The 144,179-nt window shown below is 38.4% G+C and overlaps 1 protein-coding gene across 1 annotated transcript; it reads right to left on the reverse strand.

Annotated features, from left to right (window-relative positions):
- Positions 1 to 9,284: 9,284 nt before the first annotated feature.
- wwc2.L (WW and C2 domain containing 2 L homeolog) lies at positions 9,285 to 111,713 on the reverse strand. The gene is made up of 23 exons (XM_041589108.1): positions 111,199 to 111,713; positions 76,057 to 76,166; positions 61,457 to 61,660; positions 60,284 to 60,360; positions 58,524 to 58,603; positions 54,111 to 54,240; positions 53,840 to 53,986; positions 48,915 to 48,988; positions 46,554 to 46,796; positions 43,920 to 44,009; positions 39,855 to 40,453; positions 33,769 to 33,892; positions 33,377 to 33,448; positions 32,910 to 32,993; positions 29,266 to 29,458; positions 24,739 to 24,897; positions 23,647 to 23,759; positions 23,149 to 23,347; positions 20,721 to 20,885; positions 16,288 to 16,380; positions 14,920 to 15,162; positions 12,913 to 13,040; positions 9,285 to 11,718 (listed from the first exon to the last, which is right to left on the reverse strand). Exons 1-23 carry the CDS (start codon positions 111,324 to 111,326, stop codon positions 11,652 to 11,654), a joined length of 3,522 nt encoding a protein of 1,173 aa, XP_041445042.1. The 5' UTR covers positions 111,327 to 111,713; the 3' UTR covers positions 9,285 to 11,651.
- Positions 111,714 to 144,179: the final 32,466 nt, after the last annotated feature.

Below are 144,179 nucleotides of genomic sequence, written 5' to 3' on the forward strand. Positions count from 1 at the left end.
AAAATAGATTGAAATGCAGGATTTTGCTGGAGAAGCCTTATTAACCAATGTAAAAAACATGTTAGATGTGATAGAATCCTTTTAACTGTGGTTTCTATCCTGCAGCTTATCATTATGGTTTGAATATGAGAGACAGATTGGATGCTTGACCCTGTTATTCCCCATGTTTCTTCTTTATAACCCCGTTGATTTAACTCCCGACACTAACAACCCATGACACTTGCACCCCATCACTTAACTAATAACTGCCTTTGCTCAATGATTGATTGATGTTTACCTTAAAGTAAAGTTTCACTATGCTGTAGATGGTGGTAATCTTTTACATTTGTGTTTTCTGAATTACAACTTTTTATAACACAGCTGTTACGCTTGCAGGTTTAATTGTTATATGATTGATAGGGCCCTAGCAGCCACACAGCAGTTTTGAAGTCAGAATTGAAGGTATGTAGTATGAATATAAATATAAGCAATTAAACATAAACCTGCTTATTCGGTTGCCATGTTAGTGATCTCCAACAAGCTGATAGCAATTTCAGTCACAGGCCAGAAAGAGGCAAGATAATCCAGGAAAAAAGTTCCTGGATTGCCAAATAAGGGCTCTAATCTGGCAGTCCATATGTGGACTGGCAGACTACAGGAGACTCTGTTTGGCAGTACATCTGGTTTTTATACAACCAAAATTTGCCTCCAAGCCAGAAATTCAAAAATAAGCACCTGCTTTGATGCCACTGGGGGCAACATCCATGGGGTCGGAGAGCTACATGTTGCTCATGAGCCACTGGTTGGGGACCACTGGTCTACGGGATGATTGCCAGATTTACTTGAAATTATTTCTAATTAATTTTAAAGGGCTGGTTCACCTTTGAGGTAACTTAGTATTTTGTAGAATGGCCAATTCCTAGCAACGTTGCAGCTTGTCTCTATTATTTATATTTTATAGTTTTTGAGCTACTTGCCTTGCTCTTTTACCACTTTTGGAGTGATCTCCAAATGGAGGTCACTGACCCCATCTAAGAAATAAATTCTCTGTAAGGCTACACACACACACCTGACACATATAAATCTTATTTATAATAACATATAATGTTATTTATAATATATAATTTGGATTTTCTAAAGCAGCTTTTGTTTCTGTGTTTGCATGCGTTAGCTTTTATTACCCTACCAATAGATGCCATGTTCCTGTCACTGTATATTGATGTGCAAACAATGCACTTGGATACAAATTTTTTGGGCTGATCTCAACAAAGAAAATCATGTTTAGGAAGTGCTTCAGTTACAATTACCGTTTGGAGCCGTATAGAGTGTTCCAAAGGGCAGTGATGCTTAAAAAGTTGCCTGGTGGTTTTTTTTTTTTCAATAACAAGGCCATTGAATAGATCTGTAGTCAAAGGATAAGCCTGAAGGCACCAGTGGAAGTCTACTCTGTCCTGAGAGAGTCCTACAATGGCAGTCTCCACTATAATTAGAAATATAAGACCCAAATGCAGTAGTCGGTGTGCAGGGTTGTTAACCCTGTCTTGGGGTAAATGATCTGATCTGTCAGGTTTGGTATCTCTATCTATACAAGAAAAACTAAACGGCAGTGAAGTCTAATGAATAGCTGAACCTAGGGTAACGCATGCAGGAATAGGAATCTACTTTGTGTTCATTCAACAAGGGAACGCCAATCCTTAATTAAGCATGATGTCTTCTGTTACATGCGGATTGTGTCCTCACATCAACTTTCCAATTCCTACAACCATTGCTAACTAGGTTCCTCAACCAACCACATTTGAAAAGGATTGCGCAGTCATACAAGCCAGTCAAGCAGACACATACTATAAAAACTGATATCATTTCCAGTACATTTTTAGGATTCTAAACTGCAATTTTAAGTTTTCCCACATTTTACATTATCATTTTTATGTGGTCCCAACAATATCTAATGTATTTCCCTGATTTTACAGTTTTCCAGATTTGACACCATTTTTTTGGTTCCCTAAAAAAAGTAAAATGGGCTTTTTTCCCTACCGTTTCTTGTAAATGCTTCAATTATTTACATACCATATAGTGGCCTCTTCTCAATAAGTCCGTTTTACATGTGATTTTAATAAGCAGATACAAGCAGAATTTGGAGGGTTCAATGGTTTCAACTAGTTCACTTGGGATATGGTAAAATGTTTGCTAGGGATGAGATCTCTGAAATCGTATTGTCCTAAATGTGATAAATCTGATGTAAATCTTCTTCCACAAGCCTTGCTCTTGTTTCAAAATAAAAAACTTTCCCCTAGTTTTGCCTTATTAAATTTTATTAAAAAATTAGGTATTATTAAGCAAATTATCGGACTCCTCTATCCAAAAAATAAACAATCTGTGAATTTTATTCACCGAGGCCACCAAGATATCTCTCTTTTCTTTTTAGTTAAAAAAGGAAGTCTATGGGGCAAATTCACTAAAGGACGAAGCACCTAACGCTAGCGTTAATTCGCTAGCGTTGGGCATTTTCGTTAATTTGCCGATTCACTAACGGACGCTGGCGTAAATTCGCTAGTGTTACTTCGCACCCTTACGCCTGGTGAATTTGTGCAATGGACGTAACTACGCAAATTCACTGACGCGCAAATTTTTCTGGACGCTACCTTTTACGCCAGACTTCCTTCACCACCTCAGACCAGGCGAAGTGCAATAGAGTAGATAGGGATTGCTTCAAAAAAAGTAAAAAAATTTTCTAAGTCCCTGAAAAAGATCGAAATTTTTTTTTGGGGCTACCCTCCTTCCCCATAACGGGCATTGAGCCAGATTCAATTCAGTGACACAACGTTATCTCATGGTTTATCACCTGAACACTCATAGACGAGATTCAATTCGACAAAAAAACGTTTATCTTCTAGTTCAGTTCTCGTTTTTTCCTATAGACTTCAATAGAGTTTTCACGTGATCAATTGAATCTCGTCCACGAATTTTCATGTGATGAACCTTTTTCTCACTGAATTGAATTTGGCCCATTGTATCATACCTTAACCAACTGAGTTGGCAGGAAACCATAAAAGCCAAAACAAGAGAAGCAAAATTCAGGCTATTACAGGTATGGAAGCTGTTATCTGGAAACCCATTATCCAGAAACCTCTGAATTAGGGGGATTGCTATCCCCCATAGACTCAATTTTAATCAAATAATTCAAATTTTTGTAAAATGTAACTTGTACTTGATCTAAACTAAGATATGATTAATCCTTGCTAGAAGCAAAACAATCATGTTGGGTTTATTTAATGTTGAAACGATTTTTTTAGTATACTATGGGGCAGATTTACTAAGCTCGAGTGAATTTTCAAAGTCCAAAAAGTTCGAATTTCGAAGTAATTTTTTGGATACTTCAACCATCGAATAGGATACTACGACTTCGAATTTACTTCGACTTCGATTCGAAGTAAAAATCGTTTGAATATTCGACCATTCGATAGTCGAAGTACTGTCTCTTTAAAAATCCTTCGATTTCAATACTTTGCCAAATTAAAGCTACCGAATTGCTATATATGGGGACCTTCCAGTGCATTTTTTAAAGTTTTTGGCATCGAATAAAAATCCTTTGATCGATCGCTAAAAATCGTTCAAATCGATTTTTATTCGATCGATCGAATGCTATTTTAGCACTAAATCCTTCGAATTCGATGGATTTCAATTCGATGGTCGAATTTCGAGGGTTTTAACCCCTCGAAATTCGACCCTTGATAAATCTGCCCCTTAAGGTATGGAGATTGATATTACAAAAAGGACCGTTTATCTGGAAAACCCAAGGTCCCAAACATTCTGGATAACAGGTCCCATACCTGTATTTAAAGAGAATTGCCATTGATTAAAAAAAAAAAAAAAAAAAAAAAAAGAGATTGTTAAAATGTGTCATATAAATTAGGCTTGTGATTGGATGGATTTCTCACACTTATTTGAATATTGCTATGATATTCTTTTGGAAACAGTAGTTTTCTTTTCATTTCCTTATTCATCCACTGGGTTTGGTTTATGGTTTCGTATGTTTCCCTTTTGTCCATGTCCTTGTTTTGATTGAGGACAGCAATACAGATGTTCTTTAACCTGCGTTCCTATATGGTGTCATGTTGCAATCCGTTTGATCACCAAAAAAATGGCCACTTTTTGAAAATAACAATCAGTCCTGTTATGTTGGGAGTTGAGTTTGATTAGTCTGTACCTGTACACTGAGAGGCACATTTATTTAACATTTATTTAAAAACTCCCCTAAATTCGACCAATCTAAATTTATTTAATAAATCTAATTTTTCAAGCTGGGATGAATAAAATCAACCCGAAAACGAATCGAATTCAATTCAAATTTAAAGGGGAACTATCGCGAAAATGAAAATTTGATATAAGCTTCAGCATACTGAAATAAGAAACTTTCTAAATACAATCACTTAAAGATTCTGTACCTTTTCTGAAATATTCAAGTTTATCTTCACTATTCCTCTCTCAGCATCTGTTTCTCTTCATTCTGTCTTCATGCAGCAGTTGGGTGTCAGATGAATGATCCAAAATCTTATAGGGGGGTTCCCTTTCCTAGCAGATGTATTAGAGCTCAATCTACTAAAATCATCAGATATCATGTCTCTCTACATGCAGAATTTGTGCAAAAGGCAGTTATTTTGTTAGATTTTGTTTGTACAGGAATCAGTTATTTGAGTGAGCTCTAATACATCTGCTAGGAAAGAACCCCCCCCCCCCTATAAGATATATTGGATCTAACTGTCATTGAATATCTGACACCCAACTGCTGCATGAAGACAGAATGAAGAGAAACAGATGCTGAGAGAGGAATAGTGAAGATAAACTTGATTATTTCAGAAACAATGCAGAACTTTCAGTCAATTGCATTTAGAAAGTTACTTACTTCAGTATGCTGAAGCTTATATTAAATTTTCATTTTCATGGTTCCCCTTTTGATTTGATTCAAGTTCTTTGAAAACAATTTGAATGTCAGGAAGGCTGCAATCAACTCCAAATTGATCCCAGGACGTCTCCCATTGACTTAAACAGCAGGTTTTAGGTGGTGAATAGTCAAATTCGAGTTCATAAAGGTCCAGAGTGTGATAAATCTCAAATCTAATTTTTTGAAAAACTCGAATCGAATTTGAATAACTCCCTAGTCAAATTTGACCATAAAAAAAATTAGAATTTTTCTATTCGACCCTTGATAAATCTGCTCCTGAGAGATTTTGGCCATGTTGGAATAAAACTAAATGGAAACTAAAATATGCTGTGGAGTTAAGTCTGTGGGAGAGCAGAGGAAAAAAAACAAAAAGGAACTGGTGCATAACCCCCCCATTCATATTACACCCATTTCGATGCTGAACAAGGGAGCCCTATTCTTAAAGGCACAAGGTAAGTACATGGCTACCCAGTGCCTGGTGCTCCCTAGCTTGTGAGTTTACATCGATGGGTTCCCAGGGGAGCTCACGTGAAATGAATGAGTAAAAGTAAACAGGCTTTTTGCCCATGTAGATCTGAATATATTATACACACACACAAATATATCGACTAGTTGCTCAGTTCTCTAAAATGAGGCACAGACAACGGGTGTTTTGTTAAAAAAACAAACAAACAATTTTTTCTTTTTTTCAAATCACTGAAAAACACGGAAAAAAGTGCAGAGACAACGTTAATCTAAGTGATGTAGCATTTCCATACTATTAATGACAGCAGACAAAAATGAAAACATACACACATTCAGAATTTAACCTGATTACATATTGAGTTCAGTTCTGAGCATTTTATATTTAACATCGGTTACAAAGAATATAACAAAAAATAAAAAAACCTTGATTTCCGTGACAGTACAACTTTGTTCAGTTGGCTAAAAAAACAAAAAAAACAAACTGAAAAATATTTTCTTGTGTGCCCATAATACTTTGATTTTTTGACATAAGATAATGATAGTAGAGTATGATATCAAGGATAACAGTGAACATGAAAAAAAGAATACTATTGTGTTTTTACCAAGAATAATAGTTACATCGTTATAAGAACAGCTTAAACATCCACTCTATCTCTATATGGTTTATGGGACGCTGATTTTTGTTTTGTTTTCAAAGAGCTTGTTTATAAACAAACAAACAAAAAGTTAACTGCTGGGTGCTGAAATGAGATTGCTTCTTCCAGCAACACTGAATTGCTTTGCTTCTGCCTTTCAGATGGTGTGTGTACAGTGTATGTAAGTGATAGGCTGGTAATTCAGTGTCCAATCTGTGTGCTGCAGACTGCAAAGCCTTCTGTCGCATGATGTCTCTAGTTACAATAAGAGAATTAAAGGGATGCTATCATCAAACTATTTTTTGATTATTTATCACGGATATGGCAATTTATATAAAAGCAAAGGCTGCTTTAGGGTGGGGAAGAAAAGGGACCAATGAGTTAATAAAGACTATATTATAGGGAGGCACCGAATCCAGGATTCAGCCTTTTTCAGCAGGATTCGGCTGAACCAAATCCTAATTTGCATATGCAAATTAGGGGTGGGGAGGGAAATTGTGTGACTTTTTGTCACAAAACAAGGAAGTAAAACATTTTTCCCCTTCCCACCCCTAATTTGCATATGAAAATTAGGGTTCGGATTCGGTTCGGTGTTTCGGCCGGATCTTTCACAAAGGATTCGGCCGAATCCAAAATAGTGGATTTGGTGCATCCCTACTATATAAGGCTGGAGGGAGCATGCATGAAACTTGGAGGCTGTGGGCCTGATAAAGGTATGGTATCTGTTATCCAGAAAGTTCCAAATTACAGGAAGGCCGTCTCCCATAGACATACAAAAGCAATATAGGCCTTGTAAAAGACGTGCAACTTTAAGGGGAAAGTTTTCCTATGTACAGGTATCCGTTATCCGGAAACCCAAAAAGTCTCCCATAGACTCCATTTTATCCAAATAATACAGCTTTTAAAAAAAAATGATTTCCTTTATCTCTGTAATAATAAAACAGTAGCTTGTACTTGATCCCAACTAAGATATAATGAATCCATATTGGAGGCCAAACCAGCCTATTGGATTTATTTAATGATTTTCTAGTAAACTTAATCCATAATCCAAATTACGGAAAGATCCGTTATCTGACCCCAGGTCCCGAGCATTCTGGATAACAGGTCCCATACCGGTATATGGAATTTCTTTCCCTTCCTACACGTTCCTGCATAATATGATGTTGTTGAGTTAAAGTTGTTTATATTGATATGAACTAAACCCTAAAAATGAATGTGACTAAAAATGCCACATTTTATATACTGAATTTATTGCACCAGCCTAAAGTTTCAGCCTGTCAATAGCAGCAATGATCCAGGACTTCAAACTTGTCACAGGGGGGTCACCATCTTGGAAAGTGTCTGTGACACTCACATGCTCAGTGGGCTCTGAGCAGCTGTTGGGAAGCTAAATTTAGGGGCCATCACTAATTATCAAGCAGAAAATGAGGTTAACCCGGTAATAAAAGATGATGCTACAAGGCTAATTATTAAATTCTGATGCTAATTGCACTGGTTTCTGTGCTGCCATGTTGTAATTATCTGTATTTATTACTAATCAGCCTTATACAGTATTACAACATTTATATTTTATGTGTACTGTATATTGTAAGTCAGTCCTTAAGCTCAGTAAGTAACAGCAGCACAGAGCATGTGCAGTGAATCAGCAGAAAAGAAGATGGGGAGCTACTGGGGCATCTTTGGAGACACAGATCTTTACTGCTAAAGGGCTGTAGTTGCCTTGGCCTGGTACAGAAGTTCAAAACATAATGTACAACATTTCTAGCTACTTCTTTAGTTAGGTTTTAGTTCTCCTTTAAGCATGCCTATCCCATAGTGTAGTCCCTGTATTTATAAATGCACTGATTATCATTTATGCTAAGAAGCAGGAAAACGTTTCTGTAGGATTATTAAAAAAACGTTTGGTGATATAAGCTCTACAAATGTACTGGCAGACATGATTATAGGACTGATGATAGCACCCCTGCAATAGCAGCACCAGATCAATACAAGGGACCTCGGTTGCACTTCTCAATGACGGGCCCTTGTAATACTTAGTTTAACATATAAATAAAGTAACAGCCCCCACGCGTATTTCAAGCTGTGAATTATCCTGCTAGCTTCATTAAAATGACCAGAACTGAACTACATAAAATAACAGAACATAAATAAGACCGTAAATAAATAAATCATTAAAAAGCATACAACAGCTCTACACAGTTTGTTTTTCTACATTTTACAAAATCAAAGCTGACACAAACAGGAAAAAAAACAAAACGGGCAACCTTCATTAAACCTTTACATGAAACCCTTCACTGATAGGGATCTACAATCGCCCCTTAGCACTGAAGGGTTAAATAACTTCATATTTATCACACCTCATCCCCAAACGTCTTTTGACCTTACGAGTATATCACGGCTTGTTGGCTAGTAGTCTTTAATGCAGTCAGAGTTAGTGTGTGTGCTGCCATGAACCAGTTTGCTGGGATCCAATTTAATCTGTTCTTGCTAACACAGTATACTTGATTGTCATTACACAGTCACATGGAGGCGTGGTTTGCACATTTAAATCATCACCAAAGCAGTGAAGCCGTGCAGAGTTTCACCTAAAGCTTATATAACCCGATTCATAGTTGCCATTTCCAAGACAGATGCAAAATGCTCCATCTCTTTATTATTCAATAGCTACATGTATATGATACAGATGTTTGAGGCGGAAAAGCTGGGACATCCCAATTAATCGCAAAGAGGGACTCGGTTGGACTAGGGGACAGGTTTGCATTTAGTACAGACTTTGCTAAGCAGCCAAAGGCCAAAACCTGACACCAAACTACTGTACAAGGTCATTTTGATCAATGGAATTAGGGCTGGACAACTTCCACCTTCCAACAGTCGAAGACGAAGAGTTATAACATGAGCACCAGCCATTTTTAAAGAGGCTGTTCACCTTTCAGTTTACTTTAAAAATGTTATTAGAATGTCTAATTCTAACCAGTTTTTCAATTGGTCTTCATTATTGATATTTTATAGTTTTTTTTTAATGATTTGCCATTTTCTTCAGACTCTTTGCAGCCATCAAATGGGGGTCACTGACCCCATCTAAAAACAAATGCTCTGTGAGGCTATAAATGTATTGTTATTGCTACTTTTTATTACTCATCTTTCTATTAAGTCCTCTGCTAGTCATATTCCAGTTTAATATTCAGTGCATGGTTGCTAGGGTCATTTGGATTGTAGCTATTGATTAAAAAGCACAAATATTAAAAAATGAAAACCAATTGCAAATTGACTCAGACTATCACCCTCTATCTATCATACTAAAAGTTAACTCAAAGGTAAACAACCCTTTTAAAAGATGTGGAATGTCCAAACAGAATTGCTTTCCTACCTCTTCTATTCTAACCACAACCTGGCTCACAAAGGTTTATTTCAGAAGGAACCTCCTCCGTCCTCATGTCCATCCCCTCAGTCCAACCTGTTTATCTTTTTATTGGTTTAATTGTTTTCAGAGTCTAAATCTGGAAATAGATTTGTATCCAAGTTAAGTAACCGGTACCAGGCACACTGTTGTCTCACCACTAACAAAAAAGTAGAGCTTTAGAGATTCCCAGCTTTTGGCCTTCAGCTGTTCTAGCACTAAAACTCCCACAATCATCAGGCATCCATTGGCTGAAAGACTACTGATAGGAGAGTTTATCTGAGACAGCTGGAGGGCTGAAGTTTAGACAAAATGCTAGCTCTGTTGAGTCACAATGGCTACAGTGTATGTTACGCCCTACTAACAGCAAAAGCTTTCTGCATAATACACACACAGAACTTTGTGAGTGATGCAGATATCAGCTGGCTTTTTGCAAGTGTAAAGGGAAAGCAATACCAAAAATAACCCCCCCCCAAAAAAAAACTAAATAATTTTGTTGTTTCCCATTTTAATAATAATATTAATAATAATAATTTAGTGGCCAGTATGGGGAAGACAAAACAAGGCACTTTAAGGAAGTAGGAATATATTTCCCACCCAACAACCAATACAAAATAAAGAAGCCTCTTGTGCAGAATAATCCCTTACTGATCTATGAGTGAACCATGCTAATGAACATGGTGTATTTCATGCTGGATGATTTTATCAGGTCCTTTCAATGGCTACAACTAAACTTGTAATAATGTCATGTTGCTAGTTAGAGGAAATGATAACCAGCAAAATGAATGACTTTAACATTGATCAGAATTCTATTCTAAGCACTTCTGCATATTTTTTTTTAATATTCCAAGATATAAAGAAAAACGTAGACTAATAATATAAGCATGTTGTACCACCTGCTGATCAGTAATGGTGAATTATTTGTTTAATGGATAAACGTCCTTCCCTTTTATGACATGAGCCCATTGAGTTAGGCTTAGGAAGAAAAGGTGCATAAACATAGTCTGAACATGTATGATGAATGAAAGGAATGGTGCATGGTGGTCTGCTGTTGACTCTTAAGTACCACTTACCCAACCTCCTTAGGCTGGCAGAGTCAAGCTGGTAATTCACTGTCAGATCTGCTTGTTTAGAGAATTTTCCAAATGAGCTGGGAGCAATTTTGGGATTGGGTTGATGCAAATGTTGGCCAATAACCGTCTCATACAGTGGGGCCTATGGCGGTCCGTCAAACCTGGCCGATTAATATGTGGGCAATTTTTGGCCAGATATCTCTGGGGCAGCCGAGCTGGTGGGTCCCATACATGTGGCAATAAGCTGCCAACTTTTTTTTTATTGGTCTGTGTATGGTCACCTTTCTTCAAACCTTACCTTGTTGCTTGAGTCAGTAATGGATTCTGAGAATTGAAGTCCCAGAGTCCATCATTTCAGCCAAAAGGGAGGAGGGGAAATGGTCCTTGTGTAAAAATAAATATATATTTAAGGCAGTTCAGGGTTTATGCTCCTATATTTACATTAGTCATTATATTAGTTCAACTCAGCTCGGTTGACTGCATTTTTTTGGTAATGCTTTTCCTTTAGTTCAAGGGTGACTTGATACTTCACTATAATCGCAATGGTAAGGCAGCTATACGACTACAATCAAATGGAACTCTTCTTAACAACAACACAGGCAACTGGTTCATGAGGCAGCCTTTTAGTTTTGGAGAAAGGTTTTGACTTTAACAAGTCAGTCTCTGGCGCAAAAAAAATAATATTTATACATACACACAAATATATATATATATATATATATATATATATATATATATATATATATATATATATCTATCTGGTTTGCCATTTTCACAGTCAGCTTACATGAAGAAAAAAAAGAGCGAAATCGATTGCTATATGTTGTATCTGCGAGCGCAGCGACACTTACTCCAAACACCCAATGTTTCTTTTACAAAACATTAGGAATACAGGTTTATAACACATATAAACTGTACAAAATTACCATGAGTGTACCAAATTAGTCTACTTTGGTTGCATATTTTTTTTTCTTTTACATTTTGGTATTTTTTCTTATATGTATATTAATTCAGTAATTTACAAATCGATTGGCTAGAGTACAAAAAATATTTTTTTTCCCATAAAAGCAGATATAGCTAGGCTACAAAAAAAAAAAAAAGTTAATCTAAAAAAGATGGAGGTTTGGAAAAATACAGCTATAAAAAAAAATAGAATATGACTATACATCATCGGCTGACAGGGATGGTATGCTGATCTTTGCTCTTGTGAAGTAAGCAATCTTCTCCCTGCAATAAAAAGGAACATTTTGGTTACATGCTGATTTATTGCTTAGTACAAAAACAGCACGACCAATTAAAGGAACGGTAACATCAAAAAATTAAAGTGTTTTTAAGTAATGAATAAAAAATGTACTGTTGTGGTTTGCTTTAGAAAGACTATTATAGTTTATATAAACAAGTGTAGCCATGGGGGCAGCCATTCAAGCACAAGACAAATAGTAGATAACAGATAAGCTACGTAAAACCACATTGTATACTACAGGGCTTATTTGTTATCAGCGGTGTAACCTGTGCCTTTTCTCCTTTTTCAGCTTTGAATGGCTGCCCCCACAGCTACCCAACAGCATATATATATATATATATATATATATATATATATATATATATATATATATATATATATATATATATATATATATATATATATATATATGAACTATAGTAGAGTTACTGAAGCAAACACACCAGTTTTACCAGTGCATTATATTTTAATTGATTTAATACTCTTTCATTTATTGGTTTAACTGTTCCTTTAACTGTCTGGTGCAGTTTTCCCCCTATGTAGACTGCAATGAAGATACTTGTATAATAAACAAGCAATACAACTCCAATCATTTCTGCAAGCGTTGTCTTAACAACATTAAAGGAGTCATTTAGGGGCAGGTGGTAAGAGCAGGGCTTGCCTGTGCCTACTGGAGTTGTGCTGTGCTCCATGCGTGCTCTTTGCACCGTAGCACTTTGGCACTAGTGCCTTGGAATCTGTAAATGGCTCCTTAAATATAGCAGCGATCATTTACAATGGCAGTGGGTGATTGTGCCTATAAGTGGGCCTTCATACTTGTGCTATGCTCCTATGTGCTTCTTGCCCTGCCTTTGGAGAATAAAACATAAGGTGCAGCATGCAGGGACACAAAGGGTCCTGTACTTTCCACCTGCTCTGTGCACTGCACCTATAGGCATCCCCTATGCACCTGTTGAACTGTGTCATTGCAATTTGCACTAGTATATGAAACAGATGCAAGTTTTGAGCTAGGATTGACACATCAGATGCAAGCTGTGAAACTTGAAAATATTAAATGGACAAAGACAAAGAGCAAACTTAATAGTGCTAGAAAGTTGGTGAAACTGTTAATGCTGGGAGAGGTATAAATCAGTAATGTAGTAGCAATGCTTGAGTGTACGACACAGAGAGAGTCTCACCTGAATGACTGAACTTGAAGAGGCACCTTCTGGCTCTGTTCTCTGAGCCTGCAAACATCTTTTGAGGCTTTTCTCATCAATTTTTCAGCATTCAGACCTTGCTTTTGTTCCTCTTTTGACTGTTCAGCCTACAGATATACAAAACTGCTTAGCATGCTGTTAAGACATTGCCTCTCAGATACAAAAGTGTATTGAAGAAGGCACACAACTCTTTCCTGACAACTTCTTTCTGCTCAGTACGGGAATGCAATACGTTATGGATGGATGTGTAAACAAACAAAAACTCAAAGTGATTTATTTAGTCAAAATCAATTCGGTGTGGTCCAATCTACTGGAAAGATCAGATGAAGGTACCTGCTTAAATGGGCAGTGTAACCCCCCTTTTCGAAAAATGCCTTTTGTTTTAATCACAAATGGTTTTAGTTATTTCTTGAGCTTAAAGGGATTCTGTCATGATTTTTATGGTTTACTTTTTATTTCTAAATAACACATTGCAAATAACTCACTTTATGATTTAAAATTTTATTCTTGAACCAACAAAGTTTTTTTTTTTAGCTGTAACATTGTGTGGTGGCAGCCTTCTCAGTGCATTGTGCCTGATTCTGAGCTTTAAAGGAAAACTATACCCCCAAAATGAATACTTAAGCAACAGATAGTTTATATCAAATTGAATGACATATTAAAGAATCTTACCAAACTGGAATATATATTTACATAAATATTGCCCTTTTACATCTCTTGCCTTGAACCACCATTTCGTGACTCTATCTGTGCTGCCTCAGAGATCACCTGACCAGAAATACTACAACACTAACTGTAACAGGAAGAAGTGAGGAAGCAAAAGGCAGAACTCTGTCTGTTAATTGGCTCATGTGACCTTACATGTGGTCTGTATGTGTGCACAGTGAATCTTACGATCTCAGGGGGCGGCCCTTATTTTTTAAAATGGTAATTTTCTATTTATGATTACCCAATGGCACATACTACTAAAAAAGTATATTATTATGATAATGGTTCATATACATGAAGCAGGGTTTTACACATGAGCTGTTTTACTCAGTATCTTTTAATAGAGACCTACATTGTTTGGGGGGTATAGTTTTCCTTTAAGAACGAGTCAGCACTTCAGGATGGAACTTTGAGACAGCTATTGTTTCTCATCTTCTCATTGTACTTCAATACAACCCAAGTTGTGCTCCCTTACCCCACTTAGTGGTAGACATGAGAATAGCACCCAAGCAAAAAATGCAGGGTTTTTCCTGCTTGGGTGCTATTCTCATCTCATCTGGGGACAGTAGCAGCAGTGCTATGAGCCCATGGAGGCACTATCAGTTCCGGCAGCTGAATTCTTCAGCAGAGGTGTCAGGTAGCTGCCTGTTGTTCTGTTGGTAGGCTGCTGGGGGGAAGGGGAATGGAGGGTGGTCATATCACTCCTACTTGCAGTGTGGCAGTAAAGAGTGACTGAAGTTTATCAGAACGCAAGTCACATGGTTGGGGGCACCTGGGAAATGGACATAATGTCTAGCCCCATGTCAAATTTCAAAATTAAATATAAAAAAATCTGTTTACTTTTTCAATAAACTGATTCAGTTCAGATTTCTGCTGCAGCAGCACTATTGATTGAAAAAAACATGTTTTCCCGCTACAGGGAAACTAAAGCTATTCCATGTTTGGTCCTTGTGAGGTCGATAATTAGATTACATCAACCTGAAAGCTAGTTCAGCACACGCCCTATTCATTGCACTCAAGTTGAAAGGGGGGTATGCTGCTCTTTTTAGGTTTATGAAGCACAGAGATTTATTAATAATTTCTTCACTGTGTTTCCAGGCCGGCCAGTGTTTTAAAGATTTATATGTAAGTAATAAATTGGATTTTTTTTAACATACTGGCCTCGTAATCCACCTTCTATCTGTTTTTTTATGAGACACAGAGATTATCAGCAGCAGTTTATGAAGCGGATTATTAATAGCATATAATTAATCTCTTTTTGAGCTGTGCAAGCTGTACCTGTTTTTCAGCCAGTTTCAAGAGCCTTTGGAAACGCTCATCTTCCAGTACACATGGCGGCAACTCTGTCTCTCCTCTGGCCTTCATCTCCTCTAGCCTCTGCTTTAGGTCTCGTAGAGACTGAAGCTCGTCATTGAGCCGACTCTGCCTGGTAAGTGATGCTTGAAGATCCAGCTCCAAGTCTAGAGAGGTCCTCTCACGGCATTCGTGCATAGTTCTTCTGGTCATCGGCTGGCAGATGGGCTGTTTACAGAACAAATATGTCTTTTGTTAACTTATTAATGATGCAGTATCTAACATGGGTATCTGAAAAAATATGGTTGCTGTGTCTCTACAAAGATGTGTCCATTAAGACACTAAATATGGTACCTCCCACTCATAAATAAATATATATATTTGATGTCCAACTTTACTCATCTGACAGAACACATAGGGGCACATTTACTTAGGGTTGAATACCGAGGGTTAATTAACCCTCGATATTCGACTGTCGAAGTAAAATCCTTTGACTTCGAATATCGAAGTCAAAGGATTTACCGCATTTCCTACGATCGTACGATCGAAGGAAAGATCTTTCTATCGAACGATTTTCCTTCGATCACAAAATTGTTAGGAAGCCTATGGGGACCTTCCCCATAGGCTAACATTGATGTTCAGTAGGTTTTAGGTGGCGAAGTACTTGGTCGAAGTTTTTTTTTAAAGAGACAGTACTTCGACTATTGAATGGTCGAATAGTCAAACGATTTTTAGTTCAAATCGTTAGATTCAAAGTCGTAGTCGAAGGTCGAAGTAGCCAATTCAATGGTCGAAGTAGCCAAAAAAAACATTTGAAATTCAAAGTTTTTTTTTCTTCTATTCCTTCACTCGAGCTAAGTAAACGTGCCCCATAATGTAAGATCTTAATTTCAATACCATGGATCACTGATGCTCTTGAGTTGGCTGTAATGGAACAAGAATGTTAGCAATTTCTAGCTTTGCACATACAGAAATAACCTGCTCTACCTGTGACTGACAGCCATATATTCTTGTTCCTACACGACTAGCATAATGAGGTGCATTACATGGGGTTCACCCTCTCAGCATTTAATCTCTACAGTCACCCAGAGTACCATTAGATTTCATAGGCATGGAGACTTCTTGTAAGGTTTTAGCAGCTCTAAAAATATTCTTCCAGATAAGGAGAAATTGCTTGCCGGCTGGTTTCCTTGTAAGATCAGGAGAAGATGATCACTGGGTGGATGTTTGAATATCAGTGTGAGATTTTGTTTTTGTAGTATCACAGCAGGACTGGCACAGCTACAATACTTTATTATGAAATGTGTAAATGTCTACAGTGTAAGCACTGAATTAAAGCTTCATATCACATACCCGCTTCACTCTCAAACTCCGTCTCTCGTTGGCATTCCTAATGAATGGAGACTTTTTGGCGAGGGTAGAGCTGTCACTGTCACTTCGATTCAGCTGTGGAGAGAGAATAACATACAATATGCATTAAACAAACATTAGAGGCATTATTTCTGGCCTGAGTTTAGGCTTTTTTTCCAATGATCCAAGACTGAAAAATCCCCCAGTTATCACCTCCTGTCGTCGTGCTTGCATGGAACACTGAGAATGGCTGATCTTGAAAACAATGGCACAAGGGGCCCATTTACTGTAAAACAGCTCACAGTGCTCTTCTATGCAATTGGTAATAATTTAAAAAAAAATTAAATATTCAAGATATTACGCTTATTACAAAGCTAAACAACAATAACCGCACCATCTGCTGGTCAGTTCTTCCAATCAACCAACAGACGGCGCTGTTGCTTAAACTTCATGATATTATTATTAACATGTATTTATATAGCTAACTGTAAAAATGTTTTGATATCTTCAAAATTAGAAAAAAACCCAATGTAAATTGTGAAAGTGTTCCAAGTGCACTTTTTTAATTTTACATTCATTTTTATTGAGGGTTTACAGTTCCTTTAAATTATTACAGATATCTTTTGAATAGATGTAAACTTTACAAAACCAAAGTATCACAACACTAGACCAATGGGATACAAAGTACATACAGTATGAAATATTAAACTTTATGGGTCTCACTGAGAACATCTTTTGATAATAACTGATGTAATAACGTCTTTAAAACAAATACAGGGATATACTGCATTGAGCGGTTATTGTGGGAAGGATTACTATAAACGACAGCTTACAGCAATATCTGTAGGAATGCAGAGATTGCATACAATGATGTTGGTAATGGAAAATAAAAGAGCTTCAACTGGGAAACAGCCATCAACATCAAATGGAAGATGACTGAAAGAGAAATCTAAATCTGGATCCCTTGACTCCCTTTATAACAATTTAATATCATTACCTTCATACTGCATTTAGTTTTACATGTAGGAAATATTAACATAAATTCATCATTTTTGTCTTGGATAAAGGAAAGAATCATTTTCCAATAATAAGCCTGTCAGTCTGGTGTAACAGTTGCCCTACACTCCAGACTCTGAGGCTATTACCCTAACACTAACGAATACGGGTTCACTGGGAGGGTCCACCATGTGTGAGGACCAGGGTAGTCAACACCCCTTTAAACCGACCCTAATCCCGGTGAATTTCACCTCTCAAGCAACATTTTGAAATTGCTTATATTTTGTGATATTGTTTCAGCTAAGCTGCTGCTTCTGGCAGTAGCCTAAAGCAATTTGGCCAAATATGTGTAGGCACTTATCAGATGAGATATTAGGACCAGGGTGCAGCAAGCTTTATACATGCCTGTGTTTATAATGTAAAGGGGCCAACACCAAACACATAAAAACTAAACAGCCTGTATCTATCTCCCTACATCCTAGGATACTCTTCATAAGGCCAACTACAGGAACATGGCCCACCTACCACCTGTCATGGTTTGGCAGAATAGCGGCCGTCAAAATGACGTTATTTTCCAAGACTCCTATATATTTTCAGGACGCTACCAATAAACTTCCCGGAAAAGCTAGCAGCCTCCCTTCAAAAAGGCTATATAAAACTTTATTTGGGGAGTGAAGAAACCCAGAATTAAAGCGGCAATTATGACAAAACCAAGTCGCAGGGTGGTCTGGGGGTACCTAACATTTAAAGGTACTACTACTACTAGCAGACTAAAACACATGCCCCAACAAGAGAGCCGTGGAAATAAATTGATAACAATGTCACAGCCCTACTACACTTAGCCCACTTATTTTGGATACCCAGGGCATCTAGGTCCGTTTCTATGGCTCTCCTACCTCCATGGCAGTAAGCATTAGACCTATGGGACAACATAGCAATCAAAATGAAATTAAGCACCTCTAACACCAGATACAGAATTACTTTCTACAACCGGGATGCACCCCTACAAATTTCAGACCCTGGATAGCGGCAAACATGCTCACTCTCACAGCTTTCTCCTCTGACCAGACAGTTTTATCATTCCCACAATGTAAGGAGAACCATGAAATTCCACAAGTGCAATTTTGCTGTTATTTACAAATTAGACACTATGTTGAATCCAAGATTAAACCCAAACAAATCAGTCCCTCACGTCCTTCGAAAACATGTGTCAAAAACGCTCCTCCCCGACACATTTAATCTCATTCGTATATTTCTGCTTTGCATCAGACAATACAGGCTTTTACCAACCATACATGGGAAGAAGAGTTAGATCTCATAATTTCGGAAAATTCCTGGGCATATATATGGGACACGGCTAAAAAAACATCCATAAGCAGTTTCTAAGGAAAGGGCAAACAAAATCATAATTTTGCTGGTACTACACTCCCACACACATCAGCAGACTCAGTGGCAACCCAGACCTCTCCTCCTTCTTCAGGGGATGTTGGGAATGTGGTCCTTCCTACACACCTGGTGGACTTGTACAGTATATATATTTAAGTAAATAATGCCCTTTTACATGTCTTGCCTTGAATCACTATTTCATGTCATGGTCTGTGATCATTTGACCAGAAATAATGCAGCTCTATCTATAACAGGAAGAAGTGTGGGAGCAAAAAGACAGAACTGTGGGGGGAAAGTAAAAAAAAACAAAGTTGCAAATAAAAATGTGCATGTCGCAATGTAATATTCTTCATTGCGCTTTTCTTGCATTGCGAATTATAATTGCAAATTGTGCACCTTTAACACCTGCTTGAAGGGGGTGTAAACATTTGGAGCAAATGTAACGACTTTTTCATTAAGAAGTTTTATTACATAAACTGCACACTGGTGCAAACTATAAAATTTGCAATCGATATCCTACTGTTGCTAGGTCGAAAGGCAAAATTGTTCACTTTGCAAACGATTTTTGCATTAGCAACCAATATTACATTTCCCCTTGGTGGTCTTGGCTAAAAGAAGGTGTTTCATTCTTCAATTAACGGACACTCTCAAACCACGATAATACATAATAAGGCTTTTTAACTGTCACTTGCTACTTCTATAGAAGATGTATGAGATTCGTGCTTTCTGTTTTACTGATAAAACCTTGTATCCAAGGAACATGGTGGCAATTAGTAGCTGAGGCAGCAGATCTCCTGGCAAGAATCTATTGAACGGATACAGCTCTATGAAGAGTTAACGCCGCTGCATATGATATGAGAGGCGTGGCCTAATCTCAGGGCAGATAATGCAATTTCTGGTCAGGATCCAGCCGGTCAGTTTACAAGAGGAACATATGATTATCAATGTCTGATTGATGTTTCCGGCAAATTCATTGAGTAGGGGAGCTGGTTCATTGTGATTGTTCCCTTAAAATGAATGCAGATTATCTGCTGATATTTGATCTATATACCATTAGTATAGCCGATTTATAAGCTTCCTGGAAATGATGGTTTTCTAATGTGTAGCTTGCACAATGACTTCTACTGAGGTGGTGTGGGTATATGCCAGGGACTGTAATGTGAGGAATCACTTAGAGCTACCGGCTAATGTTTTGTAATTTCAAGAGCCAGGGCTTGTCATGTCAGTTGTCTTGACTAAATCACGGCCGGGATCATGAGCCATAATGATCAGTTTCTTAAAAATAAGAAATATGCAAAGACTTACTGTATACTGACTTTACAGCCTCTCCTCCAATTAGCTGTAATGGGCCAGAAACAATAAGCACAGTTGGCCTTTAATTGGGCAATAAGCACACAGTCCTTTCCAGGCAATATCATACAATAAATACAAGTGTTTCTAGTTATCTTTGCTATTTTCATATATGAACCATAACCGTTATTGTCACAAGGCATTTATGCATATTATATTTTTGGCTTACAGTTTGCCCCTTTTCAGTAGGAGCTAGTCCGCAAATGTTTTGGTTTTTTTAAACAAGGTTGGACCTGTAAATGTAAATAACTGTTTATAACAGCAATCAAATTGAGGCTATGCTTTTGTATGACTGGGCAATGAAGAAGCCGCATGGCTGACCTTATGCCAACTTTAAAATGAATGTATTTTGTAGTACCCACCTAAGTAAACTGCACCGTGCATAAATTGTTGTCATAAATTGTCACACACCTCTTTATTGCTTAGTGCAAAATATTTGAAAACCAAGTTCTAATGTACTGAATACTTCTCAAAGCTCAATGCTGGAAACAGCATAGCTGGGGTTAACCTGGTAACCACCACGAACAGCCCATGGAATGCCCACAGTGACCCCCTATACTAGGGTATATACCCATACTGACCCCTAGTGACACTTCTATAGGTAGCAAATAATACTAGAGGTTTATTTCTCAGCAGACAGCCAAAGGTATTTTACTTAGTCTAACGTGTGATAGAACGATAAAATATTTTCATTGCATCCTTACCCTACATATATATTGGTTCTTCTCTCCCGGGGAAAAGGTCTGAGAGCGAACAATCATGCTGTTTCGAACAAACGGCCGTTGCCTGGATCCAAGGTTAGCTCTCTCTTTTGGTCGGACTGAAAGATTTTCCCGAAGTGCTTCTTCCGTATTAGTTTCCTTGTCCACCTGTCATTGGAGATCAAGGTAAAAAAAAAAGATTAGCTTTTCATGAATAACAGATACCCAGCATAGTATGCTCAAATACTAGCCTGTCTAACAAAGACAAAGACTTCATGATAATACTGAGGTTTAGGAGGCAACTTTAGAGGTAAGAATGTTCACTGTTAGTAGGCTCTTGCACCTCATTGGTTCTGCAATGAATTTCATATGATTTTAAAAGAATGTTCTCATAATGATGTTGTTGGAAGCCTGGACTGGTTTACACTGTGGTTTTGCTTATGTTACAGTGCAAGGGAAACTACTGTTAAATCAGGCACTAATTCTGCATCAAAGGGTATTTTGTAACGTACACACTGTACCGAGTTCCTTTTTTGTCTTTTTACCTATTGTTTCTAGGGATGCACTGAATCCACTATTTGGGCTTTGGGCAAATCCCCGAATCCTTTGTGAAAGATCCAGGCCGAATACTGATCCAAATCCCAATTTGAATATGCAAATAAGTGGCAGAAAAGGAAAAAGGGGGAAAAAAATGTTTACTTCCTTTTGTTTCCAGCCCGAATCCCGAACTAAATCCTGGATTCAGTGCATCCCTAATTGTTTCATTAATGAGCATGAACTGTCATCCTAAAGGGCTTCCCTTGGCCAGTCAGAATCACCGTTTCAAGTCAAATTATTGTATTATTAATATATGTTATGCTATTTTATTAAGCCTGTATTTATGTCAAGGGTTTCCAACTTGCAGCCCGTAGCTTCTAGTGAATTACAACTTTCAGTAGCGATTTAGTAAAATTAACTTCTCTGTAAATATGCTTTTTGATAGGAGGTGTAAATAATAATGTGTAAACAATGCATTACTCCAGCATCAGTACTGAAAGTTACAGTTATAACTTACTCTAAGATGGTATAGGATGTATTATCAGAAATGCTTGGTGTTTACTGGATAAGGGATCTTTCAGTGATTTTGTATGTTCTAGTTTCTCTAGACCAGGGATCCCCAACCTTTTGAAGCCATGAGTAACATTCAGAAGTAAGAGGAGTTGGGGAGCAATACTAGTATGAAAAATGTTCTTGGGGTGCCAAATAAGTGCTGGTTTGGTTGCCCCATGTGGATTGTCAACCTACATTGAGGCTCTGTTTGGCAGTGCACCTGGTTTTTATGAAACCAAACTTGCCTCCAAGTCAGGAATTCAAAAATAAGCCTCTGCTTTGAGGCCACTGGGAGCAACATGTTGTTCATGAGCTACTGGTTGGGGACCACCGCTCTAGACCCACTATCCAATAGCAGCCAATCACCATGTAGAATTTATTGGTCTGCTGTTTAAAAGCAAATATCTTAGTTGCTAAAGGTTAGAAGGCCTGGATTAAACTTGTATTTGCTATAACATTGCCTCATAATTTATTTAACAATAATATGCTTTTTTGTTTATGGAAAAACCTGGCCAGTGTGAAAACACAAAACCTGCATTTCATTGCAATTATTTTATTCCATTAAAGTAAATGCCAATCATATAAAAAGACAAGCCCGAGTGTAATGAAGTGCTGACATGGGTAATAAAGAAAGGCCTGAACAAGCTGGGCACAGGAATATTGATGGGTGTGCTGCTATACATGACAAGGGTTAAAGCCTCAGAACTTTACTCCTGGGGACATTGCCAGTCAATAGCTCGCTGAAGGGAGTTGGCATTTGCAACAGCTGCAGAGATGGGGATTCATTTACAATAAGAGATTGGATGGTTATTTTCCTAAATAAACTAATATCGCTTAAACTGATATTTACCTTGCACAATAATATGATTCTCAGCTTGTACTTGGCTGCTATTTGAAGTTAAACTGGGCAAGGAAATGACAGCATCTAGTGGAAAAAATAAAATTCTATCTGGCTAAAAAAAACCCCGAGCAGCATGGTAATATTCAGTTATGATTTAGCCTGGTCTCACTGTGTGTAGATATATTATGATGCATGCACAGTGCATTGCAGGGGCGAGCTTGCCCAGGCAGTGATCCTCATTACAAGGTTGTATTAGTTGTGTCAATGGAAGGGCTCCAATGAAAATAAATAGGATTTCAAGAAATCATCATGTGAATAAAGAAAGCACTGTGTGCAAATATCCAGCTTGAGACCCTCTTGGCATTTTCAATTTATCAAAATCTTACAAGTTACATTATTTCCGGTAAGCAATAAAATCTTGCTGCTCTCTGGCCAAGAGACATAGCTGACTGCAAAGTATGCAGCAAGAAAAACAGAGAGAGGGACAGATGCAAAACGTACCAGAGTTGGAGGCTCAGCTTGAGGGAGAGAAGAAATCGCAGAGTCCCAGTTACTTGCTTCTTCATAAAGCTCTTGGGATATCTCTGCCGTGTCAGAGGACAACTGCAAAGGCACGGCGTAGTATTCACCACTCAGCAGCAGGCCTGCCTCCTCATGTTCCTCCAGGGTGCCAAACGAATCTTCTGGTGCCACCTCTGGCCTTGAAACATAAATATAGACAGTGGTCAATGTAAAACATATGCATATGCATATATATATATATATATATATATAGTATTAAACTTCTGGAGCACACTTTTATTCTGTTTTTTACACACTAAGAGGTTCAACCCCAAATAGGATTTCCCAAAATTCAGATCCTAAACTCTTGCTTTTGTGTTTACTTTCTGCCGTGAAGAACCAAAGAAATAACACTTATAGGAGTGTGCCAGATTTTAAATGTTGAAATATTGTGATGTATAAAACATACATTTCTATAATGACTGTATTATTACATACCAATCATCACCAGGACATAACTGTTCCTGATTGTCATCTTCTTCTTGGGCCAGTTCTTGCTCCACTGCTTCGAGCTCTGCAGATGTCCTTTCCAGCAATGCGGACACTGCATCCTAGCAGGCACAGAGAGGTGGCAATCAGTATAAAAGGACAACAATTCAGAAAGAGTGATAGTTTCTCTTTACAATCGCTCCTATTTTTTTGAACCCCTTTCATTGCTAACATGAGGTAAACCAAAATAAATGTCTGTATTGCCTACATTTTAGAATTCTATTTTTGATAAATAATTTCCTTTTTTCTCTGAATTAATAAAACAGTACATTGTACTTGATAATAACTAAGCATGAATCCATAGTGGAGGCAAAACAATCCTATTGGGTATAAAGTATCTTTGCGCAGACTTAAGGTATGGTAATGCAAATTACGTAAAGATCCCTTATCCGGAAACCACAGATTGCAGGCATTCTACATAATCCTATACCTGGACCTATAAATGTTGCATACAAGAACACCTTTGGCAATGGAAGAAAAAAAATTCTTAAAATTAAACCATATCAAATTACTGCTGGCCGCTTAAATGGTTATCTCAGGCATTTCTGAACTGTAGGGATGCACAGAATTCATAATTGGAATACCAAATCCCCCACAAAAATTTGGCCAAATATTGACATGAATTAGAATCCTCAGTAACAATTTACCGGTAAACTAGATACGGACTAGTTAATTGATCTGTTATAACTGTTAAAAATTGACTCTGTTGCTTTCCGGGTTATATTTTTTTTCCTGTAAATATTATATTGAATAAGAGTAAAAACCAATTAAAAATTGTTAAAAAACAATTTAAACTGGAGAAAATTCAACACTAATTCAATGGTCCTGTTCATGAGCTTATGGGTTTGGCTGAACATTTAGGAATGGTCGATTTGGTGTATCTTTATTGGACTGTGAAGTCAGTTGATGCATCAGAGCTGCTTGGAATACCAAAATACAGCAACCGTTACACAAGACAAGGTGGGGTGATGATCGTCTGCTGAACCCAAGGTGCAATGTCACTAAATATATTGAAGCCATTAGGAAGAATACCCAGCATACCAGATCCAAAGCTGCTGGGAGGTCATTGCTTGCATTCAATATGGATTTCTCAAGCTGCTCCTTATGAAGAGGAATGGTTCTGGAAGGCAGCAAGGTATACCACTGAGTATGGACATCATTAGAAAAGGAGAAGTCTGCCAAGCTGATCTGCATTCCAGCCTACAAAGGTTGAAAAAGAAGAGTTATTTTGCTGTTTTTTGTATATATTTTTTTGCTCCCTTAAGCAGTCGTAAAAGCTTTTTCTTTTTTTCCCCAACAACTGAAATGCATTTTTCACGTTTGAGACAATTTTAACAAAAAACCACCCAAAGTGCATTTATAATACATTTGATCGGGACTTCACACCGCACAGGTCAAAAGGAATAATTTGTATTTTCACTCTTTTTTGCTAACAGACATGCTACGATCGATAAAAACAGAAACTGGGTTCATGTGAAGGGAACCGATTCCTGTTGCGCATTATGCTGTGCTTACGGCTATCCAAGATATTCCTGTGGAGCACCATTCTGCGCCGCCGGATAATCAAGATGCCGCGCAGCAGCCTCACCACCTGGAGCCCATGTTATCTAAGCAGTGTTCTATACAATATTTATTTTACTAAAGAGACCAGAAAGCAATTTAATGTAGTCAAATAATAAGTCCTTACAATGGATGGTTTCAGGAAGTACAGAACCTTCCTAAAGCTTTCATTACCTAACCTTGGTCTGTGATTGACAATTTTTGTTAAGTATAAAAAGACATCTGTGACTTGCTAAAACGATGCAATGGGCATTGGTGGCCTAGGTGGGACAGAAAAACAAAAAGTAAACGTTTGATCAAGTCCTTTACAAGGCATCTATAACTCAAGCTGATGCTAACGCTAGTGTTTTTGGAAAGGATACTCATAGGCTGGTGTCTCCGCAAGGTCATAGAGAAGCACGCTGTACACATAATTACAACCCCCTCCCCAATTTGATAAGATAATAGTAGACATTTTTTTGCAGGGGTTTGTTGTTCTTGGTACAGTTACCTTCAGGTGGGCATTTGGTACATGGTTCTTACAGTCTTTCATAGCAACACACTATGTTATATACTAGGTCAGTGCCAGGGGCATAACTACAGAGAAAGCAGACCATGTGGCTGCAGGGGGGCCCAGGAGGTATAGAGGCCCTAATTCATATACAATTTGAATAAATATTGGTAAAACAGGTCAACCACTATAGACATTTTGGGTGCCTGAAAAATAATTTCTAGTTACGTTACTGGTCAGTGCTGTCCAATTTCTATGGTACACAGGGACAGAATTTTTCTGGCTAATGTGGTTGAAGGCCGATAATGGAAGCCAGTGTTGACCACGCCCTGTATTTAAGCCACACCCACGTTAAACCACACCATGATCCAAATAAATGGTGGTAGCAGATGAAAAAACCAAATAGTTGGTGCTCACTGCAGGAATATCACTCATATGTTTTTCAGCATCCAAAATGTGCTGAAAAAGTCTACCTCGGGTTATACTCCGGTCAGCGGTACCCGACCCAGAGTAGCTGAGATTGCAGTCACTTTTAATCATTCCTATACCAACAGTTCACTTGGGGAGAGACTGCAATATCCCACAATGCCCTCTGTTGGTTATATGAAAGAATAACAGTGCGCCCTCTGTTGGTTATATGAAAGAATAACAGTGACTGCAATATCACACAGCGCCCTCTGTTGGTTATATTAAAGAATAACAGTGACTGCAATATCACACAGCGCCATCTGTTGGTTATATGAAAGAATAACAGTGACTGCAATATCACACAGCGCCCTCTGTTGGTTATATTAAAGAATAACAGTGACTGCAATATCACACAGCACCCTCTGTTGGTTATATGAAAGAATAACAGTGACTGCAATATCACACAGCGCCCTCTGTTGGTTATATGAAAGAATAACAGTGACTGCAATATCACACAGCGCCCTCTGTTGGTTATATGAAAGAATAACAGTGACTGCAATATCACACAGCGCCCTCTGTTGGTTATATGAAAGAATAACATTGACTGCAATATCACACAGCACCATCTGTTGGTTATATGAAAGAATAACAGTGACTGCAATATCACACAGTGCCCTCTGTTGGTTATATGAAAGAATAACAGTGACTGCAATATCACACAGCGCCCTCTGTTGGTTATATTAAAGAATAACAGTGACTGCAATATCACACTGCCCCCTTTGTTGGTTATATGAAAGACCCAGGGGGTCTAAATAAAGAATATGAGTTAAATCCATTGCTATAAGGATGGCAGTCTTTTTTAATATTTTAGATGTTTTTAATGAGGTATCTACTTTTGTTTTATTTTCTAGTGGCCATCAATGATTGTGCAAGTGAAACAACAAAAGCTAAGTTAGTTTATAATGTATACATTGTATAATTTACAACTGTGCTGTGATACAAAGTAGTTGATACAATGTATCGATTTATTATAACCACTAGAGGGCATTGCAGAAGTGGGTATTTAAGGAAGTTGTGAACCTGTATGTATATACTTTGTCAGCTTGAGAAAGGACCAGGAGGTCCGAAACGTTGCTGTGCCAATGTAAAGTGCTAATAAAGGCGGTTTTATTATCTGGGAGTGCTGCAATATTTTGTGGATTTTATATGAAAGAATAACAGTGACTGCAATATCACACAGTGCCCTCTGTTGGTTATATGAAAGATTAACAGTGATGGCAATATCACACAGCGCCCTCTGTTGGTTATACGAAAGATTAACAGTGATGGCAATATCAAACAGCACCCTCTGCACATGGTAGTGGGACAGTGGGACAATGCACACAGTAATCCGTTTGGCAATTCTCTGTCACCATCAACTTTGCAAAGAAGTCCGGTTGATCGCTGGGGGGGTCGCTTTGGCAGAATGTGTGCTGCTGGGAGACAGGGCTGTAGTTGTATCTAGGCTTATACTAGAGTCAATAAGTTTTCCCAGTTTTCGTAGGTAAAATTAGGTACCTCGGCTTATACTCGGGTCGGCTTATACTCGAGTATATACGGTAAGTTATATTAAGACATATCCTTAAATCTATATGTCTCCTTCTCTGCTGGGGATAACACAGCACCCCCAGCACATGATTGTTTGCCCTTAGGGACCCCTAACATCAATTTCCAAATTATAACAAACCCTCAGAACAAATACTAGCAGGCTCATGTCCTACAGGTAGAGTAGGGCAGGCAGAGTATGGCACACACAGGGAGCATAGGGCATGCAGAATAGAGCAGGAGACAGGGAAACCTATCAGGTCCACTCTAAGATGTGCTACATACAGTGACACAGTGCTGGTGCCCCTCCAGCAGTTTGCATGAATATGAACAGGTGAACAATGTGGGCAATTTCAGTCTGGGTCTGAGGTGTGAACAGTACAGGGCTTTAGCGAGTGAACAATAGAGGTGTCACAGGTCTGAACAATGCAGGGTGGATTACAATGCAAAATCTTGCTGTAGGAATTTGAGGTGTAAGCAATGCATGGGGTCAATTAATCTCAGTACTGATACTTTTCAAATCTTACCCAAGGTAAAGTCACAGCAGGCAGACTTTCATGTGTGTGGGGGGCACACAAGGGGGGGGGGTCCAGCCCACTGCCGCCGGTTGGACAGCACTGTACTAGGCAAAAGTATCAGATTTTACAGTGTTGGAGTGGGGTTTCTGAATGTAGACACAACCTACCTAAGTTTTATCTGCTTGGCCTGCTCTACCCCTGCTTATGCTTATGCCACACTAAGGGGCAGATTTATTAAGGGTTGAATTGAAAATTTGAATTTTCTAATTTTTTTTATGGTCAAAACTGTCCAATTTGACTAGGGAGTTATCCAAACGTAAAAAAAAAAAAATCAAATTTGATTTTCGAGATTTATCATAATCTGGCTCTTTAAGAATTTGAATTCGACTATTCACCACCTAAAACCTGCCGATTTGGAGATGTCTGTAGCCTTCCAAAAAAATTTGGTTGAAATCGAATCTGGTTCGAGTTTTCGGGTCGGTAAAATTAGTCCGAGTTTAAGATATTCAATTGTTTTTAATAAATAACCCCCCAATCGAATTTCGAGTAAAATCAAATTCATTACAGTTATAAAAAAAACTTGAATACGATATTCGATCCTTGATAAATGTGCCTCTAACGAATAATGTATCCAACCTCCGTGGAATGCTTCTGTTTGATCAGTGGACCATTGTGGAGATGGATTAACCTTATACTTATGCTTATACTGCCGGTCGAGAAAAACCCTAACCCAACCCCCAAGAACCCGAACCTGACCCTAAGCCGATGTGCCTATTTATTTAGTCACGCCTGCCCCAACATCACGGTAGGGGCGGAGCACACACGCATGCCACTATATAATAAGAGTAAATAATATATAATCTGTTTATACTTATTGGGTTTGAGATGATTAAAGCATATGCATGGATTCTTCTTGGAATCTAAAGAGTGGTTTCAAACTAGGACAACACAATGTGTTAATGTGAAATTAACTAGAATATAAAGTTGAAAATGTAGCTCAAAACATACCAGGCAATCTTCTCGATGTGTTCTGCCAACAGAGCACACGTCCACTCTCAGGGTTTTTTGCTGCAAGGCAGTCTGTGAAATGGATACTCGGAACAGCTCATTAAATAAGACAGACTCAGTCGCAGGGTAGACTTTGGTCCGGAAGAGGCAGCTGGTATCATTCGAGGACGGAAGGACAGCGACTCGGAAATATCTGCAACAAACATAGCATTGTACATTGTGACTCAAGCGGACACAAGAAAATATGGCAATAGGGTTTTATTTGGTACGTCACACCATTGTTTGTTTAAATACATAAACAAAATATCTATCATATTGTAGAAATTCATATGGCAATTCATTTGCTTATGTTTATTGAATACATATTACAGTACAGGAACTAGGTAAGTTATAGAAGACCAGATATGAACAACATAAAAACCCCAACCTCACTCCACTGGAACAGCAGTTTATAGAACATCCAATAGAGCTCCCAACCAAAAAGTTACCAAGGTTTAAACTCACAAATTATAAATACGCTGACAAATACACACACAGTCACTGGAAAAAAAAGGTGGCTGCGGTAATTATGTGGCAATAATAATGTACAGAAACTAGTTAACATTTACCCATTCATAACTGGCAACACAGCCTCTACTGGCAGTCAGTGTGTATGGCTGACAAAAGTGATGTGCAGATCAGGAAAAACTGAACCTGGCCCTAATCTGCAAAACCTTAACCCACAGCCAACCTTAACCCTAAAAGTTTTGCCATTGTATGACCCACATCCGCATATTCTCGCTCTGTACGCTTTTCTCTACACGCCCCTGGTTCCCACACAGGGAATCTTTGGGAGCAGTGGTGGAGTGTATTCCCCAGTCTGAAACGCACCCAACCCTAACCTGCTACAGTTGGCCAAATGTCAACCCAAACCCACCTAACCCAACCCATGAGTCACCTCGGGTTTCATGTCAACCCAAACCCACCTAACCCAACCCATGAGTCACCTTGGGTTTCATGTCAACCCACACATCGCTAGAGAAAAACTCAATAAAAGTATTCAAGCTTTTTGCCAGTCTCATCCAATTATTTATAGACACCTGTTATTTATAGAGGGGGTGGGTGGGCCTGGGTTTTGAAACATCTAATTAGGGCACGTCTTTGGGATAAAAGGCAGCATTTTTCATTTTGACCCAATAGTTTCTCATAAGCAGGAATGTAAAACCAAATGAATAGCAAGTAAGGGTCCTAATAAAAAACTACAATTTCTCAGTAGTTCAGTGGTAGAGAAGTACAGCTCTCAAAGTTATGTAATCAGCAGACACTTTTTGAGATACCTTCTCAGCTCAGAGTTCTGGCAAAGAAACTGCAACTTTACTATACAAAATATAAGTTGTCATTTGTGTGGACCCTTCACCCAACGCCCATAGTAAATAACAAACATAACTGATCTGAATAATAGAAAAATTACCCATAAATAAAACTGAACTGGTTCTATGAATGGTACAAAAAAAAGGCTTTCAGAGTGCTCTGCGAATACATTGTATAAAAATCAAACGTGAAGTGAATGTTTTCGGCGGAGGTGCGCAGCGGGATAGTGATTTGCAAACCTCTAAGAAATGAGGGCGTTCTAATGTCTGTGTCAACAAGTACATTTCTGTGTCCCAGCACAGTCTCCTGAGCACGACATGCCAGGCAGCTATTGAAGAACTTGCATGGCAATTTCTGTAATGCCGCTGCTTTCATAATTTGAAAGCGCTTATGAGACTTTTAATCCTCGAGAAAAGGCGAAAGAAAAGCTTATGTAGTTGCAATTAGGGAAGGCAATATCAAGATGAAAGAGATAAATCAGACATCAACCAAAACAGCAGTCTCCATTGTATCGCATCCCTCCCCTTTGAACTTTTATATCTACTGGAACAAAAAGTACTCAGAACTTGAGAGTAAATTTTCTATTTTAACTTATAAAGGGAACTGGTGCTCTCTTCCTGAAGGTTGATTCTAAACGGAAGTCAATGTGAAGCTGAGCAATCTCAAGTCATGTTAACTGTTTCTCAGCGCTTGTGCCAGTGACAAGAACCTATCAGAACGGGGGGCGTTTGCTGATTTCATTCTATCACAAAGAAAAATAGGCAAAGCATTTTGTTTACAACATATGAACAGAACTGAGAAATAAATTGGTAGTTTATTCTTTTGGCAAAAACATAACTAAATAATATTCCCCAAAGTCATTGTAAAGCAAAGCAGCATTCATTTTGATGTATTTATGGAAACAAATGATTGTAAAATTGCTGAGAGTGCTCGTCTAAGCACCTTTTACAATTTACATAACATTTTCTATAGTTCTCATGATATTAGCAGTTTATAGACTGTTAATATAATGTGAATGTGAAACAATAGCACCACCTGTCGGTCATTTGGATCCTCAGTTGCACATAAACGGCTCACCATATTCACTGGTTGCAAACGGCTGGTGTAGATTTAAAAACAATTTTATTAGAAATTAACATTTTCACAAGACGCTGTTTTCCAAGGAATTTAATTTGTGCCTGACTGTCAAAAGTTAGCCAAAATGGCCAGCAGGTGGCGATATTGTTCCAAAGTAATTATACTTGAAGCTTACAAATTGCTAATATCTTGAAAACTAAAAAACAATGAATTAAAAATTACACTCTGAACAATTGTATGTACATTTTTTTGAGTGTGTACATCTCCTTCATAAATATAGTAAATATGCTTTTTCAAATGTGACCTGAATAATATTAGAGGCCCATTTGCAGGTTCTTGCAGAAAGACCATATGGTAGATAGTTACATTTTAGGGATATGCATTCATAGTGTGTTCACATATAAAGAAATCCTGCATATTTCAGGGTATATCAATATATTCAGTTTTTTTTAAATAAATTACCATATAAAATGATCTCTCTTGTTTTATATTGTATATTTACATCGTAATTTGTAACATGCTTATAAATAAAACCCAATGACAAGTAAGTAATGGAAATGTACCTCCAAGTAATAATGCAGTTAAATCCAGGTGTTGACTATTATAAGTAGGGCTTTCCACCTCCCAGCATAGATTATTTTATACAGGGATGTATATTTTATGTATGACCGAAAATCTTATGTATCCTTATGCATGGGAAGTGCTAAATTAGCTGCTTTGAAAATTAAATCTTTAATCTATGCTCGGCTTCTAATGGATAAAGGAGCAACTGAATGTTGGAAAGTAATGCATTTTGTGTTTGTGCCTCTACTATAAAAACATAGGCATGAATAAGACCAGTTACTTCACAAGGTGCCATCTGCTGGACAGAATTGAAATGTACCAACTGTTGTAGCTGCATAAATTGCTCCTTACTGCTATATATGGACTTACTGCCATGCAATCTGGCCCATTAAAATACACTGATGTCTGATTAGCTGTGAGCGGGCCACACTATGGCATGTCAAGTAAGAAGGTGATTTAACATTATCCCTTCCCACCAACTAAGACCTCCTATTTACATGGATGAGACGTGTCGACAACTTGGATTTTCTGTGTAGGGTAACCAACTGCAATCTGATGAGACAATGCAGTGTCCAAAGGCTGGTCGTAGCAATGCAAAGTTTTATATAGAGGAAACCAGTGTGGGAAGAGCACCTGTAAAAGTTTTTACTTACATTCTGGAACCAAACTGGACATAGGAGAGATTGTTCCGTGCCTTGACAATTATAATCACAAAGCTGGAATTTCCTGAATCATATCTGGAAGAAGAACAACAGAGAGAAGCGATTAGGTTTGCAGTGCTTTGATACCACATTATATTGGTACCCTAGTATTTGTAATAGGGATGCACCAAATCCACTATTTTGGATCCTTCGCAAAAGATTCCGCTGAATACCGAACCGAATCCTAATTTGCATATGCAAATTAGGGGTGTGAAGGGGGAAAACATTTTTTACTTCCTTGTTTTGTGACAAAAAGTCACCTGATTTCCCTCCCACCCCTAATTTGCATATGAAAATTAGGAGTCTGATTCGGTTTGGCTGGTCAGAAGGATTCGTCTGAATCCGAATCCTGCTGATAAAGGCCAAATCGCGAACCGAATCCTTTATTGGGTGCATCCCTAATTTGTAAATTACCTTACCTAAGGATTAACTGAGCTTGAGCTGCTCCCAGAATAGAATAATCATCATTAAACACTGGATCCTCACAAGGACTGTTGGATAAAATGAAAAATGTTTATTAGTTATAAAAAGAAAACGGAACAATCAGTCAAATATTCCAGCTCCCGAGGCCCCAATAATCAGCTATAAAATCGTTATTTTGGCAGCTTATCCAATGGATAACTTGCTTCCCATTCACTTGACTGGAAAGGGCCACAGGCCACTGGGCGTGGGGAAAAGCAAGTTAGCGAGTTCTGCATCAAATAGTGAAATGCATTTCAGAATTTAAGGATGGTTTCTAGAAGCTCCTTAAAAGGAGTGATACACAGGGCAGATTTCATGGTATTCAAGTTTCCCTCCTGCAGGTACTTACGGTTTTACGGATGGTTCATATACACCACTGTCGCCAGCCACTGACTCGTCTGATACGGCTGCAGATACACACGTAGCTTTTTCCTCCTGGACACGGTCAGGGTTCTTCCTTGGGAACTCAACATCTAAAAGGAAACGGATATTCAATCTCACTCACATCTTCTTATGACCCTTCCCCAGGCAGTTGTTATCTGAGCAAACTACTTCCCACTGGAGCCTTATCTCTAGTAATTAATACGTAATAAAACCTACAGAATTGCTGATATGTGCTGGGCTTATCAATGGTTCTGCAAGGAAAGGCAACAATGAAAAGAAGTGAGAATTTAAATAAAAGGACACATTTTGCCCTATGTATAAAGTGTGTTGAAGCCCCATGGTATGTTCTGAAAATCTGAATAGACAAGGGAGTCAAGTAGTCATGGAGTTAAACCGATTAGCCCAAAATAAAACTCCATATAAAAAAAGAAAGCTCTATATCTATTTGCCGTTCGCCCGCGCTGCCTTCTTGGTAAAGGTGCCACTTGCTATTCATTTTTCAATTTTATTGGGTTTTGGTAGAGAGCAACTTCACGGACATTCTTTGTGCCAATAAAAAGGAACGCTATTTTATTTGAAACATGAAAGCTTCTAAAACGTCCTTAGGGGTTACATCTAGGGAGTCTGAAAGAAAAGCTTTCTTGTCCCATTGAATATATTCCACCATGTGCTGAACCTCTCAACTTTGTATCTGAAGCCCACGTTCACATGCGCGTCTCCTACAGTGTGGCAAATGCCTTTGTTTAAAGACGTATTCTCAAGTTCTACGTGGGCCTTTCATCTACGAGTCATAAAGAGTGTTGGCATGCACTGTGAGCCCCTTCCGAGCTGATCTTGTTAAGATTCTTCAAGTATTAAAGCCTCACGTTGCTGATTTGATTGCTGAATGTCTTTTCTTAAGGTATTACAGAAGAATGCTGATTTCCCCCCTCTCTCATGATAAAGAGGCCTTTCATTTTTCCCTTTTGTACTGGGAGTTAAGGTGGTGACATGATTTATTGATTACCCCTAGGAATAACTGCAGCTATCATGAAACTCTGACAAAAGCAGATGCTGACTCTGGAAGGACTTCACACTTACTGCCCCTGGAATCCTACCAGCGGGACGCAGTTCTGGTCGACAAATTGAAAGAGAACACACAAGAATTTCTGATTTACTATGGAAGGACGCTGCACTCTGGTACGTTTTGGTACGTGCTAATATCATGTAGGACAAGTAAAGCCTACATTTTCCTACATGTACCAAGTTGGGCAGATCTTCCCCAACCAAGCCACATTATTTGTACTTCATATAGCACCTCCATCACATTTTCCTAAAACAAATAGCAGCTGTCATCCGACGGCCATTTTCCCAATGACACATCATCAGTAACATTAGGACGTTCATGCAATGCAGAATGCAAGTTTACATAGGCACAACATACTTTGATAAAAAGTTCTGCTGGGTTTGAGCACTGTAATGGTTAAGCTGAGCTGAGGAGAGGTGGATAGGAGAAAAAAATAGGATCAGACATCTAGAGTTTCTGTGGGAACCAGTAATGCTGTCTCTTCATTGGCTGTTAGACTGGAGGAGGTGTTAAGTAATCTGAGCTGAGAAGAACGGAGAATGCTTAGAGCCAACAAGGGGGGGGGCAGAGTGGGTTAGAGGAGGAGAAGGAATACTAAGTGATTAAGGGGATGCTGCGGCCTATTAACCCTTTAACAACCAGTTAAAGTTGCAGTGCAGTGGCAGTTATCTAAAGATTTCAAAGAGGCTGTTCACGGATTAAATTTTTGTTTGTGGGGGGGTTACATGTCCTTTAAAATAATGTTGTAGACTGATGGGAATGCAAATAGAATTGTTACATTATGTCTCGTTAGCTGTTACAGATGCAATTTAGAGGATGTGACATCAACCCTATAACTTAAGTCACTTTAGGGCTAAAAAAACCTCTCAAATTCGACCTTTGATAAATAACCACCTACATGTGTTTTAGCAGAGGCAGTTCTCAGTATTGTCTTGTATTGTATTGTAGCTCTGGAGCTACTAGTAGCAGCTACTTGTTGTGGCTACTAAATAGACAAAACTGCAACTAGCCCCTGCTAAAACACATGTAGGGAGAAATGTAATAAAATTCGCATAGAGAAGAAATTTGTGAATGCCTCAATGTAATATTCTTCAGTAGGCTTTTATTGCATTGCAAATTTTAATTGTGCATTGCAAACCTTTAACACCTGCTTGAAGGTGGCGTAAACTTTTGGAGCAAATGTAACAACTTGTTCCCTCTCAGCTGCAGCCATCTATTGCTACCTTCTTGGCTACTCCTCTGCTGGTGAGTAAACAATCTGACTGCCCAGCACCAAATTCCAACTTTGATTAAATGGAATGCAATTCTTAAAGCTTAGCTGATGCAGTACTAGTGTGTGTGTCTGTATGTGTATATATATATATATATATATATATATATATATATATATATATATATATATATATATATATATATATATATATATATATATATATATATATATATATATATATATATATAAATAAATAAATACTATTGTTCACCTACTTTATTGGTACATTCCCATAAAACCCTTCCCTAAGGTCCCGGTAACATTATCTTCAGTCCCTGCCCCAGTGAGCTTACAATGTAAAGTCCCTATCACATTCCCACCAGTCCCTGCCACAATGAGCTTACAATCTAAGTTTCCTATCACATTCCCATTTTTCCTGCCCCAGTGAGTTTACAATCTAAGGTCCCCATCACATTATTTTGCCTTGTGGGCTTTCGTGAGTAAATTGGGGGGCCCTTCAGATCAGGTTCTCTGTTGGGCCCCAGGCCGACAATGCCTACTGAGCATATTCCCTGCTTACACACTACCACTGCTCCAGCAGATACACAAGTTAATGCCACTCTACTGGTATCGCCAACAATGTAAAAATAAAACTTTGGACATTACAGTGCATGTTCTATACAGTTTGCTTAGCTTCAGCTGAATAATGAAACACAACAATAACACTTAGGGGCAGATTTACATAGGGTCGAATATCAAGGGTTAATTAACCCTCGATATTCGACTGCCGAATGTAAATCCTTCGACCTCGAATATCGAAGTCGGAGGATTTAGCGCTATTCCTACGATTGAATGATTGAAGGAATAATCGTTCGATCGAACGATTAAATCCTTCGAATCGAACGATTCAAAGGATTTTAATCCATCGATCAAAGGATTTTCCTTCGATCAGAAAATTGTTAGGAAGCCTATGGGGACCTTTCCCATAGGCTAACATTGGCCTCGGTAGGTTTTAGCTGGCGAACTAGGGGGTCTAAGCATTTTTTAAAGAGACAGTACTTCGACTATCGAATGGTCGAATATTCGAACGATTTTTAGTACGAATTGTTAGATTCAAAATCGAAGGTCGAAAGTAGCCTATACGATGGTCGAAGTAGCCATATTCGACAATTCGAAATTCGAAGTTTTTTTATCTTCTATTCCTTCACTCGAGCCACGTAAATGGGCCCCTTAATATGTGCATGCAAATAACCTTGAAATTTATATTATACTTTAAACTAAGCATTATGTTTAAACTAAGCATTATTATTAAATGTGTTAAAAATATATATTTTTCCTGTAGATAAAATGTAATTTAAAAAAGTACTGCACTGATTAAATGTTAAATATGAATTGATACTCAGAATATCTGCAACATCCTGATTGGTCAGTAGATGGCAGAGCAGCACAGCAAATGTTCCCCATTTCTCCTGTTTCCCTTTCACGCTCTTTTTAAAACACAAATTACCCCAAATAAGCTGAAGTATTAAATTCACACTGTTTTCATGCAGTGGGGGGTCTATTCAATGAGAAATCAAGCTGTATTTTTTTTGTCACTCAGCAATACGAATTTTCAAAACGGCTGCTTAGCAGGCGAGCACTGTAACAGGCAACAGTCACTTAGCCTGCCTTTGTTTGACTTTGCATAACAACACGTCTCCTCTGCTATTTCTACACTAATAAGATCATTAGATTGGCAAAGCTCAGAGCTGCTGCACCTATACGAGGTGATGGTATCTAAAGAATCTGTGTCTCACAAAAACAAAGTTTTTTGCTTTCATACTGATGTTGCGTAACCTAAATTGCACGATTCTTGCTGCTCATACAAAGGGGTTACCGTACAGCAGAGGCTAGGAGAGGCAGTGACCATATCAAGTGCATTTTTGAATGACATATATTTGAAATCTTTGAATTGGAGGTTTATCTACCAAAAACCATCAACCCACCATGCAATGTTGCACATAATCTATTTCATAGATTTAGAATTATTACCTGTCTATACTTCTCTCTCTGTCCAAGCTGGACTATAAGGGCAACCCATTGCTGTAGTCAATAACCTCAGCAACCAGAATGCAGACCAACTGTGATTTTAGATTACTGTTTGGTTTTACCATTGTTCTATTCAAGGCTTCCTTCAGATCACGCACAGAAGGGCGCATGCTGTAAGTGGGTTTTTACGTATAAAAAAAAATAAACGCTGAGAAGGGGGCGACTATTGGCGCTTGTACTGACTATCCTGTACATGTGCCAACTGTCAGGGAAGGGGCCAAGAGGAGGCCCAATGCCAAGGGCAGCACTGACCTAAATAAAGCCCTGCTTCAAATCATCTTCCAGCCTGCTGAATTCAAACTACGCTTTGGTTTCCCAATTATGTAGACGTTCAAAAACTACAAAGTGCAAGCTGACTTGTAATCTTAATGCCTGTATGTAGAGGACAATACAGAATTTGCAGGACCAAGTGGGCCTGTGTAAATTTGAAGATGGGCCTCGCTTTGGACATGCCTGGTATAGTATGTCTTAATTAATTGTTACACCCGCAGTGAGGTTGGAGTTAATCCTCATTAGGCAAAGTGTCTATTTCCCTTCACCTGTGGGATTAACTTGCCCTTTAACCAAACCTTTCTAAAAAGATTTGCTCAACATTGTGTAAAAAACCTTTAATAAATAGTTTAAAAGAGAAAATTGCACTCACATAAATATGCTTGAAGTTAGCGTGTAAAAGTCAGTCCATGGGTGTTTCCAGCTCCAATGTTTTCGCTCTGCAAAAGTCGATGGTAGTAGCCGGCGTTGTGTGCGTGCGATGCTGGGCTCCCTTGGATGACGTCACAGCGGACGCGTTTCGTCTCGCAAGACTTTCTCTGTTCTCCTGAAGTCTATTAAGACTTCAGGAGAACAGAGAAATGATGATATATAGTATATATATCTTCCCCTGCTTTATTAAAAGCAGGGGAAGACTTCAGGAGAACAGAGAAAGTCTTGCGAGACGAAATGCGTCGGCTGTGACGTCATCCAAGGGAGCCCAGCTTCGCACGCACACAACGCCGGCTACTACCATCGACTTTTGCGGAGCGAAAACATGATGTTGAGCACATCTTTTTAGAAATCGATGGATGTTAAAAACGCTTTAAAACAAAGGGGCAACAACTATTTACTACGCAAGCAATACTCCTAAATGTCTGTAAGTACAAAATCTGGAAACAATGACGGTGCCACGTAAAGTTTGGTTAAAGGGCAAGTTAATCCCACAGGTGAAGGGAAATATAGACACTTTGCCTAATGATAATTAACCCTAACCTCACTGCGGGTGTAACAATTAATTAAGACATACTATACGATATATCATCATTTCTCTGTCTATCCAGAGCTTATAGCGTTGGTTTATCTACACACATTTTACTGCTGTTTATCCGAAGGTGAATGGATCATCCGAACTGGCAAAGGGAGTGAACTACAGAAACCTTGGATTTTTTTCTTATTTTTTTGACAGTAAAGGGAAATGTAACAACATGCAAAACTTGCTCATGTTCTAGTAACCCACAGCAACCAATTTCAGCATTATTTATCTTTTGCTTGAAATCACATATTAAGAGCTTAAAATTCCAGATTTATTCCTCCGTTGCAGTTGAGAACTTCATTAACCACTGACCTCATAAGGAACTGCAGAAGGAATGGAACATAAAGGGAACTGATTTACAATAACTGTTCTAGGCCAAGAAATGTGATCTTTGCTTACCTGTCCTTCGTTCTTGCGTTACTGAAGACTGGTGCCTCAAGCCTTCCCCTGTAGTCTTCCTCTCTGCCAAGGCTTGAGAATCTTCAGAAACAGATTCCATCAGTTGCAGATTCTCATGTAAGTTCATATCTGCAAAGGACTCAGGAAGCTCTGAGATCTCAAAACCTGTCCTAAGAGAGTCCTGAGTACATAAGGAGAACACCCCTTCCAAAACTGGGGGAGAGCCTGGTGGGGAAAGTGATGACAGGGAAGAAAGAGAAGAAAGTGATGTCACAGATTTAGGAGGTTTGGCATCTTGCGTGTCCTGCTGGGAAGTTGGGCAGTTGGTGTAGTCTATCCTCTCGTGACAATGGACCACTTCATTTTCATGTATGGTGGTGATGGGCCCAGAGGGAATGTACCCACTTTTCTCCTGTAGGAGAAAGTCCAGTTTGTACTGATAGTCCAAGTCTGCTGCCAGTTCATTTTGATTGTAATACAATTCAGTAGAACTCAGGGAATTGAGTGATCCGCGACTTGATGTATTCAGAGAGCCGCGACTTGAGGCTAAGGAGCCAATACTGCTTCCAGAAGACACTGATAACGTGCTGGCCGAGAGGCTATAATATTGAGAAGAAAAACAAAAATATTAAACCATTGTTTCAATAAACTCCACCGCTTAATGCCATGGATTTTACTGCCCTGCTTGGCTGGTGCCCTGAGTTTGACAGCATCTTCCAACTGAATTGGCTTTAGTATAGTGGAGTACATGCAATAGCATACGTTAATTGTATCTCTCTGTAAAATCTATGAGAAAAATGAGGTGGTCTCTGTTTATAGGTCTGGTCTTCTCGACTACCTACTTTCTACTACTACCTACTGTTTTCAGTGACTTTGCCCCTTTATTGGACATTCTCAAGGAGTTCTAAAGCAGTATATCATGGCATTCAGTCTTATGCAAGACTGAAAATAAATACAGAAGGAAACAATCATATATTCACCTGACCTAATATTAATATGAGGTGAGATTAATATATATTGCCATTGAAGGGGCAATAAAACACCTTTGTTCAACATGAGCAAAATTAGAAGGACTCTTCTTTGTGTTTGATTTGGATATTGTAAGAAATGTTCTCTCTGTATAAACAAGTCACTCCATTCCCCAGTCACAGCTTGTGTCTCAGGCCTACAGGTAAGGGGAGCTTATTAATGTGAAGGGTAATTGAACGGCCTTCTAATCCCGCCACAATTCCTAACCTGTGTCAGTCTCCAACATGGCTTGAATAGGACAGCAGCTTAGTGAATGATGTGTGCTTGAGGGTGGGGCAAATGTAAAAACAGTGCCTCATCCTAGAATTTTGTATGTACACATGTATATAAAAATAAATATACATGTTTATATAAATATATCCTTGGGCAACACCGCAAATCAAGTGCGACCTAACTCAAGGTGCTGCTCTTCTCCAAGCCATGTCAGAGATTGACCCAGGTTAGTAAGAAGTAAGCTGAAGGGAAGCAACTCCATTAGAAAAGATGAGCAACACAAATCTTAAATGGACGCTGTGACACGTTCCTGATAAAATTGGAACGTGTCACTGTCTCTTTAATGCAAGAACTAGCACAAACCCTAGATATGTATTAATTAAAATAATCGATAAATAGTATATGTATCTCCAGACAAACTCAATTGTTGGCCGGCACTTCTGGAAAAAGGCTTTATTGTGACCGACTGCTGGTAGAACGCCTAACGCATTTCAGGATAATCCCGAAACACGTTAGGCGTTCTACCAGCAGTCTGCTACAATAAAGCCTTTTTTTCAGAAGTGCCGGCCAACAATTGAGTTTGTCTGGGGATACAGTGGGGACACTGATCACCTGGTCAAAGACGTCAGGGTGAGCTGGAGCGGTCTCTTACAGTTTATGCTTTACTAATAGTATATGTATCTGCCTCATGCAAAACAAGGGGGTGTATACTGCCCCTTTAATAATTCCCACATGCTGCAGCTGCCCCCTACTGCCTATGGCACATGGTGTATATTGACTGTTGACGCGGTGTTGTAAAAAAAAAAGAGCAGCAGTCTGAATAACCCGGTCTGCCTATCGGTAATTCTTAAATTATCGAAAGGGGGATGTGCCACTTGTGAAGCACATGATAAGGTAACAGGCAGAGCCCCCCTCACCCGTCAAAAACACACTTAGGCATTCACAGGTGGTCCACTACCCTTTTTACTCTGAGCTTTAACATAATAAGGTAATATCCTTCCCTATATGAAGTAACCTGAATTTGAATTGTGAGTATTTAAATGCAGGGAGATAAAGAACGCCAAATCCTACAGGGCACAACGCTAAAGCAACAAACATACATAAAACCTAATTAAGACAAAATGGTTTGTTGCCTTTCGTATATGAACGACTGTTAAACCCATTTTTTTGTTTGTTTTTAAGAACAATCTTAATCTGGTGGTTTTGCTTTAAAATGTAAACACGGCCAAAGAATAGACCATTATAGTAATACAAGTACCAGTGTTCCCTGAGAAAGTTCATTTGCATCCATACATCCGTCATGTCTGAAAGAACAGGCATTTTCCCACCAAAGACAAACAGAATGTATGGTTTATTGATCAGGAAAAGATTACAGTAGGGTGCAGTCTATAATCTATTAACTGCTAAGTTCAATATGAGTACAGAGCTTTAGCAATCCCCCAGTTCTACTTCTTTAATCAGCCTTCTAATAAAGGAGAGAAAGAGATTGATTTCATTCTCTCTACGCATTGCTCTAATTGCACGTGGCCTTTCTACCTGTATAGCCGACAATGCAGGAAAGGCTGGAGTTGTGTGAGGCACAATTGTGTTCTGCAGGATTGTGTTTCCTTGGAACAGAAGTATGTAGGTGTATACAGCATGGCTAACATATACCTATCCATATGTCAAGGAATTTACATCTCAGTATTTTCATGTTAGGGGATCTTAGGAATACAAGGATAACTCATTCTACAGGATTAGTAATACATTTATGGATATATTTTTTTAGGGGACAAATGTCAGTCAGAGATCATGTCAGTAATCAGCTAACAGAATCATACGAGTAGGAACTACATGGAAAAGACTATAAATGCTGTTTCAGGTTTGTGGAGGGAAAACGTTCTTCAGCAAAACACTCTATTTGAACACTCAATTGCAAATCAGTGCAAACAGTCACCTCTGTTTGGACCCCCTTGCAGGCAGCTGCAGAACAGCAAACGATCATTAAGATCTGGCCTGCAGAGCTGTCTGTATGAGGTACAAATAGGGGTTCTAGCCTGAAAAGCAGCACTTGTGGATAGAATAGTATAGCTGGTCAAGATAGAGCCTCTTCCTGCTTCTTCTTCTTCCGGCTCCTTCTTCCTTCAAACTTTCCAAGGCAGACACATGCGCAGTAGAATGAAAAAGCCGAATTTTTTGTTAAGATTCGGCTTTTAACTCTAATGCACATCTGCAAGAAGAAAGAAGAAGCCGGAAGAGAAGCGCTCTGTGGTGCTCACTGGAATAACCCTGGCCTGGTGCAGTTTTCTGCTGATTGGAGCACCATCCCAGGGTTTCAGGTATGTAAATACATTCACTGGGGGTGCCTAACATTTGGCACCCCCAATTGGTAAACGACTTTCCTTCTCCTTTAAGCATAATGAACAGAACGAAGTGAGATTGCCATGCCTCATACTGACAGCAGTAACAAACATGCTCTGGATCTCTAGCAGTTGCATTTGAAACCTCTATTCTTACTAGAAACAAAGTGGAAGGCCTTGGACTGCACTACTGCCCCTTAAAATCCCAAATACTCTTCGTTGAATATCTACTTCTATTAGCATGCATTTGCATGGCTCTACAGAACATAAAGACAATTCTAGAGGAAATCTAAAGCCAAACTTCTGAGTGCCGCTTTATCCCATGGCAAAGGGCAGCAATACATGGCATCCGCAGTCTTTATCACACGCAGTTCTTCACTTGCTCATTCCCATCCAGTTATGGCACCCCCAGGACAACACCATTCGCCTCCCACCACCTTTGGCTGGTACGCACTGCCAATGTGAACCCTATTCACAGACCTACCTTTTCAGTTGAGAATGCAAATAGGTGGCAGATTTTGTCACTTCTTCCAGTTTCTTTACCAGCTCTTTCTTCTTCTCCTGGATTTTTAACCTGAGCCAGATAAACATTGTTAAGGACTTAGTCAGCTAAAGGAGATCTTTCATATTCCAGCAGACATTTCAGCCCCCGTGTGACATTAGCCTTACTGAACTACAGATCCCAGCATCCCAAAGACATCTAAGGATTGTTATGGATTTCCTTATGTAAGACATCTATTATCCCGAATGCTTGGGATCTGGGGATTACTGAATAAGGGGATCTTTCAGTACTTTGGAGCACCCTGCCTTAAAAGGCAAGCCATTTCAAATTAAAAATTGGTCTAATAAAAGAAAAAAATATTTTAAGCAACTGCCCAAATCTATTAAAAATGTTCAGTGCTTTTAAAGTTATTTGTAAAAACAATTGCTATTGAAAGCAGCATTTGCTTAACTCTTGTTTGTTACTTTTTAAACAATGTTGCAAAAGTCTTCCCAAAAGTTCCTCAGCAAAGACAGGTCTATTAATCAGCTGCCTTGTCTTACATTGTATCAACAGTCTAAACCAGGGATCCCCAACCTTTTGAACCCGTGAGCAACATTCAGAAGTAAAAAGATTTGGGGAGCAACAGTAGCATGAAAAATGTTCTTGGGTGCCAAAGAAGGGCTGTGATTGGCTATTTAGAAGCCCCTATGTGGATTGTCAACCTACATTGAGGTTCTGTTTGGCAGTACAACTGGTTTTTATGTAGCCAAAACTTGCCTCAAAGCCTGGAATTCAAAAATAAGCACCTGCTTTGAGGCCACTGGGAGCAACATCAAAGGGGTTGGAGAGCAACATGTTGCTCACGAGCTACTGGTTGGGGATCACTGGTCTAAACCATCAGGACAGAGAATAGAAAGGGACAACACTTTCAATAGCATTATATATGCAAATAACCTAAAAACCATAACAAATTTGTAATGAATGGATAGTAAAGTTACTTAGAATTGTGTTTTCTTTTATTAGGCAAATAATTATTTTATTGGTTGACATTCCCTTTAATCTATTTGAATTCCAATTAATCTGCCTTGATCTATGCTAGCCTATTTAACATCCAATACAAGGCACTGTGTAAACTGCAAAGAAAAAGCAAATCAGAACAAAATGAAGAATTGTTGATTTAAATAAGAGCTCTCTGGATAACAAGCTCCCAGATAATAGACGCCCCACCTGAACGGTATTGCTACACAGCGCAACCAAAAACCAAACCCCTTCCTCTGAGTTTCAGAATGAACTCCCCACCTCCCTCGCTGTATTGAAATTAGTGCCTCACCTATCAATGACCCAAGATCACTAATACATATGTAAAATTTAAATTGTAATGTGCTATTATTCAGACACCGGCAGCTCATAAATAATGTATGTATTTCCACAAGCAATCAGTGTTACCATAATGACCAACATCAAAAAAATACAGCGTGCAGATCTCTGAAAAAAGAGAATTAATAAACAGAGAATCTATTGCAGGTCGTGACAAGAGCATCATTAGAGCACTATAAAAATAATAGCTGTAAAAGTAATTTACAGACTTGGCAGCTTTGTTCTTAAGGCTATATTTAAAGTACAATTACAGAGAATTTAAAATATTTCTCAATAAAAAGCCCAACCGGAGAAATATTTACTCGTGGTTATTTTTCATTCTAGATCACATGGAAGAATATGATTTTCAAACATATTGGGGGGGGGGGTGACAAGAGCTCCGCAGGCATAAAATGCACAAATGAAAATTTTAAATCACAAGGCAATGTATTTTTGCGGTATTCAAGGTGCTATGTCCAAAGATTTACTATGCTTGGTAGCTAACTTTTTGCTTGATTTGTGTGCAGCTTGTACCTACACCACAAAAAGAGAAAAAAGGGAAGCTTTGTAAGATGTGGTACATAGTTCAGCTTCATGTGTTTGGGTGAGAGCAACCATACTGTTTATTCAGCAAAGGCAATACCCACAGAGACTCATAGACAAGCACGTTTAGTGGTTACAAGGGGCTCTTTGTTGGCATTTATACATACATTCTAGTGATGTGCGGGTCGGGTAAAATCCGAACCACACACGACCCGCCCTCCCTCAGCCCATACCTGACTTCTGGGTTCCTTTTATAGACTTGCGGCAGGGCGAGCAGGCGTGCGTCTATAAAAAAAGGAAGCCGGAAGTGCCCCCGCAAATGGGGGTGTGAGATTGGCCCGAACCCGCAGGTATCTGCCCGTCCCGCACATCACTACATCATATGTCCCCTTAAGAGGCCCCCTGCTCCCTTCCTAAACCACACCACCTGTTCTCGCTTATACTGCCCCATCTGCTGCTTTCGGTTATTAAAACAGAGCAAAACAGCCATGGGCACCATGTTGGTCCTCATCATATACAGTCCCTTCCTCTCTAATGGCAAGGAGCATTTACAGTTGGAAATAAGGTAGCATGGGGGAGTGCAGGTGGTGTGGTACAGGAGGGGAGCATAAGAAGGGGATGTATGAATGGCTTTCCTTGCCCTTTAAATACCTGTCATAGGTGCACCCCTTTAAATTTAAAAATGCAATACAACAAAAGTAGATGAAAGCCAAAGGCCACATCCAAAGTACTTACCGCTCAGCAAGTGCTTTGCTAGGAGAGCTTTTCACTGAGAGGAGTTCCTCTTCCAGCCGCCTCCTTTCCGCCTCCAGATGTTCCATCTCATCCTGAGTGCGCCTTCGGGTACTTACAAACTGAAGTTCTTTCAGAAGTTCTTCCTTCTCGTTGATCAGCATTAGCTTCTCTTTTTCTACATCCAGAGCCCCGGGCCAGGCCTCGCTGTTCAGCTTTGCAAGTTCTATCTTCAGATTGGCCATGCTGGAAAGACAGGGATGTCAAACCTGTTGCCAGGAGGCTGACAAAAACTTACATGCTCCATGTACATGTTATATCTTGGAAAGTGGACTCCTTTTGGGGCTCTTACATCTTTGTTTTGTTTTTTTACCTGTGGAATGGATTTTTTTGTGTGTTCCACAGCATGGGCCCTGAGCCTCCATAGAGGAGACCTGCATTTCCAAGCCTTGGAGCACACAAAAAAAATCCACAGCCTGTGACACTTTACTTAACATGTTATTTCAGTACCAATAAAGTACCTTGGTTTCATGGCAGCTCTCCTTTAATAATTGTGTGTGTGTGTGAAGGTGTTTATCATGCAGTTTATAGGCTGTATAATTAAAATCACTTGTTGCTGACCATAAATGTCAATCCATTTGCAGATGGCTAGAGAAGGTGGCGCTGAGTGTTAAATCAAATCAATAGAAGCTATATTTGGAATTGTTGAGCAGAGCCACCTGAAAGCACAAAATCCCCATTAGCTGCCGTGAGTGCGATTGTTTAAGTATCAGGTTTACAGGCAGAAACAATGAAGTGATGCTCTTACAACGACAGCACCCCCCCCACACACACTCTCCAAACACTGGAGCTCTTCTATCCCAGCTTTAGAAAACAAATCATAAAATGGATACTTAAGAGAGACAAAGCAGAAATGCTCCAATTAAAAGAAATGTTTGTTTGTATGGATAACCCCCACAAACTAAAATCGGCAATGTAGCACAGAAATAAATACTAGCAGCACGACACTGGAGCGACGGGTCTAATGGCTGCGATTATGAACCCGCTTCAGCTTTTACCACCGTACTCCTTGCAGATGCCTAGTATAATAATTATTATTTAAAACATCTGCTCCGTGGCACACATCCTGCTGATTTTCACTGTGGCAAATATCACTGCATGTCTGAACTATTGCCATTATTCAGTCTCATTGGCATGTCAGACTAACAGGTTTCATTTCAACTCTTTCATTTTTTTAATGATTTTCACAGCCCTCTACTAAGAGAACACATACAATACATCCTTCTGGTGGGCAGGGTGTATAGAACACACAAAAACCAATGTTTTTTGAAAATTGCACCTTGCACCCAACTCACTGCACAAAATGGCGCTCCTAATCCCTAGAAGAAGAGACACTGCCCACCCTGCAGCCCTCTAGCTGTTATTGAACTACAACTCACATCACTACAATTATACTATAAATATAGAATAATTCTGAATTCATTCTTTCTGCATTCTACTGGGTTTTTTTCTCAGCTTTTCATTAATGAACACCAAAACACCAAAATATGCAGATTGTGCCTCTCCAGACTATTGCACAACAGCTCCCACCATCACAGATGAGGTCTGGACCCAGGTATCTATAATTCAATCTGCATGTGGTATACTCATCCCCACATTACTGCAGAGCTTGCGAATATAAAATAATTTTTACTCTCCCTTAGTGGTCCCCAGGTTGTCCCTCATATCATCATCACCATCTCTGCGGATTGGAGTAATTACCAAGGTCTCCATCAGACACCCCTTTTGATTATTGTATATTTGGCCCACAGCAAGGACAGCCCCCGACACCTGTCCCTAATAATAACTGGTTCATCAACAACTGGGAGGCCACAGGGTGCAGACTAAGAAGTTCCACTGGTTAAGAACAGATGTGAATGATCTATAATCTCTGTAATTTATGTATGAAGCTAATGTGCATTGGCATGGGGCAGTCTCCTTCTGTCATCCAGAGTGGGCCACAAACTTGATATCCCTGATGTAAAGTACTTATACCTTTTACTAATGCATATTCTTCCACAATGCAAGGGGCAGGAGAAACAAATGTTGGTGGATGGTGGATTTTTATATGCTGATAAAAGAAATGCAGTAACTTTGTCCTGCCTGAGTCATTGCGTACACATGGACATGCCAACCAGTTCTGCTTTTTATAAGGCGGCACCTCCAGAAAAAGGCTATAATATGCTATTCTAGAATAGATTTTATTTCCCCAATGTTTTCCCATAATCACACTTCTCTAAGGTTATATTGCAAGCGGCCGCTAGATGTCAGTAACAGTTCACATGTTTGATAGAAAAGCTACTAGAGTAACAGGGAGCACATTACCTTCTTTTAGCTTCTTCATATTGCAGGCTTAATCTGACCTTTTCTGCCAGGTTTGACCTACTCCTCGCTCCAATCTAAAATTAAAGAAAAAAAAAAGAAGCAGCTAATTTCATGCAGAAAATATCACATAAGGCATACCTTCAGCATCACATGCAGCGTACCAGGCAAGTCAGATTTTAAACAAGAATAGCCAAGAATCATTGGTATGAAAATGAAGGTTGTATGTTAGCACTTACTTATAAGTAGGATTATATGAATGTATTAATAGAATTTCAAACAATGAATAAATAAAAAAAAGGGGGGGCACTTATATATTTCTGTTACCCCCTTCATAGCTCTGCTATTGTTACCTATAGACAATTTGTACATAATGGACGCAAACCGTAATTGATTTATTTGTATGCCTCCAATTCCCTTTAGGCACAAAATCCTCTGAGTGAAGGAGGTTTTTTGTTTTGCATATTGGATCTCCATATACAGGTATGGGACCCATTATACAGAATGTGTGGGATCTCCAAATAAGGGATTTTCATACCTTCAGCTTAACAAGAAAATCATGTAAACATTAAACAAACCCAATAAGTAATAATTAATTATATCTTAGTTGGGATCAAGTACAAGGTACGGTTTTATTATTACAGATAAAAAGGCAATCATTTTAAAACATTCGTATTATTTGGATAAAATTGAGTCTATAGGACACAGCCTTTCAGTTATTTGGAGTTATTTGGAGTTTAATGGGTTTCCGGATAACGGATGCCTGTACATAGGAAAACTTTCCCCTTAAAGTTGCATGTCTTTTACAAGGCCTATATTGCTCTTATATGAACAATGCTATAATAAAGAACAAACATTAATGCATCTGAAAGCACAGCAGTATGGTCACAGTCCCAATATCTTTGAAGCTGTGCCAATACAGTAGATACATATTTGGCTAGGTAGATTGGACAGAATGGGTGCTAGAAGGGTTTTAACTCTAGGAGTGCAAAGGTTAACATTTCCAGATGGAGAATGGGCCCTATGTGCTCTGGATACCCTCTTGCACCCAAATGCCATTAAAGCCACTTCAGTATATTAACCCAGAATAGACGCGTGCAAGTTAAGGCAGAACACATCTTCTGCGTGCTGCATTAATAGCCACAATATCTTTTTTGCACTGAATAATCTATTTTAATAGCTGCTCCTCTTATTGCATTTTTTGCTGATAGAGGTGGTGGTTAATTAGTTTTTAGTCAATTAAATATTATGTGCAGACAGTGCAGAAATAAATATGGATCCTGCAGTTATGATGAAAAGAACTCCTGGTGCCCTCATTGTTCATTTAGTTTACGCCTGGGTATAATATAACTACATTACATAGTAACTTTGTAAAATGAAAGACGATTTAGCTTTAATGTTTTTTGGGCTTTTTTTTTTTTTTTTTTCAACTAATCTTACTAGTTTGCTCTTTTTCTCCCAAACAAAGAAATACGTTGCATACTGGCAGTGGAGCATGGCTGATAGTGGCCACTAGCTTAATACAATTATGACACAAAGGAGACGGGATTTCTTGCTGTGTAAAATACACAACCACATTCTGCTTGCAGATTCAGCCTTACCTATAGAAACCATTGTTCCACTTTGTCAAAACCCTCCCTATCCTTCATTTGTCTTGCCATTTCTTACAGGTGCAGAGGATGCATTCAGGCAATGAGTTTTCAACAGTGAGAAGGAGTCAGTTCTGAAGCTGCCCACTTCTGTTTATCACTGAGAAAAGTTCAAGGTCATAATAGGGACAGCTGGGTATGGTGGCCCTGGCAGGGGCCCAAACTATGTGCAACTACATTGTGTGTGCTATGTGTAATAATACAGGGGCTAATGTTACACTGGCAGCAAACTCATAAGATTCATCTACTGTTGTCCACTAGTTTGCTATACCTGCCCTGCCCTGGTCAAGTTTAGTCTTCTTTGTTAAAGGAAAAAATATTCAGTATATCTTGCTTGCCTTATCTTTTATCCGTTTCCATATAAATAAGTATACATAAGTACAAGCGCCTTGCATATTATGTGCACCTCTAGGCACTATATTGCTTGCCTTGGCACCAACAGAACTCTCTTCTTGTCAGTGTTGTTGGATTGTTATCTATGGAGAATTTCACACCTTAGCAAGCATCTTGGCAGTTCCTACTGATCCATGTAAACAGAAATGGGCAGAGACTAAATGATCTGGGCATACAACCCTGACACCTTCATACTTTAATGTTAGAAAATGTTAGATAAATGGGGAATCATTTCCCACAGTCGCCTTTGCGTCTAACAGCAGGTAATGATGAATGCAACTGATTTAGATTCTAATCTTGTACAGGTATAAGATCCATTATGTGGAAACCCGTTATCCAGAACTTCATTTTGTCCAAATACAGCAATCCAAATTTTCAAAACTCATTTGCTTTTTCTCTGCAATAATAAAACAGAAGCTTGTACTTGACCCAAACTAATATATAATTTATCTTTATTGGAAGCAAAACCATCTTATTGGGTTTATTTAATGTTTACATGGTTTTCTAGTAGACTTAAGTACAAAGATCAGTTTTCAAAAAACCTCCAGGTCCTGAGCATTCCGGATAAAGGGTCCCATACTTGTATTGCAGAAAAACACCTGTAGGGTGCCTGGTTAAACATGGGTGCTTTTCAATCTGACTAGCACCTTCTTTTGTTTATGATCTAGTAATTGTGCCATCTCAGGATCTAAACCCTTTAACCCATAAGCCAAGGAGGAGAACGAGGTATTCTTAAAATGGGAATTAAATCATCTGCATGTGATTAATGTGCTTTTGCCACAAAGTGTGAAAAAAAATGTATCAGGTGATTTAAGAAAAAAAATCCATTCCAAGATAAGATTAGCTGCGTGCCTGACCTGCCCATGACTTGCATTCTCACCACATATTTTTGAGACTTGGGAGAAAGAAATAACCAATTTGATTCTGCGGGGCAAAGACAGTCAAGGGGTTTCTAAAGTGAGAGATATGAAAATAATAGGAAAGCGGGAATAAGAGAGCCATGCAATGTATATGATCAGAAGCAAGGAAGAAAGCGTTGTGCGGCGGAAAAGCCAACTAACAAGCATTTTTATACAACGTACAGTATATTGAATGAACTGCAACATAGAATGGTGTGCAGTGCAAGGGGGCACCTTACTTTGTTCACTAAAAAGCAGCTAATGTGCTCCGCGTGTTTCCAGCTTTAACGCCAGAGTGAAGAGGAGGTCACTTCATTTACCCAAAAGAACTTTTTTACTCTAGGGAGATACTCAGCCAGCGATACAGATTTGTCATTAACGGCCGCCGATTAAATGGGACGTTGGCTGGGACACTGAAATAAGTTGTCCCACGTCACATCCACATGCATGCAATGATTTGTTGGGCCGTTGATATTTGCTCCAGCAATGGCACTATATAAATAATATAATTTCCAGACTGCCTCGCCAAAACTGAAAGTGAAATCCTGTGTGTGCCGGTAATACTGTACTTCAATAGCAAGTTCTGCTATTACGCCCTGCAGTAGATACATTTTTATTTATTTATATTTACCATCTAATGGCATGCTCTATTATTTATAGCTATCATGCATTTGCTGCACACAAACCCCTGACTGCAGCAACCCCCTACTGAATGTGCCTGTCCCTGTGTAGGTGTCAATTTTGGATCGTGAAAATCTGTGCTTGCAGCAATAGCCAGAGGAAGCAGTACCTTCCTCCCCTTCAGCTCTGTCCCAGGATTTAACTCCAAATGTCTGACTGTGAGCAAGGGGAATTTGTTTTTTCGGTATATTTATTTATATCTCAAGGCACCCATGGGCCACCCTCTAAAGCGTTCAGCTTAGACACAGACCAATGGGTGCCTTTAGATATAGAAATAGGTCCCTGAATATGTGTAGCCGTTACTGCTTGATAGCATCAGTGGTAAAAACTCCCAGTCTAACAGTAGGCTAAGTTGATAATAGTAATCTCTCTTTACTTTGTGGTTAAAATCTGGGAATTTACCCCCTTGTTCACCATAAGTTCAATAAATAGGGCTTGTGCTGAACAAACTTTTTGCCCATTGTTTTACCTATGAAATTTTAGTTACGTTGAGCTAAACAGGGCAAACAGGGAAATGTAAGATCTTCCATATTTTGTCCTTGCAATGTAGATAATTAATTATCAATTCACTGATAATCCTCCTGCATAATCAACTTTTTGTATGTCCAGAATGATATTGTGTAAATAAATCTCCAGGCTGCACTGCTGTATAACTAGATAGAAGTCTAGAAGGTGACAAACAAGTTTTAGGATAAGACTGAGTTTGCATCTGGAGAAAATAAATAGGTCCATGAGGTAAAACAGGTATGGGGTCGGTTATCCGGAAACCTGTTATCCAGAAAGTTCGGAATTACGGAATGAACATCTCCCAAAGACTCCATTATAATCAAATAATCCAGATTTTTAAAAATGATTTCCTTTTTCTCTTTAATAATAAAAAAAAGTAACTTGTACTTGATCCAAAGATATAATCAATCCTTATTGGAAGCCGAACGAGCCTATTGGGTTTATTTAAATTACAGATAGATTAATTATCCGGAAAACCCCAGGTCCCGAGCATTCTGGATAACAGGTCTCATACCTGTACATCATTTATATAAGGGGAAAAGGGCATTGATCTTTTGAAAATAAAACTGCACCATTAACTTACCATCAGATATTTACTAAACTTAGCACATTTTGTTTTCAAGCACCTCTTCATTTTGTGTGTTACATATAAATACTTTTTTTTAATAAAATTATTTTTAATGTTGCATTGCACAAAGGGCTTCTAAACCTGTGGTATAGGGAATTATACAGAGGAAAATAATTTTACTTTACAAAGATTATAGCAAGCATATCATGAAAGCACAGTAGCTAAACTTACATCACCCGAAATATCTGTTTGAGATCCTGCATCCAGAGTTTGTCTTGACAGAGACAAATGCGAGTTTGTGAGATTGGACCTCAAGTCTGGTTCGGACCTGCCCCTGGTTTCCTCAAGATGGAAACGCTCCTTGAGTTTAACAAGGCTCTGGACAAAAAAAAAAGAAAAGAAAAAAAAAGAAATTATCCAGAATGCAGTTGTTGCAAATATTCTTCAGGAAGAACTCATACTAGAGAGTTACTTTGGGGAGTTTAGGGTAGGGGATATATACCTGCATTAAGTCTTGTTTTTCCTTTTCCCCAGTGCTGATGGCTTTTCTTATGGATTTCAGTTCTGATAAGATGTCCTTTGCCTCGCTTAGCTCATAGCCACTCTGGCCACCTGACATTTTTTGGTCAATGCTACAAAAAAAAATAAATCAAGATTTAGACACAAAAAACATCAATGAATGACTAGGTTGTTTTAAGCTTAAATGTCATATTCAGCTACACAAATAGCATACAATGGCCTATACAGGTTCAGATCTAACCTTTTTAAAGTCTGGATGAGGTGGGGAAGTCAGTAAAACTGCTTGATTGATACTTGACTGCATTGTGCCAAAGGGAAGGTGTGGATTAAAGTAAAAAAAATGGCCAAGCTTCTCTGCCCAACATGAATAAAGCTACAAAACAAACCCAGCACTTGTGCAGAATAGAGGTGTATTGACTGCATAACACTCCAAAGGGACACTGAATAAGAATAATTGAAACACCCCTCTAAAAATGTGTTTGTACCTTTATTTCCCCCAACAAAACAGCAAATCAGCAGAAATATAAGAAATAGGGGATACTGTGAGAGCAAATTACAACCTATTTTGCTTTAGTAAAATCATGAGGTTAGTTTTCACTGTCAATCACAATAGGTTATAAAGAGCCTTTCCAAGAAGTCAGTCATTTGTGATGACCATGCAACACACAGGCTGAGCAACCGTAGTGGTGCATTTGGCCTAAAATGGTGCAATGACACCCTTTTTTCACCTGTATTAAATGGAGTGTTAATGTACCATATGTTGCACTGCATTGAGCCATAATGAAATATCATGACCCTCTACATTTGTATAGCCTTTTATCGTTCATCAGTTAGTGCATCAGGGATATCAAAAGCTAATCCACCAGGAATTTGGACATGGAGATGATACAGCCGTCACCACGCCTTGCCCCTAGCCAATTCCCACTTTGGGCCAAATCCACCAATTCGAGTTATGGAGCCTTCATACAGCAGAGAAAATAAATATTGAACAAAACGTTTCCCTCAGTTAATATATTTCTAATGGGGCTACTGACATGAAATTTACACCAGAATTCACTAACAACCCAAGTAATACACACATATAAAGATATCACAACAAGTCCATAAATGAAGTTATGTGTAATAAACTGGAATGATGCAGGGAATAATTATTGAACACATGAAGAAAAGGAGGAGCAAAAATGCATAGAAAGCCAAGAAACCTGCTGAAATCTGTTAGCATTTTGAAAGCAATGCTGCCCCCCTATCAGTGCAAATTAATATCAGCTGTTTAGTCTTAATTGATGGCCTATAAAAAAAGGTTTCTCATTACTAAGGGCTCTTACAGACAAGCGTTGAAGCTGCGCTCCCCTCAGTTCCGTTTTTATGCGTTCAGCCGCAAGGGAGCGCTGGAGTAGACGCATTCAGTTTTTTTTCAATGGGGCTGTACTCACACAGGCGCATGTAGGCACCAAACGCAGGGTGAGACGCAACATACTGCATTTTTCCTGCGTTCGGTGCCTACATGCGCCGGTGAGTACACCCCCATTTGAAAAAACTGAACGCATCTACTCCTGCACTCCCCTGTGGCTGAACGCATAAAAACAGAGTGCAGCTTCAAACGCTCGTCTGTAAGAGCCCTAAGGTATCACAAAAGAATTATCTCATGATGGGTTAAAGCAAAGAGCTCTCTCAAGACCTTCACAACCTTATTGTTGCAAAATATACTGATGGCGTTGGTTACAGACATATTTCGAAGCTTCTGAATGTTCCAGTGAGCACCGTTGGGGCCATAATCCAGCACCCTAAATAATATTAGCATTGCTGCTCTTTTAAGACCTCTTTATGTTCCTGATTCCTGAATATGATTTCCAGCCCTTCTTCTCACTGGTTAATTTGGGGGGATCTCAAAGAGTGCCAAGCACAGAGAGGCTTTTAACTCTAGCAGAAGCACCATGAATACTGGCCCTAGTCTCCGTCAGTCCGCCTGTTTGAAGTCCATGGTATGATGTCTGCTTCAGTGTGGCCGCCTGACTTTCTTTAACAACTGCCCATTGTTCCCATATGGTATGTTGTTGACAGTCTCTCGAACATGCTTTGGATTCCTATCAAAATTGCTTGCAAGCAAGCTGATTTAAAACAATGCATCTTTGTTGCACTGATATAATAATAACAGAGTGCTTGGCTAACCTTTAATCCTGGCCCACTGGAATGAGGTGTTATTGCTTTAGCGGCAGAATAAGAAGATGTGCCTCTACTACTGTGTGTGTGAATTTCATTCAAAGCAAACACAAACATTTACACTATGTGCCACTTCAGAGAACCTTGATGTGCACGAACACAAGTAATGATGTTCTAAAAAAACCCAAAGTGGATGTGTCAAACCCTCTACCTTATAGTTGTTCTGTTCATGCAAATGTTTCACACTCCAGTGAAATATGGCTGCAAAAAAAAAGGCCACAATTGGCCCAATGAGGACACAGGGTGGTCTTTTTTGCAGCCATATTTCACTGGAGTGTGAGCAGTCATCAACATTTCCATGAAATGATCAAGTATAACATCTGTAGTACAGTCAAGGCAATAGAATACCCACAATGCAAGTTAGTGATAACACTTTAAAACCCCCAACACTTTTTAAAACCAAACAGCACAAAAATATGTGAAAAATGCCCCTTCTATATCAAACACACGACTCTGTGCTCACATAAAAGAGCTTGGCATCCCTATATCGGCTTTCAAGCACAAACAGCGTCCATTGCCATACAACAGAATGCACTCGTATAATGAAAAACATAAAACCGTGAACGATTTTGAAAGGAGAGCATTTTCTTAATGGTGCCAGAGATTTCTGCTTAGATTAGATGAAGCTCAATGACCTGTCTGAAAGCAAATCTGCACAAGCTTGAAATAAAGCAAGGGCCTGGAGGATGTAGACTTAAACTTTTCTATAATGATCCGAAATCAAAGAGGCAAAATCTAGGCCACTGAATGTGTCCTGCTGGCATGTCTGACCTTATTATGGCACACAGGCAATAAAATCCCCCCCAAAAAAAATCCCAAATAATTCACTTTTCATCCCCACGTCACCTGTCAAAGCAAAGGGATGTTATTTCAGGATGACAAATCTATGATAGCCAGCAAAAATGTTAACGTGCCAGTAAAGCTACACTTTTACTATAACACAAATGTCAGTGTCCCCTGCAAAGAAATACAGGAGGAGACCACTATTCTCCGCACTGCTTACTTTTGAGACAGAAAGAAGCTACCACAGCAGAAAAATATGATTAACACTTTCTAGCTTAAATCTATAGAAGGTATTGCAAGTTATCTTAGCAGAGAAAGCAGCAGGCCAGCTCCTATTCACCTTAAGTGGCAGTGGTTCTGGCTAATTTCCATAAGAGACCATACCATGAGACTCTGCAAACCAAAGCCCTTTAAGGGTTAATGCATACAAATAAGGAAATAAATAAGGAACTTTGTGGAGTCTACTCTGCTCAGTCTACTGAAAAATATGTGACATCCATTAGGGCTGAGAGGTAGTATGATTGCAGTCACATAAAGAAGAATTATGCTCCTCGAGTTTTTGTAGATAAAGCTTTTTTTTTTTTTCTTTTGTCCAATGTTATCCAAAGTTTCCAGGTAAAAATAATATAATTTTGCTCGATAATAATGTTATCCTGCTGTGTGTGGTATGGCTGCTAAACCACAAGATCTCAATTATTATGCATAGTACCAACCCAAGATAATGCACAGGGGGAAATTCTTTTGCTGCTTTGAACTCTTCTGAACTATCTTCTAAACTATCTTCTTAACCCCCACCTATTAAACTTTTCCTTCTCTAGGTTCGCCGCACTCTCTTGTGCACAGCCCAGGGCCACAGCCTAGATCCCACAAACAAAAAAGAAGAAGGCAACAAAATAACTGCTTTACAGAGCAATTGCAGAACTATAATTTCTGGTTTCCTGTATAAATTCTGAAGAAAGTGCGACTTCTCATGACATTCATATTTCAGAATAAACATTCATTTTAACAGCAAGTCGTTAAAAAAATATATACAGCCACGTCTTTAACTTTTCCTTCAAATGACTGTGAATGTCATAATGTCAGCAGATATGTGGGGGATTAGTCTTTGGGAGTTGAACTAATTTGTGTTTTATTATCGGAACTTAGCGAGTTTTAACCTTCTTTCAGCTCACAACACCACAATTTGTTACGGCATAAAAAAAAGTGTCATGTCACAAGCAGGGGATTATCATTTCAAGGCTAGAAACATGGCAGAATCTCATGACTTTTGAAGGAAAACACTCTTTATTTTCCTACGTGTCCTTAAGTAATAAGGTTACGGTTAATAAAAGGGGGTGCTGTGCCAAGATGTTCAACGAGGTGCTGACAGAACAAAGATCTCCTTTAAACTCACCGCTGCAACGTTTCAAACCCTTGCTCCTTGTAAAGTAGTTCTTGTTTCATTTGCGACAGTTCCCTCTTCAGCTTTTTAACCTAGTGCCAAAACAAACACAGGTTGTATGATCTTTGGGTAGAGACAGTTTAATATTTAGAATATACTGCAGCAGCAGCAGTGGAGTCAGGTAGGACCTAAACCAGCCTGTGGGCATGTCTGGTTCCTTAGAAACAAATAATGTTAATAGACAGGCCTTATAGAACCAGACAATCAAGCCAGCCAAATAACAGAGGGGATGAAAACATTTCACAGATCTGATGCCTAGCAATTCGGTGGAACAGCTACCTGGTGGAAGGAGGAGTCTCTCTCCTCACTTTGTGACTGACATGGGATCACATGCAAACCCATATGTTATTATCTGTAAAATATTGGGGAAGCAAAGTATTAATTGGAAGTCGGCTCCATGTGCTCAGGGGGCCAGATACTGTGTCTTTCAGAGCACTGATAACATGGAGAGGACCAGGCTACAAACGCAGGAGAACAAACTACCTGGAATGCCACTAACCTAAGTGAATTGATATGATATATAAAAGATAGTTTAAAGGAGAAAACTATTATGGCGAAATACAAGTATGAGATCAGGTATCCAGAAACCTGTGATCAAGAACGCTCTGAATTACGGGAAAGCCATCTCCCTTAGACTCAATTTTAAGCAAATAATTCGATTTTTTTTCAAAATATTTCCCTTTTTCTATAGTGATAAAATAGTACCTTGTACTTGATTCCCAACTAAGATATAATTAATTCTTATCGAAGGCAAAACAATCCTACTGGGTTTATTTAATGTGTACATTTATCAGACTTAAGATGCCCATAGGGGCCGATAATAGCTGCTTATCGGCCTGTGCGTGGGCCCCACCGACGGGCTTCCACGATCAATATCTGGTGGAAAGCCGATTGGGCAGTGTTAAAAATCCAGTCGGAACGCGGCCGCATCTGTTCGTAGATGCAGTCCTGCGATCCGCCTGCATTGGCAGCAGTATGATCCGATCATTGGGCCCTAGGGCCCACGATCGAATCAGCCCGATATTGCCCACCTCAATGGGGGAGAGATCCCCGCTCATTTGGCAACAACTCTGTGTATGGCCAGCTTTAAAGTATGGAGATCCAAATTATATGGAATACCCCAGGTTCCAAGCATTCTGGATAACAGAAGTCGCATACCTGTACACCAATATGTTTTACGTTAACTTAGCAAATAGGGCTTCTACTGGACGTGCATTCAGCCAAGTCTTGGAGCAAGATGTTTACAATGAATCTGGAGTCACTGTGGGTGCAAATAAATTATTGCCTCTCTTCCCCACAGAGCACAGATGAATTCTCTACGTATAGCGTACCACACATGAATGTTTTAGGAGTCTCATTCACATCAAACAAGGAGGAGTTTGTGATAAAGGTGCATTAACTGGTAAAAAACTGGTAAACATTCTTCAGTACAATGTTTATTACAACCAATATGAGATACTATAAAATGTTTTGTATTTTTCCAAAGAAGCTCACTTTAACAGGTTTTTTTTGTTTTGTTTTTCATGAGAGTAGGGTAAATGAAGTTCATTTAGCAGGTTGCTATATAACAGTGATAGAAAGTTACCAAATATGAACTAAAGATCCCTGTGAGCTAGTATGAGTGATATTATGAGTGCTTCCCTAAAAATTGCATATTATGTTCACGTAAAAAGTTGCGCAACAGTATTATTATTAAATATGAGAAGCCTTACCCTCACTTTTGTGGTGGATATTTCTGCCTTAAGGATGTCAGGGTCATATTTTGTACTTGAGGAAGAGCCTGAGAACACTAAAAAAGAAAAGTTTATAAATATATATATATTTGTATGTACATATACACACCTAGGAATCACAACATCACATGGCAGAGCATTCCGAACCTCATTAACATCAATGAGGAAATACAGAAAATTCTATCTTCAGATTACCCAAAGGATGCAATAATCCAGCGATCAGTAAGGCTAGGGCCACACAACACAGATTCTCTGCAGGCCTATAATCTGCTGCCCCCACTGCTAGTGGACTACAACTCCCAGAATACTTTACATTTGTTATATGCTGAAGAATAGCAACATCTGGGGACCCAAAGTTAGTGTTCTCTCTCTCTCTCTCTCTCTCTCTCTCGATCCAGCACGACAATGATATATACACAATACGCAATCTTTCTTTGTTTAAAAATGAAAAACATTTAAAGGGGAACTAAAGTCTAAAGTAAAATAATGCTAGAAATGCTGTATTTTGTATACTAAACATAAACTTACTGCACCAGAAGCCTAATAAAACAAATGATTTATTATGCTTTCAATGTTAGCCGCAGGGGGTCATCATCTTGTAACTTTGTTAAACCATCTTTGCAAGACCAAGACCATGCTCAGTACAGTCTGGGCTTCTGTTGGGATGCTCTTAGGGATCGTCATAGCACAAGTCAAACAATATCTGTACGTTTTTATAAAAACCGTGATTGTATGCAGTGAGATTCCGCCTTCATTTACTTGGTCTGACAGCTGCAGATACGAATCTCTACAAGGTCGCCGGCTGCCCTACAGGAAAACAAACAAAGCCGCTGTTTGAAAGTATGATTGTTTCCCTGCAGAGCAGCTAGGGGCCGCAGCAGTAAGCAAGTAAAATGAGTGGGCATTTCACCACATACAGTCAGGTTTCTTATAAAAATGGTAGACATTTTTTTATTAAAGTATATTGGAGATAGGTTTCTTTTTTTTATATTAAAGAAAGTAAAAATGGGATTTTATTTTTTTTCCCTTTACTTCCCCTTGAAATATCAACTTTCCTTTTAGGTTTAGTGGCCCTTTAAAAAAACAAGCAACAAGAAGAATGCAGAATGAATGATGATGACAGGTTTGAAGTCACACTGAACCATTACTTACAGCTTGTGCGTGAACTGGATTTCTCTTTATAGGCATCATTGAGGCGCACATACTCATCCAGGGCAAGTGCCAGCCTTTGCTCTTTGATGTGGTAGAGTTCCTTCTGTGTGCTTAGAGCATCCTGAGCCACCATGAGGTAATCCTTCAGCATCCGTTCTTGCTCGCTCCTCCATAACTTCCGTGGATCTTCTATCTGTGTGGTTTCTGTAACAGGCACACATAGTATTGTTTTTTTTAAGGTGAATTTTTATTGTTTTCAAAAAGATAAAACAATTAACACGCACAGAAAACAAACAGAAACAAAAATCTAAAAGAAAAAGACAAAATTACAATACAACGGCTGAAGGAGACTTTGCAGTTTCTGGGTCACATGTGCAAGTTTGACAATTTTATAGCTACAGTAGTACCCCCATTTTACATCCCCTGATTTTAAGTTTCCCCTCATTTTACATTGTTGTTTTGTGGTCCCACCTATATATTATGCATAATACATTTCCCTGGATTTTAAACCATTTTTTTCTAGTCTCCTGAAAAACGTAAAATGGTGGTTCTATTGTATTTTGTTTCCCATATGGTTAATATTATGCCAAATCACCTGTTTGTTCCTTTCCTGTAAAGGGAGAGAATAGAAGGGTGCGTCACATTAATGGTCTCAGTACTCTATATTAAAATTGTAAAGTAGTTGCTACACGGGAAGGCACATTTATTAAAGGTTGAATTTCGAATTTATGTGAGTTTTTTTAAACTGTATTAAATTTGAATCTACTCTAAATTCTATTGGGGGTTATTTAATTAAAAAAAATATATATCTTAAACGCGCACAAATTTTACCGACTTGAAAACTAACTAAAACCAAACTCGATTTGAGTTTTTTCCCCCGAAAGAAAAAAACCTCGAATGTCAGGAAGGCTACTAACATGTCCAAATTGGTCCCTGGACATCTCTCATTGACTTATACATAAACTTGGCAGGTTTTAGGTGGTGTATAGTCGAATTTGAGTTCTAAAAGGGCCAGAGTGTGATAAATCTCGAAATTCAAATTAAATCTCGAATCGGGTTTAGATAATTCATAATTAGAATTTGACAGTTTTGACCATTAATACATCTGCCCCATAGTATTAATTTTATACAAAACATTGTACTGGAATATGATTGGCTGAACGTGGTAGTCAGTGAGATTGTAAGCCCTGTTGGCAGACAGTTCTTGACCCTATGCAACATTGGCGCAGGTTCAGGGCTTCAGAAAGAACCATGAAATGTATATGGTTGCTTGCATTATGGATTTATTTTTCCAGTGTGTACTTGAAGTTCTTTCCTACATGCTCATGAGACTATAATATTTCACATATTTCTAGACTGAAACATTCACATTCCTACTTATGGAATTTAGTGAGCTAAAGCAAACAGGCACTACCAATCACCTAGAGAAAAGAGGAAAGTGCTATCGTACATTGGTTTCTAAGAAACATTTACAGGTTTGGGACCAGTTGTACAGAATGCCTGGGACCTGGGGTTTTCCAGATAAGGGGGTTTTCTGTAATTTGGTTCTCCATACCAAGCCTACTAAAAAAAAAACCCCAATAGGATTGGTTTGCCTCCAATAAGGATACATTATGTTTTAGTTGGGTTCGAATACAAGGTACCATTTTATTATTACAGAGAAAAACAAAATAATTATGTGAAATTTTTATGTGATTAAAATGGGAGTCAATGGCCTTCCTATACTTCTGAACTTTCTGGATAACAGTTTTTTAGATAAGGGATCCCATATCTGTACTTACCTGTGAGTTACAAGAAGACGATGTTTACGTGACATCTTAAGGGCTATTCCACACGGGGAGATAGCCACGCGTTTGCGGTCGCGGCGACAAAGCGCCGCGCCAGTCGCCGCGACCGGCGCAGGCGACAGTTTTGTATGGGCGCCTATGTAAAAACGCCTGTGCTAACCACACGAGGCGATGCGCTTTTCAACAGTCGCCTGAAAATGCCTGGCGAGGCACTTTGTCGCCGCGACCGCAAACGCGTGGCTATCTCCCCGTGTGGACTAGCCCTAACTGTTAACATAAATTTAGAAGTGACTCTGGCACTCCTTACCTTTAAAGAACATGTCAACATAAGTTTTTTAATTACAAATAATTACATTCTGGAAACATGGTATATTTATTTCACAGACAGCATCATGACACATCCAAACCAGTAGGTGGCTCTTATACTGTGACTGACAAGTATGGATCGGAAAAAGCAAAACAATAATGTTAAATATTGTAGGTATGGTCCTGTAAACCTTTCTTTTTTGCTGACCATTGTTTTTTAAACATTTGTTTTATTGCTGACTTTATCTGTGTCAGAGTGGCTTTAACATGTCTTGCCTATTGAAGAAGGTATGATGACAATTCTTTCCTGAAGACAAGAAGCACAGGCCTTTCATTTATAGATTAAATCCACAAATAAATGAAAGCCACGGGCCTAACAAAAAGTTTCTGAGCCCCACAGAAATATCTGTTTAGGGCCCAAAATGTCTGGAATGAAGGCATTTTCCATAAACATAATTAACATAGCAGTCAGGGCCCCACTCCTGGGCAGCTCTCTCTACTGATATGTACATACTTATACGGTATGTGATCCATTATTCTGAAACCCATTATCTAGAAAGCTCTGGATTATGGGAAGGCCATCTCCCACAGATTCCATTTTAATCAAATAATTCAAATTTTTTAAAATGAGTTCCTTTTTCCATCTGATAATAGAACCAAGAATACCTTGTACTTGATCCCAACTAAGATACAATTAATCTGTATGGAGAATCAAACTACTGAAAGACCCCTTATCTAGAAAACCCCAGTTCCTGAGCATTCTGGATAACTGGCCCATACCTTAACATACTTGATGGGTAAGATGGGAGCAAAGTGGTTAGCATGGCTTTCTTGTGTAACTGGGGTGCTGAGATCAATTGTGGTCACTCAGTTCCAGGGATTTTTAACCCATGGGTCAGGAACATAAGTAATAATCAAAATTAAAAAAAAAAATTAAGGACCCTGTGCTGTTTATGGTAAGTATAAAAACACTGTATAAATAAAAAAGAGATTGGTCTCTACTAGTGCCTGCCTTTTTTCTTTATACGGTGGTCCGCTCCCCAAGCTGAGGGTTCAGGGCGGCGCACCTGGACCTCCCTTCACAACTGGTGAGTTCTACAAAAAAAATCTGAGATTTCTCTACTTTCATACTGACTACTATCAACAAAAGTGTGTGATCTATATTAAGTATAAAAACAACTTAAGCCATTTACTTTAAACCACGTATGGTAGGGAGATTGGAATGTAAGTTGTGCCGGAAGTGGTGTGAATATTGAAAATCAATGCAGAATATGTGTTTTACCATATAAAGCAGTGATCCCCAACCAGTAGTTAGTGAGCAACATGTTGCTATCCAACCCCTTCGATGTTGCTCTCAGTGTCCTCAAAGCTGGTGCTTATTTTTAAATTCCATTTAAGCAAGTTTTATTTGCATAAAAACTAAGTATAGTGCCAAGTAGAGCCTCTTGTAGGCTGCCGGTCCACATAGGGGCTCCCAAATAACCAATCACAGCCCATAATTGGCACCCATGGGACTTTTTCCTGCTTGTGTTGCTCCCCAACTCTTTTAATATTTGAATGTGGCTCACGGTTAAAAAAGGCTGGGGACCCCTGATATAAAGCATAATCACTTAACAACTGTTACTGCTTACAAATTGCCCAATTAATCAATATAATGTAAATTTTATGGCATTTACATGGAGAAGAGAAACAGAAAATAAAGCAGATTTTACAATAAATTATTTTTTACTATAGATGTTTAGAAGAAAAAAAAAACCTTGCATAACTTTTGCCTGCAAGTAAGCCTCATATAATTGCATACATTTTTGTCGACTAATACAAAAATGAGCTGTCATGCTGTCCTTTGCAGCAACTGGCTACTAAATAATAAAGCTATATAACATTTATTCTTTGTCAAAATATATCACTAAATGGACGGTTGACAAAAGACCTGATAATGATTGTTGTTTTTCAGGTGCGCTAGTGACACCCTTTGTTGGCTCTTGTTTAACTGCACAACAACAGCAGCAGTGGAGAATTTTGTGCCTAGCAACCTCAAGCCTATTCGGGAAGTTTCTCACAAGCCCATCCCTAACCTCTAGTCTGTAAATATTCAAAAAATGCAACTGTGCAATGAGGTCCAACCGGCTTTCCACACTGCTAGTTAGTGTATAGTAACAGCTAGAATGCCACCCCCTGAGATGTTTGCCTTAAAGGGATACAGTGTTTACATTATTAAACATTTTTATTAACCCTGTTTGTCTGTTATAGGGGTAGATTTTACAAGAGCTTATGAAGGGAAAATAATATATACATCATAGCTTTTTGTTCTCAGTAATTCTTTTTTTTTCTTTGCTTACAGTAACAGTGCTGTGAAAGTAGCCATATTTTGTATTTAGCCCCTCCCTTATTGTCCTGTGTCATGCTGGGTGAAGTGTTTATATTCTACTGCAGCTAATTTGGGTTGTCTAATTCTACCAGTCAACTATATGGGTCTTCTTATGCAAATACCCAAAGGCAGTCCAGATCAGGAGAGTCAAAAGACTGGATTTTTAAATAACAAGTGCCAAGACCATGCAAAGGTCTTTAAAGCTTTGTGCTATTTAAAAACGACTACACTACAGTCATTTTATTGCAGTTCACCCTCAAATTTTCAGTATTCCTAATGGTCAAATGCTAACATGGACTTAAACCAATAAGACAGCTCAAAATGTACGGTAAGTGGTTGTGCAAAGATGTAATGTGAACACATTTTTGCAGTTACTGTGCCCCATAAGTGTTCATATTTTTGTTTTTATGCATAGTATATTTTCTGATTCTGTTTGCTATGCATAAGTTACCTTTCACATCTCCTTCCAACTGTGATGTCTCTCTAGACTTGCCAAAGCTGAGACTTCTCCAAAGCTGAGAACCACTATTTTAGACTACTATTACTATAGGCTACAGTTGCACAGTTTTCTAGGTTGTTATACTCAAGTTTCAACACTTTGCTTCTGTGTGCCATTTAAGAACTGAAGCAGTAACGGTGATATCATAGTATGATGTGATCTTTAAAATGACAGACTGGGCTATCGGCGAGCTCAGCACAAATGATGAGCTTTGGAAAGGCTCCAAAATTATTACAACAACCCTTTTCCATATCTAGTGGATTAGCTCTCAATATTCTTAGAAAGCCCTTCTGTACAAGTGAAAGAATGCATGTTACAAAAAAACCCCACCATCACCCTGTAAATTCAGCTGGCGAAGGGATTATAGGAGCATTATAATATACACACAAAAAGTTCATCATCTGCTAAACCCATAACATAGTACACTGTCTGTATCTATAGATATTTCTAAATTATTTGGTGTTTCTAAATTATCTGGCAGTAGTTTCCATCTCACCTGTCTTCCTTCTCTACTAAATAAGTAAGACTTAACACCGTTTTGGAAGCTTTTCTTTGAATTTAGTCCAGTTTACTTATGCCTATTGGATCATATGATCTTCAGAAATGGATGCTATGTGCAGTTATCTCCTGCTGAGAAGCCAGAGGCATTAGCTTGCTACAGATTTCACTAGAAACTAGTAAATGCACCAAGATAATTCAAGAAGGTCTTCACAAAGGAGACCAACAAACTCTACGTTTCCCTTAGCACGGAAACCTTTCCTTAAAGGGGAAGGAAACCTTGTCGGCGCTAACCCCCCTCCCCCTCCCGTGTATTGCCCCCCTCCCTCCTCCCCCCTGGCCTACCCCTCCTGCTGGGCAAATGCCCCTAACTTGTTACTTACCCTTCTGCGCAGGTCCAGTCCAGGGAGTTCACAGGCGACATCTTCTTCCACGCGATCTTCTTCCTCCTTTGACCGGCGCATGCGCAGTAGGATCGGTTCGCCGGTACGATCTACTGCGCATGCGCGTGACTTTTGGTGCATGCGCAGTAGATCCGTACCGGCGAAACGATCCTACTGCGCATGCGCCAAAACGCCGGTCAAAGGAGGAAAAAGATCGCGTGGAAGAAGATGTCGCCTGTGAACTCCCTGGACTGGACCTGCGCAGAAGGGTAAGTAACAAGTTAGGGGCATTTGCCCAGCGGGAGGGGTAGGCCAGGGGGGAGGAGGGAGGGGGGGCAATACACGGGAGGGGGGTTAGCGCCGACGAGGTTTCCTTCCCCTTTAAAGGAGAAGGAAAGCTACGGAGCCATTTTATTGCCAATAGATTAGCTGCAATAGTGCAAGCTAGAATGCAATATTTATTCTGTAGAATGTTTTACCATACCTGAGTAAAAAGCTCTAGAAACTATCTGTATGTTTAGGATAGGAGCTGCAGTATTAATGTGGTGTGACATCACTTCCTGCCTGAGTCTCTCCCTGCTCTGGGCTCAGATTACAGCAGAGAAGGTAGGGGGCGGGGGAAGAGGAGCAAACTGAGCATGCTCTTGCCCAGGGCAATGAGGTTTAAGCTGAAGGCAGGAAGTCTGATACAGAAGCCCATGTGTACACAATAGAAGGAAAGAAATGCAGTGTTTCTTTTGACAGGGGACTCAGAGCAGCATTACTTTGGGGGTTTACTGGTATATGTAGATGGACCTTTCTGATAAAGCTTACTTAGTTTTAACCTTTCCTTCTCCTTTAAAGTTTATCGTTACCACTGCACAACTTCTCTAGTTTTTGTATCCATTGACCGCATATAGCACTTGGAATCAAATATGTATCTAGACTACATGAGTGTGCCTGAATTAACTGTTCCCAAGGGGAACTGTACCCAACATATTATACATGAAAAGAAATTTAGTGAAATATGAAGCATGTATAACATGTACAACAAACTATTTACATTTCTCACTCAGCTCAAGGAGTGTGTGCTACTTCACCACCGCCACATTTTCTGCAGCGCAAAATTTTATCTGACATCACTGTGTAACACTCTGTAATAGGAAGCATTCACTCAGCATGCTTCACTCAATTTTTTCATTCAATTCCTGGTCTGTTTAAACCTACTTTGATGCAGACCATGTACCTTTTTAGCTTGTGGTAACAAGACTTTGTCATTGCAGGACAGTTGGAAAATGTTGGCAGATGCATTGAACCTGGTTGTAGTGTTTTTTACTATTACAATCCACCTTCACTGGCAAGATACAGGCAGATCCACATGGCCGGAATTTTAAACTATTCCAGACATTTTTTATTTTTACCACATGACAAAATGATATGAAAAGTTCTATATGTGAGAAGTTTAACTTTGTATCACAATGTTTCCTTGCTATAGAAAAAACACCTACAAGCAACCTATGGTTATTGCCGTGTGTACAGTTTGGCTGGAATATGAACAATAATGTGTATATATGTAGCCAGCTTCTGTGAGTCATGTGTGATACTGCTTTAACAAGAGCAAACTGGTGGAGGGGTCTTATAATATTGCCAGAGAAAAGGTCAATATAAGAGTGGGGCTGGTAGTGGCAAGAAGCAGGCATTGGCAAGATAGACAATAAAGCCCCATATTTACTCAAAGTCTGTAGGGTTTTGCAACAAGAACACAGAAAGGCCATGGAAGTACAAGGTTGTCAGTCAAGGCCCCATGTGATGTAGAAGCAAAGTATACAGTAAGCAATGTGGACCATGTGTTCATGTTGCAGGAGCTGAGCAGCCAGAAGGTTAGTACCCATGAACATACTACTTACTTGGTTGGTGAGCTCACGGCAATAGACCAAATCACTTTAAAAGTGTCTAACACTTGACTGACCGCTATCAATTACCAACACTGGTGGCTCAGCTTGCAGACAGAGAATCACTTGGGGAACAATCCTCAGCAGTGTTAACTAGAGAGTATTCCTTTGGACCTAGCAAATCTGTCCTCACCATAAAAATGCTTGACTGAGCTGAATGCAGACAGCTTGCAAATACGCAACAGACATCATCAGATACAATTGATGCAGACTATTGTCTGGGAAGTCCAGTCACCTTCCTTCCAAGCTTCCACATGTTGAGGTTTAAGCAGCTGAAACACTGTGCTCTACATTCTGTAGCACATTACTTAATGGAGCCAACAATACTATATGACCTCCCATGGGGTGTCTCAGCCAACTCTATACTTACCGCTTCAAACATTGTCTACATACTGTATGTATTAATACTGCATAATGCATTCTACTAGGCACCATAATTTAAACATGATTTCTAAAAGAAAAATGCCTTAAATTCTGCTCTATATTTTAAACTGCAATATTGAGTTTTTCTTAAACCAAAACTACCAATACAAAGACTACTGCTTCTATACACCTTCCTAAGAAGCAATGACGTCAATACCAGAAGGAAGTTTACTTTATATATTGGCTTTAAATTTGACTACACATGGGCAAACATTACTGCAGTCTGCTTGTTTGGCCTGAGGGTCAAAGATGGCTGTAAGTAATTTAACAACTAATCACTGTGATAGCTAGGTGTTTTATCCCCTGGTTATGCCATCTTATATGTCAATTTTACAAATTTTAAAATAACCAGGGTAATATTTGGTTATAGCAAATTAAAAATAAAAAGGCAAATTAGTTACCTAATGGATACTTGTTCCACAGGGAAGGCTGGTGTCATTTCAGAGTCAAAACTGTAATTTCTGTTACATGTTGCTGACTTTAGGGCAGAGACACACGCTCAGATTTGGGGAGATTAGTCGCCCATGACAAATATCCTCCCTTTCTGGGCAACTAAACTTCCCAAACTGCCTTCCTCTGCCTTTCCGCTGGCTAGAATGTAAATCCCCGGCAGGATGGCACTCGGAGCGCTTCGTTTTCTGAGGTCGCCCGAAGTTTCCTCGTGAGGCAACTTCGGGTGACTTCAGAAAAGTCGTCCGGAAGCATCTCCCTGAATCTGAGCGTGTGTCTCTGCCCATGGTTGTAGATGGTGAGTGCGCTGCAGGAGGGGAATAATTTTGCAAGGTAAACAGTCAAAAGTTCAAAGAAAGTGTTTTGATAAGCCTCTGGGAGCTCAGTGGAGCACATACCTACAAACACATCATATGTCAAGTTATCTACAATATGCAGAATGCAGTAAATCAAGCAATGATAAAGATGTCATGTGCCTATGAGAAGCCCACATTCCAGTAGTTCCTCAGCTAGGAGAGGAGAACAGAAGAATTCTATGGCTAACCTCTTATTTAATGTCTCTCTTTTTTCATTAAAGAGAAAGTAGCACAGTAGCACCCGACACACCATTGGTATGATTTATTCACATTTTTTCCTTGTCTTTGATTTTTCCTTGCATTGTTATACTCACTCTGTATACAGTTATGCACAATCATAGAGATTACTATCACTCAAGCCAGAATCAAAATGAACTCCTTAATATCCATTTGGCTAATGAAACTGCTAGTTTAGTACTTTGGTGTAACATTCCAGAGTCAGTGGCCTTCTGAAGAGCAGACTGCTACAACAACCAAATGCCATAACCAGGTTCATACAACTCTCCTCTACATTTAGTTAATTGCATTGAACGCACCATAAAATGTGAGGGTCTCTAATTTTCTGTTTCTTTAACACTACAATGGACCATATTTATAAACATGTAAAAAAACAGCACAGATGTACATTTAGTCTAGTCCTTTCCCCCTCCAATGTGTGCCTGTATGTGATTCACCTACTAAGATTGTAAGCTCTAAGGGGCAGGGACCTTCTTCATATTCTCTCCCTTGCCACATGGCACTAAAGCTCTATGTCCTTATACAGGTATGGGATCTGTTATCCAGAAACCAATTATCCAGAAAGCTCAGAATTACGGAAAGGTCCTCCATATACGCCTATTTATCCAAACACTTCAAATGTTTAAAAATGATTCTCTTTTTCTCTGTAATAATAAAACAGTACCTTGTACTTGATCCAAACAAATATATAATTAAACCTTATTGAAAGCAATACCAGCCTGTTTTTTTTTTTTTTTTTCATGTTTACATGATTTTCTAGTACACTTCAGGTATAAAGATCGAAATTACGGAAAGATCCATTATTCTGAGAACTCCAAGTCCGGAGCATTCTGGATAACAGGCCCCATACCTGGATATGCTTTGTGTAATATTTATATAATTTATTGTATATTTTATGTTACTTGTCCTCCCTGTGTGTACTTGTATTGTAATTTTATATAGTGTACAGTGCTGCGGGTCCCTACAGGGCTTACCAAATATACATACATACATACTTTTTTGGCATCATTTTTCACATATGGTCACCATGTAAATGCAGGCATATTTTAAAAGCTATTAAGCTACAAATAAAACCTGCATAGGAACCTAGGTCTAGAAAACATGTAGAAATTGGTGTCGATAATAAAACCGCATAAGAAATTAACTACAGAGGTTTCTACACAAGTTTACAAGACTTTCACCTGTTCAATCTACACTTCAATGAACTTCAGCAAGTCAGATATAAACATTTTCAAATCCAGAGCATTGAAATACAGAATTTACTGTTTAGGGGAAGCAAGGCAATGGAACAAAAGATGCAGATGCCTAGAAAGATAGTTGGGCATGTGAATACATTCTTTATTAAGGGTTTTTATAAAAATAAAAACTTCCACTGTAACATTGGGCTACAATAAGCAAGGACACAATTTCAACAAGCTTAAAAACGACCAGTTTCAGATATTGCTTCTTAAATCGTTTTCTTACTTCACTTAATTTGATGGTTCATGCGGAGTTATGGAACTAAATAAAAAATGATTATATACTAGTCTCCTCTTTAAAATTCAAGATCCTCACAAATGAGAGAGTTTTCAGCTGTGTTCCACTTAAGTAAATACTGCAGTCAAAGCAAGTCTGTCTGATCCCAGTCATGATGCCACAAGTCTGGCTGGCATGACTGCTGCGGATGCCAAGTTGCTGGTCATAACGTTAAGTGCAACACTAATAAATGTCACTGAATGTTTCACTAAAAACCCTTTTAACCTCCTGCTACTCGCATGGCTCACTCCAGCTTTAGATCAGGCAGTGCTTTGCAGGCACAGCGATTCAGAGTGGTTACCCAAGATATTCCTGAATGGACTATGGGTATTTGACAATTATTTTGCAATATTATAAAGTTTTGATATTAATTCTCGTAAATAACTGGATTAAAGGGAAAGGTTGTCTGATTATCAGATTTTTTTTTTCCAAGATATGAGATTTGCACTATATCTTTCAGTCTCCTGCTCTAATTTATGGGTATTGGCTTGGAAACTATGCACATTTTATTGCCTCATAAAGAAAATTTTAAATCTGCTGTATCACCTTTCAGTGTGTATCCATCGTCCCTTACAGTGAAGACTGCATTTGAGACAGTGTTACAGTTATGGGACTGTACTCCAGAATGCTTGGGACCTGGGGTTTTCCAGATAATAGATCTGTAACTTGGATCTTCATACCTTAAGTCTTCATTAATTAAAACCAATCAGCTTGTTTTGCCTCAAATAAGGATTAATTATATCTTACTTTGGATCCAGTACAAGGTACTGTTTCATTATTATAGTGAAAAAGGAAATCATTTTAAAAATTTTTAATTATTTATATAAACGAGTCTATGGGAGATGGACTTTGCGTAATTCAGAGCTTTGGGATAACAGGTTTTCGGATAATGCATCCCCTACCTGTATTACACTGTGCCAGCACATGAGCAGTGATGTATATATGATCCACATTAAATAAGAATATGCAGTCGTGGTTAGCAGACCAATTTCATAATGCCAAAGTTGGCATCGATTTCTGCCAACTGGCCGTTAGCTGGAACACCCGCTCCATGTTCTTATTTTCAGAATGTGAGCTAATTTGATCCATACAATAGCAAGCTCCTTGTTTAATTAGCTACTGCTTCAATCTAAAAGTCACTCACATTGAGGTCATATGGAGAGAGCGATGAGGCAAAAGGGAATAGGTTTTAACTCAGCATGGTGCGTAGGTTTAGCTTCATCCAGCATCTTGATGCTGCTAGCACTATAGGATGATTAAGTGTCTCTGTGAATTAAAATTGTTAATATCCTGTGATGCCTGTCACTGTGTGCAGTTAACACAAGCTGCATTTGCAAGGCAATCTGTTCCTAAAAGCCTCAGCACCTGGCACTCTGTACCCAAGGCCACATGCTAATCTCCCCAATTAAACTGGGTCAAAAAGAAAAATACTCTTTTGCTCATTCATTGAGGAATTAAAGGGACAGACAGCTGGTACTGGTCTTATTAGAGACAATTTGTTAATGGACAAAAATGAGTAATCCCCCATAAAAACCAAAATCACTACAAGGCAACAACATGCAGAAAATAATAACTTTATGGCTTGTGTTGATTTGCTCAGGTATAGAAAATGACTTATTTATTAAAATATTCCTATTTCTTAATTAGTTGCCCATGACATGTCACCTTCCTCACATTTTGGTGTCCCTATTTGCAAAGGAGGGGTACAACATCTTCACAGATTTACTTGACAAATATGGTTGTGCTACATTGAAAGAGCTTTACCTTCAAAAGTCTGAACTTCCCAAACCTACATATAAGGCCAGAGTTTCCACTGACAAATTGGCAGTATCTGGGACCTTTGGTTGAACTCCTGTCTCTCAGCAATGCTGGCATAAGCCACAGTACGTGATGTAGTCTCTATAAGAGACATAATCCTACTGCCTCTCAGATGCCCACTTTTCGTTGCAATGTATTTCTTTCATATTGTGGGTATCCAGAATGATTGGCAACAAAAGGCATAAACAAAACATTTTATAGCAATATAAAATCACCAATCACTCTCAAACAATTGAGGTATATGCTATATTTTGTATTTTATTTAAAGGTTAACTTTTAGTAGAATGGCCTATTTCTTACCATATTTTCAACTAGTCTTCATTGTGTACTTATAGATATTGAATTATTTGCCTTCTTCATCTAACTCTTTCCAGCGTTCAAAAAGGAGTCCCTGACCCCATCAGCCAAAAATGTTTTCCTCTGTTAATCTACAATTGTATTGTCATTGTTACTTTTTATTAATTATTTTGACTCTATTCATATTCCAGTCTTTCTTTCCAACCACTGCCTTGTACCTAGGGTAAACTGGACCCTAACAACCAGATAGCTCCTGAAAAACCCAAGTGGAGAGGTGCAGAACAAAGAGCTAAATAATAAAAAAACAAATAATTGGAAAAAAAGAAGTCCAATTGCAAGTTGTCTCAGAATGACAATCCCTACATTATACTAACAACCTGCTTAACTAGCTTTCACAGAAAACCTTCCTCTTGTTTCCAGTTAAGAGAGCAGGTATTTTAACATTATATACATAAAACATGGCTGGCAGCTGTGCCTAATATCATGTACAGTCACTGGTCCCAGAATTTTTAAAACTGCCAAATATCTATTAGAATTATAATACCAGCAGGAAGAAAATGTCCAACTCTTTCTCTAAGCAAACATTAATTTAGAGATCAATGGAAATACAACTTAGCAGCAGGAATAATGACCAATATATTAACCATATAGGGGTCACAAGCCTCGTACAGGACAATATTCATGTCCAGCATAGAATCTCAGAATATGTTTTACAAGTGCTGTTAATTCTATCACAACTTCATGCATCCAGTCAGGCAGATGCTTTTTTCATGGACAGAAAATAACAGAGATCTCACATAAACATCTTTACCTCCAAAATATAGGTTGATGTCTGAGGAGCTATAGGCTTTACACATGAAAAGAGAAATGGTAAACGTCAAAAATAATACATTATTGTTAAAAGCAGCAGCCATCATTAGCGAGAATATATATGCTGGGATTTTACCTGCCCTTGAAAGAGTTACAGGGGCCAGTAATAATGCCTCTGAAGATTTGGTAGGAGCAGTTTAGACTAATGGCATTTGTGACCACGCTGGTCCTCTCTGGGAGACCCACTCTCCAAATTATTTTCTTTTTATTGTCCTGGTCTATTTGCTTTACATACTATAATCTACCCCGTCTCTTAGTTCCCATTCAGAGATAAGGAAAGAACATGAAACAGGCCAAATGGTTAATAAAGCTGGCCATAGACGTGCAGATTTACCTTCATACCGGACAAACAAAAGCTCTTGCCATCTCCCGACCTGCCGCTAACCATTCAGATCAAATAAAGCAGTAAAAGAACAGATCAGCCGATGTTCTGCCCCTGACAGCAACTGTAGGAAAGTTATGTCCGACAAAAGCTGGTGACAGTCTCCCACTGATATTGTCAGATCGGCAGTACATGCAGAGATATTATCGGTAGCTGACAGAAAAAATGGCAATGGAAAAATGTGGGGACACTCCACACATGGCCCAAAAATCTTACAAAACAAGAGATTCGTACGATAAAATCTTTGCGTCTATGGCCAGCTTAAGAGCAGGGAGAGGACCAATCTGATGCATAGTATCAATAGGTGTTTGTGAAACAGATCATCTTCCTAAATGAATTCAGGGGCCAATATTGCTGTTGGTCCCTGAAATTTTCAGTAGCAAAGTGACTGGTTACAACCCTGTAGGAGAAGCTTAAGTTCAAACAAATGCACTTACAAAAACATTGGAGTGGATGTAAAAGAAGAGAAAAATGACTTACGATTAATATGGTTAATAAAGAAGACTCCAATCTGAGGATCATAGGCAGACTCCCAGCCCCATGGCAACTCATTGCCGACACAGTCAGCAAATGACAAAGGTTTCGTTAGCCTGAGGGATAACAAAAAAAAAAAAAATTACATATTAAAAAAGATCTAGGTGAATATATATATACATATTGGTTCTTCCACTAAATCCTTAGCCAACACACTGTAAATATGACACCATCAATAGGAGGCAATTCTATCAGGAGGCCTCTTATACGCTTTAGTGAAACAGTTAAATCCACGAATAAAAGTGGAATTGTTGGTGCAGGTACACATATGCTTTATGTTTGAATTTTGGTTTGACACCACTTACTCTTTTCTTATAAGTTGTAGAAAAGAATAACTAACACATGAATTATTTACAGAACAGCAACATGTACATAAAATCAAGCAGATGTAATTTGCTCAATAAATCTCAGTGAGGGATTGCTAGTGTCATGCCTAGAAAACAAGCTCATTCATTCTGCAACACACTGTGCAGGAGGATGTGTAGAATACTGAGAGTCTTCTTGATGGAACTGCTGTCATCCGCTGTCTCACCCCTTACAAATAATGAGTTCACAAGGAATGCTAAATGTTCTGAACACATCGAGAAGTTGTTTTTAGCAAAAAGTTGACAAGTCCGCAACTATACAAATTATTTACTATCAGGCTCTCTATTCAAAACCGGATCCACCCAGCCAACGCTAGACAAGGTCAGAGATGTCCAGCCTGTGGTGCACGAGCAATGGAAAACTCCTAACATAACTTTTCAGCTATTCAGGAGTGTTTGGGCACCCATGTGTTCTAAAGGGATGCTGAATATTGCGGTTCAACAGGTGGAAGGAAGCCTATCCAAAGAACCCAATCAGTAACGTCAGAAATTGACTTTATGTCCTGTATAAGGGTGTGGACATGGGCAGAGACAGCAAGTTACTTCCCAATAAATGTCAGTGAATTTATACATTACCTACTTCAAGAAATTACTGCTGAAATACCTGATCCATACCTGTTGTAACCCCCTAACTGCAGTTAGCTCACCGGAACATGTGGGTGGTTCACTCAAAGGGGTAGTTCACCTTTACAAAATATTATTTTCTTTTCATATTCTTCACTTAGATTTTTTGTATGTTAATTTTTTTTTTATGTACTTTTTAATGGCAGCTTGCCACTCTTTCCTTAGTATTTCTGTTGTTGAGTGCAACCCAAAATCCTACTGACAAGGGTTTGAAGTGAACAGCTTGCCATCTGGCCAAGGTATAAAGGCAAATCATCCACTGTCCAGCTAGCCATTCCCTTCAGCCTTATTAGAATTATACTGGGAAGTCAAGGGTGTAACTACAGGAATCAGACCCTGCGGTTTCGGGGAGGCCCAGGGGTGTACAGGGACCAGTGAGGACCTAATTAGTATGCAATGTAAATATATCTTGATAGAATACAATCTAGACCGGAATATGAATAGAGGAAGACCTACACCTAAGATACTGTATATATAGGTACAGCCTGCAAAACATAGACAGCTGCCAAAACTGAAATCAATTTTTAGGAAGAACAGGTGAGTCAGTAAGACAATCCAGTAAATTGTGCTGGCTATCCGGAAACCCCCAGGACCCGAGCATTCTGGATACCAGGTCCCATACCTGTATGATGAATAGAGTAATATTCTGAGACATTTTGCAATTGGTTTTCATTTTCTATTATATGTGGTTTTCGTTATTTAGCTTTTTATTCAGCATTCTCCAGTATGCAATTTCAGCAATCTAGGATTCATATTATTCTAGCAACCAGGCACTGCTTTGAATAAGAGACTGCAATATGAATAGGAGAGGTGCTGAATAGAAAGATGAGTAGTAAAAAGTTGCAATAACAATAAATGTGTGGCCTTACAGAGCATATGTTTTTAGATAGGGTCAGTGACCCCAATTTAAAAGCTGGAAAGAGTCAAAATACCATAAAATATAAATATTGAAGACCAATTGAAAGGTTGCTTAGAATTGGCCATTCTATAGCATACTTAAAGTTAATGTAAAGGTGAACCACCCCTTTTAGAGTTCAAGTATTTATCTGTGATAAATAGCTCTCCATGCCTGACATTCTGCAATGTAAATGTACATAACACACCTATAAATAAATAATATTACTTAACTGTAGGTTCAAATAAAGGACTTTCCTAGAAAGTCCCAAGTTCATAAGGAGTTAGTCAAAGAATCAAGCTCAAATTCCTACTCAGTGCAAGTAAACATTATATTATATCCACAATGCTACATTTAAACAAACAAAAAAAAAGCTTAGAAAGACACTTGGAGGCATAATTTAACAAGCAGCTTGTAAACAGAAAGCAATAACAAGCTTCTTAATTGAGTCAGCAGTCGCTGAAATGGCATATTAGTGGTCTAAAGCTGTCCTATATAGAATTGCCCTAAAGCTACAGACATATATGAGATTCATAAAACCAGTAACCACCCGGGAGGCAATCTCTGCATTTTACACATGGAGCTATAGTGAAACATAGGTGGACTTGACATTATACAGTTCCTCTGATGCTAGCGTTACATACCTGCTGAAAATCATGAATATGAAGCCAATCGGGGCCGTTAAATTCTGCCATGGGGTTAGATCAAATACGCATGTCACTAAGATCTTGGGTTGGACAGACCAATGCACCTTGCCAATATCATATGAACATCCCTCCCCCAAATCACTCAGAAATAACCTTTTAACCAGTTAGCCACATTAAAATATAAAAACAGTTGGGGAGCAACACAACCATGAAAAATGTTCCTGGGTGGTGCAAATAAGGGCTGTGATTGGCCATTTGGTAGCCCCTATGTGGACCTGCAGCCTATAGGATGTTCTGTTTGGGAGTACACCTTTTTTTTATGCAAAAAATGTTTTCCAAACCAGGTTCTTAAAAATAAGCATCTGCTTTGTGGCTACTCTGAGCAACATCCATGGGGTTAGTAAGCAGCATGTTGCTCATGAGCCACTGGTTTAGGATCATTGATTTATGGGAAATAGTTTCTATGGGAAATACATTCTGGTGCTTCTCAATTCTGTGTATGTAAAATAATCTAAAATAATTCCTCTTTGATTTTTTTTTTTGAAAGATTTTATTAATAAACTTTTTCCAATTAAATTTAGATTAAAAATTGGAAGAAAGAAGAAGTAAAGGCAAGAAGAAAAGAAAGATGGGTGTTCCCTTTGCTATAAAACAAGTCTTTTGCTATAAAACAATGTCTCGGTTTACAGTACCAGTCCGTGCATCATCTAACCAGCAGTCCCAAACTTTTCCGAATGTTTCCGGGCATCCCCGGGCTAGGTATGTTAGTTTTTGTCTTGAAAGAGTGTCATTTATTAATTTTATCCAGTAGCTCAGAGTAGGTGGTTCCATGGCTTTCCATGTCAGGAGACAGACCCAAGGAAGAATCCATGAAGGTAAGTATTGAAGTCCAGAAGCGTTGTATTTTTGGGCACTCCCAGAACACATGCATTACACTTTATACATACATCTGGATACCCTTGATATATTCGTGCCAGCCTGTGTGGTGTATAATAAACCCTATTCAGAAATTTTGCGTGGATGAATCTGTCTTTTATTGCAATGTTGGTTTCGGGTATTTGTTCAAGTATTTTTTTCCAGGAGCCTTCATCCAATTCGAGCACATCATGGGCCCACTTGCATTTGATGTGTTTTATGGGATCAAAGTCCCCTTGCAGGAGGATGGCGTAAAACCAGCTGACAGGTTTAGTAAATTCAGGCCTGCACAAATAGCGTTCAAGGGTAGATTCTGTTACGATCAAGGGTTCCATTGCAAATTGGGCTATGTACGCATGCCTGATCTGCAGATACCTGAACAACATACCATTATGTAACCCAAATTCTTGCTTCAATTGGGAAAAATGCTTAAGGTTCTCAGAGGACACTATATCATTGAGACATTTCACCCCCGCGTTAGCCCAAACACTGACATTAGGTATGGCCCTGAAGTGGGCGAGGTTGTTGTTGCCCCAAAGTGGGGTCCAATTCAACCATCTGTCCCCTTTCCTATACTCTGCAGTCACTGTTATAAAGAATATTTGGATCACTGATTTCATGTTTGGGGTCAAGGGGTATATAGAGGGGAGACCTCTATGAAGCTGATTTGCAAGGGCTTCAAAGGAGGAGATCTCTTTGATTTCTTTAACTGAAATATATTTACTAATAGTAATAAAGAAATGTCTATATAAAAACTTGACAGAGAGAGGTCAGAGAACAGCAGTGCCTGACCACACAAGACACAGATTTAGCTCCCTTCAGCACTAAGCATAACTTGGCCACATCATAGAAAGGCTGCAGTCATTTAATTTTATTAATATATGTTCATTTTCCAAAAAACAAAATGTGGCATTACAAAGCAGACGGAAGCCACAGCAATAAAATTACATGTCATCACTCATGACAGATGGTCCAACTACGTGTAAATTAGCAGTTCTTCATATTCATGGAGAATAATTCTTTCTTCTGCCTACAGTTTTATTCATCAAGAACAGATCCAAAGAGATAAATAGTTCTTAACCCTTCTGTCACTAGAATAGCAGGGCAAGTGCATTGCCTTCAGAAACCCAACTTGTGAAGCTACCATTAAGGCATGGTCATGAAAACCACGATTTGTGATGGCAGGCTTTATATAGCTTGTGAAGGTTCTTGTTCATGCAGGTCATGGTAGATCTATAGTAATCAGTCAAATTAACTGGACTTGCTGTATTTTTTTCTCTTAAAGATGTTTTGCTAGTCAACCAATTAGTTTTCTTAATTCATAATTGAGAAAGCCAAATCGGATGACTAGTGAACACATCTTTAAGAGAATAAATACAGCAAGTCCAGTTGGTTTGACTTATCACTTTAAATTTATACAGCTTATTTTTTTATACCAGCTACATTGTTTTTGGAAATACCTACCTGCATCTAAAGTGATCCAGGTGCATTTTGGCCATGTCCTCTACATTCCTACCACACCCAGCAATCACATCCCTTGCTCTTCCTGCTCCTGAGGATTTTGAGTGCCTCCTCTAGCAAGATGTAAGCTACAAATTACTAAAAAGTGGGGGACTGGGCTGTTTCTGCAAGTGATGGGGGAGATGGTGTGTCACCCCCTGAAAAATTTATGTTAAAAACAATTGTATCTGCACTTTTTTGTATGATGTGGTTTGTCATTTATGGTCATGTGAAAAAAGATCTTGTGTAGACAAGTCCTGAGGATTTCATTGGCTTGGAGCAGCATAGCAACTACAAATGCAGTACATGTATGGGATCTATTATTTGGAATGCTCAGGACCTGGGTTCTTGATAAGGGGCCTTTCTACATCGTGCTTTAAGGCCATACATGAGGTTTCTACAGGAGGATGGTTTGTCATATACTCCTTTTCCATAAGCCTTGCAGGTAGGGCCTGTGAAGAAAAGGTTGTTTTACCTTTGAAAATGCTATTATACATTAACATGTCAATACCTACTGCACGTCACAATTCTGTTCTCTAACATTAAGGCATGTATGTAAAGGGTGTCTAATCCACTCAACATCTCGATTAGGCAAACATAAATACAGAAAGTTATAGTGGCAAATACATTTTGTGTAAATTGTGCAGTGAGCAGGGTTGTTACTGGGGGAGGGAGTAGGTAATACTCAACACTATTCTTTTGAATGTTAATTGTATTTAATTATAATACTATAAGCGCTACTCCTGTACCTGCAACCCAGTCTGCCTCCTTTCTTGCCCAACATACTCCAAAGGTTGGTCATAAAAGAAATATCATGGGTCAAAGGAAAGAGAGAAAGCAGTAAATGGAGGATCCGAAAAGATAGACAAGAAAGTATTCTGCACATGGCTTAGATCTAATGCTACTGTATTAATGCTAAGGGGAACTGAAACAAAATCCGTAATGACTATGACTAAAGCAAGATATTCTGGTGCAATAAGAAATCCCTAGGGTGTTTTGTGTTAATGGACTACTACACACACACACACACACAGGTATTCCACCTAATTACAGGAAGCTTTCTTACTAGTGCAATGGAATGATAGGAATTTCTGGCACATCTTCAAGGTACAAGGGTCATAAGACAAGCCAACTGAAATCAGCTGACCTATGAACCAAGACTGTAACTCTGAATCCGCTGTGAGTCTGTTCATGAAACAGGCTGGCCAGAAAAATGCCTTCCCTCAGCAAGAAATATTTGTATGTTATTTTGTATGATTATAAAAAAGCAGTTTATATGATGATGATGGATAAAAATAAGTCAATACACGTGGCTAAAGCCTCAAAAACACTTTAAAAATAGATACATCCTCAGAATTATTTAGCTCATTTAAAGCAGAACCAAACCGTAAGAATGAATATGGCTAGAAATGCTATATTTTATATTCTGAACGTACTGAACCACCAGTCTAAAGGTTCAACATCTTTATACAGGTATGGGACCTGTTATCCAGAATGCTCGGGACCTGGGGTTTTCCGGATAACGGATTTTTCCGTAATTTGGGTCTTCATGCCTTAAGTCTACTAGAAATTAATTTAAACATTAAATAAACCCAATAGGCTGGTTCTGCTTCCAATAAGGATTAATTATATCTTAGTTGGGATCAAGAACAAGCTACTGTTTTATTATAACAGAGAAAAAGGAAATAATTATTAAAAATTTGAATTATTTGGATAAAATGGAGTCTATGGTAGACAGCCATTTCGTAATTCTGAGCTTTCTGGATATGGGGTTTCCGGATAAGGGGTCCTATACCTGTAGTTGTAATGAAAGCTGCCACAGGAGTTCCCCATCTTGGGTTTTAAGAGAAGCTAAATTTGGGATTGCTGCAAATCATGAAGCAGAAAAGGATGTTTGCCTGTCATAAAAGCTGATGCTACAGGGCTGATTATTAAATTCTGATTATTTTACTAATCAGGCGTATATTGTGACATTTATTTTTTATTATATATTTTTTATAACTACTGGACCAGTGCTGTTTTCTCCTGATAGGAGCACAAATAGTCCTTTGCTTCTCATTTAAAGGCACAGACCTTTACTGCAAAGGACTGTGGTTACCTTGGGTTGGTACAGATGCCCAAAACATTATGTACAACATTTCTGCCCTACTTCTTTAGATACGATTTAGTGCTCCTTTAAGGCACCATGAGTAGCCCTGTGGGGTTATCGACGTTTTGTTACACATTATATTGTCATTCAACAGAAACCAGTGCAGGTCCAGATGTGCATTTCAAGGCTGAAATCTGCATGTCACCTAAAGACCTTGATCAGGCGCTTCCTCCACAGCTGAAAAATGCCAGCGGAGAAAATGGTCTGCTGTTTTGTAGGGAAGAATAAAGGAGAAAAAGGAAATAAAACTGCTTTGTCTTCATTTCCCCAGTTTATTAGGTATGTTAGGGGTTACTATCCCTTACAGTTTAGCATATATACTCTACCCATGATTTACAAGCAACATTCTCCTCACTATTCACAATGTAAAAACTAAAATCATCAAATGCAGAGAAAGTAATTAGCAAAGTCTACTGTCTCCAAAACAAGTAACAGTCAGGCCTGGATAATGCTGGCACTGTTGCAAGGGTTCCCCAGTTACTGTGGTTTCAGACTCTCACTTTTCACTCTTTGTAGTAGGCCCTGGCTACTCACATAAAGCAATGAATTAGGATACACGACTAACCTGGAGGAGTGCTGAAAAATTCATGAGAAACTCTAGACATGAAAACAGGAATAGACCCTCAATTTTTTATGAGTTCATTTCCATACTGGACATACACCAAAATAACTCAAAACTTTCACAACAACTAAAGGAGCCTGGATGATTTTATTACAAGATAATTCCAGAAATCAGCTGTTTCAGCTCTTGAACATTTTACAAATAAATAGTGGAAAGTGCCAGTCTAAGTGAAATCCAATACAACATATGAATTTCCCTTCTCCACTGCCAGAAATAGTGTGTGACTGGCCTAATGTGAACTTTAGGCAGTAATGACACATTGCACTAGATAAATATTCATTATATATTCTTTCCTTTACGCGTGTAAGGCGGGGGGAGAAAGTTATTAAAGAACAGGCAACATGAAATCTTTTGCTGATGCGGGCACCTTAACTCACCTTAAAAACAAACAATGTTTTCATTTCACCTTAAAAATGAAGCATATTTATAAATCAATATATGGAAACTTTTTTAAATGACATTTTCATAAATTCTCTTTAAATATCTCTTATTCTCTAACTATTCTCAACTTCTTCAGTTCTGCGTATTTGTTCAGAAGGTTCTAGAGTGGGCCTATACAAGGGATGGATAATTAGTGCAGGTATTGGATCTGTTATTCGGAAACTTGTTATCCAGAAAGCTCCAAATTACAGGAACGCCATCTCCCAAAGATGGCATTTTAATCAAATAATTAATTCTTTATTTTTCCTCTATAATAAAAAAAACAGTACCTGTTTAAGGATAATTAATCCTTAAACCCAGCCTATTGAGTTTATTTAATGTTTCAATTATTTTTTTTAGTAGACAAGGTATGGCAATCCACATAACAGAAAGAGCCCTTATATGGAAAAACCCAGGTTCCAGCCAGTCTGCATAATAGGTCCCATACAAAAACAAAACGCACAATATCGTCCAATCTGATGTAGTTTCATTGAATGAGCAGAAAAGACACCTCTGTGCAGATTTATGGCCAGTCACAGTTTTAGCTGCAAATAGGAGGCTTTTGGGCTGACTGTCAAAGCCCAACTAAGCAATCTAAATTCTTGACTGCCAGCAGTCACAGTATCCACTTTCAATGCTGCACACATCAGAGTGATAAGCTGAAGCTACAACTGCAGTCAGTGCCAAAAACAAAGCTTTTTTTAAGCATTTATAGTGCTAGATGGTCAGGAGTTTTGGATCATACATAAATAATCAGACTACTCAAAGGGGCAAATTTACTAACCTCCGGAAATTTTCCAGCGACGGCTTCACTCACAGCCCAAAACTTCGACAGGCGTAGATTCGCCAGGACAATGCTAATTCACTAAAATCCCAAATTGCGTCCAGGGCTAGTGTTACTGCACCAAGCAGAGCGAAGTTGCGCAAGCGTTGCTTAATTTGCATAGGGCCGAAAGTTAAAGTTCAATATGTTGCGGCAAATACATTACACTACACAAGCCCGGGAAACTCTATAAAATAGAGTTGTTATATTGTTTTACACATGATCCCAGTGTATAGTTTATGTGCCAAATGTTAGGAAATGTAGGGGGGAAGCTGGTTAACCCAAAAAAATTTACACTCTTTTGCAGCCAACCTGAAAAATATTAGACTTAGAAAAATTTTCAACTATTTTTTGAGGAACTCCTATGTACTCTATTGCACTTCGCCTGGTCTGAGGTGGCGAAGGCAAGTCTGGCGCAAGAGGTAAAGTTCAGTAAAGTTCAGCATCTTAGTGAATTTTCGTAGTTACGTCCTTTCGCCAGAGAGCAAATTCACCTGGCGTTAGGGAGTGAAGTACCGCTAGAGTCTATCTCCTTTGCTAGCTAAGTTACGCCAGCGACCGTTAGTAAATTGGTGAAGTTATGACATGACGTCATGCTGGTGAATTTTCGCCATTGTTGCGCCCTTTAGTAAATTTGCCCAAAGACTGAAACAATCATAGCCAAGTGTAATTTCCATGTTGAAGAATTTTACAGGTTTGGACTGGCCTGCCAGATGATCTCCAGATGGACCCCGGACTGGGGTAAGTGGCACCATATGTCTATATAACACATATAATATTAAACAGTACAGGTATTTACTTCTATATATTGTAGAAGTGTATCTGTAGAAATAAATTACCTGGGTGAATAAGAATCTTTACAAACATACTGTGAAAGTGGGCCCTAGTGGATTCAGTCAAACACAGGTAAAATACTAGAACATTCTAAGGCAGTGATCCCCAACCAGTAGCTCGCGAGCAACATGTTGCTCTCCAACCCCTTGGTTGTTGCTCCCAGTGGCCTCAAAGCAGGAGCTTATTTTTGAATTCCAGGCTTGGAAGCACATTTTATTTGCATAAAAACGAAGTATAGTGCCAAGTAGAGCCTCCTGTAGGCTGCCAGTCCACAAAGGGGCTTCCAAATAACCAATCACAGCCCTTATTTGGCACCCCAAGGGACTTTTTCATGCTTGTGTTGCTCTCCAACTCTTTTTACATTTGAATGTGGCTCATGGGTAAAAAAGGTTGGGGACCTCTGTTCTAAGGCAATGCCACAAATTAACTTTAGGTCTATCAATGACTACCGAGCTGCAGTTTTCCTTGTACATGCAGAGTGGTCAGAGAAGAAAATCGAAAGAGTGGCCACGTCTTTAGTTTGTGTCTTGTGTAGGTATCAGGAAGAAATCAGCAAGTCTTACAGAATTATCTTACAATATAACTCGCTAAATAAAAGTTCTACAGCTAAGAAGTTTTTTCCCAACAGAGACTTGAGCCCTTATGCGGCTGGCAACAAAATGAATGGACTTTGCATGCCGTCTCTTGTCTTCAGAAGAGCAAACGGTTTCTTTTTGCTTGCCAGAAGAGAGGAAGAAGAAAGCAATTGCTAAAGGCATATTTGCACGAGACCAAAAGACTCTGAAATTTTAATTAATCACAAACCAACTCTCTCTTGGGCTTGCATTGAATCCAAACGTATTTTATTAATGTAAATATGGCTTTAAAGGGGCAGTACAACAAGCTTCTAATGGTATAAAAAAAATAATATCTGTGTAAATTTAATTCATCTGAAGGTACACTAGGTTTGTCTATTATTTGGTCTGTTTGATTTTACTTCTGAGTCCAATCACTTTGCTTTAAAAGTAACTCTTTTTGGAACAAACAGAAATTGTATCTTTTTAACATGTATCAAATATGGAGACTGTGACTGCTCTTACTCGAAAGAGCATGAGATAACAGTGTAACAGTCTGCACAGCCGGCGAACACGTGGGATTAAATTCAGACAAATTATTTAGAGGGTTTGCAGAACAAAAACATACTTCCATACTTCCCTATAAAGCAGTCAGCTTTATACTTCTGTTCAGCATATACCCTTTATATAATTTGTGCATTTGGTCTGGCCAAACAAAACTTTGCATTTGCAGTAACCGGATTGTCCAAAAAAAGTAAACTGCATTCCTGTCAGACTTCAAAAGGAAAATATTTCTCAAATAGTGTCTTTGAGTTGAAGTGACCGGATTATTGTCATTAAAGGGGTGGTTCAGCTTCAAACAACTAGTTGTTTTAAGATAGATCACCAGAAATAAAGACTTTTTCCAATGACTTTCTATTTTCTATGTGTGACCGTTTTTATAATATTGAAGTGTGAAGTGTCATTTTTCACCTTCTGATTCAGCTCTGGGAGGGGGAGTCACCGACCCTGTAAACTGTTCTAAATGGATACATTTAGTTGATACATTTGTTATCTTTGTCCCTGCTGAGCAGAATCTCTGGGTTTCATCTGTACATTTTTGTGAAATTATAAGAATAGGCAGTTTCAGTCTATTTATTAGACTTGTTTTGAAAACAGGCGTAAATTGATTCTTTACTGCACCATAGCCATCACAAGGTGTCTTTGAAGGAAACTTGCAATGGAAATGTGTAATAATTATTATTACCCTCTCCTTATTTATATTGTTCCATAATATTTTCTATTTAGCGTTCCTGCTCCAGTGGAGCTTACAATCTATGGTCCCTATTAGATTCACACACAGCATGTTCAATTTTATGAAAGGCCAATTGAACTGGCCTGTATGTTTGGGGGGGGGGGGAATAAACAAATCCACATTCATTTTTGGAGCTCAGCTCATACCCACCACCATATTTTGAAGGACACAACAATTTTTGGAGGACAAGATAAATGATAAACATTAGTTGTATGACAGAGATAAATCATTGACGCTATTCTTAGTAGTTTGTTTAATTAGTATTGAGCAATGAAGCTGAACATTAATTAAAGGTATAATTATCACGCAAGGCAACAAATCTGGCTAACTACTGCAAATAGCTGCCTTCTTCATGTAGCTCCTGACCTTTTTCTTTTTACTCAAGGTTTTACTGCTGTGCAAAATATGGCCTTATCACAATGGAATCCACAATGCTCTTTATCTTTCTCATTGCTTACATACCAGCAACCTTATTTCACACAGGTAAACAAGGACCGGATATTAATTCATTTATTGCCCCGATTTATACAGAACTGACACATTTATGCAGGGCTTTACATAGACTGTTCATCATTCACATCAGTCTCACTCCGGTGAAGCTTATAAGCCAAGGTCCATTTCCCATCAAAAGACAATTGGAAGGAAACCCTAGTACCCCAACGTAACCAAAGTAAATATGTATGTATATTTAAATGTATAAAATTACTTATGTACACAGCACTGTATGAAGAACATACCAACTTGAAGAGTGTGCCCTGAATCAAACCTAGGGATCCATAGATGGAAGGCAACACTGTTAACCACAATTCCACTGTAGTAGAAATTCTTTTCTTTTAAACTGCAACTCCCAGAACCTCTAATTTTATAACAGCTGAGTGATTAAAGGTAATTGTAGATTTTTTCTTATAAAGCATTTGTAGCACAGACAAGGATGCAGCTATTTTGAAGTGAAGAGCTCCCTGCAGCAATTCTTTTCTACGGATTCATGGCATATGCTTTGGGCTAACATATATTACTTGAGATGAGGGCAGGAGTGCCCTGACTTTACTAATGTGGGGTCTTCTTTTAGTGATGTTGTCCCATTATGATCTGCATCCATAAAAGCTTTGTTATGATTCTGTTCCATGGAAAATATTACTTAAATATGGATTTATGGGAAAATGTATATTGCTATATTTAATAAACAGTTTCTTATGTAACCTTAACGTAAAAAATATCTGAATGAATAGCATGAAACAGCAGGGTGATTTAGACAAGCTGTTTGTTGATAGTGTCTTGAGATCAACTAATCACCAGCTAAAGGTCTACTGGTAGATGACAATCTTCCTTTTGGGCACCCATAGTTTAGGGGCCGATGTACTATATACAGTACATACACAATAAAAAAATCACAATACAAAACTGATTCGTTCACATTACCCAGAAACAATGTTTTCTGATTGTAAAATGATCACCCCTTCAGCGTTGGCAATTATGAAACACATTTTAGAAGAGTGTCCAACACCCCTAAAAACCACGTGACCTGAGGTACTAATGGATTCTACCAATGACCTGCATTTTATATCTGCTTGAATTCATAAGCTGACTCGCAATAACTTACTCTGTCAGGTAACTATTGAAAGAAAGGCAGATGAGTCGATTTGAGGAAAATCACAGTACTGCAGGTTATGTGCCATTAACCCAACCCATTGCAGTATAACTCAGTTTAGATGTTGTTCACCTTTAAATTAACTTTTAGCATGATGTAGAGAGTGATTTTCTGAGACAATTTGCATTTTCGAGTTATTTAGTTATTTATATACATTGTAGCCTTACAGAGCATTTGTTTTTTAGATGGGGTCAGTGACCCCTATTTGAAAGCTGGAAAGAGTCAGAAGAAAGATGGTAAATAATTCAAAAACTATAAAAGAAAAAATGAAGGCCAACTGAAAAGTTATTTAGAATTCTATAACATACTAAATGTTAACTTAAAGGTGAACCACTTCTTTAAGGAGCTGTCTCTATAGTCTATGCTCCTGGATGACTTTCAAAGACAGGGTAATGAATGCCTATAAGGATACTGGCACATATGCATCTTGTGGGATGTAGCAGAAGGAAAGTTAAAAGCAGAATTTAGCAAATTAAATACTTCTGTTATGTTGAAACATATTCATCAACACAGAACTCTGTTTCTTATTATCTTGTGTATAGAAAACAAAATGGTATGTTGCTGTAACAAGTTAAGTAGCCAATTGTATTTATTAAATCATATAACCCCATTTCTTGCAAACATGGAGTAGCGTCACTACAGGTGATTTGATCTACTTCCTGCCGAAAAAAGAAATGGTGGCACATTGTTTTCTAACAGTCAACCAACTTGTTCTACAGCATAAAAAAAGGCAAGAGTATTTACCTGGACTCCTGCTGTTTGCTATATTCAGAGAGGTTCACATTCCAAACACCCTTTTCAGTTCAATGATTTTCAAATACATAGCACAACAGAAATAAAGACTTTTTTATGTCACTTTCTACATTTTTAAAAATGTTTTCTGTAATTTTAGTTTAAAACGTCATTGTCCATCCTTACCAGTTTCTTAAAAGCAGCTTGGGGGGGGAGTGCATGAGAGTATCTTTCTGATTTAAAATAAGAAGTCCTGTTTTGATCGGTTCAGATAAACATACAGTTTTACAAAGATCCAATGGAAGAATTACAAAAACAATCTTTTAAACAAAGACTTTCTGTAAACAAAAAAAAAAAAAAAAGAGGCTGAGAATAAATTCAGAACTTTCCTGTTTTCTTTACATCTGTCTCATGGCAACAGAAAATACCTTTTTATGGTGAGTGATGGCAGCACAAAAACACCAATTCAAGAAAACCAAAGCTTAAAAAATATCACCGCTCCATTTCACAGTGTAAACAAGCCAGTGACGGAGATTAATGTTTGTGCAAGGGTTTGATAATCACAAAAATGGTAGCAAATCTTATAGCTTAATAACCAACAGCCTAATATAATAGGGAGGAATGTCCACAGCCTGGGTCACTTCCATTACGGTGATAGGAGTATCAAAAAACAGCTTTTTGCATTTGTCTTTAGATTTGCAGCCTGTATTTGACTATGATGGATCTGTTTCATACGCACGCGGAGAAAAGACGATCCACTCCTTTGTGTATCTGAAGTCTGTGAGCGGTGTTGGCCAGCATACTGGGACACAAGAAGTGAATTTCAGTGTAAAAACATGGAAGTATGTATTTTCACACCAAAAATAGTTCCGTGTGTCTACACACAGGTGTATCGGTTGCTGCAGGTATACAAAGGAATAGAATAGATTTTCTCCACCTGCTTTTTGTTTTATGAAAAGCAGATCCCAGCAATTAGATCCATATGCCTGCACCCAGTTTGACGCAGTGGCTCCGGGTGCAGTCACAGGATTAGGGCTGATGCAAGTGTAGGGGTGTAGGAGCCTTGCCCACTGCCACTAAACTGCCTGTATGTGTTTGGAGAATAGGAGGAAACCAATGAAGCACAGGTAGAACTTGCAAATGCCTTTCAGCTAAGCCCTGGTTGAGATCAAACTTAGGACCCCAGTTCTGCAAGCAATCAATGCTAACCAATCTGCCCCTGTGGTAAAAGTTCCTTCCTTTAAACTAATTCCCAGCACCCTGTAATGTTACTCCCTCACTGTTGGAGGATTGCAATTTTAACATCCCTGAAAGATTCCACTAGTTTTATTTTCATAGAAGAGCACTAAATGCGAAGTGTATAAACCCACTCGTTGGCTAAAGTAGCGAGAGAATATAAATGGATGTGAATGAATTCCAGAGCTCAGGGATCAATGAATGCCTTGGTTTAATCATTTTTTTTAATACGTAGTAAAAGTAAACTAGCGCAAGGTATTTATTTATGCTGTTATAAAATGCCCAAGGCATTTCGGAAGACAGCCATTTGCCAATACGTCTGGAAAAAACGACTGGAACACTCACTGTGCTTCTCACTGAGATCTAAAAGTAAGTTGGTCATTTAAGGAAATCAAATATATTTGATCTGTCTGCTTGGTTCCAGGGTTGGGCAACCTGTTGGCCCATCCAAACCAATTCCAGTATCCCACTGACAAAGCCATTTATAAGTCCACACGTTTAAAATAAAGCAATTATTGCACTTTTAATTATTATCTCTAATGGGATTGATCCAACACTCACTTTTATATTAACTGCATAACTGCATGCTACTCCTTCCCACCATTATCACATTAATTTGTCACTGATCATCGCCATCATCAGTCTACCAATGTGTGCTTGTCGTCAGTCACATCACTCTTACGATTCCTGAGGATAAATTTAATAAAGGATGCAGGAGGGTTAAACAAAATGTAAAATCTATTGTGGAAATAAATTGCAAACATGCCTTTCTTGCTATGCAAAGAGCATCTGCCAATCTGGATGCTGAGTGCATGACAGCACAGGAGAGGGATGCTTGTTAGCTCCACTGACAGGTGTTGCTGAATTTACACTTTAGTCCCACAATGTGCAGAGCAGCGTTATTCGGAATGGTACTAGACATAGGCAGACTTAAATGTTGATTCAGCAATGGCAAATTTTAAAAGAGGAGTGAAAGTGCTTTGTTTATCTGTCAAGTGCAGTGGAGACGTTTAATCCTCCCAGTGGCTTTCAGACAGCAAATACACAGACTCACAGCACCAAGGGAGAGTTGGGCCTTAAAAATCCCAAAATCACACATCCAAGAAATAGCCACGGTTTTGCCCAACCTAAAGTCTACTATTATAGTTTAATTTACAATTCCCATAGAAACACCATATGCTGCTAATGCAAGTTTATTTGTGAAGGTAGCTAGTCCTGTCTAAGAACAAAATAGCAATGGAAATACCATTTGGTGCTCAATCAGTCCATAGGTAGTTATGCAGACAGTAGTGATGTGCGGGTCGGGCCGATACCCCCTGGCCCATGGGTCTGGCGACCTTGCACCCCCTTTTGCGGGGGGCGCGTTGAGCTCTTCTTCCTGCTCTCCCCGCCATAACCTTGCACTGCCGGCTTCCGACATCCTTTTTTATAGACGCGCGCCTGATCGTCCGTCCCTTTTGTGATGTCATTCACGGGGCGGCGCGGGTCTATAAATGGAAGCCGGAAGTCAGGCTCGGACGGGTTAGGGTCGGGTGCGAGTCGACCTGCAAATCACTAGTAGACAGCAAGTTGTATATGGAGTGTTAAGCAAAATTTTTGTTAAAGAACAAAGTAAGGAGTCTGGCCTCAGGAATGATAAAAAGCTGATAGGGAAGGCTTAGGGGTAAAATAGAAAGGGCATGTGTTCTAGGCCACCAACACCTCAGGGGGACACTTAAAGGGACACTAAACCCAACAATAAATATGTCCCACTAGGCCCCCTAGTTCTCTATAGAAATTGAGAAAAAAAAAAAACTTAATTACACATGGAGACCAATTCACCTATGACAAAAACTTCATACAAGAGAATTCACAGGTGAGAATGCAGATTTCAAGCACTGTGTCAGCCATCTTGCTCTTACCTTACATACAGAAATTATTGTGTCATTTTTTAAATTTCATTATATTACACTGGAATCAAACATGGGGGATAGCGGACAGACTTGAGTGTTGGGAAACTGTGCTTAATGCTTCCACCTCTAAATGCAGCAACAAAGAACATGGAGCCAGATTTACACAGATCACATGCTATTCTCATTAGAGACTTATTTTGCCTTTTAATGCTGCCCTGGGCCCTGGAGGGCTAGGGGAGGATTTAGGGAGAACTATTGCAACTATGATTTGGTTGGACTACAGCTCCCAGCATGCCTTAACTTTGATAATATGTTACATTATTCTGGGATTTGTAGTGCAGCAACAACTGACTGAAATTTGGTTCAATAGTGCAGTGCAGCAGGGTTTATTATCCCTTTAAGTACATTACATCACAGAAGTATTTCCAACCTTCACCTACTACTACCTTCCAGGTCTGAACGGGAGAATGTAGGGGACCCCAGGAATTGCAGGAAGGTTGGGACCCAATATAAGAGGATAAATACATATAATTCATGTATGTGCAAATTGGCAACCTCCTCCCCAAATGAACATACGGACTCTGATTAATGCACCCTCAGAGCCTTACAATGAAAAAACAGGTGAAAATCACTGGCTTGGGAGAGCTGATGACACAGAGTCCCAGATAAATAAACTTCAGATTCCCTACTTAAGAAAATATAGCTCATAACTAGGGATGGGCGAATTTGACCCGTTTCGCCAAAAATTCACTGCAGGCGAAATGATGGCGACGTCCATTAAAGTCTATGGGCCTTTTTACGTGAATCATTCAATGCAAAAAAAGAAAAGAAAATGCTATAATTGTACATACTGTACATAATATAGTGAATAAAGTACCCCCTCTTGTAAAATATTAGGATATTATAAGTTACCGAGGAGTTTCATGACCATATAGGCTGAGATAACTTCTAATATCCTCATATTTTGCAACTGGGGTACTTTATTTATTATAATACAAAAATTTCAGTGAGTCATGTGACAGAAATGACATCAGAACTCACCGTTTACAACTGATGACATCAGAACTCACCGTTTATAAGGATATAATTTACAAGATATTCATGGCGTTTGTGTATAATACACAAGAGCCATGAATATCCTGTAAATTATATCCTAAATAAAGTACCCCCAGTTGCAAAATATGAGGATATTAGAAGTTACCGAGGAGTTCCATGACCTGTATATAAACACTCGGCCTTTGGCCTCGTGTTTTTATATGGTCATGAAACTCCTCGGTAACTTAGAATATCCTTATATTTTACAAGAGGGGGTACTTTATTCACTATATAACTGTCACTCATTGTGTAAATGCCACTCTCAGTAATCAAGACTGGAACTTAAGGAAAGGACACCCCGAGTCTGTAGTCATGAAACCGTTAATAAAATAGCCATACAATGCATGAAAAACTCCTGGAATGTTATGCACAACCAACCTGCTCAGCAAACATTGGAAAGTTCAGGCCTGGGTCATGGAAGCAATAACAAATAAATAATTCCTACTTCATGGGTCCCTGCATTGGTTTTCTATTCAGTGCTCCACTGTAGGATTCTAAAATACACTCCCCTTTAGCAAGGCTATGAATAAATTATGAGAAGTGAGACAGTGATCAGATGATGCTTTGGGAAGGCATTAAACGCTCATGAAGCAACTCAGAATGTACTAAACCCTTTCACACAAGCATCTACAGCGTAGAACTGAACGCTGCTACTATATAAATAAACTAGAATAGGAACTGCACTGGATCTTTGCCACAGATATTTATCCAGGTGTAACTGGAATAATTGGAGAGCTGGCTTCTGCTACATTGTTTCAATAGTCAGAAGCAGCTGAGCAGAGAATCGCAAGGGACAGGCTGCTTTCAATAGCAATTCCATTTTAAAAAAATGTGTAATTAATGTACAATGAACAAAGAATTATATTTTGTTTCATTGGGCTCAGTTTTATTTTTGAATTTACATCCTTTGAATTTACACTCCTTTAAGAGTTATATTAACCCTACTAATTCATATCCTTATAGATCTTTGCCAAAGAATTTAAAACAAATATTGATTCATGCAGAGAAATCAAATCAGTAATCGATACACTACCAGAAGGCATCTCAGCAAGTGATGTATGCAACAAAGAAGCGTTACGCGTATATTTTTCATAGGAAGTGCACACAAAGAAAATAAACTGTGGCTGAGCTATTGATCGGCAGACAAGTTTTGCCAAGGGCTACAATGAATATGTCTTAAAAAAAAGTAATAAATAATTATACAGGTATAGGGCCGTTATCCAGAATGCTCGGATCCTGGGGTTTTTCAAATAACCTGGATCTTCATACCTAAATTCTACTATAAAAAAATTTAAACATAAAAAACAAAAATACGCTGGGTTTGCTACCAATATGGATTAATTATATCTTAGTTTGGAGCAAGTACAAGGTACTGTTTTATTATTACAGCGATAAAGGAAATCATTTTTCAAAATTTGGATTGTTTGGAAAAAATGGGAGTCTATGGGAGCTATTTTGTAATTTGGAGTTTTCTGGATAACAGATCCCATACCTGTACAAAAATTGCAGAAAATTTGATACAAGTGTGCCCTGTGTAAGCAGCAACATGTGCCATTTTATCATCCATCCCATGACATGACACTCTCATCCATCAACACATATAAATACATAGTACCTTCTCTCCCCACGTACCAGTCTTACCAACCCATATACAGTAACTACTCACAGATCCTTCACCCCATCCCCAGGTTCCTCTATCCTACATTACTCCAAGTGCCAATAATAGTTTGCTACTCTTATCCAGTGTGACAACTTCTGCCTTTTTATGGGGTCTCGCCCTTAAAGGAAAACTATACACCTCAAACAATGTAGGTCTCTATAAAAATATAATGCATAAAAAAGCTCATGTGTAAAGCCCTGTTTTATGCAAATAAAGCATTTTCATAATAATATACTTTTTTAGTAGTATGTGCCATTGGGTAATCATAAATAGAAAATGGGCACTTTAAAAAATAAGGGCAGCCCCCTGGGATCGTATGATTCACGGTGAACACAAACATACCAAACAAACTATACTTGTTAGGTCACATGAGCCAATTAACAGACAGAGTTCTATCTTTTGCTTCCATACTTCTTCCTATTACAGTTAGAGTTGTAGTATTTCTGGTCAGGTGATCTCTGAGGCAGCACAGAGACCATCACGAAATGGTAGTTCAAGGCAACAGATGTAGAAGGGCAATATTTTACTTAAATATATATTCTAGTTTGGTAAAATATGCCACTTAATTTGATATAAACGATCTGTTGCTTAAATATTCATTTTGGGGTTATAGTTTTTCCTTTAAGTGCCAATCTACTAAACTCATTCCCACAAAAATCAGTTCCTTCCCCCTGCCAATGGGTGTTCGTAGATAGTCCACAGGCAGCACACTAGTACATACCCCAGTATCAAGTCTAGGGGTGTTTGTTATCCCTGAGAAATATAGGGTGGGGCGAACTGTGCTGGTTAGGGAACTTTTATAAACCATTTAAAACCATGAAATGTCTGCATATTTTTTAAATTATGTATATTGCAAAGTTGCTTGAAATTATGTTTACTTTTCAAAAAGATTAAATTAGGTTTCCCTATAAGGGAGGGTTTACAGTAATCTAGGGCCTGATATGAGGCATAAAATGTTAAAGTACAGTATATTCCGCCACTTCACATCTATTTAAAATTTTTTATGTTTGCCATTGGAAAATAAAACTTTGCATTACCTGAATTCCAATGTGTCAGAGAACCCACCTCACTCGAACATTCTATTGGGCTGTTAGTGGGACTTGTGGCTCAGTTACATTTACAAATAATTTCACTGGCACTCAAATCCAAGAAGGGACAAGCCCATGCCTCATTTATTTGTGAAGGTGCAACTTTTCGGTTGAACCCCTTTTTCATGCTTGACAGCAGCAAGGTTTGTCCCTTATTGGATTTGACCTGAGTGCCAGTGAAATTATTTGTACTAAACGAGGAGGTTACCGAAGCCTTCTTCACCAGGCACCGGACATTCACTTCACGGAGAGCCAGGGTGTGCAAGCTGGTAATACTATATTATGCCTCGGGTACATTTACCCCATATCTTTGTAGGTTTCCTCCAAGACTCCAAAAACATACAGGCAAATAAAATAACTATGGACCATAGTTTGTGTAAATGTAATCGGAACTGTAGATTGTAAGCTCCGCTTGCTGGGGCAGGGACTGATATGTATAATCTCTGTAAAGCACTGGGGAATTTGTTGGCACTATATAAACAATTAATAATAATAAAAATGGTACAATGTCTCTTTACAAGAAGAAGAGCTTGCAGCAGTAAGAAAACTCCTGAGTGCAGTTTCATTAGAGAAACAACTCTAAAAGAGCCAGTAATGCAGCAGCAATAATAATAATATGCCATTATTACAATCAAAACCTCCAGCTCAGACATCTGCTTTCTTCCCAAGGATTTGTTGGGCATTAGGGTAAACGGTTTAGGTTACTTTGTTGGCTCAGGTTCTTATGGGGGTTGTTTGAACAGAAATTGCTTGGTATATTATGAAGGAGGAGGCCAGGTATTAATCACACATTCTCCGTTCGCATTTCAAGACTGTAACCAAACAGCCTTTCAGTAATCAGATTTACCAAATAGTTTCCTTTCAAAGAAGGAAAATGTGACTTCAAGAATTTTGCTTTGCTTTATGCTTCAATGAATAAATGTAATTGAAATCTGAAAAAAAGTTCTGCACTATGAAAAGGCCAACGTATTTTAAGTCCTGGTGCTGCCTCAAGGGTAAAGACACCAATTCTCATCTGACAGCATCCTGCTAATGAGTCCAGGGACTACATGAACACTGGCGTTCAAGCCCATAACAAGTTCACAAGGTTACTAGAGGAAGAACAAAAAAAAACCATGCCATTTACTTCCAGTCAAGTGAAAAACATGCTAGAACTCAGAGGGAAAAAAATCACAAGTAATAACCATCACGGCACTGTAAGTACTGTAGCACTGCAGAGGTATAACCTGCAGCCATTAGGATGCACGGCAATTACAAGAGGAAGCCAGATACAGAATGAATAAAATAACTTACTCCGAATGCCATACTACACAAAAAGAAGATGGCTGTTGCTCTACCGCTTAACCCCTCCAGGCCCAGAGTAAGGCATTTCTTGAGAAATTAAGAGTTTAAAAACAGATTACATATTTTTGCTTGAAATCCTCATTTGCGGTCATAAAACAGCACATATACAGGTAGGGGACCTGTTATACAGAATGCTCGGGACCTGGGGTTTTCCGGATAACATCTTTCCATAATTTGGATCTGGATCTACTAGCTGGTTTTGTTTCCAATAAGGAGCAATTGTATCTTAGGTTGGATCAAGTACAAGGTACTTATTATTACAGAGAAAATGGAAATCATTTTGTTAAAATTTGGATAAAATGGAGTGCATGGGAATAGGATAGAGGGCATTCGGTTAACCAATCTTATACCTGTTTTCTATAATCATATTCGACCCTAAATGAAAGTTTTATGCTGAAAATTATTTGGCTTCTTTTACTTTCTCATTGTTACCAAGAGAGGCATAATTATTATTAATTAAAAGGCCATTGGTCCCTCAGCAAATATGTAAAGTTGGGTACCCTCCATTCCACAAACTGCTGATCCATACCTGGCCCCCCTGCAGTTGTAGGCATTCTTATGTGCCACTGGCTGTCATGTTTAGACAGCCTCTTCCATGCTTCCAAATAAGCAAGACAAGTACATACCTCCCAACTGTCCCATTTTTCATGGGACAGTCCCGATTTTGCAGAAAAACTTGTTTTTTACAACCCACTTGAAAATATTTTCTATATACATTTCATAAAAACTTAACCAAAATATTTTTGAAGGTCAGAACAAAAAGCAAGTTGAATTAAAGCATTTACATTCCTTTAAGCTTGTGGAATTTGGGGGGGGGGGGGTTATTCTGTGGCAAGGACAGAGTTAGCCCCAAGCAAAGCTGACGGTCAGGGAGTGGTAAGAGTTGTAGTACAACAACATCTGAAGACGGAACACGTTATTACATATAAAGTAACAGTCTGGCAATTTATTATAGCTGGTTTTATCCTTTGTATGTTGCTTCTTAGTTATTAATTCATGTTTTGCACAAACATCATGTTCCACATAAAGGAAAAATATGCAAATAGAAAAAAAGCTCAATTAACCCAATTTCACAGTGCTATGACCAGCCACTTTGTTCTGCTGAATTACAGTCTTGCACAGCGTCTTTGAACAAAATAATTAGGAATGCAGCCGTTTCTTTTCTCTTAATTGAAATGATTAAACTTTATAAAGTTTAAAGAACTACATTTAAGCTGTGGGCAGGTTGCAGTGTTTTATCATGAGTTTCATAAGTTCATTTACTGGCGAACAACCACTTAAAAAGAATAGCACCTTGCTTTACTTTTTCTTTCAAATACAGAGTTCTCAGGAGACAGGGCTGTTCATCTGAAGGCCAGTGGCCTAAGAGCATACCTCCCAACTGTCCTGTTTTCAGAGGGACAGTCCCTCTTTTGACAGCTAAACCTGCAGTCCTCGTTTCTACTGAAAAGCTCCAATTTTCTCTGCACTGAAAAGCCAGAAAAAGAAACAATGTTTTGAACTCAATTGGCTTTTGGCAGAGAGCCCAGAACAGCCACAGCTGCAGATAAGATACTTTCGTAACAATTTTGAGATAAGCAAATAAGTAATTGTAACAATATAAGATAACAGGTCAATCAAATGCCCTATAAGAACCTAGTCAAAGACCTGACTTGAATTCAATAAGAATGAAATCTTTTAGAGAAGCATAGTACCAGTCTGAAGATGAGAAAAGTGCATGAAAAACAGAAACACGCCCAGGTTAGCCAAGTTTGTAGAGACTTACCCCAACATGCTAGCAGCTCTAATTGTATAATTTCAAGTACGCAAGAGAGTCATTACAATGAGACACCAACATGGGTTGGGTTATTTGCAGTTTTTAGCAGCTTACTTTACCGGCAAAGTTATATAGAAGCCACAAGTCAGATTTAAATTTGATCTTAGAACGATGTCACTTAAAGTAGCCATACATGTAGAGAATTAATCAATTTGGGCCCTTTAGACCTATGCAGCCAGATGTCGATCAGGCAGTTTTGATTTTCCTGTTGAATCAAGGACCGCCTTGGTTAATTGATGCAGCCCTCGCTCCGACCACTCGTATACCGTTGTTGTAATCCAATAATTTGGCCATAGGGCCAACATTTGGATATTCTGATAGACCGATATCATCCACCTTAGCTGGGAAAGATCTACTCGTTGGACGACCTCACCAAAAGAGCGGATTTAATATACTGTAGGGCCACCTTTAGTCAGCTGAGAAAGAAGGACAACAAATATGACCCCCCCCACAATTTATACATCACAATAGACTATTATCAAGGTAACTTTTCCAAGCAACTATTTAATAACATAGCACACTGTTGCTAGACAGTCTACTAGACCATTAAGAACACATCATATAATAAAATTATATGCCCCGTGTGCTAAGGAAAGATAAGCCAAATGGCCATACCTGTGTGGTCCAACCTGTACAGCGGATTTAATATTGTCTAATCTTTGCAACTTTTTCACTACCCCTTCTCTCCCTTTTATTATTAACATGCATTTGTATAGCGCCAACATATTGCGTAGCGTATCCCTTGTCCTATCATCCTATCATCCTTCCTGTTCTTTGGGTGAGGGAATGAAAAACTTAAAAAGATACTGCTACCGCACAACTACCCTTTTTAGGGTTAGTCCACATGAGCAGATTCGGGGAGATTAAGTCGCCTGGCGACTAATCGCCTCTTCTTCTGGGCGACAATCTCCCCGAACTGGCTTTGCACGTCTTCCTATCGGCTATAATCAAAAGTGGTCTGCGCTAAAGCACACGCAGCACTTCATTTTCCGAAGTCGCCCAAAGTTTCCTTGTGAGGCAACTTCGGAAAACGAAGTGCTGCTACACAGAGAAGAGGACCTGACTCTTGCAAAAGCATGCTTTCATTCTTTATCTAAAAAAAATAGTTTTTTTCTTGTCTGACCTGGCCTAAGATACACCCTCAAGAACTACAAATAACAATTATGCTTAATATAGTGCTGACAAATTAAAACAGCACTTTACAGAGACCTTCATCATTCAAATCAGCCCCAACCTCAGTAGAGCTTCCAATCTAAGTTTCCTATCACATTCACAGAACATACAGGGTTCAGTTTCATTAGGAGCCAAATAACGTTTATGTTTCTTGCGTGTGGAAAGAATCCCACGCTGACATGAGGAGAACATACCCTTAATTGACAAATCTATTTTTAGGGACATTTCAGATATTTCCCTCTAAAAAACCTGGAAACTGATCAGCTGACAATTTCTTTTTTTTTATTACTCATAGGTAATACAAAAGCTTCATTTCAGAGCAGTTGAACAGAAACTACCACCCAATAAAATGTATTTGCCAAAAGTGAATCATGACCACCACACATAATTACTACAGATATGGGACCAGTTATCCAGAATGCTAGGGACTTGGGGTTTTCTGAATAATGGATCTTTCCATCATTTGGGTCTTCATACCTTAAGTCTACCAGAAAATCCTGTAAACATTATATAACCCCAATAGGCTGTTTTTGCCTCCATAATTGGATTAATTATATCTTAGTTTGGATCAAGTAAAAAATACTGTTTTATTATAACAGATCCAAAAATTTGGATCATTTTGATAAAATGAAGCCTATAGGAGAAGGCCTTTCCATAATCCAGAGCTTTCTGGATAATGGGTTTATGTATAACAGATCCCATCCCTGTAGAACCATTTTTTTTAAAGAATTAGCCTTTACCTGTATAGTGTTCATACACAAAACGGCTGCCATAGAATTAGACTTTCTGGGCAATTTTCCTGTACAGATGAATGCAGAACATTGGTTGCGGGCTACATGAGGCCCAATCCCTTCCGATTAATTGTTGCATGGAACCTATACATCCGAGAATTGTGTGTCATACTGGTGTTTTGCAAACCATTATAGACTTTCGTGGAACAATGACACAAACAACAATACTGAGATATTATTTACAAGGCATTTGTGCCAAACAGTATAAAACTCTTTGATTAATAACAAGTGCTCCCAAGTGAATTCTATAGGTTCATAGATCACCTTCAGTCAATGCCATATAATTTAGTTCAATGACCAACAATAAGCATCTGTAATATAAAGGTTTGGCAAAATATTTACAGTTTCCTTTAGATGTAGCTGCAAAGTAAGTGGTCTGTTCATCACTGGGTCGAGAGTCATTCTGCTCATGGAAGGGGTCACCAATCACTTTCAACCCTTCTCAAAAAGCAAGATCAGAATAAGCATCAGGTGCTTGTGCACCCACTAAATTTTTTCCTCTTATTTGTAAACGATTCAACCAATCGGATGAATCTCTGCCTACAATCCTGTGTTGTTCATTTATGCACAGATTCCCATCTACTGCTATGGTGAGCAATGGATAAACCTGGGGCTGTCTGGTTAACAATGCTTGCTGTGACCTGTGCTTACACATCAATTAGGCATGATTACATGACAATTAGGCATGATTACATGACAATTAGGTACTTTTTTACACATTGATTAAACAGACTAGATTTCCTAGTAAGAATGTATAAATGCTTATAATGCATTGGCGTACTGCTTAAATAGCACTGCTATGCACAGCAATGAATAATAACTACTATAATCTCAACAATGTCATTTTCAGGTTTACCCATATTGTCACTCCAAGGACATCAGTTGACAGAAAGAGAAAGTGGCGACTTCCATATAATATAGTAGAGCCAGCCACCAATGAATAACACCTTCTACATGGTGAGAAAGCACAAGAAATCACATAGGCACAAGTACAGAAAACATGCTATCTAAAGAAAATACAGTACAGTACAAGCAAACACAGTATGAGACTAAAGTAATGTATCAAATAATAGTTTAGGAGCAGTTTTTATTGTTTTCTCCAGCCTGAGCGTAAGCTCTATGAGCCTGCCGTAATTTCAAGGACAGGTGCTCTAAAAAAAAATTGGGGGGGGGGAATTTTTTTTAAAACACTTCACACAAACCCTTTTTAATTGGGTTTGTGTTGTTCCCATATGTTTATTCTCGCTGATACTTATGCCAGGACTTTCAGTGAGTTTCTATACCTTGAGAAGCTTGTGAAACATGGGAATGTGTTTTTAGCGGTTATCTTTCTGAGATAACAAAGTGGAAAGCCAAGAATATGAACACGGTTGAAACTGTCACTTTCTATTAATCAGTAAAAAACAAGTGTACTTGGGGTTTTCCAACCACTACACTATATAAAGGTTAGGGCCACTTGTAACATACAGATAATGAGTGTTCTGCTGACGGTGTGCTAGTGCATTGCTTCTTGTGGAAGATGACAACCATTGTGCTGGAATGCTGTGCACTTGGGTAATTTACCTAAGAATGTAGCAACTCTTCAAGCACACTCTAAGGCTTTTTCCTTTTGCTCATAATATTATAAAAGTTATATGCTTGTATATGTGTCCGGTGGCTTTTAACAATAATAACCCAAGCACAAATACATTTATGCAGCAGATATTTCTAAAATGCAATCAAGATGGCACTAATACCCAGAATGTTATCATTATTATTTACTGACATCTCCATGGGAGATTTTTTTGCCCATGGCATGCCCATGAGCTGGCATGACGCTTACCTTAGTGAAGCCCTGTGATGTCCAGACTATGGAAGGGTTGACCAGTCTGGATCTATCAAAGCTGTTCGTCAGAGATTTACAAATAATTTATTTGCAAAAAAGTTGCTTTTATATAAAACAATACATTGCTAAATACATAAAAGCGGCCAAACATTGAGTGACACACTTGTGCAGTCTGGCTGATTTCTGCTTAACTGCTAGAAAAATGGTGCATGTTATGCAACCTGAGAATGCAGTTTTGCTAGACAGTCAGTTTCTGCAAAGTGAAACGTTGGTTTGAGAATTCCTCCACGAATGTGCATAAGGGTAATGGTCAATGGGGAGATTTGTTACCTGCAATAAATGTGCGCTACTGCGTGCAACAAATCTCACGAAAATGCTTCTCCACCGGCAATAACATAAATCACTGGTGGCATGAAGCATTCCCATAAAGTGGTATGTAAAGCAGAAAACTGCCTTTCCAAATTTGTGTAGTGGTAGACACAGAAACAAGAGGGCTGTACCTCCCTTTCCAATTCTTCTCAAATGAATTTGTTAATCCCATATGGTAAAGGAGGAGATTTACGATTTATTTCTTCAGCCAATTGTATCATAAAATCATGCAGAATCAAACGGTTTTGCATTTGAGCCTCTCGTAGAGAAAATCTGCACATTAGCCTATCCATGGCTGAGTCAAGGTTTCACTGCAGCAACTGATGTCACCAAATTGTTTAGTTAAGGGTTCAGTTATTTTTTTTTCACTCAATTTCACCCACGTTTTCCTGAAGGTCAGCATTATTGTTTTACAGACTAATTACTCCAAAAAGTTTAACCAAACACAAAATCAAAACAAGGTCAGTTTTTACACAGTCGAATTCCTGGAAAAACTAAATATCAAAATGAAAAATATATTGCTTTGGACTTTTTTTTGGGGGTGGGGGCAAAAGCTGGCAATGGTTAGCAGACTCAAAGTAGCAGTGCTGCAGAGCAAAGGACGTATCAGTTATGGCTAGATCCTACCACAATCCCATACTCATCTGTAAGTACAATTTAAAGATTTTTGGGAATAAGCCACACCGGATTCTTTTCATGATTCAGGATTATTTATAGGGACGATATTCTAACTGAATACTGCTATATATTGTACCTTCATTGATTCACTTTCACTAGAAGCAAAATGTAGTTAAATATTTGCCTGGAACAGCAGCGAAGTGGAACCCCATAGGAACCTTTGTTCTTTTCATTTTGCATTTATCTTAAAGCTAGAGGCTTTTCCCATGGGCTAGGAGTTTCTTGATGCCATTCAGAATTTCTTGTAGCTTTAATTTAACTTAAAGCAAGAGGCTTTACCCCAAGGGTTTTCTGTACTCTTTTAAGAGTTTGCTGTGGTTTTAAAGTTACTGTAGTACAAAGAGTTCTAAGCCATGGAAGGAACTGCATGAATAAGGAATGACTGCCAGCATTTCATATGGTGTGGCTCACATTTCCAGGGTCAGACTGGCCATAGGCATAGATCCTTACAGGCTTGGAGCCATTCCCAAAAGGCTTATTTTTGTCCACCATAAACAGATATTATTTAGCATTTTCTACATCCAAGACAAGCCTTCCAACGTTTGAAGGATCAAATGAGGGAAATGATGCCCCTGACCATGACCAGTTACACCAGCATACCCCTAATTCGGCCCACTTTCCACTAATCCTTGTCCTTATTTAGGTCCATGATGTGGGACAGTCCCGAATAAAAAAAACAGGACCATTGGGAGGTATGCTGAAGGCTATGTCACACATAACACCAATAATGCCAATGTCTGTCTGTAAGCAGTGACAATATTATCATCATCAATATTTCTACATTTGACTACTAACATGTTACTCAATAATGTATATACAATTATATTTTACTTTGTACATATACAGTATATATGTATAATATACATATATGCATTGTTTCAAATATATTTTAAAAAGCCTATTAAAAGTTTATTAAAAGCAAAGTTTCTAATATGGCTCATGCTCCTTGAGTTATTCTCCCTTTGCCACCATGATAAATAAATGATTAACATGTAACCAATTACTAAGAGAGCTTCTGTCTTTGTAATATAATAAGTGGGCAGAAAACAGAGCAACAGTCATGTTGTTTGAGTACACAAGTGTAACTAGAAAAATAACCCATAACAATTATCTCTGCTAATGCCGCTTTTTTTTAGAAACTGTCCCTAGAGAACAGTTTTCTTATGGAAAGTAAGAAATGTATTAATGGCATTAGATTAAAAAAACTAATTCTAAGCAATTATTATTGTTGTTATTTATATAGTGCCATAGTCTCCCACAGTGCTTCACAGTGTAATAACAGTGCATTTTTAATTTTCATATAGCGTCAGTAGCATTTCTTTTAGTGCTAAAATTACCAATAATGCATGTGTGTCCTGCCAGTGAGGTCCTCCTGGGTGTGTTTTCATCAGAGGCACTTATGAGAACAGCCCACACCCTCTCCTGCAATTCATAAACTACATCTCCCAGTATGCTTCAACAGAACAGAAGGTAACCTTCTAGTGTGGATTCCACAGAACAGGAGAAGGGTCAGATCTTTGCTAAATATCAGCATGCCAGACACTTGATATACAATGGCACTGCGCTAGTGAGGAGCAAGCATTACCCAAGTTGGTAATATGGACTATTTTGTTACTTTGATAACAGGCTGTTATATCTCCTTCCCCAATGATGGGTGCTACTGGCCACTGAACTCCAGTGCCTTAAAGGTAAGGCCACACGATGAGATTCAGGGAGATTTTGTCGCCTGGCGACTAATCGCCTCGTCTTTTGCCTCAGTGAGGCAACTTCAGGCGACTATAGAAAACACATCGCCGCGTGTGCATTAGCACAGGCGACTTTTCATTCTAGCCAATGGGGGAAAACGCAGAGGTAGTTCGGGGAGATAGTCGCGCAAAAGACAAGGCGATTAGTCGCCAGGCGACAAAATCTCCCTGAATCTCCTCGTGTGGCCTTTACCTAACTCAAAAGTATACTGAGTGATGCCAGGTGGGGCGACATTCCGACACTGGAAGAAAGAAACTTTCATCTGACCATAGCAAAACTTCATCACATTCCATCCCAACGTTATACATTATGCTACAGATTTCCGGATTAGGAAGTGAGGAGTGCACAGGATACTACAGCATCAGATAACAATTTCTCCCAAGTATTGAACTCTTTTAACCCAATATTTTTGGGGATGTTACAGTAGGACACAGACACTGAAAAACTGAAATGTGTTTATACATAACCATTTTTCACAATTAATGGTCATTATATCATTATAATGCACAAGATCCATGAATACACTCTAAATTCCATTTACAGTTGTAATTAGTGTTTACTGATGTATTTGTGTCACGACACAATTTGTATTATAAAAAGGTCTCAATTTAATATAGCCATGGAACTTCTAATAATATTCTTATGTTTTACAGGGGTACATTATTCACTATTTAAGGACCATGTAAAATATATCCTTACAGACTGTGCTTTGCGAAGTCTCTGGTCTCACACAATTCACTGAACCCATGTATTTCATCCTGTACTTTACAGCATTAGGTTATTAGATGTAACAATGGAGTTCCGAGCCCCATACTATTATAGGGCCATGGAACTCTTCTGTAACTTATATCATTACATTTTGCAACAGGGGGTGCATTATTAGCTATGTAAATAGTTGCTGGTCTATCATGTAACAGCAAAAATCGATATTTCCAGAGTTAAAGCATCAGAAAAGAGACATCAAGGCATTGTATAAGTGGTGCACAAAACTGTAGAAAATTTGAGTGAGATTTTTAGTGGATGTCCTATTCATTCCGAAACTCACCAACATTTTCACATATCTTTAACATTATTGTGAGTTGGAGGGTGGCCTTAAGAAATGCTAGACAAGAAACTTGAACCAGAAAAATCTATTCAGATCAGTTTGTACTAAGCTGGCTATACATGTTAAGATCTGCTCGTTTTGGATCTCAGGCCACCCACTGACCCGAGGCCAACCATCATACCGAGAGCCAACGGAGATGCATCACATGAGGACCTTAACCATTTGAGTTTTCAAAACTACCAGATATTGATTGGCCAAGCCACGCCCACAAATACAGCCATTATGCTGCCAACACAGTCAAGAGGATCTGACTCATCAGCATCTATCTAGCCCATGTATGGCCTGCTTTACGTAATAAAAATCCTATATATCGAGAACTGAAAGTTTTTTCAAAGTCTGGCAAACCTTATATACTGAAAGTTGGCATTAGCAAGGTTTTTTCTTCATTCAACTATTTAAATTACACTACTGTAGATTAGAGGGAAGAAAATAATGAATCATAAAACAAGACTCGTATATACAAATGCGCTGCATATGGAGATCTCAGCAAGTTGTACTCAAATCGACTAAATTTGAATGACTGGTTGAAGGAGCTACTGCACGTTAAGACTTTTACGTATCACTGACTATTAAAGGAGCAGGAAAGTCTTCTTCCACTTGGGGGTGCCAGATGTTAGGCACCCCCAAGTGATTGTATTTACTTACCTGAAACCCCGGGCCGGTGCTCCTATCAGCAGAAAACTGCACCAGCCAGGGGTTCTTCCAGCGAGCACCATGGATCAATCCTCTTCCGGCTTCTTCTTTCTTCAAATTTCCCGGGCAGACGCATGCGCAGCAGAACAAAACAGCCGACTTTTAAGTTAAAGTTCGGCTTTTCGCTCTACTGCACATGATCAGCCACGAGAAGAAAGAAGAAGCCAGAAGAGGATTGCTTTGTGGTGCTTGCTGGAAGAACCCTGGGCCGGTGCAGTTTTCTGCTGATTGGAGCACCGGCGTGGGGTTTTAGGTAAGTATATACAATCACTTGGGGGTGCCTTACATTTGGCAGCCCCAAGTGGAAGAAGGCTTTCTTCACCTTTAGAGTTTTAGAAAGCAAAGAACACTGCAGAACATGCTCCAAGCTGTGATCTCAAATAAGTTAAAAGAATGCCTATCAGCCCTGAGACACCACTCTGGGAGGTCCAACAAACTGAAACGTTATTGGCCGCATGTAACTTTCACCTGTTGATAGTGTCTCTGCACTGCTGGTTCTAACTCTTGAAACAATGAAAAACCATGCAAGGTAAACCAATACTGCTTTCAAGTACAATTACTTTTCCTAATAAAGCCATTAAAGTTTAGAATAAATGTAGATAGATAAGAAATTAGAATGACATTCTTGTTATACAAAAAAAAAGAATGATGATATTATTATACAATGAATATACAAGGACATTTGATGATGTAGAACACCATTGTTGTGGTACATTATCCTGTGATCATATTTCCCACCTGAGTAGGGATGAACAACATACATACCCAACATGAGACTATTACACATCCAGTACATTTATATGGCCCTGGTTGTTGTTTTAACAAATGTTTGACCGGAAGTCTCTTGTTACATAAAATATATATAGGAAACCAGAGCGGTGATGGTCACCCTGCTGTATATTGTATTCAAAATAGTAAACAACCAATCGCTTTCTTGCTGACCATATGGGTGGGCCCCTTTCCATTACATTGGTTCCACTAGATTAGTCAGTTCCGCAATTTGGGGACCACTGACATTCAAAAATGAAACGCTAGTTTGTGAAAGTGCAGAGAATAAAGAAAAATGTTTTTATCATAGACCGTTGCTGTGATGTTGAAACTTTTAATGGACCAGTTAGTAAACCAGGGAGGAAAACGTCGTTATAAATACAAAGAACATATAATATTGTGTTACACTGATTAGCTTTCAGCATATCCATCTGGTCTGTGCACCCTGCGGCCCTCCAGCTGCTGTGGAACTACAACTACAAGCACTGGCAGGGGGAGATGCTGAGAGATGTAGTATAATAATAGCCGGAAGATTGCACGTTGGATATCCTTCCTATAAGAAATTGTGATCTCCGTTTAGTGTGGAGGCCAGACTTGTTCCATTGCTAGTGGGCCTCACTTTAACAGCAGGCCCTAACTGTGCATGGTGTCCTAGACACAGCATTACTAAGGGAAAAAACTTTCAGCGGCAAACTAAAGAGTGCAAGCTCACTACAAACAATGCCTCTCACACAGAAGCTTGTGGCACTCGTCTCCCCGATACACAAGCAAAGCTGCGAATTCCTGCACCACTGGTATTTGTACCCATGCAGTGACAAAACACATTCCAGGCACTGATAGCAACAAGCAGCCCAGGGCCAATGAGCAGCCACTGAAGGAGGGAGCCATTATTTAGCTGCCAGTGCCTCACACACCACAACCAAAGGCTTCTTTTACAAATGCCCTGGTTTCCACGATGAGGAACTTTATAACTGTAAACCATTGTACTTCCCTGTCCCCCAAGGATAACGAAACGCCGCTCTTAACCATTTCAGTACGTTACACTGCACAAGGAGGGAAAGTAAGAAGTTAACTTTGGGGGCATATTGCTCAGCATAGGGGTTTGTCATCTCCTCAGAGCCGAGTCACTGGAATGTAGTGTACGTTTTTTCAGACACAGGTTTGGTTAACCATTCCAGGATGACTTATACTAGACTGTTAGTGATTATTTGCCTGCTGTGGCCCTGGGATTCGTAGTTCACCAACCTATAGGTAATAAAGGATTGTAAGTGTCTGTGCAGTTATTAACAAGCAGCCCGTGTTTTCCCACTTTATAAATAATAATAATGGCGAGAGTGTGGGAAAAAGTTAGCAGCCTCTTTAGTCTGGCAAAAAAAAGTCCCATGCCCCACCCCCTCAGAGTTAAGCCTCTCTCTCTTGCTTCACCACATTTTTTCTCTTTTTTTTCTTCTTTGCAGAGCCCAACATTCCTGAGCTGGCTCCTCCCCCTTCCCTAACAGCTCCCCGCCTCCTTCTCCTGCCCTGCCTATCTTTCTCCCCAAACTCCCTCCCTCTCATCCAAGCACACACAACACAACCTTACAAGTCACACAGCTGCCAGCCATATAATAGTGAATGTATTACAAGTCATATCACAAGTTTGGGACAGTGTTGGCTACCCCACTCACTACCCCTGCACAGTCTCATCCCCAACTCTGCAGGGAGGAGGAAGAGGGAAAGTAGGACTGCTGCTCATTCCAAAGGGGGTGTTGCAAATTGATTTGAGGGGGGACCGAGCCACCACATACCTGTCCCTTGGGTCAATCCAACTGGTCTGTCTCGTGTTGTGATCGATATAAAAGACTTTGCCGTCGTAATCCGTCGCTTCTTCCCAGCCATCCGGTAAAGGCAGCTGCCCATTGCCGTTCCTAGGCATGATCAGGCTCCTCCATAAGTCCACAACAGGGCTGGGAGGGGAGCTAGCGATGTCCTTATGGAGGGAATAAAAGCAGGAAAGCCCACCCTTCCAACAGCGCAAACTCCCCAGGCTTTATCTAAGGGCTCGCACCGTAGGCACGGATTCCACGGGCTCGCCAGTCAGCATGTCGTGCTGTGTGTCCGGCAGCATGAAGCGTGGGGTCTGGGCTGCAGGGCTCCCGGGCTGGAGATCGCAAGGAGCCGTCTGGGTTAGGATCCGGGGAAGCCAATAACCTCGGCCTGTTCCCAGCCAGAGACTCATTAGCATGAGATTAGCATCCGTCTCATCTGCATGCACATTCCACTCTCCCGCATTCCTCATGCTTAACCCTCCGCCTCCCGCAACCTCGGCTCTGCCCCCAGCCTGCCGGCCAACTCGGCTACAACTCAGGCAACATGTGCTCTGGGCCCCCGCTATCACAGGGGCCCCTCACAATTTGCAGCAATTGTATATTCTCTATTAGGCAGCGCTTTATGGCTTCCTGCAGCAGTAGTTTTTTATTTTTTAGCTCCTATGTAAACCCCTGAGAGTCAAGGCTGTCACAGTTCAGGGCACCCTTTGTGCAGCCTGCTGTAGCATTTCACTTTTTAGATTGTCAGCTCTGTTGAGCAAGACCCCCCTTTGCCTCTGATCAGTATTTGCAGGTAATTCGTACCTATACAGTATTCACTTCTATTGTACAGTGCTGTGGCCATAGACGTAGAGATCCGCTCATTTGGGCGATATCGGGCTGATCCGATCGTGGGCCCTAGGGCCCAACTATCAGATCATAATGCATCCGATACGGACGGTTGGATCGCGGGACCTCATAAACGCTCAGATGCGGCCGGTATCTGGTGGGAATTTTTAACCTGCCCGATCGAGATCTGGCCGACCTTTAGCCAGATATCAATAAGATGTCGGCAGCTTTTAAATGCCCGTGTATGGGGGCCTTTAGAAACATGTTCATTATAATAGATTTGTTTATTGGGCATTATTGCAGTTGAAAATTTGCTGCAAATAAGTTGAAAAAATATCCTTAAATGTTTGCCCCAGTTGTGTCATATCTGGTGATAATGCCGCTCCTTCTATGGCAAATTGGCAATGTGCACATTTCTTGATCCTCTTTACTGTAATAATATCTTGTTTTATAAATAAGTAAATGTCCCAGTAAAAGGCAGATAACTAAGCTGTAGTCCTTAAAGGAGAACGAAACCCTAAAAGTGAATATGGCTAAAAATGCCATATTTTATATACTGAACTTATTACACCAGCCTAAAGTGTCAGCTTCTCAATAGCAGCAATGATCCAGGACTTCAAACTTGTCACAGGGGGTCCCCCTTTTTGAAAGTGTCTGTGACACTCACATACTCACTGGGCTCTGAGCAGCTGTTAAGAAGCTAAACTTAGGGGTCGTCACTAATTATCAAGCAGAAAATGAGGTTTGTTGGTCTGTAATATAAACTGATGCTACAGGGCTGTAGCTAGTTGCACTGGTTTCTGTGCTGCCATGTAGTAATTATCTGTATTAAGCTTATCAGCCTTATTTTGTGACATTTATATTCTATGTGTACTGTATATTGTGAGTGGGTCCCTAAGCTCAGTAAGTGACAGAAAAGAAGATGGGGAGCTACTGGGGCATCTTTGGAGACACAGATCTTTACTGCTAAAGGACTGTGGTTGCCTTGGGCTGGTACAGAAACCCAAAACATAATGTACAACATTTATAGCTACTTCTTTAGTTAAGCTTTAGTTCTCCTTTAAAGGGGTGGTTCATCTTTAAGTTGACTTTTAGCATGTTCTAGAATGGCTAACTCTAATCAACTTTCCAATTGTCTATAGTAGGTTACTTCAGCGCAATGCCAAGTAGTGGTGCTTCCTTCCTCCAAGACTTCACCACAAGTCGATATAAGTATACAATCAAAGGAATGAGGAGAGCAATCCAAAAGCAGAATAACTGCTACAATGTGATTTATTAGCAACTACAAAACACTGCGGGGCACATTACCTTAGGGTCGAATATCGAGGGTTAATTAACCCTCGATATTCGACTGTCGAAGTTAAATCCTTCGACTTCGAATATCGAAGTCAAAGGATTTACCGCAATTCGTTCGTTCGATCGATCAAAGGAAAAATCGTTCGATCGAACGAATCAAAGGATTTTTATCCATCGATAGAACGATTTTCCTTCGATCAGAAATTTGTTAGAAAGCCTATAGGGACCTTCCCAATAGGCTAACATTGGATGTTCAGTAGGTTTTACTTGGCGAAGTAGGGGGTCGAAGTTTTTTTTAAAGAGACAGTACTATCGAATCGTCGAATAGTCGAACAATTTATAGTTCGAATCGTTCGATTCGAAGTCGTAGTCGAAGGTCGAAGTAGCCAATTCGATGGTCGAAGTAGCCAAAAAAAAAAAAGTTCGAAATTCGAAGTATTTTTTCTTCTATTCATTCGCTCGAGCTAAGTAAATGTGCCCCTTCATGTTTCGGGCCACACACGCCCTTTATCAAGTCAAATAAAGGACTTGATAAAGGGCGAGTGTGGCCCAAAACATGTAGTGTTAAGTCACAAACTTTCACAACTTTCCAATTGGTCTTCATTTTTTTATAGTTTTTGAAATATTTGCCTTCTTCTTCTGACTATTTCCAGCTTTCACATTGGGGTCACTGACCCCACCTAAAAACAAATGCTCTGTAAAGCTACACATTTATTGTTATTGACACTTTTTATTCCTCGTTTTTCTACTCAGGCCTCTCCTATTCATATTCTAGTGTCTTGTTTAAATCAATGCATGGTTGTCAGGGTAACTTGGACCCTAGCAACCAGATGGCTGAAATTGCAAACGGGAGAGCTGCTGAATAAAAAGCTAAATAACTCAAAAAACACAAATAATAAAAAATATAGAGCAATTGTAAATTGACTCAGAATACCACTCTACTAAAAGTTAACTCAAAGGTGAACACTCCCTTTAAAGAGACACTGGCACCAGCAATGTAACCTTTTTTTACATCTTTGAAATTTACTTTGCATACTTCTTATAATTTTGCCATAAAGTATTTGCCCAATGATTTTACATTACTTTTCTTACCCCCATGTTCCTCTACGGGGGCTGCCATATTTGTGCAGCAGGAGTCCATTAGCATTAGAAACTTTAACTGGCAAGCTGAGATGGGACAGTCAGGTTGGCAAAACAGTCAGGTTTAGGAACTTCAACTAACAATTACTTACAAAAACAAACCTCTCAGCAAAAAACAGCATGACCTATAGGTAACTTTTAATGTACATTCATATTTTAAAAAGTAGTTTTTCAGTGTCAGTCGCTTTAACATGTTTATTGCTGCCTTTTTATAAACAGCGCTCCTAAGTTCAAGCCACAAAGTGCAGGTTAAAAAAGAAGTTCAACCATGTTGAATATGTGTCCTGTTTTGCCTAATTTAGCCCACATTTCAGTATTACACAGAGCATTGGCTACATCTCTCAGCTGGGCCCTCGCATTAGTGTGTGAAGGAAGGGAGAGTGTTGCTGTACTACAACACTCAGCTGCACAAACAGATTTTGGACAACAGAGTGAGCTCTAATACATCTAGGCAAAATGAGCCCCCCCCATAAGATATATTGAATCTAAGGGGCCGATTCACTAAGCTCGAGTGAAGGATTCGAATGAAAAATACTTCGAATTTCGAAGTATTTTTTGGGTATTTCGACCATCGAATGGGCTACTTCGACCTTCGACTACAACCTTCGACTTCGATTCGAACGATTCGAACGAAAAATCGTTCGACTATTCGACCATTCGATAGTCGAAGTACTTTCCCTTTAAAAAAAACTTCGACCCCCTACTTCGGCAGATAAAACCTACCGAAGTCAATGTTAGCCTATGGGGAAGGTCCCCATAGGCTTGCTAAACTTTTTTTGATCGAAGGATTTTCCTTCGATCGTTGGATTAAAATCCTTCGAATCGTTCGATTCGAAGGATTTAATCGTTCGATCGAACGAAAAATCCTTCGATCGATCGAACGAACGTTTAGCGCTAAATCCTTCGACTTCGATATTCGAAGTCGAAGGATTTCAATTCGAGGGTCGAATTTCGAAGTATTTTTAACTTCGAAATTCGACCCTTAGTGAATCTGCCCCTAACTGTCAATGATTATCTAGCACTCAACTGCTGCATGAAGAGAGAATGAAGAGAAGTTGTAAGCAACCCTTAGCACCTGTATACATTAGAAAGTTTCTTATTTCATTATGCTGAAGCTTATATTTCATTATCACAATAGTTTCCCTTTAAGTACAGATTATAAATAATGAGAATGTGTAATACTTAACATAACCCAGTAATAGATGATATCATTTGGGAAGAAAAGGTTTTGTCCTAATGCCACAGTCCTGTTATTCATGGGAGCACAGGTTCAAAAGCCGTATCAGGTACTTGGGAAATCTTCTCCTGTACTCTCAAAGAAAAGCCACAGAACTTGCTATTGAGGGTTCAGGGAACAAATAATAGATTTTATTCCCTTTAGAGAATAAAGAAAAAGCACTACTACTGTACCTAGGTTGTGGTTAAATGCAATGGGAAGGAGAGAAACACTAGGGAAACACTAGCACATTTACTAAGCTTAAGTGAAGGATTCGAATGAAAAAAACTTCGAATTTCAAAGTATTTTTTTTTGGGTACTTCGACCATCGAATAGGCTACTACGACCTTCGACTTCGATTTGAACGATTTGAAGTAAAAATCGCTCGACTATTCGACCATTCAATAGTCGAAGTACTGTCTCTTAAAAAAAAACTTTGACTACAAACTTCAGCAGTTTAAACCTACCGAGGTACAATGTTAACCTATGGGGACCTTCCCCATCGCTTTTCTAACCTTTTTTTTATCAAAGAAAAATCCTTCAATTGATCGCTTAAAATCGTTCGAATCGTTCGATTTTTACTTCAATCGACCGATCGTAGGATTTGCGCTAAATCCTTCGAATTCGATATTCGAATTCGAAGGATTTAAATTCGAGGGTAGAATTCGAGGGTTTATTAACCCTCAATATTCAACCAATATTCCATCCTGAAGTGCTAGCTCCTTCTCAAAGCTCAGAATCAGGGATAAAGCACAGAGATAGCTGCCTCCTCACCAATATTACAGCTAAAAATACATTTGTTGGGTCAAGAATACAATTTTAAGTTGTAAAGTGAATTATTTGCAATGTAAACAGTGTAATTTAGAAATAAAAAGTAATCATAAATATCATGACAGAATCCAAGAAAAAAAAAGAACCGCACCGACAACATCGGGGGATATAATTTCCTTGTTTGAGTAAAGAAAAGTTACATGATTTTAAGGATTCAACTTTGGTTTGTGCAGGCACTTGGATTAGGCCGAATACTGCTGAAAAAGGCTGAATCCTGGATTTGCAGCATCTGTAATAAATATGTTGAAAGTACTGAGGTCAGAGTTGGTGTGAAGCACATTAGAAATAGGGCAATACATATTTTTAGAAAAAAACGGAGTCCTCTGAAAGGACCACACCATGGTCTTGTTAAGTGTTTTTTAAGGAACGTCCCTCGCACTCACCAGTCTTTCCATTGCCAGTCCTGGGCTGTATAGCCTTCCTTTTATGCTGGAATGGGTATAGTACAAGTTTGAAGTTCTGGTACACGGTTGAGCTTGCCACCTGATCTTTCTACTGATGGCCAGCTTTACCATGCCAGATGCCAGCAGATGTGGGATTGAAAAGGATACCTCCATTTAAAAACTAATCTGTGCAGTCAGCTGTTTTTAAGTCATCTTAGATAAGAATGTTTAGTTGGTAACACTGGCAATGGGGGCATGCCAGGGCATCAATAACAGCAGTGATTCTGTAGTTTCAGCAGGCAAAGATAAGCCCTGATTTACTGCCTCCTGAAGCAAGTGTTAAATACATGGTACCGATGTGTCAAAGTATGCTGCACCGTGTGCCAAATTCTCATACATTGGTGCAACCTGCATTCTGATGCACTTTAACACAAAGTGATAGTAGGTACAAAACACTTAATCATAGATTAAAAGATGCTGAAACCTGAACGCCAGCTAATAATATATCTGCCCCTAAATCTGCAGAGGGACACCTGGTATGGTAAATAAGATGGAGTTACAGCGCAACATTACTTTTTTCCCAGGTTGGTGCATTTTTTTTCTTAAAAGTTGCACTGACACATTGAGTAGCTAAGATATTTGATCCATTCCAGTGAATTGGGCTTTCCATGTTGAACCAACCCTTTAAGAGAATAGTATTTTGCCCATTAGTGAGTAATCAAGTGATTAGGGGCAGACATACAAGAGAGCAAAGATAAAAAAAAATGTTACCATAATGCTTCTGTTGGGATTAGGGTTGCCACCTGGCCAGTATTTTACACTGGCCTGACCGGTAAAAATGCTGCTTAGTGACAATGTTATTAATAGGGAAAAACCATAAAAATATAGGATGGCCGGTATTTTTTTCCAGAAAAGGTGGCAACCCTAGTTGGGATAGATTCTAAGTTTACACAGGTTCAAAAATGTTACCCTCACAAACATGCATTTGCCTTTCAATTGTCCTTCATCTATGAATGAAGGCCACATTTACTGGATAAAACTCCACCGTTGGTGTTCTTAGATACAGGTGATTTTACCAATGTTCTGGTAAGGTAGGATAGTTTTGCATTTCACTGCATGGGAAAGCAGTATTTAACTGACCTGAGTAGAAGACTGGGATCTGGCATCTGTACTGATGGGAACGCATATAAATGCTGATAGCACTGGACATGCAGTTTAGCCCCATGAGTACCTGTGAGCTGAAACACACAAAATGCCACCGCACAGGATGCCACCGCACAGGAGCACAGTTACAAACTGATGAGAAATACAGGGTTACTGAAATTAGGTCTTAGTACAAAGTTTATCCAGGGACTTTATCAGTATCTCTTAAGTTTATCAGTATCTCTTAAATATTGATGATTCAGCTTTTCATTGTGCACAGTGTACTACATTTCAGCCATTGCGCTCTCTGCACTAGCAGAGCAGATTTTCCTTTTTAAATAATGGAAATTCAGCATTTAAAAGTTACCAGAGGTATGTTTTTGCCTTATGGAAAAAGTGGCTCTGTACATGAAAATGTAATGATTCCTTACCTCCCTCTTCTGCTCAGTGGATTTCAGAGTTTAAACAACTCTGTATGCTGGAGAGCTTATTTTATAAAGCCAGAGATAGTACTAAAAAATTATCAAACATCTGCCATAAATGGCTGGAGTGGGTCACATAAATGTTTTAAAGATTGTTTATCCACTGATATGAACAAGCGCTACCATCTTCATGGGTTGGACATATGGTATTTCACATAACTTTCTAGACTTTCTAAGCAATGTTATTCAGGACAAGAAGCAAACATATTTCTTATTTTTTGAATTACCAATTCAACTCTAATTTTTGTTTTTTTGAGCACACAACATGCCTTAATGATGACATCCACTGCTGAAGTTTAAATTTGGCTAGGTGGAAGGAAAATTCTCTTTTCTGGGAACTTTTTTCAGCATTTGCACATAAATATTGTTGCTTGAAATACCAGTAACAGGTGTTGATTCTAAAAGAGTTTCCCCTAGTGTTCTAGCGAAATGTCAGAAGAAAAATATTCAACTATGGATTAAAAAATGATACAACATGGCTACATGCAGAGAATTACATTGTCACTACAAATATTAACATTTTTTTAACAGGTATTTAAATAATGACAACATATTCAACTATATGGTTGAATACTTCAAACATATAGATTCACACATACAAATATACAACCAATAACCTATACAAGATGTAAAGAGTACTCACTATAACTTACACCTGAAATAACTTACAAAATAACAACACAACTAAAGCTCATCTAAAGCTCCACCATGTTGGATTTATTAAAGTCACAGCATAAGCTTGTCATGCAAGAGCCAACGTCATCAATTGCACTGGTTGTGATAGAGGCTATTGTATTGATACACTTTACAAAAAAATACAACACATTGCTGAAGTAACCCTTGCCCATTAAAAGATGGCTACTGAGGAACTTGCAACTGAAAAATAATATCTACACATCTGCAAGCTTAGGCAAAGATATTGGGTTGGGAAACAATGTTAGCATGTGATTCATTAGATGAAAGTCAGTTACATGTGCAGGAGCAATATACAGCAGGAATACCTGGAATAAATACCTCTTCAAAGCATTTGCAATTTGCATTAGCTCCTTGCATCTGTCTGCCCTGTACCACTTGTGTAACTACTGAAGATGGGGGGTAGGGGGTAGAAAAGCAGTGGCGGCAGCTGAGTAGAGTATGCCAAATTGTCAGGAGTTTGTGTACCATTTTGTAAATGCAAGCTTAGTGGGTTACTTTTCCTGTTTAATGTTCTGCTTAATGTCAAAACAGTTCACCATTATGGTCTCCCATTACTGTGAGCTGATCTATGTGAGATTCTTGTGCTGTACACCATTTTGCATATTTCTGGTGAATATTTGAAAAACCACACATTTCATCAAAGAAATATTGTCTGTTTTCTAAGAAATGTATACTTTTTTTGGGTTTCTGCTGTTGCTTCAGGGCAGTGTATTCCTGTAAAACGTGTTTTGTATGTTCTAGCTCTGTAAATAACTTTTAGGACTCTAAGCAGCAGAGTTATTATTAGTCGCAGGCTAGGTTTGGGCATATCAATGTAAGAAACCCTATTCTCTTGTAGCTGTCTCATTTCATAGTTCACAAGGCATAATAATAGCTCAAAATGTTAGCATTATTAAAAAATCTGTAGCATTTTCAATGGCCTATTGGTGCGTTTGTAGTTTGCATATTAGATTCATTTGTCTAAGCTAATTAGTTGATGCTAAATAGTTACCTAAATTGTTACCTGTGTAGTTTAGCCCAGGCTGGAATAGTATACTGGGCACTATGAATAGTCAGAAGGCCTGATTTCTTTGTGCCATGGCACTGTATGGCCTCTTCTGTTGTCCCACCCCTTTATCACAACAAGGTACCTATAGTTCCCAAACTATTGTGCTTTTATCGGTCAATAATGGCAGAACCTCAACTTGAACATCCTTCTATGACTTGTGAATGACAAAGCATTCATTACTAATAGTACAGTAACAACAAACAGAAATACATTAAACATTAATAAATTCTCTTAAAAATCTAGCCTGCATTTGATTTATGATATGTATACCGTTGCCTGACTGACTTTTTTCCTGTCTCCACTTCTGACCTTGGCCTGATACATCACTCAAGAATCTTGCTGGCAGCCCAGACCCGAATCCATTTGACTTTGCTTCTGCCTTATCCTGTGTACTACGCCTTGTTTGACCTCACCGATTACTCTTCTCTTCCCTTGCTCCCTGCACCAAACTCAAGTGAGTTTAAGTACTGTGTGAGGCACTTGTGGGTCTCTCTACACTTGATCTCTTCTGGTATGTCGTGACACACAATTTTCCCAGTTTAGTCTGTATCAGGCATGTCCAAAGTACGGCCCGGGGGCCAATTGCTGTACTTTTTCAAATTTTCACCGGCACTCAGCCTCCATCATGAAATTAATAATGATGAGGCCCTCGAGCACAGTGCGATCAGGAATCCCAATAGCAGTAATATTTGGGCACATTAGTGAAATGATCTGCCACTTGGTCTATACTGCTGCCTGTGTGCTGAAGGTGTTAGCAATAGACACATACTGGCACGTAGAGACGCACTGTTTTCGCATACTTCTTTAGGACTGAAGGTGTCAATAGACTTACGGACATGCCAGTACAGTAAACTAAAGAAGTACGTTGTCACTACGTTCCAGTACATGTCTATTGCTAACACCTTCAGCACACAGGCAGCAGTATAGACAGTATCTTTTTAAGGATTCATTTCTGCCAGGCCCTTGGATTCGGCCGAATCTGAATCCTACTGAAAAAGGCCGAATCGTGAACTGAATCCTGCAGTTGGTGCATCTGTAGAAATTACATCAGAAAGTTATTGGGGTTGTTCTGGAGCACTTGTCATCCCACCAAATTTGTAGATCTCTGCATTGCTGAGTTTCTCTGTGAAATTTATTATTTTGGTTTTTAAATTCTGCTTTTTCAAATTCTGTTTAGTGCCACCTGCCCATCACTGAAAAGTTTCCTCATACTGCTTGTCTTATACCTGCCCAAACTTGGCTTGCTGTATGCTCTATCCTTGACCTCTGACTTCATATTTTAGCGGAGGCGTCTTCAAAACTATAACTTTTCACAAAGTATCACAAAGATATTCCTGGTGCATCTCATTATTATTTCCCGCAGTTATTCTAATAGATCTCAGTGTGACAAAACATTCTAGAAATGCATAGAAATATTAATATATGCTTGTTTAGCAGAATGTCTACTTTACTTAAGGAAATGTAAAATTTATTGTGTGTTTTACCACCAAACCACTGTACAAACCACCTGTTTTGCTTACTGATACCATTTGGTTGTCCATATGAAATCAGTAGACAGGACTCACACAGCATACGGCAGCATTATTTGTAACATACTGTATTTAGTGGAAATACAAAATATATGGGGCATTCGGTTTACTAATTTGCTTCAAAACACTTTTGTGACATTTGTTGCATTAAGGAACAGGTTTCATTGAATGAGAAACACTTATCTCAAGGTTATATAACTATCCCTATATGTGTTAATCTGTATTATGGACAAACTAGAAATATTCTACAAGATAAATGGCAACTTTTGTTTTACAGATGGCTATACAGGATACATTTTCTGTGTTGGCCAGGCATAGGTGAATAATGACACAGTCTGTTAAAGATTCAAAACTTGAATGCTAATTCAAATCATCTTGGGATGGTATCACCACAGTTCTTTTCTAATCAATTTTTATTTCAATCCAAAGGCAAGCTACAACACCAGAAAAGTCACTTTATCTTCATGGCTTGGCGATTAAAATGATCCCATTGTGAAACCTATGCATTTTCATCACATTCTTTATGGGTTCTTTTGTCTCTTTGCTCAGCAAGATGGTGATTTGTGGCTGAGATTTTCCAAGGAAATTAGCGGACTTGATTAAACAAATTACCGCAAGGCCCATTAAATTTGCAGCCAAAGTGACTTTGTTTCAATGGAGACATAAAACCCATGAAAATCAAGTTGTTATACAGTTGAGTTGTTCTTAACATGTCTGAGTGTACTACAAATTCTGCCATGAGGTCTAGACTTTTAATTTTTTTGCAGCACCATATTATTCAAACAGCATATTAATTAGATACAAACATCAAACGTAATTAATAGAAATAATTGTGATATGCTGAAGGATATTTGCATATGAAATATTTTCCTGCCATGGTTATCTGCTCAATGGATCATACATTCAAGTTATGGGCCATTCTAGGGTCCTACTGATTTTAGTTTAGAGCAACTTCTTGAGCTGGAAATAAAGAATACATGATACAAACATATTTGGACTACAATTTATCATAGGCCCTGACACAGAAGCCCAAAAAGCCCCAACAGGCCAGATAACCAGTCTATGGCATCTTCAACAGCCCCCCTGGCATTTGCCAAAAAAACACACATTGTTGTGCCAGACCTGGACACAAAGATGGCAATTATATCTGCAATTATATCTGCAACAATGGAGTTTTATCTATCTCCTGGAATAGTCGAACTAAAAATCGTTTGACTATTTGACCATTCGATAGTCGAAGTACTGTCTCTTTAAAAAATTCTTCGACCCCCTAGTTCGCCACCTAAAACCTACCGAGGCCAATGTTAGCCTATGGGGAAGGTCCCCATAGGCTTCCTAACAATTTCCCGATCGAATGAATATCCTTCGATCGATGGATTAAAATCCTTTGAATCGTTCGATCGTAGGAATAGCGCAAAATCCTTCGACTTCGATATTCGAAGTCAAAGGATTTTACTTAGATGGTCGAATATCGAGGGTTAATTAATATTTGACCCTAGGTAAATGTGCCCCTAAAAGTATGACACCCAAACTGAATCCTGAATTTGGAGTATCCCTAGAAATTACATGAAAAAGTCCTTGGGGTTGTTCTGGAACTGTCCATTGCCTAATCTCAATTGAGGCATTAAAAGAGACAAGCACCTGTCACCCCACCAAATTTGTAGTTTTCTGCATTGCTGGGTTTCTCTGTGAAAGCTATTTTTTTGGTTTTTACATTCTGCTCTTTCAAATTCTGTTTAGTGCCACCTGCTCATCATTGAGTTGTTTCTTCATAATTCTTGTCTTTTGCCTGCCCGAACTTGGCTTGGCTTGACTTTTGTTATAGCCTTGACCTCTGGATTGATTGATTTTCTGAGGCTTCTTCAAAACTATCACAAAGATATTGCTGGTGCATCTCATTATTATTTCACAAGTTATTCTTATAAATCTCAGTGTGACAATGTGTATTACAGTCTCTCTCCACAACCATGCATGAAATTCACATTTTCCCAGGAGCCAGAAGGTAAGGCACACAACTGATAAACTGAAAGTCCAGATCTAGGGCTGGAGGAGGCTCCATTAACTTTGCAAGGGGGTCATACTTAGGAAGATACTAAAAAGTAAACTTGCTTAACTGTCTTACAATGAACAATAAAGAAAGGGAGAATTTCTGATGGTAATACCAAGAACATGTGGAGCAGAGTGTTTGTCCCTGCATTTTATTCAACACATAAATAGTCACCTAGTACTGTCTACAGTATGTAGAAGAACGATATTATGGTAGAGCTGAAATGCTTTAGTAGATGTTATGTTGTAGATTTATTTAGGTCATTTTAGATGGTGGATTTCTTTCTCCTCATTACCCTTTATTATTCTGTTCTTGTTCATAGCTTCTTAAGGGTTTAAATGTCTAAATCAATGGATTAAACAGTAGAAAAAGTCAGGCAGAAATGTACTATGAAACACATGTTCCAATACCCAAAACAAATACACGACTAGACAAATCATTTCTTAATGCTCTCTAAATATTGTCATTATCTGTCATTCTCATCATTGACTTCTACATTAGAAATGACAAAAGTGGTTTATCAAGCAACACAGGAACAAAACTCCAGAATGAAAGGAGTAATAAACTCCAGCAATACCTTGCAGAAAGGACTGCAAGCAAAGAATGAATATATAGTGAATAAAGTACCCCCTCTTGTAAAATATAAGGATATTATTAGTTACCGAGGAGTTTTATGACCATATAAAAACACGAGGCCGAAGGCCGAGTGTTTTTATAGAGGTCATGGAACTCCAAGGTAACTTCTAATATCCTCATATTTTACAACTGGGGGTACTTTATTTATTATAATACACAAATTTTAGTGAGTCATGTGACAGAAATGACATCACTACTCACCGTTTATAACTGATGACATCACTACTCACCGTTTATAAGGATATAATTTACAGGATATTCATGGCTTTTGTGTATTATATATATATATAGGTAATGGCACACAGTGAAATTCACAACATTATTATGCTGAAATCTACAACATACATTTTTTATTCATACATAATAATAATAATAACAACTGAAAAGTTGCTTAGAACATTTGTAACATTCTAACATTTAATACATTTAATATAAAGATAAATTTAACCTTTAAGCCATAACATAAAGATCAACCAGATTATTTTGTCCATTTCAGAGAATATAAATTGTTGTTTTAAAGGGATTGATCACCTTCTAACATTTTTTTTCAGTTCAGATGTTTTTGGACAGCTAACCAAAAACAAAGGCAATATCTTTCTATTTGTGACCATTTTTTTAAAGGGGAACTCCGGCTTCCAAACCAAAATTTGATAAAGAGGCCAACATAACACAGAAACCCCTAATATATCCATCACAGTTACCTGTTTCTTCAAAAAGTATGAATAGATGACATTTTCTATGCTGAAATCCAGCTGTGTAACAGCTCTTCTCTTTCTGCATCATTTGAAATCCTGGCAGGGAAGGAGGGACTAAATACTGATTACAAATTGTAACAACTTCTCCACAGCTTACAGACAGCATGCAGAAACTGCATTACCCACAATGCATTGCACTATTATGTTCCTTTCCTTATTAAAATCACGTGTGCAGGGAATTGTGGGGTTTGGAGGATACAGGCTGAGGACAGCTGGCTGTTGATACAAAGTAATAGTAGTCAGGCAGCTCAGCAAAGTAGTCAGAGAGATCAATAGGTGAGCAGGGGGCTAGGCTTAGGGAACTGTTAGAAACTATTAAAAATCAAGAAAAGTCTGCATTTTTTTTTAATTATATATATTTAAAAGTTGCTTGAAATTATGTTTACTTTTCAAAAAGCCTAAGTTATGTTTTTGTATAGTTCCCCTTTAAGATTAAATTCTAATTTTTCACCTTATGTCTTTCTAAAGCAGATGGGGTCACCAACTCTGTAAACTTTTCTAAATTGATACATTAGTTGATACATTTCTTTTCCTCCTGAGAATTCATTAAAGGCAGCTGTTAGAATTTATACAATGTATAACTGTAACAGTTCAGAATGTGCCCCTGGATTAATGAGCTGCCAGCCTGAAACACCAGAGAAAGAAACAAAAAAAAACCTTTGAACTTCAATTTTAGTAAATGGTAAATTTTTTTTAAAAAAAAACAGAAAAAAAAGTCTTTATTTACAGAACAATCTGAAAACAACTGAACTGAAAAAAGTGTTTGGACGAGTACTTACACTATTCCTTCTATTATACTCCAACACTGGCTAAATATATATAACATGGCCTTGAATCTTTACCAGCTTTACAACTTTGTTTTGCTGGTGGAATTCTCCTTTCTCTACTAGATTAGATATATCTGGGTAATATCTGATGAAGTTATGAAATAAATAAATGTTATTAAATACCGATGATGGAAAATTCTCAATTTCCAAATATAGTTATTAAATTAGAAAATATTTTATAGTGCATGTAAATAATAGCACAGACTGTTTGGATTCACCAACATAGATTTCACATCTGACATTTAAATACAGGCTGCATTCTTTTAGTGTGAGCTAATTTATTTCAGAAATGCGATGTGGTTTTGTTTGTCATAAACCACATATATCAAAATAAGACTTCAAACAGTCTTCTCAGAGATTTTCAAGTTACTAAGCTTATGCATAAACCAGTGCTATGGAACTTTTGGCATATTTAATAAAGGATTGGCTGACTGACCAAAAGAGTTTTCTCCTGCAGATTTATCAAGGGTCGAAGTGAAAATTCGAAGTAAAAAAATTCGAATTCCGAGCTATTTTTGTGAACTTCCACTATCGAATAGGCCAAAATTCAATTAAAATGTGAAAAAAATTAGACTATTCGAATATCGAAATTTATCATGTACTGTCTCTTTAAATCTTCAACTTCGACCATTCGCCAACCTGCCGAATTGTTGTTTTAGCCTATGGGGGACCTCCTAGGACCTGGAGTCATTTGGTGGACTTTGAAAAGTTTTTAAGGCAAATACTTTGTTTTGAATTCGATCGAATGCACTAAAACTTTGATTCGAATACAGCCTATTCAACCGAAGTTAAAAACATTTTATCAAATAAATTTTGATTGGTCTGTTTTATTCAAATTTCGAAGTTATGGGAGTTCAAAAAAACTACCATTACTTCGAAATTCGACCTTTGATAAATCTGCCCCCATGCTGCTTGTGTCATGTATGTCTCATGCGGAGGTGGATTCTGTGTAATTTCTGTGGATAACTGCTTTTACTTGCAAAATAACATTACCACCATAGAATTTGCCCTTTTTTTGTTAATTCCTTTCTGAAGTTAATCACAATTACTCAAACATTTAAAGAGCATCTGAACTTGAGAACTAAACATTAAGGCGCAGATTTATCAAGGGTCGAATTTCGAAGTACAAAAAACTTCGAAAATCGACCATCAAATTAAAAAACTTCGAATTCAAATATCGAATTCGAAGTTTTTTCAGCAAATTTGGCAATCCTGCGATCGAATAAAAAACTATTTTACCGTACAATCGAAGGATTTTTATTCTATGTGTAAAGACTTAGAAAAATGCTGTTGATGGTCCCCATAGGCTAACATAGCACTTCGGCAGGTTTAATTTGGCAAAGTATTAAAGTCAAAGTTTTTTAAAAGAGACAGTACTTCGATTATCGAATGGTTGAATATTCAAACGATTTTTACTTCGAATCGAAGACGAAGTAAATTCGAAGTGGTAGTATCCTATTCGATGGTCGAAGTATCCAAAAAATTACTTTGAATTTCGAATTTTTTTACTTTGAAAATTCCCTCAAATTCACTTCTACCCTTAGTAAATCTGCCCCTAATGGTTAGATATTTGTTGAAGAGAAAGGACATTTAAAAAGTTGGCAACACTTTTGAGAGGGAAACAGTAAAGCCACTGGGTTTGGTTGAGGTTCAAGGTGCAGTTTTTAAGACAAACTGAGATTATGAAAGGTTGAGTTGATTTTTACCTGAAAAATTTGCATTTCAAGGGTATTTTTCAGCCAAAACTCAAATTTTCGGCTAATAAGACATGAATTTTTCCAGATTTATTATGCCCCGAACCTGGAAATAGCTCAAATCCGGAAATACTTCAGCTAAAATCTGTTGAGGTCATATAGTCAATGGCAGAGGTCCCTTCAACTATTTGAAGATGTCTGTAGCCTTCATGATGTTTTATTCGGTGGGTTTTGCTCGAAAACTCGAATAATTCAAGTAAATCAAGAATTTTTTTTCCTGAAAACTGGATTAACTTAGGTAATCAGGTTCTTCACCCCGAATTCACTGATTAGAGTTTTTTGCATTCGAGTTTTTTCATAAAATAGAAAACATTTTAGTTGTGAGTTAATTCGAGGTATAAAAAATCTTACAAATCTCTAAAACTTACCTATATGATGGCACACACCCTGGCATACCCCCAGCTATTGCTGTCACTGCTAAATGTATTTTACATTTATTATAATATTCAAACTGTGAACACAGCTGGTTTGTTTTGCTATATATGATTTATTTGGATACAATCAATGGGGGGGGGGATAACTGACAACTTTGCAAATGTCAACAAAATCAAATTGTAAATAATCAATGTGCTATTTTATTTCTATGTTTTTTTATGTGCTTTTATTATTATATCTTCCTCTTTGTAAGCTGGTCATTATTTGCTTTCCTCCTCCTAGTAAATCCAGAATGAATTTTTAGCTAAGCTGTTGATCCTTATAAATGTTATGCAGAAAAAACCTACTTCAAGAATTAAATAGAGTTAATGTCTTGATCTATATACCCCTGTTCAACAACACCGTCTCCAACATCTATATCTTAGACCTTACATCCAGAAATTCCATCACATTTAGTTCAAGGTGTGAACCCTTTTCCACCAGAAAATGTTCAACTTAAGGTTTTCTAAAAGTCCCACAATGAGGAAAATGAAATGGGCCACTCTTTATGCAGAACAGTAATCTTGAAACCAATGCTGAAACATCAGCATCCTTTATATTACATTTTATAGCTTGAAGATTTAGCTTGATTAAGAAGCATTGTGGCTGAACAAGAAGTTATGGAGCTTAAGGTATGATTCTATGAAGTTTAAATTATATTGTTATATCTTATTACCACTTGTATGCGTGAAGCACATTTTGTAATTTACAGTAATACAATACGGAGAATAGCTATATCATTATTGCATTATGTGTGTGAATATACATCATATTATAATCTTGATTTTCATAATAATTATGTTTTTTTTAACTCACTTCTCAATGTGTCAATTATATGTCAGACACAATTAATTTTTCAATTTTACATCAGTCTAATATTTCAGGTTCATGGCTTTGTACTTGGGTCAGAATGAAATGCATAATAGCAGGTCATTTTATGCCATACGGTTTTGTTTGAAGTGTTTATTGATTTTTCAATATTTATACCACTGTATAAATGAAATATTACTGAAATTAAACCGTCATGATAATTGCTAATTAAACTTAGAGTTTATTTGTTTGTGAGCAAAAAGCAGATTATAGGATTCATTTCTATATGGCTTGAGATGCATTTGAAAGAGGGCAATAAGTAGCAATAAATCGTGTAACTATTTTTTGTACAATATTTGAAATTCAATTTGTTGATATAATTGGAAATAACTATATATATATATATATATATATATATATATATATATATATATATATATATATATATATATATATATAACTGTTCCAAATAAGGCATGCACTCACATGTCTTATCCAAGGTAAAAATGGTATTTATTCAGCAAAAAACTTAATAAACACCATTTTTTCACCTTGCATAAGACCTGTGAGTGCATGCCTTATTTGGGACAGTTAACTTATTGTTTGTATTTTGCACCCAGGCACACTTAACCTTTATAAGTGCCGTGCCGGCTTCAAGCAAGTTTTTGAGTTTATATATATATATATATATATATATATATATATATATATATATATACACACACACACACACAAAAGGAAAGTTGTACTCACTAACTTCGAGTGAAGGATTCGAACTAAAAATCGTTCGACTATTCGACCATTCGATAGTCAAAGTACTGTCTCTTTAAAAAAAACTTCGACCCCCTAGTTCGCCATCTAAAAGCTACCAAAGTCAATGTTAGCCTGTTAGCCTATGGGGAAGGTCCCCATAGGCTTGGCTAACTTTTTTTGATCGAAGGATATTCCTTCGATCGTTGGATTAAAATCCTTCGAATCGTTGGATTAAAATCCTTCGAATCGTTCGATTCGAAGGATTTAATCGTTCAATCCAAGGAATAATCGTTCGATCGTTCGATCGTACTATCTGCGCTAAATCCTTCGACTTCGATATTCGAAGTCAAAGGATTTTAGTTCCTAGTCGAATATCGAGGGTTAATTAACCCTCGATATTCGACCCTTAGTGAATCAGCCCCTAATTTTTAAGTGAGGGTGCAATAAGTCTGTGACCACAAAATTCATACAGACAAATACAAGAGATCCTCTGCACTCAACCGATTATCAATATATTAAGGTCATTGAGACATTTTGTGCCTTGAGCTAATAAAAAATGCCTTAACCTTTTTAACAAATCAGGGATTGTTTGTCCGTATATTGCAATATAGTTAAGGTGGCCAACTACCTTAAAATCACCCCTGGTATGACCAGTCCTCCACTCACTTTCATCTGATTCTTTAAGAATTCTATTGCTTCATTATATATTTCACACAAGGACTTAGTTTTACCTGCAACTTACTAGCTGCTTTCAAGGTTAAATCTCCAAAACATGGTTGCCCTTTTATTGGCTACCACTGGGATCACCTGACTATAGCTGGAAAGGGTGGGAGCTACAACATGGAGCTGGCCAATGCTCCTGTATAAACTATAACAAACAAGGGAAAGTTGTGCTCACCACTCATTTTTAAAACCATTAAGCTGGGGTGCAATGAGGCTGTGACTACAAAATTCATACAGACAAATACAAGAGTCCTCTGCACTTAACTTATTATCAATATATTAAGAACATCAAGGCATTTTGTGCCTTATCAAGTTGAATACCCCTGTGTAAGGGTTGAAGTTGTTGCAAGACCCTGATTATGCAACAGCCTTTTTGACTGTATACTGTATATTTATATAAATATATATATATTCATGCCAAAAGTAGAAGCAGGGTCATCTTTCTTGCTATAATAAACTGATCCTTATTACAATAAATTAATGTTGGCACCTAGTTTGTTGTTTGTACTTCTTTAAATAAAATATGGTACAATTTACAGTTTGCAATTTTCATGTCTTAGATCTGTCTTAGATCAAGAGTTGAGTGAAGCTGCTATAATTTGAGGGGAACTAATGGCTCACATTTTGCATGTGGAAAAAGTAAGTACACCCTTACATTTATTACTATGGTAGTCTTCTCCAGTCTCGTCGGCAGCTAGAGACACGCTGGGGGACTGGGGTAGGAAGAGGACTGTAATAAGCTGTGGGGTTTAGGAAGGGAGGGGCGATACTTATCTCTATGCCAGCTTGCTGATAGCTCTTCTTCCCCCCCCCCGACTTACGGAGGGACAGTGGAAGGCTGAGAGACAATAGCCACACCACACCCTCTCTTATGCAGCAGTTTACATACCAAATCATTTATTTAGTAATGATTGATAGGACCCCTGCTAATCCTTTATTTTAAGACTAGATTCCTGGACATATTTCTTTTATACTATTTATAAAATAAAAGTTAAGTTTTATATCTGGGACATATAAGGGTCTCTCAGCAGATTGAATGGGGAGGTGAAACTTTCACAGGGCAGTCTTCTTTCTTTTTCTATATTATCAATAGTTTATTTCACTAGTCCACTGAAAATTCCAATAAAAGCATTGCACTACACAGTCTGAAAAAAGAAAAATCTTTGTAGGAAGAATAAATATGAAACAGAATACTTTCAATACAGGTGACCCAGCTGCCGTTTTTTTTCTTTATAGAGGCCAGTACATAACCGTTATTGTGTTCTATTATAACTTCCTTGTGTATACTGAATTTAATGCTAGCTTGAGTGTATAAACCCCTAACAGTGATTTACTAACTATGTTTTACTACAGAGCTGCATTTAAGGCATTCAACCAAATGTAATTCAGTGTAATGAAACATTGCATAGCTCTGAAATTCATGCCCAACTTATCTCCATGAAACTGACAAGTGAAATAGAATATCAATATAATGGCATATGCAGTGAAGAGGTTTCTGACTCAGCAGCATACGAGGCATGCCAAGAGTGTAGCGTTATGTTACTACAGCCATTGACTTGTGAAGTGTATTAACATCTAGATATAAACACAGTGTTGCAACATATACAGTTTTCTCAAAAATTGTCAATAGTAAAAGCCTAAATTAGTCAAAATTATGTTCCTAACCCGTTTGCATGACTGTCCTTTATATAGTCTTGTAAAAAGGCTTCCCAGAAGCATGACCAAAAAGTGTAGGGCATTGATCTGAAAATATCCATTTGTGTGACAATTTGCAGAAATGAAAGGTGTTAGCTTCAATTATGTCATAATATTTTGAATAGAACTGGTTTTATTTGATTTCACCCTGTAATGATCTTATGATGGTCTATTTTGGGCAGCACTAAACCTTCCACTTTGATGGCTAAGAGTCCAACGGGGTTATTTATTAAAGTCAGAATGCCAAAAATTTTTTTGGAGATTTATTATACCACTAGGATGGAATCTGAATCCAAAAACACTCCATCTCGAGGTTGTACATAAGTAAATGGGAGAGATCCATATTCCATTTGGAAGTTTTTGTGGTCTACGCTGGAATTAGCCCAAAAATCTGACTTATTTGACAAAAATCCCAAAAATTTGGGCTTTTGGGGAAAAAGCCCGAAAAAATTGAGCGATTCGGGGAAAAAAATCTCAATTTTGGATGTGGATTCTAGTTTGGTCGGACTTTTTGATTAAAGTAATCAGAAAATTTCGGACTTTGATGAATAAAGCCCCCGAGTCTATTTCATTGCAATTTTTACACATTTATTTGCTACATTCACATCACACTGATATTTAGGTTCAGTGTCGGACTGGCCCACAGGCATATAAGGAAAACTCCCGGTGGGCCCAGGTGTCAGTGGGTCCTCCTGTTTCAAAACATTTGGCATATTTCATGGCCATTACTTATTTCTATGAGAACAAAGAGACTAAATAGATTGCATAATAGATTATAGCATGTAAAGAAAAGAGACTAGCAGAATAGAGATTGCATGAGGAGAGGAATTATAATAGTACTGAGAGTGGGCCCCTGGTCTAAGGTCGTTTGGTGGGCCCCTAGTCTAAGGTTTTTGGGTGGGCCCCTGGTGTCCCAGTCCGACACTGTTTAGGTTAGATTTTTAAAGCTAAATTTGGATCAAGGAGCTTTGGCACCAAAGGCAATTGTCAATATCGAAGGGGTATAGAGCATATGGGACAGCAGGGGAGCATTTTGTAAGGGAGTATTAAACTTTTTATGACAATGTATGGCTCTCTTATTGATAGTTTCTAATATTTGGACACTACAATGGCTATAAACCGGAATAGAGATTTTTATACAATTGCTCCACCCCACTTTCCTAAAATGACTGTGCTTTCGGTAGGTGCCTGTGATGCCTACACCTGGTAATACCAATATTCATTATCTCTAACAAAACCTTCTAAACTAATACTATTACTAAGGCAACATATATATGAACCTCTATTTATATGAATATTAACACTAGTAATACATATGTAACGCACGTTTTATATCACTAATTACCGCTACATTTTATCTGACAATTAGGGGACTAAAATCTATTTAGCACGCATGAAGTTAATTAGATCTTTGCATGATGGAATAGGTTTCCATGAGATGTTAATTTAAAATGAGCGAAAGTAATTATTGTTGACTCTCAGTATAATCATTCTGTTATATTAATCTTTATTTAATTGATTTCTTTCTTTGGTTTGATTTTTTTAAATAAATTAGCTTTTATAGTGAGAAATATTCCCCTGCTTTCAGGAAAATATATTATGTTACAATTCCATGAGAAAAATTCATTCTTCTTGCACTTCAATTATTATAGATTTGTGGTACTGTTTTCTCTTTCTGTAGTAGGTATAGGATCCATTATCCAGAAACCCGTTATCCAGAAAGCTTCGAATTACAGAAATGCCATCTCCCATTTTATACAAATAATCCAATTTTTTTTAAATTATTTTTTTTCTCTCCATAATAATATAATAGTACCTTGTACTTGATTCAAAGTAATAGATAATTCATCCTCATTGGAGGCAAACCCAGCCTATTGGGTTTATTTAATGTTTACATAATTTTCTAGTAGATTTGAGGTATGAAGAGCCAAATTACAGAAAGATTACAGATTATCCGGAAAACCCCAGGTCCCGAGCATTCTCCATAACAGCTCCCATACCCGTACTTGCTAATTTTCATTCTGGTGCAAGATGAAGAGAATAGGCCACACACACTTGTATGTTTCCAGGCAATACATACATTTATAAGATACATAAGCAATTAGTTCACCCTTGTTGTTAAATGTGAGGACATTAATACTCACCTTGAATTTTCATAACCTTTATAGGATTGCTCGGATTTCCGTCTTATGGCTTTATATGGTCATGGAACCTCTTGGTGGCTTCTAATACAATCAGTTTGTATACGAATGAGTATTACACTGAATACTGCAGAATTACAAGAATCACTTGATCAATGTCCTAATCGTTTAATGGTCATTCTCATTAAATATAGAGGCTGCCAGTTAATTAAGTCTGCAAAGAAATTGAATCTCTACAAGAAAAAATGTAAGGATAATCCATCTTGTTCTTCAGCTGGCTATTAAGGAGTTGGAAGTTAAAAGAAATGTAACAGAAAAGTGGAAAATCTAAAAGGGATTAGATGGCCGAACATTTAATTTTAGAAAATATGAAGCTCCAACAAAAGTTGCAAAAATAGGCACTAGTATGGAAAAGATATATCATGATGAGCAAATTATTTTGGGGTTGGCAGAGAGTTTTTCCTCTATGAGGCTGAAAAGGTCACTGGCCTGATTGAACTTTAGATCGTCTTCCACTTGATCAATTTGGACAGTGTTTAGAAAGCTTGATCTTGGTGTAAATTCTATTATTTAAACCTAACTACTGTGTCCAATTAAATGTTGTTATATTTTTAGTAATTGGTCTACAAAAGCAACTTTCTAGGTGGTTATGTGTGTTACTACACCTAAATTATTATACAAAACCCTAGAGTTTTAAATCTAAAACCATGGAAGAATTTTACCTTTAAAACCAGCAACCAAAAAAAGCAGATGGAATGTGAGCGTTGATAGTATAGCCCCTTTTCATACATCATTCTGACATTTACACAACACACTAGTTGTTTGGGTTACAGAGCCCACAAACCAGGTAACTGTTTAAAGATCTACAGGATTGAAAAAAATAGAAAATATACATGTTGGCATCTTAAAGTAAAATTTCTCGTTTATGAAGAAGAATAAATCACATATGTAATTATGATACTGATACTGTGCTAAGATATGTTCATTAATGATACAAGACAAACAGCAAGAACATCAATTAAACCTCTGAACTGTGCAATGTAGTAGTAGTGGATGCACTGGTCAACACTGCTGCCCAGTAAATAATTATCAGGTAATATACTGAGAATAGGATAATTGCTTCTATTTCCATTTGCAGTTTGTACTGCTAGAATAGCCAGCAGGCGGTGGGCCTTTTAATAATAAGATTCCAGAAGATGATGTCAGAGACCAAAAGGGTCAGTTTTTTAGCCAAACAGAGAGCTAGCTGGCAAGAACTGTTTTTTTGAGTTTTAGATCAACAAGTATGTTGCAGCAGCCTGCAGAATGTGTTGTTCAGCATTGCTAGCCTTTAGTCTGACTTACACAGCTGCAAAGGGAACCAGCTGTAGTAAACAGCACTTTAAATGTACTTTAGTTATTAGCCTTGATTAGATACTGAAAGAGAAGACCGTATACACATTGTATGCTGCTATCTAACTGATCGGCTCCCTGAAATATTCTGCACAAGTCAATATTAACTCTTAAGATATACAGTATATGAAGTGACATAGTTAGGCATTTTTCTAAATGTTGGCCGTCATGGCCACCATTAGAAACTATAGGGCCCCCGTACAACAACATTTTTGGGGCCCCCTAGGCCCTGCCCCCAGACCCCAAGCCCCACCCCAGATCCCGCTCACTCCACACCACAGTTAAACGATCACACAGACATCAGCGCTAAAAACGGTAACCCCCCACACCTACAAGTTATAAAAAGCTCTTGATGGTCAGTGAATCCTTATAAAAGTTTTTTTTTTTAAAATTGGTGGTCAGGGCTCCCCTACAAGTTAAAAAAAATAATTGGTGACCAGGGCCTCCCTATAAGTTAAAAAAAACAAACATTGGCACCAGGGCTCCCCATAAAAGTTTTTAAAAAAAACTTTGGGGCCAGGGTCCCCCTTACAAGTTAAAAAAAAATGGGGCCCCAGAGAATTTTTTTAAAAAATACATTGGTGGCATGGGCATATAGACTATTAAAATAATACATTGGTGGCCAGAGGTTTAAAAAAAATAATAAAAAAACACACATTGGAGTTCAGTAGAACTGAACTCGTGGCTTCAGGACTTCAATTTCTGCTCCTTTCATGACTTTGGGTCTTTTTGCCGCTTCGGGACTTCCTTCGGCTTGGGTCTTTTCAGGACTTCGGGACTTTTGGGTCTTTCTTCAGGACTTCTATCTATCTTTCTATCCCTTATACTACTGTACCAGAGGTAGATATGGCATGACAGACTATTTGCACTTACTGTGGATGGACTGGAAAGTTCTGAATCCCACACCTACAGTAGGGGTCTTTAGGTCAGCATCAAAGCTCAGTGTAAGCCCAGTACTATCCATCAATCTATCTTAGACTACTGTACCAGAGGTAGATATGTTATAACAATGTGCACTGTCTGTGGATGTGCAAAGAGTGAATCGGCAAAAAAACCCTGAATTTTGTGATGCTCCCACTGAACTCAAATGCCATATTTATTGGAAAGCCATACACTGTTTTTATCAATCAAATAGCAACAAAAGATTGAATGAAATGTTGTTAGTGTAGTACTTTGGACAGAAGAAAATGTACTTGTGCTACATCAGCTGCAATTATTATTTATCTGCCCAAAACAAGGTTACTGTCCATCGTCAGTAAAGAAACCTTCCCAGTGCCAGAGAGCCTCCTAGGAAGCAGAGAACTAGAGGTAACACATTAGAATGCTTGGGTAGTAGAGACTTAGGGTAAAAGTGATTTTGTCAATATTCTCTTATTCTCATTGTCCTTTTTCTTCTCAACATATATTTTTTTTCAACTTTTGCTGCAATTTTGATGTTCATAGTACAATGCTATCACCAGCAAACCAGGATGATTTTTTAGCACCTTCTAGATTGTAAACCCTATTTAAAAGGGTAAAGCAGTTTGTTTGTACTTAGGTATCTAGGTAACCTTTATTTGTGTTGCAGTAATTTATCCCCAACCTATTTTACACTTATTCTACCTATTTTATTTTCAGCTGAAAAAGATTCTGATTAAGCTGCATTTTCTACATAACCTTTTACCACTCAATGCTTCCATCTAGTGGCCATTTTGTATAAACTTATTGTAAAACTGGCAAAACAACTTGTTCAAAATGGAATACATTATGCACAAAGATGTTTTCCAAAAATGGCAGATTATTGTTTTTAATCCAGGGATAGAGCCGTTAAGCATATTTATTTGAGACCCTTTTAAGACCTGTAAAATACAGCAGGAACATAAACAACCTTGCAGAACTGGCACACATAATCAATTATTGAATGGACTGCATAAAGTAATTGAAGCATTTAGAGTTCAGTATGCAAGGGGGTGGATGTGTGTTTTATTCCTCTGAGAAACCAAGAAGGTATATTTAGGAAAGTGAAACATGTAGGTACAGGTTTGGGATTTGTTATTAACCTTGCTGACTAACTATGTATGCTTCTTTTATTGAGTGCCTAGTTCCCCTCTATTATGCAGCCATCACTGTAAACATTACTGTTTTGTATCTAGTATAGGTCAATCTAAAAACAACTGGACTTGCTGAGTAATCCTATATCTAGTATAGGTCATAGTATATCTAGTATAGGTCAATCTAAAAACAACTGGACTTGCTGAGTAATCAATGAAGACGTTTCACTACTCAACCGAGCAACTTCTTCAGCTGCTCGGATGAGTAGTGAAACGTCTTCATTGATTACTCAGCAAGTCCAGTTGTTTTTAGATTGACCTATACTAGATATACTATGACCTGGATGAATGAAAATCTTCATAGTCATTACTGTTTTGTGCTCAGTAGACAGCTCCACACTCATACAGTCACATGAAAAAGTTTGGGAACCCCTCTTAAGTCTTTGGAGTTTTGTTTATCATTGGTTGAGCTTTCAAAGTAGCAACTTACTTTTAATATATAACATGCCTTATGGAAACAGTAGTGTTTCAGCAGTGACATAAAGTTTATTGGATTAACAGAAAATATACAATATGCATCATAACAAAATTAGACAGATGCATAAATCTGGGAACCCCAACAGAGATATTACATCAATACTTCATTGAGCCTCCTTTTGCAAATGTAACAGCCTCTAGACGCCTCCTATAGCCTTTGATGAGTGTCTGGATTCTGGATGGCGGTATTTCTGACCATTCGTCCATACAAAATCTCTCCAGTTCAGTTCAATTTGATAGCTGCCAAGCATGGACAGCCTGCTTCAATCATTCCATAGATTTTCCATGATATTCAAGTCAGGGGACTGTGATGGCCATTCCAGAATATTGTACTTCTCCCTCTGCATAAATGGCTTTGTAGATTTCCAAGTGTGTTTAGGGTCATAGTCGTTTTGGAATATCCAACCCCTGCGTAACTTCAACTTTGTGACTGATGTTTGAACATTATCCTGATGAATTTTTTGATATTGGGTTGAATTCATCCGACCCTCAACTTTAACAAGGGCCCCAGTCCCTGAACTAGTCCCACAGCCCCACAGCATGATGGAACTTCCACCAAATTTGGCAGTAGGAAGCAGGTGTTTTTCTTGGAATGCGGTTATATTCTTCCTCCATGCAAAGCATTTTTTGTTATGACCAAATAACTAAATTTTTGTCTCATCAGTCCAAAGCACTTTGTTCCAAAATGACTGTGGCTTGTCTAAATGAGCTTTTGCATACAATAAGCAACTCTTGTTTGTGGAGTGAGTGCAGAAAGGGCTTCTTTCTCATCACCCTGCCATACAGATGTTCTGAATTGTAGAACGATGTACAGATACACCATCTGCAGCAAGATGTTCTTGCAGGTCTTTGGAGGTGATCTTTGGATTGTTCACAAAATCCTCTGCATATGCCGCTCCTGTATTGTTCTTGGCCTGCCAGACCTGGGTTTTACAGCAACTGTGCCTGTGGCCTTCCATTTCCTGATTACATTCCTTACAGTTAAAAAGTGACAGTTTAAACCTCTGAGATAGCTTTTTGTAGCCTTCCCCTAAACCATGATACTAAACAATCTTTGTTTTCAGATCTTATGAGAGTTGCTTTGAGGATCCCATGCTGTCACTCTTCAGAGGAGAGTCAAACAGAAGCACAACTTGCAATTGGCCACCTTAAATACCTTTTCTCATGATTGGACACACCTGCCTATGAAATTCAAGGCTTAACGAGCTAATCCAACCAATTTGGTGTTGCCAGTAATCAGTATTGAGCAGTTACATGCATTCAAATTAGCAAAATTACAAGAGTACCCAAATTTTTGCACAGCCAGTTTTTCACATTTGATTTAATTTCATACAACTGAATACTGCTTCACTAAAAATCTTTGTTCAGAAAACACTCCAGTACTGTTCCTGGGAAATGAAAGACTTATCACTGTTATCTTTTTGTTGAGTAAATTATTATGCAGGCTGAGAGGGGTTCCCAAACTTTTTCATATGACTGTATGTTATAGATAGTATTGAGCTACAGTTCATAGATAAATAGCAAGTTTATGGCAGAGAAAATGGCTGTTCCGGTGTCAAACACATAAAATGCTTAGAGATAATCAGGTTATTGTATTATATGACCACATTCTACACTATTTTTACGACTACTGAAATCTATTTTATTTGATAGAGAGCCTTGGTGGTTGTAGAAGTTAACTGTTTGGGTATTACAAGAGATTTAATTACTGTATACGGCATGGACGCTGAGAACTTGTTCGATTCCACCTTTAACAGTTCTCACCGTGGGGAATTAACTGTCTTCTTGTGTTGTCAGGAAGTCCTTTATGCTCAGTAATGGAAAATAGCAGGGGTTTATATCAGGTAAGCCATTGTGATTTTATAGCAGTTTATTTCTTCTTCTGTGAGTTAATAAGCAGCAATATCACATTTATTTGAAATATACTATTCTTAAATATAGATTAGATGCAAGTCTCAATTACTTTTTTTTTTTTTACAACAGGCCAGCTCCTTATCTATAATTATGACTTACACTGGCTGTTTTAGTAAGTATATAATATGCATGGCATGTTCCTTATAGCATGCAGCGCTGCAGTACATAGTGTTAATAGCTTGTAATGAGGAGGTTTCACTGTACAATGATAATGGGTCTAAAGGTTCCAGGGGGCACCCATGTGCCAGTCACTGCCTGAGCCAGTTGTTTGCAGTGCTGCCAAATGCAACCCACTTCTCTGATTTGTATACTAACAGTCTTTACTATGCAGAACAAAGCCTTTCCTATCTCATTTGCTTCATTTACAAACAGGAGCTACTCCAATGACACATCATGGGAGACAGGATTGTTGTCAATAAAATGTCATTTGTAGGCTTTGCATGATTCTCAAACAAAGGTCAGTGAAAATGAATACGATATATATCTGGATTGAATAAGAAATATGGCATACACCAGTCAATGATTCACAAACATAAACTGCAACAGGAGAACTTATTCTATGTATTTGCCTGTTATGTGACATTTGGCTGATGAGCTAAACCAGTGCCACAATGAATTTTAGTTTGGGAGTTGCAGTTACTGGGTTGATTTGCAGTCCAGGCCATCAAACATAGGGGAAAATTTACTAAAGGGCGAAGTAGCTAACGCTAGCAAAAACTCGCCACTTTGCCAACGGGTGCTGGCGTAAATTTGCTAGCGAAATAGACCTACTCTAGCGCTACTTCGCACCCTTATGCCAGGCGAAGGGACGTAACTACGCTAATTCACTGACTTGCGCATTTTTGTGAATGTTACCTCTATCACCAGACTTTATTCGCCACCTCAGACCAGACGAAGTGCATAAGAGTAGATAGGGATTGGTCCCAAAAAAACGCTGGCGTCTTTTACTTATAGGCTGAAAAAGATCGAATTTTTTTTAGGGTACCCTCCTTCCCCCCTACATTTGATAAAATATGGCACCTAAACTATACTGTGGGCACATGTGTAGGGCATAAGAATACATTTATTAAGTATCCCTGGCCTTGTGTAGTGTAATGTGTTTTCTGCTGCATATACGACCATTGTACTTTAACTGCACGCCGTATGCAAATTTGCCATCACTAGCGTAACTTCGAACAGCTGATCGTAATATTGCTAGCGCAACTTCGCAAACGATCGGTAACTTGTGCGCAACTTCAGATCTTCGTGAATTTGCGCAGCCCTGGTGAACCTACACCTGGCAGAGTGCGGTGTCACAACTCCGGAGGTAAGTAAATTTGCTCCATAGGGTCAGATTCAAATCAATGAGAAAACATTATTTTATGGTTTATTATTTATGGGTGAAAAAAACTTTTCTCATAATTCAGTTTCAGTTTTTCCCATAGACTTTTAGGGGGTTATGGTAAATGGGCATCTTGTAAAACCTACAGTTACTGCCCAGTAAACCAGATTTTAGGTGAACTCACCTATATGAATATTTACATGTGTTATAGAAGCTATGAATAGGCAATACTCACTCCCCAAACAAGGCATATACTTTAGATGTACTTGGTCTGTTGTTTTGATTTAAATATGTAATATACTTATTGTTTTTATATCAAACATGCACATGAGTCTTTACTGGGTCTAAATCGTCCCCAATTGCTATCCCACCCTGTCAACACCTTATTGCCCTCTGGGATAATTTCCTCTGGGGTGCTTTCAAACATACATAAAATAGAACTCATTATGCACTGTAGGAAAATATTTGCAGCAAAGCTTAACAGCAGTTAAATGCAATTAGTCCTAATCAGGAATAATGTAATTTCATGACATACAGAAACATCTAATATACAGCTTCAATATGGTACCAGCCGCTGAGAGATAAACCGAGCAGCAATAACAAAGACAGAAAGTGATTCCTGAGTCTGATGTAAATTTTCTTATGGTTGTTCAGGACCTATTTAAATGGGTCGTTCAAATTTTAAACATTATTGTGCCAATAAGGGCCAGTCCTTACTGCTTGCCCTAAGTAATACTTGCCCTAAGTAATACCATGGTGCTCCTAAACTTGTGCCCTGGGGCTTTGAAAATGAGCCCTAAAGTCTTTGACTTTGGCATAAACACAGGCTAGAAAAACATCCAAAATTAGTAATCTGCTGACAGGCAACTAGAGAACTAGAGGTTCACAGTAAAATTAGGGCCCTCTCCAATAAACCAGCCAGTCTGCTGTGCATGTGTGTGTGTATATATATATATATATATATATATATATATATATATATATATATATATATATATATATATATATATATATATATATTGAAATTGTCTGTAGGCCAGGACAAGCCTACAATAAAGGCAGATGTGCTCTGAATCCACAATGTGAATAAACCTTGAGCTACTGTATAATTAAGATAAAACACATGGATAATTTATGCCATCATTTTGCACGCTTTTATTGAGGACTAGATCCACTTAATGATGATACACAAAGCATGGCTGTACACCTTTTCTTTATAATGAAATCATTAAAGGATTTTTTTTTTGTTGCAAGGCATTGGAAAATGACTGATTGATATCCGTCAAATTGATCGCCGACTTCACAGAACAGATGATAGAAATGTAATTGAGAACGCATGCGGTAATGACGAGCAGCGCATATTTTTGACAAGGTTATTGTAATGGTTTGTCAAAACTGCTTATTAAATCTCAAGTTGAAAAAAAAACATAATAAAAACAGGAAACAGATGTTCATATGTGAGCTATTTTTTTAACTGTTCTCACTTTGGGAAGTGCTCTCCTTGCCTGTGTATAACACAAGGCAGGCCTTCTTTTCTGCATTAAACTGCGTTCAATGAGCAGTCATTAAAAATGTTTATGCATAGCAAGATTTATCTAGAATTGTTAATTTCAATTCATTTACTGCAATTTTAAGATCTGTGAGACTTTAGTGTTAGCAAGGAGACAAGTTATTTTCTAACCATGGTTTTTAGGGTTGACTGGCAAATGTCAGTTGATAATGTAACAATGCAATAGGTCATTGCTTTTAAATTGATTAGTCATCCTAATAGTGGGCATTTTGGGTAATAACAACACCATAGACTTTTTTTTATTTGCAGTCTGTCAGGATGAAAAAGACCAGTATACTAGATTACTATGCATACAGTATAGTTAAAGTGATACTGACACGTTCCTATAAAAATAGGAACGTGTCGGTATCAGTGAAAAGAAGCTGCACGAGAAATATAAGTAGCTAAAAGCCCCCAAAGCCACCCCCAGCCCAGCGAACCATAGTAATGGCGACCCTCCGACACCATTAAATCATCTTGCTGAGTTGTTTCAGTCATGCTGGGCTGGGGGCGGTAGGATCCCTCCAGACCCTGGAGGGTCGCCATTACTATGGTTTGTTGGCTGGGGTGACTTTTAGCTGCTTATATTTCTAAAGCAACTTCTTTTAAAGGATAACGACACATTTTTAAAGGAACATGTCAGTATCACTTTAACTAAAGTGCACTTTATGATAATCAATTTGTAGTAAAAAAAAGAACCCTATATAATGGCATATACAACATCATCCTCTATGTTTTGTTAACTCATCCTCTATGTTTTGTTTTTACTCAGGTATGGTAAAACATTCTACAGAATAAATATAGCATTCTGGCTTGCACTATTGCAGCTAACCTATTGGAAATAAAATGCCTCCATAGCTTTCCTTCTCCTTTAAAGGGGTTCTGTCATGGGTTCTGTCATGGGAAAACATGTTTTTCATAAGTTAATGGTGCTGTTCCAGCAGAATCCTGCATTGAAATCCATTTTTCAAAATAGAAAACAGATTTTCTGGCTAGGTGACCTCAGCCAGATCACTTGTGCTCTGATAAACTTCAGGCACTCTTTACTGCTGCATTGCAAATCTGGAGTG

Source organism: Xenopus laevis, chromosome 1L, assembly GCF_017654675.1.
Source record: "Xenopus laevis strain J_2021 chromosome 1L, Xenopus_laevis_v10.1, whole genome shotgun sequence".
NCBI classification, from domain to species: domain Eukaryota; kingdom Metazoa; phylum Chordata; class Amphibia; order Anura; family Pipidae; genus Xenopus; species Xenopus laevis.

Coding starts and splice junctions, on each gene's coding strand:
- wwc2.L (XM_041589108.1), bottom strand. CDS start 111,326: ATGCCTAGGAACGGCAATGGGCAGCTGCCTTTACCGGATGGCTGGGAA. Junction 24,898..29,265: donor CACATCGAGAAGATTGCCTG/GTATGTTTTGAG, acceptor CAACCTTTGTAG/GCTGGAATGCAGATCAGCTT. Junction 16,381..20,720: donor AGAACCAATATATATGTAGG/GTAAGGATGCAA, acceptor CTCTCTCCACAG/CTGAATCGAAGTGACAGTGA.